At 29.9% G+C, this 137,484-nt stretch overlaps 6 protein-coding genes, 1 long non-coding RNA gene and 2 pseudogenes across 10 annotated transcripts; 5 read left to right on the top strand and 4 right to left on the bottom strand.

Moving 5' to 3' along the window:
• Positions 1-7,933: 7,933 nt before the first annotated feature.
• On the bottom strand, positions 7,934-11,116 carry LOC132950609 (uncharacterized). Its single transcript, XM_061022130.1, has 3 exons — positions 10,939-11,116; positions 10,505-10,672; positions 7,934-10,369 (listed from the first exon to the last, which is right to left on the bottom strand). Exons 1-3 carry the CDS (start codon positions 10,991-10,993, stop codon positions 10,014-10,016), a joined length of 579 nt encoding a protein of 192 aa, XP_060878113.1. The 5' UTR covers positions 10,994-11,116; the 3' UTR covers positions 7,934-10,013.
• Positions 11,117-15,557: 4,441 nt separating this feature from the next.
• Positions 15,558-18,268, bottom strand: LOC132950839 (uncharacterized). Its single transcript, XM_061022429.1, has 3 exons — positions 18,117-18,268; positions 16,247-16,411; positions 15,558-16,157 (listed from the first exon to the last, which is right to left on the bottom strand). Exons 1-3 carry the CDS (start codon positions 18,160-18,162, stop codon positions 15,805-15,807), a joined length of 564 nt encoding a protein of 187 aa, XP_060878412.1. The 5' UTR covers positions 18,163-18,268; the 3' UTR covers positions 15,558-15,804.
• A 989-nt stretch (positions 18,269-19,257) lies between these two features.
• Positions 19,258-20,982, top strand: LOC132950871 (uncharacterized; annotated as a pseudogene).
• Positions 20,983-26,625: 5,643 nt separating this feature from the next.
• Positions 26,626-48,668, bottom strand: LOC132950685 (uncharacterized; annotated as a pseudogene).
• A 4,820-nt stretch (positions 48,669-53,488) lies between these two features.
• Positions 53,489-117,314, top strand: LOC132950344 (ras guanine nucleotide exchange factor B-like). Its single transcript, XM_061021757.1, has 6 exons — positions 53,489-53,900; positions 72,518-72,584; positions 97,938-98,005; positions 101,221-101,344; positions 113,243-113,399; positions 114,775-117,314. The coding sequence occupies exons 2-6, from the start codon at positions 72,560-72,562 to the stop codon at positions 116,084-116,086; spliced, it is 1,686 nt and encodes a 561-aa protein (XP_060877740.1). The 5' UTR covers positions 53,489-53,900; positions 72,518-72,559; the 3' UTR covers positions 116,087-117,314.
• Positions 67,877-71,767, bottom strand: LOC132950438 (uncharacterized). The gene is made up of 3 exons (XR_009665206.1): positions 70,450-71,767; positions 69,846-70,358; positions 67,877-69,781 (listed from the first exon to the last, which is right to left on the bottom strand). It is a non-coding gene; the product is annotated as an uncharacterized LOC132950438 (long non-coding RNA).
• A 3,883-nt stretch (positions 117,315-121,197) lies between the features above and the next one.
• On the top strand, positions 121,198-122,325 carry LOC132951482 (uncharacterized). The gene is made up of 2 exons (XM_061023308.1): positions 121,198-121,410; positions 121,696-122,325. Exons 1-2 carry the CDS (start codon positions 121,403-121,405, stop codon positions 122,240-122,242), a joined length of 555 nt encoding a protein of 184 aa, XP_060879291.1. The 5' UTR covers positions 121,198-121,402; the 3' UTR covers positions 122,243-122,325.
• Positions 122,326-126,248: 3,923 nt separating this feature from the next.
• On the top strand, positions 126,249-127,642 carry LOC132951276 (uncharacterized). Its single transcript, XM_061023073.1, has 2 exons — positions 126,249-126,360; positions 126,912-127,642. Exons 1-2 carry the CDS (start codon positions 126,353-126,355, stop codon positions 127,471-127,473), a joined length of 570 nt encoding a protein of 189 aa, XP_060879056.1. The 5' UTR covers positions 126,249-126,352; the 3' UTR covers positions 127,474-127,642.
• A 1,881-nt stretch (positions 127,643-129,523) lies between these two features.
• On the top strand, positions 129,524-136,619 carry LOC132950809 (RNA polymerase I-specific transcription initiation factor RRN3-like). 4 transcript variants are annotated; one of them, XM_061022384.1, is made up of 11 exons: positions 129,524-129,946; positions 130,612-130,860; positions 132,561-132,650; positions 132,708-132,837; positions 132,903-133,011; positions 133,079-133,231; positions 133,296-133,523; positions 133,627-133,878; positions 133,961-134,145; positions 134,251-134,479; positions 136,361-136,619. In XM_061022384.1, exons 2-11 carry the CDS (start codon positions 130,618-130,620, stop codon positions 136,554-136,556), a joined length of 1,815 nt encoding a protein of 604 aa, XP_060878367.1. In that variant the 5' UTR covers positions 129,524-129,946; positions 130,612-130,617; the 3' UTR covers positions 136,557-136,619. The 4 variants fall into 4 exon arrangements, with proteins under 4 accessions (XP_060878367.1, XP_060878370.1, XP_060878368.1 ...); XM_061022385.1 differs by lacking the exon at positions 129,524-129,946 and adding an exon at positions 132,011-132,180 and having other exon boundaries at positions 130,720-130,860; XM_061022386.1 differs by lacking the exon at positions 129,524-129,946 and adding an exon at positions 132,026-132,180 and having other exon boundaries at positions 130,723-130,860.
• Positions 136,620-137,484: the final 865 nt, after the last annotated feature.

Below are 137,484 nucleotides of genomic sequence, written 5' to 3'. Positions count from 1 at the left end.
TGAGTATTTTTATTAGAATTATTAAACATCCTGATTCTAGGCAGGAATAGCCTAAAAATGCGTCAATACGACAGTTTATAACTCTATAATACCCTAATGCTATAAATGTTCACATTTCTATGTATTTCTTCAACTAGATAATTCTAAAAATCTTCCAACTAGAAAAAATTCGTAAATACGGTCCAGGCCGTATTTGATAAGTGGTTTTGGGGTTCAACCCCCTCCCCCCCCAACACTAAAAATTTAGTTAATTTATTTAATTTATGAAACTAAATTAGTTATAATAATTTACCATGTTTCCCTAATGAAAAGATTTAAAAAATATTCACAAAATTGATCCTCAAATTGATCTCTCTTATGTAGATCACCACGATGACATGATCATAGGAAGGTAATTCATGTGTATCGAGTCCCATGCGTGCAATTTGTTTTAAATTATATTGCATAATCACTATAATCATATTCATAATAGTGTAACTTGAAATCCAATGTAAAAATTGAAATGCACATTTATTTTGTAAACTACATATTTTAAAGTCGTATAGAATGTTTTGTTCGAAGTATCTATATGACACCTTTTTTCTTCGTTTTTGAACCCACGACGCAGCGTGAAAAATATTAATAATTGTAATTACTTCCGCAAAAGTACATATATATTATGATACCTACCACATTATAATAAGAATAAGTATTTGAAATCACGCTTCAAAAAAATCAATTTAAATATTAATATTATACCTATACGTAAATACTACGTAAATATAGTGCCAAATAAAATATACTTGAAATTATTAACATAAAAATATATTTGTAAATAATTAAAAAATTTGAATTACGTAAATACATACATAATTTTCAGATAATATTCTATCAATGTGTTGGATTTGTCATACTCTTAGAAACATTGCTACTGTATAAAATACAATTCCGATAGGTTTTAAAAGTGGATAATAATCGTCATATTATGAAGTCGTTAATTGTAAGCTACAATCAACCAGTCCTTCTTTTTCGATGCCTAACGCTTTTGTTGCTTCCCTTGATAATTCCAAAATTGAGTTATTTTTATTTTTCGAACGCTGACTGCTTATCATGACCATTACTGTCGTTATGCTCCACTTTGAGCATTGAGTTGATTGGCAATAAAGGATGCGATGCAAATAATCCGAAAGAGTTACGCATATTTTCATTAACTTGTTCGTCTTTCGGTTTATAGTATGGAACACATACCTTTTTGAACTTTTAGTCACAAAACAAAAAATAAATATATATTAACACAGTTATATTGCCAGTTCAAATAATTGTTTTTATGTAATAATATTTTAAATAATAAGTACTTTTTATCGGATTCATTCTATTATAATCCTTTAATGAAGAATTAGGATGCATGCAAAATCTATTTTCTACAAAGCCTGACATTAGGCATTTTTTAGAACAGCAGTCGCTGCTCTCTAGACATTTTTGATAGTTTTCAGTGCATTTAGAATTCAAATCTAGCGAATCACAATATATACCTGAAAAATAAAAATCAAACACAATATTTATAATAACATGACATATGAGTATAAATTTATAGACATATTAATATATTATATATATAGCCTTTTTGAGCTGTATACGGACATTGTTAGCACTTCCATCCTTCAACTATATAGTATGTACTCTATGTCTCTATAGGATATTGATATACAAATACAAATTATTATTTTCATAAATTAGATTCATCGTTTATATTCTACATTCTATGTCTATTGTCTGTACAAAGTAAACGAAGTACCTAGCTGATAAACATCACGTACATAGTTACGGTAAAATGTTATATTGCGTCGGGTGATATTCTCATATAGGAATCACATTTTCTAAGGAAAAACAACGATAAGAGAATCGTCTGTGTTTATGTATTCTATCAGAAATAATCCAATGTACCAAAAAGTCAACATTTTTAAATGATTTTTTTTCCAATAATTTGGTTTTAATCTTAAAAATGTAGAAAAATCATATTTAGGTACCATTAGTAGGTATACTTACTTGATGATGATTTAATTTGGCATAGTTTTAGAGAGTCCAAGCCCTTTCACCAGCACCCCCCCCCCCCATTTTCGCCAATTTGTCGGTATCAAATCAATTATGAAGTTGTCAAAATTAATATTTTCTTTCTTTTTGTTTAAAAGAAATTTTATCCCAACATGACGGTAAAGATAGAATACAATTTGTATTTACCTGATATAGTAAAGATTACGAACAACGCAATTGAACCAATTGAAGATTTCTTCATTTTCTCAAGTCAGATTTATGTAATGTCAATAAGAAAATAAGAATATTTTTAAAAGCACATGAATCAAACCTAGAGAATAGAGATCGACCATCGACGTCCAATAAAACAATGAATGCAGAAGCGTTATAATGGTTTGTTAAACGTATACCGTTGCCTAAGTCAGATATAATAAATCGATTTTATTATACGATTATTAGTCATATATTTAATGACTTTTTCTTCCAAACTCTTATTGCTATACACATACGTAATATAATATGTATTTACACAATGTACATATAATATTATCTATTTATCTATAATACATAATGTGTAATCTATATAATAATTGAAACTATATAAATATATATTTAACCCAAATAACACTTTGTAATTTCTACGAATAAAATCAGCCCACAATATTATAGACTCTCGACTTTCTCCCCCCCCCCTCATCTTTCAAATTTTCAGATTTGGAAAGAATATAAATGTATTTATCATATAATATGTAATTATTATGATACTTCACCCCCTATTGAAATCCTGTCTACTGCACTGCTCGACAAAAAAATACTTCTATACTCTAAGGTTTAAACTAAAAAAGGTGGATAAGTGGATGTCGCTCTGCTGTACAGTAGGTTACAAGTGGGTCACTGTAATGGATGGTGTTAAATTTGAATTCAATGATATAATATCATTGTATAAGAAAAACGATTCTGAGCGAAAACGGTCAGTCACCCTATGATATTACCAAGTATATTTGATGATATTATTGTGAATAAAGTAATTTATATATAACCTATTAACGTGGAGCCTTGTTTTAAATTTTCAATCCTTAGCCATAAAAGTTAAACATTTTAAAAATTTTTAACCACAAAATAATTAATAAATTATAAATTTGATAAATGTTGTCAAAATTTGAACTTTAAATGCTTATAAAAAAAAATTGTGCATATGTATTTTTAATATTTTTCAACTGCTATTAAAACGATATATCAGGAGTCTAATATTAAATTTTCACGCTTTTTTACCCAACAAATAAAAATTTATTGATATTTATAGAAAAAAAAAACTAAAAAAATTGAAAACTGACAATGTCCGTAAACAGCTCAAAAAGAGTCAAAATATTTTCAACATTTTATGGTGTATATAAAATGCTAATATAAACATTCAGTGAAATTTTCAAGTATCTACAGTCATTCGTTTTTTAATTACAATAAAATAAGAAAATTGTTACATGAGAAATCGAGTAAATATCAAATGTTGTAAAAATATAAATTTCAGACGCTCATAAAAATTTAATTTAAGTTTCTTCTAGACATTTTTTTTTTGATAAAGGTAGACAAACTTATGAGTAATCTTATATTACATTTTCAAATCTTAGATTTAAAAAGAAAAATTTTTATGAATTCTCATCAAAATAATTTGCTATTTTTCGTGATTTTTCCGTATTTTGTCAAAATTTGAACTTTAAATGCTTATAATTAAAAACTGTGACTAAGGATTTTTAATTTTTTTCATCTGCCTTTGAAACAATAAACTAGGAGCCTTCTATTAAATTTTCAAGCTTTTTTACTCAACAGATAAAATTTTATTGATATTTATAGAAAAAAAATTTAAAAAAACTGAAAACTGACAATGTCCGTAAACAGTTCAAAAAAAGTCAAATTATTTTCAAAATTGTATTGTGTATAGTAAATGCAAATATAAACAACCAGTGAAAATTTCATGCATCTACGGTCATTTGTTTTAGAGTTACACCAATAACCAAAATCGATTTTGTTAAAAATCGATTTTGCGTAAAAATTCCCGTTTTTCCTTAATTTTTCTTTTGTTTTTCACATCGCTTTTGAAAACTACTGGGAAATTAAAATTTTGACCTCCCCAATGCACCAACGATATTCACTTTCCCATCGAACAAGATACTGAAGTCGAAAATCGAAGCATTATTTCGACTACTTATCGTGTACACAGACACAAAAATAAAAAAATAAAAAAATAAATAAAAAAAAAAAAAATAAAAAAAAAAACACACATCATTGTAAAATCAATACATTCATCGTTTCACTCAGAATCTAAAAGGAACTATTTCAGCTGTACAGTAGGTGTGCTTGATGTGTTAATTTTGAATTCAACGATAGATCATTGCATACGATAAACGACTCTGACTGGAGACGGTCTGTCTGCACCTGTCAGACTATACTTATATTTTCTATGTATATATTATCATATATTAATATTGCTCACTTTATATCCTAACCAATATATTAATTGATCTGCTCAGAATCTAAAATCTAAGTATTTCCATATTAAACCTTAAGAAAATAAGATTAAATTATCTACTTCCCCTGCTTCATCAAAAACATGTCATTTCATGACTACCAAATTCCAAATTTCCATCGTTAAAAAATAGCATTAAAATATTATTGAACGCATTGTAAATAAAATTAACCTGCCTAATCAAAAGGAGCACAATATTATCGTCTATATTGAATATCCCCAATATCTCCAACATCATCGAATTTAACGAGGACAATATTGTTCTATTAGATACTTACTCATCATATACCATAGTTAGGTGCCTTAACTGTAACTATAGGTAAATCTGTAGGTAATTGTATAGTTATATTTTATAATTTGTATTGGTCTTATTATTATGCCACACTTAGCATTAGAATAATAATAATTATAAATTATCATTATTATCATTATTATTACGAGCAATAACTAATAGCTGTGCATATGTTATACTACTAACTATTGTCTATCTCTATAATTAATTTAAAAAATATATTAATAACTTATCTTTGAGTTCAGAAAACAAAATTTGTTAAAAAAAAGTAAATCTAATTAATTCTCTAAGGTTTACCTACACATGTATCATGTAGGTAAAATTGCCAACACCAGGCGCGGACTGGCTGGGATGCTGGGATGCTACAGCATCCCTTGCCCTAAAATATATTTGACTAATATTATCTTATAGGTATATATAAAAATCTCGTTTATTATGTATTTAAAGACTCTAGATACCTAATGAACAGCAGATTGTTACCAACTTACGATTACTAGTAATCTATAATATTGTACAACTTTGATTTAGTTGGTACTTAATTACGTTTTTAACGTATATTCAATATTTTTTTAAAACAAAATAAAATATATTAATATTTTATAAAATTTTCCCAGACAATTGTTGTTATTTGCCCTTTAAATTGTGAAGCATCCCGTGCCCTATTTTACCAGTCCGCGCCTAGTCAACACCTTTAATTCCTAATAAAAATTGTAAATCCTAGATTTTTAATGAATTTTCCCATATTTTTCCTAGACTAGTGGAAAGTCTACACCCTTCACAATAATCTGTCTGCATGAAAAATGATTTATTGCTATAAACATATTAATATATGATACAAATTAACTATGGTCGATAACACTTGTGAAAACTCTTGTTTTCAAAGCATTATTTAAATATCAAATTCATATAGAGTTGAATAATGCTGTAATAATGATTGGGTACACTATATATTCTTTGATTTGAATGTTTTGAATTATAATTAATTAAGTACAACTATACTCGTAAATCGTAATAATTAATAATCTATTATAATATGTAGCGTTTCCATTAGTTATTATGTATTGTTAATTTATTCTATATACTATTAGTACCATTATTTTAATCACTATTCTACATTCTATATTATGTGCCTGACACAAATAAAAAAAAAGTTATCTACTCAACAAAATGTAATATCCCTTAATTGTTTAAAAATTATAGGTAGTGTCATATTTGCTTATCATTAATTCAGTTTTTTGTTATTCATATTTCTACAAATACATTTAATATGTAAGTCCATCCTAATGTCTACTGAAGCTGCCCAAGGTTATCTTTAATTTAAATAATATGTGGTACCTTGTACCTATTATTTTATTATTATATAATTTTATACCGAGAGACAACTTTTAATTATAAAATATTATTAGAGTAATGTAAAGTAATTGAATTAAATAAAATAATATATAATTGTTTTCAAATCGCTTAATAGGTGGATCAATCATTTGTAGTCAAAATGTCAACTAACAGATGAATACATTTTATTATAGAAAAAAACGACCGACAAGCCTCTGCCAGTTAGGTAATTATACTTATACTTATATAATATAGGTACCTACTTTTCTTATATTTCCAAAATAAATGTAACTATATTAAATATTAAAAAATAATATCATGGAATTTAAATAAATTTAATTGAAAACGATTGAATCATATGGTGCACAACATTTAATTATAAATTAATTGATTTCATCATACTTGTAATTTAACTTTTTATTATCATTATCATCGTGATTGATTCTGTTTAAGACGTGTACATCGTTATTTGGAGTTATTACTTTACACTTCACAGTTGACTGCAAAAATTCAAATCTATACTTGCTATAGCGATCACAAATCACTAATAAAATTAAAAATACTGTTCAGTGGGTTTAATTATAATTGTCAATGTGTTGTGTATACCTACTTTTAGCTTTTGCCTTTTGGTTGTATTGCTACTGGTTTATTTTAATTATACTACTATAATGTATAGATATTGTATGTAGTTAAAAAATGTAGGTTAGCAAATGGTATATACTATCTATGTAAAATCTCTATATTAAGAAGATGGGCAAGTGGGTACCGATCAGCTGTACATTAGGTGTCGTATGGGGGGTTTCCGTTTTCCGCCAAAATGACCCTCGTCCGTTATCACCATGACCGTTTTTCGCCAAAGGTTAGGTAGGTATATTCCGAATTCAAAAAAAAAATTAATACATTATTTGAGATACTTTTTGAGAACCCCTGAACTTAAATCCATCAAATAGTAATGATTACGATGTACGCACTACGCGCTTCACCTTGTATCACAGGCGATAGATATTGATCATATTAAAATATTAAATCCATATAAAATTAAACAAATAGTATGTATAAACAGTATAAATGTAAATATTAATAATTAGAAACATCACACGTTTCTTGTTCAAATAATAAATTTAATTATAAAAATTAAAATTACGTAAAAAGTACAACATTCAAACATATTTTAAAATGTTCAATATTTACTATATGAAAAAGAGATATGTTTGACAAACTTGAATCTAGTTAAATACCCAAATTAATTTCCAAATCTTTGTGATTTTGACGAATTTTAAAGGGTCAATAGAAAATGGTAATGCTAACATTCGCTGAAAATTTAAAGTATTTACGGTCATTAGTTTTAAGTTAGGTACACCGAAAAAAAATTAAATCAAAAATTGGTTTGGCGTAAAATACCCGTTTTCTTTAATTTTTTGTATGTTTTTCACAATTTTTACCTCACAAAAGTACCAACTAGATTCATTTTTCTATCTGAAAACATGATGAATATCGAAGCATTATTTATACTAGAAAAGTTACAATGTTTACAGACAGAAAATAAACAAACCCATATCATTGTAAAATCAATACATTCATCGCTTCGCTAAGAATCTAAAATTATTTAAGGAATGAAATACCAAGTCGTTATATTTGTAAAATAGAAATATACATTATTTCAAAATTTTAAATCATAATATTTAAAATAGATAGTATGATTACATTTTAATATTGAAATTATTAAATGTTTTTTTTATTTTGTAACATGCATATAGTAGAAACAGAACTCTCCAGAATGCCATACTTTTCGTTCATAATTTTATTTTGCCAAACCAATCAGTTTTATTTTAAATGTTTTAAATTTAAATTAAGCTTGATCATTAAAGTTACTTACAACATTACGTAAATTATCTATGTACGAGGTGCCTACTAGCCTCAACATGGCTACGCACTTACAAGGCTGGGCATTAACGAGTTAAAAGTTAAAATTAAGTTAAAACGTTAAGTTAATTAACTCGTTACTTTTTTTTTCAAATTAACTTCTAACTTAATAAGTTACTTTTTTTCGGGATTAACGTGTTAACTTCAAGTTAATTTTATTTCAAAAGTATCTAAATTAGGTTAATTTTCGTCCGAAGAATAATGCAAATTTTGTAATGGGTTTTTACTTTGATGTATCATTTTAAATTTCCCTAGTAATTTTCTTAAGTGTACAGAAAAACTATCTAATAAACCATATTATGTGTTTGGAATTTTTTTATTATTGAAAATTACCAAATTTTAACTTTACCCTAAGTTAAGTTACTTTTTTTCAAAGTTAACTCTTAACTTAACGAGTTAACGAAAAAAAATACGAGTGACTTTTAACTTTTAACTTAACTTAACTTTGTTATTTTAATATAACTTAACTTAAAGAGTTAAAAAAAAATCGTTAACTTGCCCAGCCTTGCATATTTATGTAGTTCTTGTCTTAGTCTTATACTCTTATCAATAATTTTACAGATTATAAATTTGAATTCGAAACTCGGAACTCGGAAGTCTAATAAGTCATTTTTATGGCAGAAATATTTTCTTATATCATATTATAATATATTAATATGTGAGATTTCTATCTGGCTAAATTATATATAAGCTAAGATATTATAATATATACATAAGGTGTACCGTGTCCCTTGTCCACATTTCATTGTTTCGGTGATTTGAAGTTGAACATTTTTCCGCGTATGGAGAAGAATGACGAAGCAAATAAATGCAGCTCCACAAATTATATTAATAACTGTAAATTATTTTAATAACCGGACAGCTCAGACATATAGGTAATTAAAATAAATTATTATGTTACAGATAATAAATATAATTTGAAATACATTTTCAGTTTCAATTATTAATTATAACATTAGGACAATGAAATTCTCTAAACAGTAACTACATGTACATAATGTTATTTCACATAAAACCCGCTATTAAGTCAGGTCGTCAGGATTTTAGTTCTTATTTATTCATTAAAATATACATCATATGATTAACCCGACGTTCTACCTAGTATTTTACGTCTTATGTCGTTGCTTATCAGTTATAAATTTGAATTTTGAAGTATAAACTAGGGCGTGAAATAAATAAGTATTGAATTGATTGTTTATTATACATTTTAAACAAGGGGGTAGGAAATGTCACTAATGGGTGGCTTCTTCCCTCAAAAGAATCACATGTAATTACTCATTCACATTTGCTTATTGTGTTCTATTAAAGAATATATTGTAAATTGCATGTAAAAAAATAAAAAGGGCTGACACCCGGTCCTTGATTTTAACAATTAAACAAATACTAGTTTAATAATTTTGTTTTTATAAAATCCTTAAAATATATAAGTCCATTATGTGGAACTGTTGAACTAAAACGGTTAGAACTACAGAATTGCAAACTTACAGTATTTCATTATGAATTATTTTAGGTTGATACCAATATGTTAGTAACTAATTATTTATTGTCTTGTTGAACATATTATAGAATGATATTTGTATGAAAATGAAAAAAGGTCTATTATTATTTATTAGTTTTCAATAAATTTGCAAAAATAAATAAAAATAATATATTGCCTACCGTCTATTTATACTTAAGTTTAGTTTATTTTTATTCATACAGACAATTGTGTAGATATTTATTCGTATAAATGAATGATAAGGAGTCAAATAAATAGTAAATACCTACTTAATTAAAAATGAGATTGATTTTTTGGGTTGATCACAATTCACAATAAATATGTTGACTGTTACAAAGTTTGCGCCTAAAATTTCAAACTTGCATAAATTAATATTACTTTGTTTCAGTAAAAAGTAAATTTCAAATTTTGTAACTAGTGTATAGTTTTGGTTATATTTATAATATCATCTTGAATAATAACGTAAATAAACTCAAATAAGGTAAAACATATTCAAGATATTTGTAATACGAAGTATTTTCTAATCGGGGTACAATAATCGTGCAAGGTATTTTTCTTCCGTTTTCAATATTTAATACCTTGGCTGTTTCTCTGGAAAACTCTAGAATTACCCCTTTTTCTGTTGAAGGATAATCATTTATTGTAACTATTAATTTTTTATCGTTCAGTCGCACTTCGACTTTGGTGCCTGGTTCTAATAAAGCGTGGGCTGCATTTAAACCATGTATATTGTACATTCGATCACTAATTGTCCTATTTTCCGGCGCGTTATATGAACACATTCCTGTTTGATCTTATTGATGAACAAAAAAAAAAAACACATTATTATCTTTATTGTTTTACATCATAAAACTATATTATACATTACACTTATTACTTAGATGTATATTATATATACATATATAAAAAAATATATTATTATAAATACCGTTAGAACTAAAGAAGGATGTTATTGGATTGAGTATGTTAGTATTGTCATTACAATAACTTCTAAAAGAGAGCCATGAGAAACTACATTTTGAATAACAACATTGGCAATCAGTTGAACATTTCTTATATAAACTTTTACACGAATCATACTGATCACAGATTATGCCTATATAAAAAAAAAAAAACACAAACAATTTTACCAAATAATGTTTAATTCCACGCAAGTGATTATTAATAATTTATTTTCAAGCAGAAATGTATAATGGATAATTCAAACGTATATGTATTTTTTAGATCATAAGACATATATACCTATGATTCACTCGTTGTAGTCGTAAAAGTAAAAATGGATGAAATCTATGTTGTTTTATTGTTATTTTTTTTTTTTAATAACTTTTTCTCAGAGGTTTAAAAGAAAAGAAAAGCATTTACCTGAAATTGTGCACATTAAATACAACGAAATGAAAACACCTGCAAGTTTCTTCATTTTTATTTTACTGTTTAAATATAATATTATATGAACTTCTTTAAAACGTGTTTGCTGTTTTTCGAACAAGCTGTGACTAAAGTAATGAATACGCTGACGTCTGATTTATTTGATAGTCCAATGTCATTTAAGTTGAAATTAACCAAATAATTATAACTCTATGACACGACCAATTATTTTGGATATGTAATATTATTGATTGTGTATTATCTTGTTTAATAAGTTTAGTTACTGCGACATATTAATAAACGTCATATCAATAAACATCGTATAACTATATAAGTATATTCAATATTGTATTACTATGTAAAAATAATACTTATAAATTATAATATAATATAATATAAAATAAGTACCTTTTCCAATATAGTAACACTATAGATCAGTCATCAGTCGTTCTCAGCCGGGGGATAATCTGTTCCACCAGTGGTAAACTTCGATAAGATACAGCGAAGGGAGTATATTAGTAAGGAAATTATAAGAATAACATTAAATGAGATTCAAATTATAATAATGAAATAAAGAAAGAAATCTAAAAAGGTGGGGAAGTGGGTGTCGCTCTGCTGTACGGTAGGTTAGGTTACTAGTGGGTCACTGTAATGGATTATGTTCAATTTGAACTCAATGATATAATATAATTGTATAAGAAAAACGATTCTGAGCGAAAAAGGTCAGTCAGCCTATGATATTAGTATATTACTAAGTATATTTGATGATATTATTGTGAATAAAGTAATTTATATATTTACTTATTTACGTGGAACCTTGTTTTAAATTTGCAATCCTTAGCTACAAAAATTGTACATTTTATAAATTTTTAACTACAAAATAATTATTACATTTTAAATTTCATAAATTTTGTCAAAATTTGAACTTCAAATGCTTATAAAAAAAAATTGTGACTAAGGATTTTTAATATTTTTCATCTGCCTTTGAAACAATAACCTAGGAGCCTTCTATTAAATTTTCAACTATTTTTAACCAACAAATAAAATGTTATTGATATTTATAGAAAAAAAACTAAAAAAAATGGAAACTGAAAATGCCCGTAAACAGCTCAATATAAGTCAAAATATTTGGAAAATGTTATGGTGTATAGAAAATGCTAATATAAATATTCAGTCAAAATTTCACGTACCTACAGTCATTTTTTTAGAGTTACACCAAAAACCAAAATCGATTTTCTCAAAAACAGATTTTGCGTAAAAATTCCCGTTTTTCTTTAATTTTTCTTTTGTTTTTCATGTCGCTTTTGAAAACTACTGAGAAATTTATACTTTTGACCCCCTCAAAGTACCAACTAGATTCACTTTCCTATCAGAAAAGTTACTGTTGAAGAATATCTAAGCACTTTTACTCTCCTAAAAGATGATGACAGACACAAAAAAAATTTTAAAAAAACACATCATTGTAAAATCAATACATTCATCGCTTTGCTCAGAATCTAAAATTAAAATTTGAAATTGTCCGTTAATAGCTCAAAAAGAGTTAAAATATTTTCAAAATGTTATGGTGTATAGAAAATTAAAATAGAACTGTGTGGTTGTGTGAGTAGATAAGTGGTATAATTATCTTAAAATTAAGTAGTCTAAATATTTTGAAAATTAAATATATTATATCTATATAGACTATAATATAGGTACCGACGTAGTAGTAAAAAGTTTCAAGTTAGTAATACTGCTGATATCCATATGACCATACCTGTTGTTACAGTAAGACAACAGATGAGTCAAGTAGAATTTAATGGTAAAAAGTTTTTTATTTTCAAGATCACAATAGCTTTAGTTGAAAGCGATGAATTGCTAAAATATCTAAGACTTAAAAAGAACTTATAATACAAATAACCTATGTCCTATGCGGCTATGCCCTATGTAAAAATGCAATTTACACTTCGTTCCGATCGGTATAATTAATAATTTGTAAGTACTGTCTTTGATTATATTAAGTTCTCAATCATTAGTTTTGTTGAAAACAATTTGTATCCATGCGGCCTCTATGATTTATGAATAATACCTAAATTTTAATTTTAATGTTACATATCAATCATAATATATTATACGTAGGTAATAGCAGGCCTACAAAAAATGTTTTTAAACTAATTATTTTAACACAATTACCATAAATAACATTTCAACAACAAAATTTACTTTAATTTGAGATAAACTTTTTATATTATATTTTTAAAAAGTCTAAAAATAATGCGTTTATCTGTTAATTAGATATTCAAACGAAAAATAACGATTTTAGTTATTATGCTATAATTCAAAAAATAATAATCCTATAAGAATTGACTTATCACTTATCTGAATTTTTAAAAAAATAATGCGTATGATAAAATATAACAATAATTTATAAACAATAATACAATGTATGTAATGTTTTTGGCAGGAATTAATTCAACATACTTACCATACAAACAGATAGTAGAAAAATCAATTACCTACTAATAGTACCTACCCACTTAATATAAATTAGTTATAAAATATTCTTAGAAAAATAAGCCAACATGCAGTCTCCTTTCCGAATCGTTTTTCGTACCTGATTTATCCATTACAGTGACCTACTCAATGACGATAATAGAACACACAAAACTTACTTTACAGCAGCTAGAGTGACTTTCACAGTTTTTAATTTATTATTCATAATATGCAATATGTAATCTAACCTAACCTAACCTAACGAGTAGGTAGATAAATATTTATAAGTAATTAAAGTTTATATGAGTGAAGTTGTGGACCATACTATGAGTGGGGTATATGTGTGCTACTCATCTAACCTTCAAATAATTGTAAGTTTGTAAAGTTGTAACGATTTACAACTAATTAACTACTATAATCCGAATTTCGATCTTATTGATCTTAATATTCATAAATATATTCTGCTCCGGAATATTATATTACAAATCTATATGCTTCTATTCTATATAGGAAAAGTTAAAAACGATAACGATAAAAAAATTGTATAGATATTATTTTTTTTTTCAAAAAATGTTGGTTTGTAATGACTAAAATTTCTTTAAAAAAACATTTCCATAAACGTTAAAAAATTTCCGAAAACTGAGTTAGTACCTTGAAAAAAATCACCCTGCAGTATTTCAAGAAAAGATTAGTTTATAATTTTGCTTTCCCTATATATTCCCTAAACTCTATACCAATATGATAGTATCTACAATGAATTCTAGATAATCACTTTAATCATGATATTTAATAATTATAATTAAAAAAATAAAAACTTGGAATATTCGGAAATTGTATGATATTGTTTTATTATTTATATATTTGGTATGGTGGCATGTATAATAATATTAGATTTAATATTATATTTTTAATATGTAGAATACATTTGCGGAAAATCCGAAAATGAACGGGCCTGTGCGAAATTAAAATCTGGAATATGAGAGACAACAAGTTAATTTACAGAATATTTCTTAAGTTCAAACGATTATAATGGGCTGGTCACCTTTGGGAGGGGTGTAGATAGATCAATGTCTTAAACGAAATGTATTGACCCAGACCCCCCCCCCCCCCAAAAAAAAAAAATAGTGACCAAGGCCCAAAGACCTTGCCAGCTGTGATTAAATGGAGCGAGGAAGCCCCCTCCCCACCATTGCCCATATTATTATTACTTTAAAAAAAAATATATTTACTAAGTTTCAACTGTCAATTATAGGAAGCAAGACGTAAATTTCATATACGTCTTACCAGAATGAATTCATTTTTGAAAAAACATTGTATTTGCATACCAATTTTCCTAAAATTATCTGTAATTTTTCGGTAAAAGTATTAACTACTTGTATGAAAGATCTTGTATTAAATTTTCTAGCCACCTATACACATTTAATATTTTATAAGTTTTGAACTACAAATTAACTGTGGTTTTGACGAAATTTGAACTTTAAATGCTTATAAAAAATAACCATTATGCCTATGTATCGTTAATATTTTAACTATGATAAAAACTTACGTGTTACATTTTTAAACTTTTTGACCAGATAAATAATTTTTTATTGACATTTATAGAAAAAAAAAAATTTTAATTAATCAAATACAATTCAAGTGAGGACGGTATAACCAAGCTGGTTACCAAACAATTTTAATACATTTTCATTTTTTTTTCGAATTATTTTAAAAAGCACTGAACATTTTCAATTTTGACCTCCTAAAAGTACCAACTAGATCCAATTTGCTTCCAAATATATACATCGGGCATCGAAGCTTATGATCAGAGCATTTTTTCTACCAGAAAAGTTGAAAAGTTACAAACATTTTAAAATACCTCAAATAAACGCAATTATTAGACTGGACAAAATAAAAATTAAATTGTAACCAATTTTTAAACCCTCCCCCCCACCATTGGAAAATCCTGCGTACGCCACTGCGAGGAAGGATATCTCAGATATCAACGAGTAAATAGAAATAAATAATGCAATGGACGAAATAGATGGAAAAGTTTTGGTAGAATGTATAAAAGGACTCAATGGTCTGTATAATCACACCAAAAACACTTCGTTATAACTCCGTGTAAAAAAAAGCTAAGTTAAAAAAAAAAATAAATTTAGTAACGATAAAATCTTTAAAAGACGTGATATATTATGGAAACTAAGTAAAATGCCATTTTATAATATTACAAATACCCATGATGACAAATAAGATCAATTGTAATGTTAAATACTTATAGTCAACATATTGTTTATAAAAGGACTCAATGGCCTGTATATTACTAAAAAAAATAGAGTAGGTATAAATTCAAAAAATGAATATATGAAAATAATCGATAACTAACTTTAACAAATTTTCGTTCTGAGAGAAACCTTAAATTAAATTAACCAGAATTATGATGAAACTCAAAACTGGTAATGCATATAAAATCATTTTTAGTACAGTACTACGATGTATCACTTTTTCGATTTTACATGGCACAGATTGATAATTTTTAATTTGTAACATCAGAGCAGCTTCATTGGATAAGTCTAAAAGTGATCCATTTGTTCTTGGAATGCGATCGTTTACAGTGATGACTATCGTCCTTCTGTCGTGTGACACTTTTATTAATGTATATGGAGGCAAAGTATTGTGGGCTGCATTTACCGTGTCAAATTCATTATTCAGATAATCAATTTCACTTTCATCAGTCTGCATGTAGAATTCGCAGATTCCTTTTTGATCTAGTTATAAATAAAGAAATTCAACTTTTTATACAGTTATTGTATAGTCAATTAAATAGATCAAATGCATTAAAAATTTATATAGGTACCTTTTGGGTTTGAATCAGAATAAAATTTCGATGATTGAGGCTTACAAGCACCGCTAAACCATTTGAATGATTTAAAACAATTTTGGGAACAACAATCTTCGTCATTATAGCATATGTCATTTACATTTTTACACAGTGAAGTTTCTAAGGCATCGCAAGTTATGCCTAAAATTGATAACAACAACATTAATAATATTTTATACTATAATAAATTATAAAATAATACATTTTGACGAAATATTTAAATGATTCTCCTCTTTGCACACTACACTTCACCGAAACCGTCTGCTACCTATCACACTTACTCATTGACTATCCCTCATTGTAATGATATCCCCCCAAAACCTCTTCTCTATTCTCAATATAAAATCTGAAGTAACTATCAAAAAAATAATTTTTTCATATTGGAAGTTGATTTCGTTGTATAAAATATTTTGTATTAATTTTCTTATTCTCATAATTGTTGTACTATTTAAAATAACCGTCGCGCTATCATTGTCACTGACTAACAACTTTTCCAATCAAAAAATATATAATATTTAAGTGTATAGTGAAAAGTAATAATGTTTGTTGTCGGACCATTAGGATGGGCGATTTCCCCAAATACGTATTTTCCAAAGAAACATTATTATACCAAGGTCATAAGTCATGACTCAAAGGTGATGACTGATGAGTTTGTAGCGATTTTACCGATTTACTTTTACTTTTTAGTGTGGTAAACTATATTTTCTTACTCCGATAAATTAATAAAAGTTTAACTAGTGGAAGATCAAACTTTATAACACAAAATATTACAAATAACTTTTGTTTACAATACACGATGTCAATATCGCTATAGAGCAGCGGTTCTTAACCTGTGGTCCTCGGCCCCCCGGGGGTCCGCGATACTCATGTCGGGGGTCCGCGGCAGCCTTAACACATGTCAATAAGTGACACGAATGCATTATTACAATATTGTTGGATTATTTTTATTTTTTTTTTTTCATATATATAATATCTAGATTCTACACCAAATAATTGTATTATTAATATTTATTAAGTAAAATCAGTTTTTCTTGTTCATACGAAATGTATATGCGTACAGCACTGAAGTCTCGGAAGTCTTATATTTACTGCCACTAAGTGCAGCTGATCGATCGTATAGTCAACTATAGTTGTATACATATTACATTTTATAAAAAATTATATGCATTAAAAAAATTATATAAGTGTATGTTTTGTTATGTCTACTTATGTAATTTGTTTTATAAAATAATGATTATAATTTTGGTTATGATAACATGAGATGTTTTGTAAAAAAAAAGTTATTTGAAAAAAAATTTGGTAGGGGGGTCCGCGATCTACAAAAGGTTAAGAACCGCTGCCTTAGAGTATATAATAATATAATGTACAAATATAAATTAGTGGCGTAAACGACAATTTCCAATGGAGGGGGAGGCTCAATTATCTGTGTACACCACTGGTATCATTATGGTTTGTTAATATTTTTAAATTTACATAGCACCGATGAAATCAATTTTAAATTATATTTCCATACCTAAATCTCAATTCCTAGAGATATTTAAGTGACTTCAATAAAACTTATATAATAGTGCTAAGGTGTCACAACTGTGGAATTTCCTATTCACTATTCACTTATCTCAACAATGTTAGAAAAAAACTTATTAATTGTACCATATTATTATTATGTAAAGATTCTAGTTATTCAATAAAAACATTTTTATTTCAGAAACTCATTCCTTTAACAATCACAACAACATATTTATGAGAAATTTATATTTCATAAAATATAAAACTCAAATTACGACCAACAGTCCTCGTCCCACGTCTCTCATTATACTACAAATTTTGTGGATAAAAATGTATTTACCTGAAATATTGATGATTAAAATTAACGCAAGCAAAGGTTTCTTCATTTTTTTTTACTTACGAATTTCATCTATGCGTTTTTCATTAATATTTTGTCAAATTGTCAACCTGTTTGGATGTGAATCGAACAATGAATATGCGTACGTAATAATATTATTTTCTGTTTGAAGTTTTATCTGAAGTGAGATAAAATAATAAATTACTATTTCATTATAATAAGGATATATTTATAAATATAATTTAATGTTGTATATAGTATGTGCAATTTGTATGATAGAAGCAACGAGTGATAATAAGACGATAAATATGTTAATATTCATTGAAGTCATCAGTCCGGCTGACGCACAGTTTATATAGGGTGAAGGTAAAATGTAATTCAAACTTTGATTGTTATACATGCATTTTGTCTTATAAATATCTATTTAAAATGTCAATTGTTGTGTTTTTTTCTTTTCAAAAACAATATATTATTGATTATTGGTTCTTTGAATTAATGTTTTGTTATTTAGGATATGCATATAATAAATCATATAATATATTCTGAGTTATACCATATCCCAGTCAATTTTCTTGATTTAGCTATTGATCTTAACCATCACAGTGATTTTTTGTAAGACTCCATTACACCACACTCTGCATAACCATACATGCATATATAACATTAGTTGTTACATTATACTATTATAGCATGTGTCCTTAACTATATCATCAATTGCCAATTAGCGTTATATTGATTATATTGTTTTCTGTTTTGTTTTATATTAGTCATAAAATAATAAAATATATAGTCATATAACATATTAAATCGTCCTGTCGTTCAGTATCTAAAAAGGCATATAATATAAAAAGGCAAAATATATTTATTTGTTTATTATAATATATATTTTGTAGACCTGCATTACAAAATAATATTTAAAATCAAAATAATTTCAGAATTTAGGTACCTATCAAAGTTTTATTTTTTTTTAAAAACTAAAAATTTATAAGTATAGATATAGGTAATTCAGAAACTGTGAGTATATTAAAAATCACTACGTGTCATAAGAATTTTTTACTATTGGTTACATCAAGTCATTAAATATTATGTTATTATTCGGTCGGCGATAAGAGTGGGCTTTATCAGAGTTCAAATTTATTAATAATTGTAGTAATGTATAATTAAAACGAAGCCATTTAAAATTCTTTTCGTCCCGTTTCGTTTCGTATTCATTTCACTGCATTATTGTGTTGTTAATGACATATTATACATTTTAAATTGATAAAACTATTTGAAAGCTGAAGATTTGAAGCAAAAATGAAGGAAACTACTGTTATTGTTTGGGCCAAGCTATTTCTAATCCTCATAATTTTAGGTGAGTTTGCAGGCACTTTTTTCAAAAAAAATTAGTAGATTTTTCTTAAAAAATTATGTCGTAGAAGCGTTTAAACTATATAGAGAAACTATCTGTTTAGGTATGTCCATATCAGAATTTCTAATCTTTATACGTATAGATAATAAAAACTAGTCGTACCTCGTGATTTATTGATTCCATATGCGGAACTTTCGAATGATAACACGGAATTAGGTTCACATTACAATAGTTTCAAGCCGGTCAAACAGAATTCGTAATTTCAGTATTCAATACTTTACCTATTTGCATTAAGTTAAGTATAATATTTGCATAAGCAAAAATTGAGTTTTTAATTTGGGGTGGGGGGGGAGCAGTAATTTTTACTAAGTAAACCCGCAGTAAGCCCCTTACACCCATATTGTTTAAACTGTATTCTAAAAAAACTAATCATATTTTAATTTATTAACAATTACTAATAATGTACAATAAATAAAATTACTTTATTCCACTATATTGTTGATTAAGCTGCGGAGCTACTATACTATTATAATATTATGTTCTTTTGTTTCTGCAGCTAAACCTCTCGGTCTTAAAGCCGTCAACGAATGCAAGCGCCTCGGAAATAATATATGTGTCTAAGCCACATTGAATGTTGTTCCGGTTATTGTTATATGGAACCTGATTGGGCATTTGGGGCGTGTAAAAAAATGAAGAGTCCAAAAAAATCAGACCAACTGAATAACGGAAAAAACAGCGAAAAAAACAACGAAAAAAACAACGAAGTACATGACAGATCAGATGACGTTTGTAATTATCCCTAAATACTATTTAAAATTATTGTAATAATATATGCTATTTGGCTTTTATGTAATTTATAAATTAATATAATATATTACACGCGGTAAATACTAAATGTGATATTATTTATCGTCGTTTTTCCTGCAATTTATATAGTCGAAACAGGCGTTTGTGCGTATTACAAAGGAGATTCTATTGCTGCAACTGGTGAAGTATTCAATGAAGACGAAATGACCGCCGCTCACCGGACGTTGCCGTTCAACACGATGGTCAAAGTGGAGACCATGGGTACCAGTGTGGTGGTCAAGATCGACGACCGCAAAACTTCGTCGGACGGAAAAGTAATGTTTTTATCTCATGCGGCGGCCGAGGGTCTTAACATCTACGAGGACACAGGCCCGGCACAGTGTCGATTAAAAATTCTGACCGATTTGGGCTGCACTACAAATTATGGAAACACGTGTGTGCAGCATCACGAATGTTGTTCCCAAAACTGTTTCAGGGAAATGTTTTCAACGGAAGGGTTTTGCATACCGAAATAATTAGACGCGGAAGTCCAGTTGCAGTCCGGCGTAGCGACGTAGATTATAATTTATAGCCAGTTGAAATGAAACAGAATTATAATTCGCGACTTACCGGTTCAATTTCAACCGTTGAATAATAAACCACAATATTATAGTAAAATCATATTTAACCGTTAGTTATTATTTTAGAAATAAATATTTGTTCGGAAATCATCGAGAACCTATTTTAATTTAATGTAAATATTAAAATATATTTTCCAGGTTTGAAGATTTTCCTTGATTATACGAGTGTGTAACACTGCATAATACTACAATACTAGCTATGTGTAATTTTTTAATCTATCGACAATTACACATAATAGTAGGTATTTATAAAAAATTTAAAAATGTATAATGTTTGATATTGGTAAAAAAAATAACATCTCTGCAGTATGTCAATTTATTATGGCACTGTATCAAATCACCGAGGCTAATCTATTGGAGAAAGCTTGGTACTCATGTATTTATAGACATTTTAATGGATCTGGCGCTGGATCTTTTTATAAGAAAATCAGATGGAAATAGAGCTGATAATAGTAATATATTCTTGACAGCGATTTCGTTTAAAGGAACATGAATATATCACTATATCAGCATACCATTAATTAACGATACATCAAGTAGGCTGCAATAGTTTTCTTAAGTAAAATAAAAGTTATAATTTCAAACCAAAAAGCGAATAAGTGGATGTCACTCTGCTGTGCAGTAGGTTACAAGTGGGTCACTGTAATGGATGGTGTTAAATTTGAATTCAATGGTATATTAATATCATTGCAATTTGCAGAATACCAAAAACGATTCTGAGCGGATACGGTTGTCGGTTTGTCAGCCAAGGATATTTTATATTATAATTATTAATAAGTAGTCGGTAAGTTGAATTGATATTATTATTTATTTGTATACAATAATATTATATTATATTTCAAGGAAAACTATATCAATTAATAATAAATGTTCTATTTTAAGATTTTTTTAGTTTATTTTCAAGTTCATTTGTCGTTTATTTTATCAACACCGATGAGCTGATTTGCAGTACGTAAACGTAATGTATAATAATGCGTTGAGTAATCACAGAACAATATATTAGTCGTAGCTATAGCGCCTATAGCGTTACAATGTTACATAGCAGTTTCGATGTACGTACATATTACTGCTATAATAGTAACAATTTCATTACAGCCAAGCAGTAATGAAAAAAGTGCGTAATATTGGCTGGTTTTAGAAATATAAAAAATGGTGAATTTTCTATCTTTGAAATAATATATTAGGAGCCTTCTATTAAATTTCTGAGCTTTTTTACGCAACAAATAACATTTTATTGATTATATTTATAGAATAAAAAACCAAAAAAAATGGAAACTGAAAATGTCAACGTAAACAGCTCAAAAGAAGTTAAAATATTTTTAAAATATCATAGTGTATAGAAAATGCTTATATAAACATTCAGTCAAAATTTCATGTATCTACGGTCATTTGTTTTAGAGTTACACAAAAAAAAAAAATCAATTTGGCGTAAAAATTCGCGTTTTTCCTTAATTTTTCTTTTGTTTTTAACGGCGCTTTTGAAAACTACTGGGAATTGTTTACTTTTGACCCCCCAAAGTACCAACTTGATTCACTTTCCTATCAGAAAAGGTACTGTGGAAGAAAACCTAAGAACTTTTACTGCCCTAAAAGGTGATGACAGACACAAAAAAAAAAAATTTTAAATTAAAAAAAACACACACCTTATGTAAAATCAATACATTTATCGCTCCGCTCAGAATCTAAAATAAATTTTTACAGCTTAATGGTTAAGTGCATACTTACCTACCTAGTATTGATAAAAGATTATTAAATGTTGTAAATAAATTATAGGTATACTAACAATATCGCAATTCGCAATAATAACAACAACAATTTAATATTCAAGTATTAAAAACAGTATTTATGTACCTATATTGCCTATACAGTACGCCGTTCAACGCATAACACTAGCTTGTCTTCTCTGAATGAACTTCAAATAGTGAAGCACTCTAAATTTTAGAGCAATCATGAAATATAAACGATTGCATTTGAAAACAATTCTATGGAACATGGATATTACTTATTAAACTTATTACGACGTTTTGAGAATTATAAGACTAATATATAATACGGTATTAATAAAAGTGTTTTTTTATATTTAGTTCACATTTTAATTTCATTTTCTGTATATTATTATTATAAATACGGTAGCTGGCAAGTTGAATTAACGTTATTTGTATATAATAATATACTTAGGAAGTTTCTAGCACCCACAAATAATATTTTACAGTTGGTTACAGTATGAAATACTTATTATTATATTGTTTACAATAATGAAAACAATAGTATTTCTTAATATTATAATAACACAATCGTATATCATTGCATGATGAAATTATTTTGCTTTACATTTTATTACATATTTTGATAGGTATAATATCTATAATAAAAATGGTTCAAATATTAGATTCTAATCTTTAATCACCATGTGTCCAATTATGTATTTATGTGTAATGTATTTTTCCCAAACACTCGACATTCGAGAACCCATTTTTAGGTAGTTTATATATTTCTCATTCTATAATGGAGTGTATCTTTTTAAAACTTGCCACTTGTTTAAGCTACGTTCTTATCACGGTTTAAGATAGAATGGTTGCGCATCGACGTATGTTAAGCTTACTGACCAAGTGACTATGCAATGTACTAACATAAACTCACTGACAGTAAGTGCCATCTAGTGTCGACGTTTATAAGTTTCACTAAATCGTGGTAAAAACAGTAATTTTATTTCGCGATGATTTTAATTACGACTATTGTTAGCTTATTTTTAATCTCACTAGGTATCTCAAACCTCAATTTATTCGCTGAGTCTCTGTTCCACTTTAGGTCTTTGCACATTGTCAACCATTTACTATTCTACGAACTACAGTATTATCATTGTATAATTTTATTACTAACTGGGTACATATTATTTACAACACATTTTTATAGGAAATCTTTTTAAAATAAATCAAGCAAATAAATTCCTTATATATTATATTATTTCAATTAGATACTTAAATAGTAAATTACAACTAACACAAAAAGAAAAAACATGACATATGCAATTTAAATTAGTTGGATAAGTAAGTGATAAAGAATTTATAATAATAATAATACTTGTGAAATACTGAAATCTCAAAAATATATCTAATTAATTAAAGAAAGTATTTAATTTCAAGTAAATATTTTAATATGTTGATTATTTGATTAGGTAAATGATGTAAGCAAATACGATGAAATTTTTTTAATGTCACCCCTAAACTTTTTTCCCAATTATTACGCTCGCTTTCAATTTTTAGAACACCAAATAACGTTTTGCATTGCTCGTGATGTTTACGAATACAACAATAGTTATGATTAGACATTAAAAAAAAAATTCTTATATATTATATACACTGTGTTAAATATTAAATCTATAGACTTTAGTCAATCTACAACTCAATCATTTAATACAGTTTAAATGAATTAATTAAGTAGGTAACTGGTAGCTAGTCATTAGGACTGTTTAAGCTAAATAATAATCAACTAATCAAGGTTTATTTGATAATTAAAAATTAATAAGTGATTTTGTGAAATAAAAAAAATCGTAGCGCTTATTCATTCATTATTCAGTCCAGAAAGGAATTATTATTATCAAAACAAAAATATACTATAACTTGTGGACATGACCGCTAGATCGCGTTATGTGCTAGTAAGTTTTTGTAAGCACTTTCTCATGCCATTTTTTTTTCGTTGGACGCGCAACCAGTCTATCTTAAACCGTGGTACTTATACACGGATATTGGACGACCGGCGTACAAGCAATATTCAGAATTCGTATATAATAACCAGGGCTAGGATTTATATGCAAAAGCATGTTTTTTTTTGCGACTTCTGATTATTGATTTTGTCAGTAATGTCCACGAATCACCTCATGATGAGATAAATGGTGGTATTTTTATTTTGCATGTTTTTGCATATTTTGGATGAAATGCATATTATTGCATATATTGAATAAAATGAATAAAATGAATATTATTGTACATTTTGATTATAAGAATGCGAAAAATAAATGTTTTATAGTAAATTTCATAATACTTGGTTTTTTGTCAAACATAAATTTTATTTTCATAAATACAATCCTATGGTACAATAGGTATGCGATAAAAGATTAAATAATTTGACATTCATTTTCGAAAATTTGAAAAAATATGTGATCGTAGCATGTAACACTTGTAGTGAATGTGAATTATAAAATTTATTTCTAAATTATTTTTTTTTCTCAATTATATTATATTAAGACGCCCGATGCCGATGCCATTTTGTCCTCAAAAATATATTCTGCGGGAATAATGATACCACCTTATAGAATCAACCAAGTTTCATAATTTTTTATTTAATTGCTAGAGAGAAATATTCTACAGCCCGCATCGATCTCTGTTTTTCAATATTTCATTCTCAAACTTTATAATATGTCTAAAAAAATACAAAATAAAAAGCATTTTTTTTACAAATTTTTTAATACAATTATTTGAAATAAAATACAAAATCAGAGATTGGTGTGGGCTGTAGGAAGTCTTCTTCTTTCAGATAAAAAAAAAGTCATCAGAATCCGACAATTCTACAAAGCTTGAGCGTTATTCCCGTAAAGTCGTTTTTTTTCGATATAATACACCCTATCAACCCCCCCCCCCCCCCTAAATAGGTATGAGGTAGTAGGTTAGTGTAAAAGTCTTATAATTGAAGTGGCAACTAAAATATAAAATTTAATTTTCAAATTTTAGAGAATTGTGAAAAATTTGAAAAACTGGTAACGTGACCCTAAAGACGAACAGCTAATCACTGATGTATTTCAACAAAAAAATATTTTTTTTGTAACTATATTTTTGTGTTTATCTTATAAAAATTTAAATGCATATTTTTGCATATTTTGGTAAATAAAATGCATATTTTACCGTTTTTTATTGCATACAAATCCTAGCCCTGATAATAACTTATAAGCGATGCGCGCAAACGTGTGCGCGCGGGTACAGTTATTGTTGCTGCGATGTTATAATATACGGGGTTTGGACGACCGGCAGCGTCGTCAATACAGTAAAATATTTCTATATTGGGTAATTTCTTTTTAAATTAACAGCGTTGTTCGTCGGTTGCTAATCGCTATGATTATTATTATTTTAATTTCCATTTTCTACTGCGACCTGCGACTATGTAAAAAGTAAGATGCATGACAAAATATAGATGTATTTTGTCACGGTAAGATGTATATTTTCGTATACATATTTAAATAATTTGTTATACCTACGGCTACCGCTATTATATTTAAAGTCGCACTCCAACCACCAGTGCCCACGAGCCGCCACTGGCTTTAACATAACGTTATCTAACTTAGAACCCACCATTAGGTCAGGATCTTGGTGCTTATTTATTCGATATAATATACCTATGTATTAAGCAGTAAGCACTAAGTATTAAAATGTATTCTTTATTATATATTTTGAAGCTGGTCCTTATTGATTTGAACAATTGAACAAATACCAATTTGATAATTTTGTTTTTATATTCATACAAACAATTACCCATGTTAATATATTTAATTTGTATAAAATATAAATTAATGATAAGGGGTTACATAAATACTTGATTCAAAATAAGGTTAAGTTTTTAGATGGAATACAGTAATATGATAACTTTTACAATGTTTGCGCTTAAAATTTAAAGTCTGCATCAATTTAATATTGATTTGTTCCGATAAAAAGTAAATTTAAATTTTTTAAATAAAATGTTTTGGTTACAATAGTAACCTGAATAAGAACGTAAATAAAGTAATGCAAGGTAAAGCATCTTTAAGATATTTGTAATACGGATTATTCTCCAATTGTGGTACAATAACTAATGTGCAAGGTACTTTTCCACCGTTTGCAATATCTAATGTCTTAGCTGTTTCTTTGGAAAACTCTAGAATTACGTCGTTATTTTTTTAAGGTTGATTATTTATTGTGACGACCACGGTTATCTACCGTAGATAACCGTGGTGACGACTAACTTTTTATCGTTCAACTTCACTTCGACTTTTGTAGTTTTGTGCCTGGTAGTAGTACGGCGTGGCCTGCATTTAAACCGTATACTAAGTACAGTCCTTCATTAACTGCCTTATTTTCCGGAATGTTACTATAGGAACACATTCCTGTTTGTTCTTCTACATACAGAAAATACATTAATTATCGTTATTGTTTTACGTCATAAAAGTATATTACACAATAACATTATACTTATACAAACATATAAATAATAAATATGTATTATATTATATACCTTTAGTTCTGAAGTAGGATGTTATTTAATCGTAGATGTTTGTATTATCATTACAATAACGACGAAATTTAAACAATGATAAACTACATTTCTGATAACAACAGTCATAGTCATTTGAAAATTTCTCATTTATACTTTTACATGAATCACAGGTTATTCCTAAAATAAAAAAACAAAAATAATTTTACTAAATGTTTAATTCCATACAAGTGATTATTAATAATTTATTCTCAAGTAGAAATGTTGAATAAATAATAAATGTGAACATATTTTTTTGTGATGGTTGCCTTGTTGTAGTCGTAAAAGTAAAAGAGGTGGACAAGTGGGTGTCGCTCTGCTGCACAGTGGGTTACTAGTGGGCAGTGTTGGGAGTCATCTAGATAATTTGATCTAGATAAAAATAATTAAATCATCTAATTATCTCATCTAGATAAATGTAATGGTTATCTGTGGTAAATTATCTAGATAAATAATTTAATAATAAGAATATTTTTAAATACTGAAATAGCCAATAATTTACGAGAACCGAGTAGTGATTCCAAATTCCAATATTATTATAGTTAAAAAAAGAAATATTTACTGAAATATTGTCAGTTTTATTTTGTTTTTTTGTAAAAATAAAGATAATAATAAAGTAAAAATGTCCTAGTAGTTTTCAAAAGTGACGTGAAAAACAAAAGAAAAATTAAGGAAAAACGGGAATTTTTACGCAAAATCTGTTTTTGAGAAAATCGATTTTGGTTTTTGGTGTAACTCTAAAACAAATGACCGTAGGGACATGACATTTAGACTGAATGTTTATAATTGCATTTCCTATACACCATAACATTTTCCAAATATTTTGACTTATTTTGAGCTGTTTACGGACATTGTCAATTTCCATTTTTTTTAGTTTTTTTTCTAAAAATATCAATAAAACTTTACCTGTTGAGTAAAAAAGCTTGAAAATTTAATAGAAGGCTCCTAGGTTATTGTTTCAAAGGCAGATGAAAAAAATTAAAAATTCTTAGTCACAGTTTTTATTTATAAGCATTTAAAGTTCAAATTTTGACAAAATACGGAAAAATCACGAAAATTAGCAAATTATTTTGAGTTGAGAATTCATAAAAATTTTTCCATTTTAAATCTAAGATTTGAAAATGTAATATAAGATTACTCATAGGTTTGTCTACCTTTATCAAAAAAAAAAATGTCTACAAGAAACTTAAATTAAATTTTTATGAGCGTCTGATATTTATATTTTTACAACATTTGATATTCACTTGATTTCTCATGTAACAATTTTCTTATTTTATTGTAATTAAAAAACGAATGGCTGTAGATACTTGAAAATTTCACTGAATGTTTTATGTATTACTGAAATTATTTTGACTCTTTTTGAGCTGTTTACGGACATTGTCAGTTTTCAATTTTTTAGTTTTTTTTTTTTTAAATATCAATAAAATTTTATTTGTTGGGTAAAAAAGCGTGAAAATTTAATATACAGCTCCTGATATATTGTTCTAATAGCAGTTGAAAAATATTAAAAATAGATAGGCACAATTTTTTTTTATAAGCATTTAAAGTTCAAATTTTGACCACATTTATCAAATTTATAATTTATTAATTATTTTGTGGTTAAAAATTTATAAATTTATAAATTTTTAACTTTTATGGCTAAGGATTGAAAATTTAAAACAAGGCTCCACGTAAATAGGTTATATATAAATTACTTTATTCACAATAATATCATCAAATATACTTGGTAATATCATAGGCTGACTGACCGTTTTCGTTCAGAATCGTTTTTCTTATACAATTATATTATATTATTGAATTCAAATTTAACACCATCCATTACAGTGACCCACTTGTAACCTACTGTACAGCAGAGCGACATCCACTTATCCACCTTTTTTTATATTACTATTATAATACCTGCCTAATATACTGACTAATATTTCTATATGTTTAGAATTATTTTTCTACATAATAAAACATTGTATATTCTGTGTTTGAAAAAATAATATTTTTTCTCATTTCGTTGAATAACATGTTACGTAAATTTTATGAGATATATATGTTTGATTATTATGTATTTATGAAATATGTGTATACCTACCTACAACTAGAATTTAAATGGAAAAAAACAGTATAAATAAATCTACTATCGTAATAATCTATCGAGTTCCTACTCATATAAATTATCAATGTATGGTTGATCAAATCAATTGTGAAACAATAAACTTATTAAGGTTTAATAAGTGGCATATTTCAATTTTATTATAAATTACAGGTTGGATATATATAGTCTTGTAGTGATGGTATCGTAAAATATTGATTAAAAAACTTTAGAAACGAATTGTTTATTTGTATGCTAATAAAATAATCATATACAGTGTTAACAGATAGAGAAGTAATTTATTTTTCTTATAAGGTCATCCGACCAAATTTTCGTGACTCAAGAATAAATGCATGCAGGTATGTGGCATCATATTTGTGTAAGATTTACTGTGCTAAGAATATCATCAAAATCGTACCAGGAAGAAAACTAACGATTGTCGATTTGGAATTTTAACTAGGTCATAAAAATTGTATTGTTTCTTATAAATAAAAAAACAATTTAAAAATGAATGAACAAATTATTTCAATACATATAACCCCACTGGGCATTGAAAATTTAATAAATCATTTAAATCTAGACTCGATCGATGTTTTAAACGTTATTACTTATATAAACTACCGAGTACCGAGATAATTAAGTACCTATATGAAAAATAACTTAATAATAAGCACTAGTTAAAGGTAATAATATAAACTTGATTTAAAAATGAAATGTTTTACGCTTGTTACATTAAGTTATTGATGAAAACGGTTAAAATGTAAATGCATGGTCATACTTTACATATTATACTTACTCCTTGAAGGCTTGAAAGCTTGTTTTATAAGCGTACCGTTTAATATTATTATGATTTAATGTGTAACGTATGAGTGTCGATTAACATATCTCGTCTGTCATGACTTCCGTTTCCGTAGTTAACTATAGGTGTCGTTATTTTTTGGCCTATATAGTACAAAATACTAGAAAAAGTAATTTAAATGTCGATGTCATGTATGACCTATAGTGCAATTATATTATTTTATATCAATAATAGTTTAAATATTTTACTACCTAATACCTATATTGTGTTATCATGTTGAATGTCGATGTTGTGCATCTATGAACTTTTACATTATATTTAATAGTCAGTACTTATCACAACCCGTTAAAATAGTATGTGATGTATTTTATTACGAAATATTATATTTTCTTCAACCTTAATAATAACGACATTCATCTTAACTATGGAGCATATACTTTTATCATGTTATTATTCTCAATAACATTATTTAAATGTTCAACTCATATTGAAACTTTACTACAAATCAGACTGTTAGAGTCAGGGATTTTAGGAATTATCTTGTTGTTAATCAAGTACCAAATTAAAACATGGACCAGGACCTTAATGAGACATGATCGTTTTATTAATCTCTCAATTCTACATATCGAGACTTGAGAAAGTGATATATTGTTCACAATTTTGAATCGGTTGCAATAATAATGGAACAATATGCGAAGCATATTAACGGATTGCCGTTTGAAATTAACTTTATAAGTTCCTTTAATCCTATACCAAGACTCAATAAAAATAGTATTTATTAATTACTTGAAATATTATTTGCATACCTATTTATTTCATATAGGTCAGGTTAGATACTAGGTACTAGGTATTTTACGAACTTACGGGTACCCATCTGTATTTTCTTAAATTTAAAAAAAATGTTTTCTTTAGAAGTGTTTATTTATTTTTGACTTAGTAACTATTGAAATAGGTGATTATGTGTAGGTGCCAAGCCCCCCACGTATTTACATTCTGTAGAACAATATGTGAAGCTCGAGCACCCTCTGTACCAAAGGTTGAAAGGTGTAGTTGCGCCAACCGTGAGTCTATAATAAGTACCTATGTAACTTGATACGCCTGACGTGTCATCGACCTAACCGAATATACTATAATATACTACTTGTGTTTATAGTACATTTATGTTATATAATATATTATATTATGCTCATCGTCCTGTAATATTTATGGAACTTTGTTCGTCTTAAGTTCGTATAAGGAGTTCCTAAATTGCATAAAATGAAGATTAATTTTATTATGGCCATTTAGAACGTGTAATATAATGTATTATAATGTAGCCATGTAGGTACCTACCATATACACGCGGTCGTGTATATTAAATAATATTAATGTTGGAACAGATATCGATCACAAATTTGAAATCAACTACATATACTTGTACTAATATATCCCCCCCCCCCCCACGAGGACATTCGATGATGTTAAACACTACGAATTTAATTGGTGTCGGTAGATTTTTCTACAGACTTTTTAGTATTGTTACAACGCATTGGTCATTAGTGCATTTTAATTTTTTTTCACGGCTCAACGGCGTAAAAACGTACATTATAATATTATGGTCCATTAGCCTATGCGCAAGGGCCACGGACGCAATGTTAGGAATGCGGTATGTAATATATCAGTTAAATATATAATATAATATTATATTATATAGTCACATGAACGTATATAATATACATAATAATATGTGTAAATATATTATTGTATATTCTATATTGGTGAACGCGTGCTCCCGGACCTTGGACTCTCGTGGCGCTACGGTGCGCAGTTACACAATCTTTGTCGTTTTTTTTTTTTTTTTTATGTGTGCTTATGTGGGTGGTGATATTATATTATATTATATTATGATATACTCCCCGAGAGAAGGCTACGTTCACGCCGCAAACATCGATAACGATCTCGACTAATCGACCTGTTACTCGTGTTACCAATATAATATTATTACGTACTATACCTATACAATAATAATATTGTTATAATAAAACATTATATTTGCGTTCGAATATTGTATGTGTTTGTGTGCAAACCTGTTGCAACGACGTTCGGACAATCATATTACATTGGAAGACAATAACATGCCAGTGTACGCCTACGATCTGGCAGAGGAAATACCTCACAGTATTATATTATTTTCTGTTGATCGGAAGACATTACTGTTATTATTGAGAGGCGTGCAGGTGTTGACGTGATGCGCAGTGTCGTGCGCATCGGTATTACGACTATATATCCCACAACAGCCGTACTGCAGCAGTATTATACATATATTATTATTATGTGTGTGCAGTTTAGTGACTACTAGCCATACGCGTTTTATAGCCGATACATATATTTTACATAATTATACGATTTGTAACGCGTGTGGTGTACCTATACACTGTACATAAATTATGCGCGTAACTCGGTCGACCTTCGTGGGCGTATATCGCCTCCACCGAAATTGCTTTTTCGCCTGTAAGAAGCTTACCGACCGTTAATAATGTTAGCCGCCCCCCGAAATCGTAACGGATTTCTGCCCGTGTCTGTGTGGGTTGGGGTTTTTACCCGAGACCCATCATAGACTCGCGAAGGGGGCTTGATTAACCTCGATATGCAGGGTCCCGGATTTCAAAAACGGCACGCACGGTTTGGATTTTGACGTATTCGTATTTTATCGAGTACACGAGTACTAAGTGAGCTACACCCAATAGCCTATTAGCGATATCCGGGAGACACCACGTGAAGGTCGACTAGAAGTCACTCAAAAATTTGGTTTTTGCTACTTAAAGGTCGGTCTGATATAAAAATTAATATTAAATTAGCTTAAAATGTTTTGTTGTTATCGTTGATATTTTAATTATTATAATAAAGTTTAAATTAAGGAAGAAGACGACACTAAACTTAACCGGGTCAGTATTCCACTGTTAAGACAAAGCTTCTTTTCTCTTAAAATGTTCCTTTTTCTGCTGTTTTTTGCTCAGCTGTTGCGCTCTGAAATGATATGTTAATTTCACTCTGAATTACAAGTAAAATTTCTATTAAAACTAAATTTTTTATTGAACGGATACTTCTAGCCTTGACACGTGCTGGCTACTCCACCACCGGTATATAACGCAGCAAGTTACAATAATATGTTATTTGGAGACAACTCTCCGGTTACGTCGTTATCAACAACATTAAGATAAAATATTACCACGAACTCGACTCGTGTTTAATTCAAGCGATCGAATACCTCGGAACACAACATAAGTTTTCCTGGGGTCTTCATCCCCACACACCCCCTCCGCTACGCCTAGCCAACGTTAAAATAATAAGCACTAACATTAAAATTAAAAAAAAAATTCTAAATACTTATTTTTATATTTCTCTTAACCCGAATATTTTTCATAGCCTGAAAACAGCAAAAAAAATGTTAAAGTAATAATTATAAGATCACCAACATTCAATAAATCTAAAATAAGTAATAAAATAATTGATAAAGGTAAGTTATACAGCTCAATATATTATAGTCTTTTAAAATTCAAACACAAATAATTTGATACTTTTATTTACATTATTTTTTGCTAAACAACTTTTATATAATTGGTTATAACAAATTATAGAATTAGTCTCAAATTTAGTCTGTGAATAGAGTATTTAACCAAGTCGTCTACAGCCTCTCTGGACCGTAACAAATGTGGTAATAGTTGTCAATTATGATTTATGGCAGACGTTTAGTACGGTAATATTATTTTATCAGCAAAAAAAAAACTAAAACTAAGATTCTCTATTTTGTTGCAATTTTAAAAATTATTTTATATCTATATAAAAATGACTAAAAATCTATCTACTTTGTGTATTGATTAGAATGGCAAATACGACTTTTTCTGAAAAAGGAAGAAATTTCAGGGTGATTAGAAATCTAGAACCTACTACTACGTAGGTACGCCAATAAAACAAACTAAACCATGTAATGGATAACAAAATAACGTTGTCGAAAGCACTCTAACTGAAATTTATACTTAATTCATGACAAAATAACGTTGATGAAACTTTATTTGTAACATATAGGTATATATTAGAGAACTGAACACAAATCAAATTAGCATATGTGCATAAATACATAAAAGAAAAATTATGAAATTAAAAAAAAATTACAACATACCTAGATATTTGACGATTATTTAAATAAAATAATGATATATTCACTTATACTAACCTGGCATCAAATCACTATTTAAAAAAAATGACAATTTAATTACATTTTGTAAATATAATAAATCCTATAAGTTTTTGGGTTATATTATTTTGTTTATATTATATTAAATTATAATGTTTACCATAATAATTTATAACACATTTTATATATTGTATTTATTATTTATTATTTTATTGTTTTTTTTCTGTCATACAGAGTTACTATGTATATACAATCGGTAACCAGCTGCCGAATTGATGCTAAAACTTCCATTTTTCGGACGTGTGATATACGGGAGTGTATAAAATAATAGTGTGTAAGACAATCGACAAATAAAGAGCTAACATATCAACGTATGTGTTTTGCGATGCGTATACAATACGATACATATAATGTAAACGTTCGACTGTAATAAACTAATTTTGGGGTTTCGTCAATTGCGCCGAATTTGGGACATTACCTGAATAGTATACATCTATTGCGCCGGTATTAAAAAGGTATATCAAAAAGGAATACATCTATTCCACTGGTATCAAGAAAGTTATATTAAAAAGTAAATTTAAATAAAAATAATTTACATGCATATATGACATACAAATTTATCTTTCTGATGAAGTGTCTTGAATCTTAATCTCAATCTAAAAAAATTAAATTAAAATTAGAAAATATAGATATAAAAATAGATTTATATTTAATTACCTTATAATCGTATAGATATATTAGATTAAAACACGTAAAAACCGATTTGTAGTTATAATAGAAATAGTATTATAGACGTATAATATATATATTTAAGAATCGATCGGCGTAATTGACGTACGCCATTTATTACATTCAAACATCGATAGGCGCAAATTGACGTACACAATTTATAACATTGGAATATCGATCGGCGCAGTTGATGTATACCATTTTCCTATCACATAATTTTTCTTTCTTTACCTGTGATTTTCGGCGCAATTGATATATAAGTTGATATACCTGATTTTGTATCTGCCCGTCGTATAAAATTATGATCGTATAGTCTATAGGTAGGTTCACGCGTGTCGTTATATGTTAATTTGTATATATTTTTAACAGCCGACACTTGTACTTTAGCGTGCACAACTTCTATGCACTCGTCTTTCACACGCATATACGTATTATTAGAATATCATTATATGAATTCAATGTAGATTATAATGCATAACGTCGTATAATATTTATATAAAAAAAAAAAATAATAAAATAATTATCCTTGCGATTTGATAAAAAAAAAAAAAATAAAAAATAGTGAGTGGTATTTAGAGGACGTCATGCTGAGGTTTATTACATTTTTCTCTCTCACGTGTGCTTTGTGTATAAACGAGTTTGCGAAGATCAATCATAATAATAATAATGGTTGCGGGAAGTGATTTTACAGCTCATAATACGCATTATACTAATTGTAGTTTACACAAATTAAAAAAAAAAAAAATGTAAAAACACAATATTTTTCAAACAAACTACGAGATTTTATCTCAAAGATATTGTTTTCTTTAATTATTATTTATTGTTAAGTACAATTTTATTAAATCTAGAATAATTTGTGACTGATCTGCACATGGAGTATTGTTTTTGTTAAGTACACTCTTATTCACGTGCGATAGAAGATATAAATATAACAAACCTTGGATTAGCATCATAATTTCAACTGAAAATATTAATCATGATTCATTACTGATTTAATAAAATATTTTTAATTAACAATGCATATAGGTAGGTCTAGTAGTGCCTATATACAACTACCTACCATTACAATTGTTTTATTTCAAACGTTCAGAGTAACACATTCGTACGACTTGATTATAATGATAATATTCATTCCATAACCTTATTATGTACGAGATGTTCAGAGATATATTTTGTTTAATATTTCAAAGTCTCCTATACATCGGGTTTCACATAATACAATTAATAACCGGCAATGATGAATTTTATGAATTTAAAATTGAAACACTGTCCAAGAAAATCATTCTAAATATTAGTCCGGGGGGGAGAGTGAATGCTTGTTCATTATTTTTGATAAACTACCTGTTTGGTACAGCGTTATTGTTAGTTACCTACTTGTGTAGTTAAAAATGATAGATACACGCGTGCCGTGTAATAAAAGTGTAGTAGGTTGTTAATATGTTACAAATGATTTTAGCATAGAACGGGTGTAAGTGGACAATAGTATAATATATAGGCTATAATATGGTGCACGCGGACACGGGGGAGGTGAGAGGTCAGTAACAATCACGAACTGTGAACAAGACAGACGGCATTTTTCAAATTATAATAATAATAATAAAAAAAAAAATAAATAGGTTGAATAATAATCGTTTAGTGCATAGTAGGTACATTTCGCTTGTTTAATGTGTATTAATTTGTTCTTTTCGTATTTCATTTCCAATGAAATTGTAACACGTTTCCCAACAACCAGTTCGGTGAAAGTTAACGGCTGAGCGATGCTTGCACTTGTCCTTGTGCTTATGTCTGTCACTGTCCGTCCGGGGTCAATTCGTACATGATTATTATTATTATTATATTATGTATATCGCACATGATAATAATATTATAATCGGGCGGAGAAGGAACATAATATTATATTGTAGCCGAATTCAAGGTCGGAACGTTGTATTATTGTTGACCGGACCCTTAAGACGCATATTGCGGCCGTTCGTTATCATACAATGTGATATAATAATGGACGGATAAAATTTCACAAACGCACGACGAGTGTCGAGTGTTGGTGTTACCGAATATATTATATTATTGTTATTTGCAACCGTCGAATCCGAGGACCGCGGACCGCACGTTTTCGATGCCCATCGTACGATTTTTAATATTTTGGATGCGATTATAATTAATTATTGTGCCTGCCGCACAAATTCACCACCACACGTCCACCGCACAGCCTGACCAGTAGGTAGTGCCATAAGTTATAGCACTACACGGTCTACCAATAACCGGAAAGCTAAAATATTAACAAATTGTAAAAATTGTTTTTTTCATAACGAATTGAACGAATCGGACATGTTATTTTATCAGCGATGGCATAATAATTTAATAATAAAAACGACAATATTTTCGTTGTGGTTTTTTGTTTTCGATTTCATCACATCGTATAGAAATATCATTGAGGTAGGTTTACTCGCGAAGGTTAATTATTTTTTAGGAATTCAATTTGAAAAATGACTGTATTTGGTAACAATGTATCCATCTGAGTGCGTAACATTGAAGAACACGTCGCGGTGCGGTAATCGGCGCGTCGAAGAGATCTAAAAATTAGTTTTATGGGTGAGAAACGATTTTCGTATATTATGCACGAAAGGCCACAATAACACGTGTATTCTGCGATTACAAATTACGTTTACGATCTACGCGATTGGCGTAATTATCTACTACTCCTTGGAATATTAAACACGCCAGTAGACCATACAGAATAATATAATATATTATACACATTATAATATCTTTTAAATTATATTTTTTGCCTATATAATATTATACTGCAGTAATAATAGACATAACACTACAAAATATAGGTGTACCTACGTCATATAATTTTACACTGAAATCACTTTCTTGTTATTCAATTCAACATTTAATTAATAGGTACCTTACCTATCACATAATATAATAAACTCGTATGTGATCAATAAAAATTATAAATATTTAACGCATATTAAAAACGTGTGACTAATATTATACTTTGGACAAAAATGAACAATCTTTACTCGCATAATGCAGTCTAATAACACAGTTACGCAATTGGTTTCAATTAATAAGTATTTAAAAAGCTATAATTGTTTCAAATTTACATACTTTTATGCACGAGACGTATAATGTGGAGTGAAATTTATTTTAATTGTATTTGCAACATGCCTTGTGGGTGGTAGGTATACGGACCACAGGTATAGCCGAATAGCCGTAACAATATATACATTGTACATAATAATTAATAATATATTATAATGTTTATAATACTCGGATTACTGCAGTGTGTACGGTCCGGTTAACAATCAATATTATACTGATTGATGGAAAAAAAATAATGTTAATCTCAATCATATTATATATTATCACGTGTAATCGTTCAGAATCGAAGGAATAGTAAAAAAATATGAGAAATATAGTAAATAAAGCGATTCCAATTTGAGCGAGGCGGCCGACTGGAACTCGGCATGCGACACATAATCAACTTAACTGAGACCGTCGCGACAAAGTGTTAAGTGTTTATAGATCCGATCCGGTCTACGGCGCGCACATATAATATTATACGCATTCGAAAACAGTTCGCGTGGCTAAACGACAATTATTATGATGTCCGGATCGTAATCCGTAGTAGTCGTCGTCGTGGGACGTCAGCCGAGACAATACGACGATTTTCCGGCGGAAAAGTATCGCTGGAAAAACGACCTACGATAATATGCACTGTCGTCCCGGGTTACGATGTCCGAAGGGTCATAAATCTGTGCGTTTTCGGTCAGCCCCCAACAGCCCCTTATAGCTAGGCAGGGACAGATGACTGGCTTATTGGCATTGCCGATTACCTGGTTGGCTGGACGACTGTCGGGCTGTATAATACGCGTTTATGTTCGTATGAAATATGCGGTATTAATTTTAGACTGCATTTTAACTTTAAATTGTTTGTACGATATACCAACTAGTAAATGAATGAGTCAGTAAAATAATACGCCCGCCCAACTAGAGACGAATAGGATATATTCATGAGAGTTTTAAAGCTTCCACAGAAAATTCAGTGCCGGATTTAGGGGGAGTGGGAGGGGGTGCTCGGGAGCTGAAGCACCCACCGTTCCGCATATTGAACTTTTTTATTATATAAATTACTCAGATATTATAGCTATCACGCAGGACTAAACGTATTAATTGCAAACTACAACCAAAAAATAGGTTAAATTTGTTTTTACTCCGAAGTTGTTCATGACAAGTGTCTAAGGAGCTTTATTATTAACATACTTATTATTATTAGCACCCCCATAAAAAAATCCTAGATCCGCCGCTAACAGCAATTATCAACAAATTATATTGATAGCAAGTTACCTATATCGTTATAAAAAATGTTTAAATAATTTGGGTATAAAGATGGGCCTTAACTCACACTGTTCCCTCTCAAATTGCTTTTATGATAACTTGACGATTTTGGTAAAAAAATGTGGCTTGAGACGAACAAAATTTCCCCCAGCATGGCTATAGTACGTGCGGTATCTTGCTGTTAAGTCTAAATGACACGACCTGAACGGGACTATAATCTCGAAAAACGATTTTTAACTCCTAGTATAATAGTTTACAAAAATGATGAAATAATAACGGATTACGCTCGTTCAAAAAACCGATAGGTATTAAGTATAAGTATATTTTGTAAATACTAAATTGTAATATAATATTATTTTTATTTAATTGTTTGTAGGTTTACATGATAGGCTATATGCAATTTGTTTGAGTAAAAGCTATGAAATCTGGAAATCGTCAAAAATTTACAGATCATTTACAATTTTCATAGTTTGGGTAAACCATAATATTATATTCATAAATATGTATAATATGCATAAGAATACTTTATAGTACTATAACAGTAGGTACAACACTACAACAGTGCATATTATTATCACCGATGTATTTTAATGAAATTTTTGAAAAACCACAAATGAAGTTGACAAAATATAAGTATTAAAATACATAAATCAACAAAGGTAAACGATCTACAACCACGATTTCTGAATTAATTGTAATATGTAATTATACAAAAATTAAAAATCATCAAGACATCTCGTGTTTAATTTTATACGACCGTTTAATTTAAATTGTATTTTAATCTCAAGACCTATAAAGTACTCCAACACCCAATCAAGGAAAACGGGTTATGAACAGTTGTGGGTGTTTGTAAAATTTTCCGTATAAGACTGTCGAATAAAAAATACTTACACAATTCCTTAGATCGTATAATTATTTGCTGCATGCCATGGTATATAAGTTGTTATGTAGCTGCTGTTGAAAAGTGATTAAATTTCATTCCTAGTTCCGAGCACAAGAATCGAATCAATAACTATAATTGAAATCTAAAAAAAGATATTACGTGTATGATTAACTTTTGTTGTCGTTTCAAACATATTGTGATATAATTTTTTTTTATTATTAAAGATTTATTCTTATCGAAAACGGTAACGGGCCATCGATCACCCGCCGAGTTTTGTACCTATTATACATCATGTATGACCAAAGCAAATGTGGTTTTTGACTACACAAACACGATCAGTTGTATACTATATTTTCAAATATGTGTATATATGCAGTATGCACGTATGTGATGAATGTGTAATGTTTTTAATGTGACAAGACGTGTATACATTATATGTTTTTTTTTTTCGTATTTTACCACACCTACGCCAGAGGCTAACCGCTTTGCGGGCAGAACAGCTTTGTTTCCTAACTGGATTTTGCACTCAATAATAATATACAATAGTGTTACAAAATGTTCACTGTTGAATTAATAAAAAATATATCGATATGAACTTGGCTTTAGAACTATATCTATCAGCTACCGCAAGTTTTAGACGAGTAACGCACTATATACGCACAGCGCCTAAGACCAAAGTTTGTTCTTCCATGACGACTTGTACCGGTAGGTGTGGTTGAACCTTTGAACTATGACACTATATCGTACGCGGCCATGGACTCGACATCGATTTTATTACATTTTATATGTAAAGTATTCGTATTACACTGCACACTATTAGTTTGCCGACCTTAATCTGCCTGCGTAAATCATGACAATGGTATAATTTTTAATGAACATTCCAGCAAGTCCTGTTTTATAATATATATCTACCTACTATGGATTATATGAATATTATGGTAATGTGAATAATTTAACTACTACGACGTATAAAACGTTTTTTCGAGCTATCGAGCTAAAGATAAAATTGAAAACTATATAATTTGTTTAAACTCACTGCAACTATTTACGTTATGATATAATACAATAACGGATATTGAAACAATTTTAGTGGGTGCAATGTGTATATTGTATATGTATGAATTTATCGGAGGGCCCTCTCAATCCAAGAGAGCGCTGATGATGTCGGCGGTGAACAGCAGGCTGCTGTACACCCCATCGACATGGGCAGAAAGAGCAACAGAGTACGCTATATTTGTCGGAACCTTATGATTCTGCTGTGTGGTCCCACCGATGTCCCGATGAACGATCGAATACAGGCGCACCACAAAGGCCTTCTACGAAATGGTCGAAGACATACTTAGCTGCAAGGACCAATGTAGAGACAGAGACTGAAGCAAGAGCCGCTCCAAACGACTGAGCACTCTCCGGGCAATCAGCAGAACGAGACCATCCAGGCCGGCGGGTGCGTGCGACACCGGGCCGAGAATAGGAGCGACAGACGAGACTGATATCTATTCGTGTATTACTGGGTGACGAAGCACAGCCGACAATTTTCTGATGTTACTTATTCGTGTTATGTATATTCGTACGTTATATTTGACTGTGTGATCAAAATGTTATTCATCAATATAAACGATGGCAGCGGAGGAGTAGTATCGTGCAAACAGACCATCCTCCGGTGATGCCGGTCCGAACTGGAAAAAAAAATGTAAGAATTTATGCGATACTATGAATATATTATTGTATAATGACGATGAACGACCTTGTTTACAGCAGATTCCTCTTTTCACTTAGAATCTAAGGTGACTGACATTTTTGCATTATTCCTATATTATCAGGACATCGGGTAGACACTATTTAAAGTGTATGCAGTACACTCTATAGATATATATATATATTAAAATTACCTTCATTGGTGGATTTTGAGATGAGTTATTTTTAGCATTTTAAGTAACCATTCCTAGGTACGTATATTGATTCGTAATATCGATTAGAACAAATACTGCTTAAATTTAAACTTAAAGTAACTTTTTCATAATCAACGTTTAAAATAATTTGATATGATGTTAGGTACAATATAATAACATTATTAGCTTGCTCATGACATTAATGGGATTAAAAGCAGTTATTTCTGTCGTTGTATAACATTATATTATTATATATTATTACATACATTATATTTAATACATGCGTAACGTAGGAATTTAGACGTGTTCTATTTCAAACGTAAGAATTTAATCAGATTTATCTAATAAAACGTTAATACCACTAAGAACAGATTTGAATTTTTCGTGAAGTCTAGGTACTTGAGATCAACTTACCTTTAATTTAGATTTTTTCTTAAATTTGTAATTTCTACTTTTTAGTCCTGCAACTTTTTAAGATTTAGGGGGATTAAATAGAAATGTGGGAAATTCGATCTCAAGTAAACTTGACGGCAAATTAAAATTGTTTTGGAATGCTTATCGCTTCACTAGATCAATCGGTACATGGGAAATTGGAATTTACAACGCATTTAAATTCCTATCAGTTATCACGGTTATCGATGAGCATTATTCGTTGTCTAGTAAGATAACACTGTGATTTCTAAGAGGCGTTTATGATTGACAAAGTCAGAAGACCATCGCTTTTAATCTCCTCAAGAACTATTAATTAATTAATATGTTGATGCATATAATATTATTATGTACATTAAATTATTGTGATTATAGACTGTTATTTGAGGTAGGTAACTAGATATATTATTTTATCAATATTTTAACAATCCTTGAAACGCGTTTTTATTGTGCTCCAGGTGGTATTGTTTTCTTATGATTAAAATATTTAATTGTTCAAGATTTATTATCATTACACATACCAATATCTTCCTTTACACAAGTGCAGAGTGGAGCGAGACGAGGACCAAACCATCCTACAATCTTGGTAAATCTTCTCCGACCATTTGCATTTCATTATATTCAAACTTATATTATATACATATTATTTTTTTCTTGTGAACTGATACAATTAGGTATATTTTCTTTCCGAGTGTTTGTTTACTTAACAAACTTGACAAGTACATGTGACACGAGTACTACATGTCATTGTATAATTATAGTGCCAAATACGGCTTCGCATCTTACACTCCTACACAGGTTCCTATTGAATTAGTACCTATTGGCATTGAAAACGTATTATGATATAATATATTTAATACACAAGACTTTGTTGCACTCAATACATTTTTTATTTTTTATTCTTCAAGTTATATAATAGAATCCAATTAGTAAGTCACGTTTTTGAGTTAAAAGATAAAAAAAAAAGTTATAATAATAACTATTATAACATGAATGATTCAATGATTGAATGATGATAATTATAACTTGTATTCTAGTAGTTCAGTTTATTAAAACTAGAATCAAGCAGTGACTTTTGAGTTTTAATTACAGTCTAGCCACTCTAGCGTATATTCAATTTATCATTTTTTAAAGTTTTATTTGATTTCCTCGAGTTTGATAATATTTCGATTTGATTGATTAAGTATCCATGGTGGGTTTCGAATTTAAACAGACGACGGTACGGTGTTGTACCTTCTGGTTGAATAAATATTCTTAGGTATATAATTCGTAAAACGTTATAATGCTTAAAAAACGAACAGAATAAATATTTTAGTGATAATTTCTTTTCGTTCAGAGTAAAATAGTACAAGTTATATCCATCCATATTTTAATCGTATTCATTCACTATTCAGTATAATAGATAATATTATAAATGATTTTAATGAATACCTAATAATCTTAATTCGTACTATGATGAGCACGCACAAGAGTCGTAAACGGTTTCGAAAAAATGTTTTTTCGCTAAAACTGAGTTTAACCTTACACAACCAATTACGATAAACACTGGCTTCAATAAAAAAACTAACTAAGTTAGTTAATCGTAATTAAAAAAAAGTGAAAAAACGCCGAAAATAGGTTATTATCATTAAATTCACGTAATTGCGAAACTGTTTTGATCGTGTTATGACATTTACAACAGATGGTTACATACAAGACACTTTGTATATATACGATGTATATAACATAGGCATTCAAACGGAGGCAGCCTAGGGTGTGCAGCCCAGTTAAATTTGAAAGGGCTGGTCAGGGAATTCGGCCGGCTGCCTGTCCAGATTATGGACTTAACAATTTACTTACGTATTATATATTTTTATAGTACGAACGCGATAGAACAAGAATAATATGGCGTCATATATTTTTATTGTGATAAATCTTTCATTCTTTTATGCCAGTTTACTGGTTGGAGGCACTTATAGCTGCATTAGTTCAAATGTCAAAATACGTTTATATAATGTTTATATAAACCATAATTTGTAAGTATTGATAATAACTATTAATGCAATTCGGCATTTGCTATTTGTCACGTTATACTAACTATACCATATTATAGTACTATTAAATAGAAGTGCCGAGTTGCATAAAAAATTGATTCAATTAAATTGTAAAGACCAATCATTGGCCATTAAATTATTTATAAGGGACCATTAGCTCACTATTGATTTATTAAATGTTAAGTGATTGTTTGTGACCCGTTATAACACTCACTATAGGTAATATAAAATAAATAAATATATATATATATTCAGTTAGTACCTAACTAAATACAAGTGTAAATAAATGTATATTGTAAATAGAATATTATTACTCATTAATTTGCATCATTCATTTTATTCGCCAAAATCATAATTTATGAGTACGTTTTTAAATATTTAAATGTGCTAAAATGCGTATATTATGATACCTGCAGATAAGCTTATAAAAATAATATCACTCCGAATGCATTTTTTTAAATCAACAAAAATTATATATATGAATAAAGTGAAACATACAAATTATGAATTATTTTGCTGGATAAGACTAGGAAATATCTTTTTATATTTGTCAAATTTATGTGTCTATTTAAACGAGTTGTCCAAAGTTCAAGTGAATTCTGACACGATCTGCTAATCTAAAAATATCTTTTCGTATCTGACGAGTGATACTTCCCCACCCACTCCCATAACCATGCATATCTCCACATCTTGTGTACGAGTGCCAATTTCGGGATCTACAAAGTGGTACTAACAATTTACGATATAAAAAGTCAGATTCATCAATGTAGGCGTATAAACTATAAAGGTACCTTCTATAAATTGGACATCATTCTTTTGATTTATTTAGATAAATTATTTAATTGTAATTCTACACATAGTTCTAAATATCTAAAAAAATTTAGGTTAGGCCTATTGAACAATTTCATTTTAGTATGATGTTTTCTTCCTGACTACCTGTACCTACGTACAACAGCGATGTTTAATGTAACAAAATAGAAAAATATCGATATAATCTCTAAGACTAATGTTTATCATTATTATGCAATATTATACTAAATATATGTTACTGTTAACTTAATTTTTTATAACATATAATGCGTATGCATAAATTCATGAATTCGTCTATTTACGTGGAATATTTTAGTAAAGTTTATGAACCACTATTTAATTATATACATGGGAGGCAACCAGTGTGAACATTTTTAGGAAGTAACTCGTATAATGTATACACCTATAACTACGAACCACCTGATCATTGAAGGCAACTAGTGTATGTTAACATTTTTTATTTACGATAAGGATTAAAGGATGGGAGGCAATTCGTATATTTTGAGAGCCGAGAGGCAACTATATAGTAGGTATGTATACCGAATACCGTATACCTTTTTGAAAATGGTTTCATCGTGGGCCGTGACCAAAATATTATCATTAAGTTTAGACGGTTGTACACGACGTATTGCACCTAATCAAAACAAAAAATAAATAAAAATGATTATAAATCAGCTAACAGGTAAATGGGCTGGGTAAAAAGTATTCGCTGCACCTGACCTGAAACTCTGCGCACGGGTATATATAAGTAATATGTGTGTGAGAGTGTGCTCTGCGTTTATTGTAAATAGTATATCGCATGGTATCGCATATTATATTATTGTATCATAGGAAAGTGATAGGCATAAATGTCGATTGCGGTGGAATATCTGGCCGGTGCGCGATGTATAATATATACAGGTATTTAGGTGTATATAGTACGCGTGGTACTCGTCGAGCGCCCTTGGCTCCCGTTGTAAGGTACATGGATGATATATAGTAGCGGGGTCGAAGTAGCAGGAGCGGGTTGAGCGGTCGTCGCCGTTGGATTCCTGCGACGGCGTCATCACGTTCCGGATCATCGGCCTCGAGGACGAACGAGGTCGTCTCGGGTTAAGAAGAAAAGTTTGCGCGGTAGTTGCAGCGGAGCAGTGCTCATCGCCGCGGTCGTGCGACTTGCGAGCAAAACACGGTGCACACGGACGTTATATACGATATGAGACATAAGTACAAATACAATATGTCCTACACGTGCACATAATATATTACGATGTGCGGAGCGATTATTTCAGCTGGCTAAAGAAGCTGTGAAGAAAACGTTTAACTTGTGGGCTTAGTAGTGGACATTCACGAACAGATTTAGGAACAAAAATGGAGACTATGGACAAAATTTGAAAAACTTTCACTTAAAGTCGTATGAATATAAACTAAATAGTATCACGTTGTTTCAAAAAGTAATAAACTATAAACTAGTATAAACATATAAAATATCGTCGGTGTTTTATAGACATCAGACACAAATAGTATTATTCCCGTTTTTTTTATAAATTAACGAATCGACGAGAAATTTCTCAAGTCGTATTCCTTTAAGCTGTAACAGCTATTAAGGGAATTCAGTATCCATAGTCCCTTCTATATATTATCCCCACCACTATATGTGTTATGTACCTACCTAATCTGTATATTGCCATTTTCCCATTTAACTTCTCTTGTCTAGCGTTTAAATGCCGAAAGTAAAAATTATTCGTTAAATATTCGATTTGATATTCTTTATTTATATCATATTTTGTATTATCTTATTTATATTGTCATATTTATATGGCGTATCGCGTAGAAATATAATATTTTATTCAAAAATAAACACCGGGTATATGCCTATATAATAACCTTAAATTGTCCATACGACCATACATTTTTGAAATTACGAGTATATATCTCTTAAAAAACCTGCAACCTAACCTGTATAGTAGATAATAGATAAACTATGTACATAATATCGTAAATGATTTGTACCTTCCGGATAGTGTATATTTATTCTATGTATATAGAACACTTAAACGCTTTGGGATATTACTTAACGAGTATGAATTTAATTGTCCGAAAATTTCGTCATTATCATCCTCACAATTATATCATACACACACACACACACACACACACACACACACACATATATATAATTTTAGTGTTTGCACAGTGCGTGTGCTATATGCAGGCACCTATACGGCTATACATATATTGTAGTGTACCTAATATCTTATATGTATATATTTATAGGCTTTATTCGGATGAAAAGAAAGCGATCAATCACGTGGCTCATTACCCGGTCCGTTTTTGATATTTTTATTTGCGATGCTTAAATAGAAATACGTACATACGTATTATGTATTATTATATTATTATAATATGGACCAGCTATGTAATATATTATTCGCCCGTGCCCGTGCCGGTGCAGCCGCCGCCGCCGCCGCTGCACGCGTAATGACATTTCTTTCTGTATTGCTTTTTTTATTTTTATTTTTTTCGTTTTACTTTTCAATTAACCGACCATAAAGAGAATAGAAACCGATCGCGGGTGAAAATCGCAAGTCACGCGTTATCAAGAGCTCTCCGGGTCTCTTTGTTCGATCATATGTGTCTATATGCGCAGCTCATTACATTCTCTCGGCTCGTTACACTATATTTTTTCATCGTCGCTGCAGCAGTTATCACTCCCGCGAGGAACCCGCCGCAATCAATCATTTACCAAAATTATGTATTATGCGTATAGTACAGAACCTATATACATATACGTATTGAAAATTCTAATACGAAAATTGTGGCCCAACACGTAATTAGGAACATTGGATTCGGTCAGTATATGGTTAAATCATCTTTTGTTGTATATAATAATAACATACGAATATATCACGCAAAGAGAGTGGAGTCGATGAGGCGACCGTTCAAAATTATACTGGTATAATGTATATAATATATGTTTACGTTACCCGGTTCGTTTTTGTACTGCAATATAAGAACCAGCAAGGAAAAATTCGAGTTCTGCGATATGAATTAACTATTTCGTCACTGACGAAAAAAATGTTTAACGTAGGTAATAAACTTTAATGTTATCACTACAAAAGGTATACTGTCGTTGTGTTTATTTGATGGAAAAAAACTCGTGAAGAAAGATTAAAAACAAACTTTCAAGGTTTTAAATGAAATATTAAAATCACATACCAGCTACATGTTAAATAATATAGATCATTTTTACAAATTACAAATTACTCGCGTTATTTGAGGATGATTTAAATGGTACAGTAGAAACTCGATTAACCGTCACACTCTGCACTCTGTTATCCGTCATCCTCCAAAAAAACAGCAAATGCAACTCGGGTATTACTTCTCCGTGAAATACGGAACATTATTGCCGCTCAAAAATCTCAATCCTCGAAGAATGATAAGGATAATATAATATGGAACCATATAGTCTATTTTTCTAAACTTGTTAAGAAGTGTATAACTTGTTAAACCCTTTTGTCACTTAATTAAAAAAATTAAGTGACTAAAGTCAAGAAATTCGTCTACAAGTAATTTTGGTTGACGAAACTCAAGCATTTATTCTTTTGATTATTATACCTACTCAGGTAGTTTTCTTTAGACTACTATTTCCTAAGGTATATTCAACCGGATATTTGTACCATAGATATGGTTCCTCGAGTTTTTTTTTCCTAGATTCAATTTAAATAATTGCCTACTTCATATTAAACGCTTCTCATTCAAAAATTGTTGATCAGCCATTCAACCATAACCGTTAATTTTCTGCTACACCAAACGTCTAAATAACAGATAGTTTATAGGTATACTAAATCATACCCTCCCTACACTACATAATTTAGATATTTGCATATTGATTTAGTTTGAAAACGGCTTTTTTAATATTATTTCATTTAATGTGCATTGTAGACATTTGTCAACATACCTAGTTGTATATTGATATTAATATTACCACAACAACCTGCAGGGTAACAATAATATTTATCATAAAATATTTTATTTTATTATCCAGTATCCAGCTATCTTATCAATAGACCAGTACAGATGTATTAATCATGTTTTATCAAATTATACAAAAGAAACTTGGATTCAAAAACAATATTTTTGAAATCTTTATTATTTGTATTATCAATTAAAACCATAATTATTAAAAATATTATTATTCCTTTTGTGCAGTTTACGTTTTTCGGTTTTTAATTTTTTGGATACAGTGTTCGCTTTTAAGTGAATATGTGAACATGAAGAATGACGAATAAGAATATATAAGTAGGTACTTATAAGTTATAATAGTATTTTATTTTGAATACATTTTGTAGATGAGTTATAAAAAGTGGGCCGAGGGCCGTTCTCTGACAAATGATAACCACCAATTTTTACTCCGACAATCAGAGTGACCAACTGTAAAAACAAAATGTCGAAACAGTCGAAATAGTCTATTATAGAGTATAGATTATTACAGACAATAGTGCTTTACTAAAACCGTGTGTACAACACATCAACACATAACACTACAACCTACAAATAACAAAGCTGAAAGTACTAACAAGATGTTTTTGCTTTTTAAATCATTTGAAACTTCTGAAGTTTTTTTTTAAGGTAATATATTGAAAACATTTTTTTGAATTATGTTTTTTGACAATAAAACACAAATAGACATTATAAACCAATAAATTCATGGCTACCCGATGAATCTAAAATACATCATATAGCTTTTTTAAATAATTCAACGTATCGCGAATGGGATTTAACACTTGGTATATTTGCTTAATGTGTTTTAAACTACTCACTCTCTAAATATTTCTGCATCTTCTAAAAACAATATCTGAGATTTCCGTCCAATTGAGTAGTTTTTGAGTATATAAGCTACACATATACCTACATTTGGTTTTAAGATATAGTTTCTTTATTCGAGGCCATCAACGCGACAATTGTATGCATGCTTGTACCAATGTACTTGATCTGCCCGAAGGCAAACATTTATGTACAGAAAAAAAACATAATAATGACTTCTATACGATTATTATAATATGCAACCAATGGCAACCATTTATAAATAGAAAAAATTTCAATTTCCACTGTGAAATTCAAGATCCCTGAAGCTGTTTGACCACCTCTTTAAAATGCGAGTATCGAAAATTCCTTTCTTATTGTACATCTAGATCATTTGAGAAACCACTATTCCAAATTTCAAGTTCATAGGTTTTGTAGTTTTTGAGATGTACCGATGAATGAGTGAGTGGTATTATTGGTTATACATATTATGTTGATATGTTTTTAGTTATTAGTTATACTTAAATATTACAATATAATACAAATCAATTTTCATGAAAACTGCATTAAGGTGTTTAAATTTTTTAACAAATTTTCAAGGCACTGGACATCTCACCGCGTGGTGACTTTAACGATCGCATTGTTTCATTATATTATTGTTGGTTTAATGTAGGTTTTCTACTAGAATTGCTGAATCGATTTTTTATATAATAATAAAGGAAAAAAATCCTAAAATTAAAACTTTTGAAAAAGCTTAAAAAATATTACGGCCGCTTCTCTCAGGTGTCGTTGGAGTGGTGTCCCATTAGTAGATACTAAATGGAAATGAAGTGTGGATATCTGTTTATTTTATTAGTTAACTATGGTTATTAGTGATTATTTTTATTAGTTATTTTATTAGTTAACTAATAAAAATAATTACTAATAACCATAGTTAACTAATAAAATAAACAGATATCCACACTTCATTTCCATTTAGTATCTACTAATGGGACACCACTCCAACGACACCTGAGAGAAGCGGCCGTAATATTTTTTAAGCTTTTTCAAAAGTTTTAATTTTAGGATTTTTTTCCTTTATTATTATATAAAAAATCGATTCAGCAATTCTAGTAGAAAACCTACATTAAACCAACTATGGTTATTAGTGATTATTTTTATTAGTTATTTTATTAGTTAACTAATAAAAATAATTACTAATAACCATAGTTAACTAATAAAATAACTAATAAAAATAATCACTAATAACTTATTAGTGATATCTAGTGTTGTTCAATATAACGGCATATAATATAATACTTTAAATTTTTTTAGATTCTGAGCGGAGTGGTTTTACAATGGTGTTTATTTTTTTTTTTATTCTGTATACACAATTTTTACCAGAAGGAGTGCTTCGATCTCAACATAATATAGTATCTTATATTTTAGCAAATTGGATCAAGATGGTACTTTAAAGAGGTTATTTTCCGATTTTCTCATAAATTATTTAATGCCACGGGAAAAACCACCGAAGAATTACGAAAAACGGGATTTTAATTTCTAACGCTTTGTTTATCACCATAGAAACGAATAAAAAATAATAATATTATACTATTATTAATTTAACTCACAGACTATATAATAAATAATAACATCATAAAATATCCAGATTGACAAACCGTCTCAGCTCAGAATCGTTTTTCTTATACAATAATATTATATCATTGAATTCAATTTTAATACAATCCATTATACATTGACCCACTTTTAACCTACTGTACAGCAGAGCATTATCCTTTATTAACAGCTTTTTTTTTTAAATTTAATCGTATTATTAATTATAGGTATGGTTATTGGAACTTTTCGTGGATCTGGCCAAGATTATTTTTTGGGCAGTTCCTCTGACACCGCAATTGTCATACAACATAATAATGATAAATTAGTGAGTTAGTGTAATGTAATAATGACATTACAAATTAATAGACATAATTATATTGAACAATTTTAAATAGGTGCCTACTATCAAAATATGTCATATCAGAAAAGAACAATATTTTTATTTTATAGTTATAACTTATTCTCACAGGCGCCCGTAATAACTTAATCTACAAAATTATTAAAAGTATCGCTATATAGTGAAATGTATTTTTAACGTCATTATAATCAAGTGCACCATATTTCGCTAATTACATTTTTTTCGAGGTTAATATTATCCACGCTTTCAAGGGTCATAATTACTAATTAGTAGGTCATTTATTCATTACTGAATTTTTTGAACATGAAAAATATTAATGTGTGGACGTTTGATACGATATTTATCAGTCTAGACAAGGTTTTATTTCAAGAAAAAAAGACTATCGTAACCACTAACCATACTAACAGATTAAGCGCATTTTTGTACATATCACTATAATAAATATTCAAAATATTAGGAAGGATAAAGTTTGGTTGGTCACTCAGGGAATTTCTTTACAACTCTTGGACGAGTGCATATGCAAATAATTTACTGCAATAGGGTGTCTCACTTGTCCTTGTATTCCTACGTATTCCTCTACATCCGCTTCCTATAAAAACTTACGTAACGATTTGAATGCTTAATAGAGAGAAGTGATTCTGCAACAATTAAAATATTTATGTAAATTATAGCTAGGTATGTTTAGGCTGTAACCTATATATTGTTTAAAAACAATTATTACCTCAAATTTTGACGAAAATAAACTAAAAACATACTACTATAAAATTGTGTAGTTCTTTTTTCAGTCAATCGATTATTTTTAAATGAATCAAAAAAATGTCGATCAGACAAAAGAATGTATTTACGGGGATGCGGTCATAATAATTGTCGCGTCGGTGTATATACATTTTTAAATTCGGTACAGATTTATCTCATTCCGCGTTTGACTATAATCCTGATTTTTTTGTATTCATTCTACCCACCTGTTTAGGTAATCTTTCGACTCGAACGAATTGGTTCAATAGTGGACTTACCTATTAGTTATTACATATTATAGCGAGTGCTTATTTATTTATCAAACCGTGTTAAATACTCGACCGCGCGCGTGTTTGGAATTTTTCTTGTTTAACAACACCTTAAGCGCATATTGTTATCGTGTGTACCTATTACGATTTTATAAAAACGCTCTAAATTTAATAGATCAATATAGAGTCGCGTCATGCGTATACATACTTACACAATATATTATAATAATATGTATCCCCATCAGTGTGTCGAACGGCCAAAAAATCCCGCTAACGTATAAGAAACGTTATAATAATAATAATAAAAAAAAAAAAGGAACACTTTCTTGTCCTCTCACTTTCTGGCCCTACTACTGTGATCCTCCCACTGGCTCTACGTGTCTCGTCTAATCGGTATGTCTGTTGTGTCGGTTGCGGTGAACACGGCAGAGAACAAGTTGAGGGCGTCGCGCCAGTGATCACGCCGAGTCGCACGCGCTCAGATCGTCGGTCCCGAGTGGATGTCTCTAAGCAACATAGTTTACGTGATTTTCGAAAACAAAAATAGTTGAATAGATAACACGTATGCGTATATAATGCGATATATGATATAACGAGTATCAATATTCAGTAGTGTTTTTGTTGTTGTTGTCGTAATTTTTTTTTTTTAAATTTCTCAATTTATTTGTTTAATTGTTATTTTCGATTACAAAAATTGTGGAGGAAATGTTCTTTAAATTTAACGTCAGTGATTCGGTCTGTACTTAACGGATATCCCGACACCGGGATTTTCATTTTGGATCAAAGTGGTCAAATGACGTTATCTTCATGAAAGGTTGGTAACGTTTGCATAATATATTATTCATGTTATCTATTCTTTTTGAAGTACTTATTGTCCTTCTGTAATCTTTATAATATTACCTTTGATCGTTTTACGGATAAATTAATATTATACTACCTATCAATTCAACTATTTTTACGATTTTTTTAAAATTTTTCTTAACCGGTAGTTATTCTAGGTATTTCGGTTTTGTGTATTTTCCAGAAGTACTCATTAAAAATAAATAAATACCTCCTTGTTACGATTTATTAGTGAACATAAATACCGAAATTATCGTAATGTTTCGAATATATTATTATAGGCTTTTAAATTAAATTCTAAGGTATTGAAAATGTTATTGAAGAAATAATTATCTTATCATCTATGATCTAATACGTAAAAGTGTAAGTGGCATAATTACTTTAGTGAATATGATTCATAATTATTGGAGGTTTAATAAAGCAAATCAAGTTATTTATCAAGTTATTTAATAGAATCATAATACAATTATCACAAATCAAACATATTGTCGTGCAAAATAAGAAGTATAGTTGTGTTACAATCCAACATATAAACATGATTATATAAATTCATTTATAACAAATGTTGGTGGTACCTATTATGTTATTATGACCGATATTTTCATATTCTTAATTAATTATTCTTTTTGATTACAAATAACTAATTTGCACAACTTATATTTAAGTTGTTCGCGTGTTTTAGTTTTTACATTCTAATATTATGCTTAGCATAAAGATGCAGCTTTCTGTTGTGTTCCATCTATTGAAAAAAATAAAATGCATTTAGATTTTTAATCTTATCATTTTCAGAGCGTTACGTCCTACGCATACTATTATGTATCCACACATGAATATGATTGAACTAATTAAATATATTAACCAACTAGTTAGGTGTCAAGTGTCAACCGTAATGCTAATATATATAAATATTAAGTAACATATTACCTTAAACAATTTATCATTATACTCGTGCAATAAACCCACGAAGCACGAACATTACAATTTGTTCAAAATAAAAGAAGTACATATTTTCAATGAATTATGGATGTATATGTTGTTTGGAATGGAATGTTAAATGAAATCATATTTATCTAGGTACTTATTATTTATATATACCAATCGCTAGATAAATTGATTTTATTCAGTAGGTATACTCGTACAGTAAAATTGTATAATATAAAACGTTGAAAAATGATTTCTAATTTTAAATAATATTCTTCTTGTATTTTGTACTTTGAATTATAATTTATTGTATATTTTATAACAACAATAGTATTAAACCATACTCGTTGAAGTATTACACTATACCTATACGGTTAGACTATAAGAAATGATCTATATTTCTTTACATTTTTTTTTTTTTTTTATCGGGGGATAGCAGTTATTGGAACAATAACCGGAAGTATATAAACGTTTACACCCCGATGTTACATAAAATAGAGAGAAATCATAATAATTTAAATATTTTATATTTGTGTATTTTCTAAAACGTCCAGTAATATTGTAATAATTAAAAGCTGTATAAAGTTATATATTAATAATGATGATCTATAATCTAAAGATTACCGCGCGTCTGAAATATAATTGCCATGGGAACACGTAGGTATATTACGTTGTATTTTAATTGGCGGGCTTTTACTTTTGTGAAAATTATTTTAAAAAACGCATTCAGTGTATACTATCATATTGTGTACCTGTCTTCTATATCTTTCATCCAAGATTTATCTTAATTGCATATTTGCATGTATAAGTTTAAGTAAACCCGAGTATCGAGGTAAATGTAAATCTGATTATACCAATAAAATAGATAAGATCTTTGGCTGCTCGTCTCATTTGTAATTCCTCGACCATATAATATACATTTCAACTAGAGATTAGTCGTCTGTACTCGGTACTAATAATATTTACTTCAATATATTATTATAGATACAAATCTACACATGTGTACAGTAGTAACGAATAACAGTAATATTGACATACAATTATATTTCGATTTTTCACCGTATACATAATACGTAAATTATTAGAATCCCAATAGGCACATACAAGTTCGAGGAGACAAAATACAATTGATTTACTAAGAATTTCAATTTATCGGAGGAAAAATAATCAAAATAATATAATTCGTGGTGTAAGTGGCAAGTGCAACACTACAGAATTGAAGGAGATTGAATTTCTTTCAAACCATCGAGATTATAATATACTGTTACTAGTTAGGCAGCTACTAAATATAATTTGATTTTTTGTAGGTACATTAAATATTTGTTTTTCACTATTAATACGTTTTGATAACATCGTAGGATTTATTTTTAGAGATGTTAGTAAGCTACTTTTTATAATTTACACATAATTATATAATATCGTATGCCAGTTTAAATAATAACAATATTAAATAGTTTAAGAATCATGTATTAAATTTAAAAGATTATATTATAACACACTGCACACTATATAACTTTAAAGTGGTTATTAAAATAATTAAAGTATCCGCCGTATGTTTATAAATAATATTCAGTTGAATATTTTATATGGGCACTTCATTGCGGACAAGTTATGATCACTTATTCACTTATAATAATTCATTCCACAATAGGGACAAAGGTTATACTCGAATATATTATAATTTTATATTTGTTTAGTCAGCTTAAAGATTCGCGTATAGGTATAATAAAAACGGAAATAAATCGGTTAAAAGTCGTTAATACTTAATTCATATCGTAGGTACGCATTACCTACAGCATTACCCCCCCCCCCCCCCCCCCCCCCCCCCAGAAGTACAGCGAATTATGTGTCTTGCACATAATAATTATTATACATCATGGAAACGTCGTCCTACAGTATTCACACGCGTTCATGATTAAAGTTCGTCTGATTATACGAGTGCATGTATGTGAGGTATAAATCCTTATAAATATAAATAAATAAACAGTACATCTACGACATATCGCACATAATATAATATATTATGTCGACGTGAATACGGTGCACATTCCTGATCAATGAAGTTCATCGAAAGAAAGCGAATCTATTACATGGTTGTTGCATCATATTATAATATAAATATTAACATTAATCACGCGTTTAAGACTTAAACACACATAAAGTTAAGCGTCTTACACATACAGTTACATATTATTGTAATTATTATTGCGTTGCACAGTATCAAAACACAAATAGGTATACACACGACAATACTGTGTATAATAATATAATGTTCTTTTTGTCTTACTGTATATCAGGGCGATTTTAAGGTTGATGGGGGGGGGGGGGGGGTGAAGTTTGGGGTTCAACGACCAGCGTTGGTCCAAGTGGTAATTTTTAAGGGCGGCCAATCTTAACCTGGCCGGAAAATGTCATGGTTTTCCTAATGATAAAATGAGATGAAACTAAATAGTGTTTTTTTTTTTTTTTTTAAAGAATTTTAACATAAAATAATGTTAATCTATATTTTTGCTAAACAGACTATATTGCTTGACAAAAGCTACATAGGTGACGCATACATTCTTTTCCGTGGGGCAATAGTTGCAGAATTAACCATCACCAAAGGGTGGCGAACGTCTAAGACAAGAGTGCGTGTTCGAGCCGTACCGTTGTGTGTGCACTGCATAATAATAAACAAAATCGAGAATATGAAAATTCTGCGACCGTCGTGGATTCCTATAAGATGCATATTATACCTACGCGTGCGCATAAGATACATCGTAATATAGTATTATATTATACCGAAGTATTATAACTTCACGTCTACAACACGCGTATTATAGGCGTTTTATGGCTATAATATGGTCTCGGCGGCGGCGGCGTGTCGGTTACTTATGCCTATAATAATACAACTCTTCGCCGGCCGCAGAAGAGTGACAGACAGGAGGAAGGCGAACGGACAGCGCCTTCCGGATTCCCCGCAGGAGCCGTTGACCTTTCGGCCGACTACTTTGTTATGCGTTATTGAATTACAATCAATCATTATATATATATATTATATGTGTGTGTGTGTGTGTGTGTGTGTGTGTGTGTGTGTGTGTGTGTGTGTGTACGCGTTCATCGGCGTCGAGACCTGCAGACGGACGCCACGATGACCGGAGATCCATAGTAAAAATTTAATATAATATACTAATCATCATTATTATTATTATTATTGAAATCAACGGTATCGCGTCGCGCGCCATGGCATAATATATTATGATTTATCATCGTTTATATCAATGACCCGATTCGCAACTCTTATCCACACCCAATAAATAATATATAATATTATTATATTATTATAAACAATATTTGGATGGATATGGAACTGACCGAAAATCCGAATAATAATAATAAAAATGATTACTTATTACATATTATACCTAATAAATAATATTATTTTAAATCGCTGTATTCCAGTATTGCCCCAAGTATATATAGGTATACCTGCATGCCGATGATGTTTGAAGGCTGGAAAAATTCGGAATTGAAAAGCTTTAAGTCTAAAATTACTAAACACTAAACCCAAACATATTATTAAATAGGATCCAAGACAGTAATATTGGTCCACACGAAACATGTACGTCGTTTTAAAGAATAATTATATTTTGTATTGACTGCTTAGTAGTTAGTAGTATAAATGGGAGTAAAATAATAATTCATAATATTATTAACATTATTATTATCATTATCATTCGTCAAACCCGTTATAGGTAGGTACATCGTGATGATTTCGTTTTCATTTATTTTGCTCTCGTTTGGATTTATCATCGATCCATCAAGTGGTCGTATGGACATGGTTGTATCCGCGTTGTTATTCGTTTTCTATATTATTATGCGTAGGACGTTCTCAAACTTGGAGCTTATAACAATATTTGAATATAATGACGATGATGTATATTTTAATTATCATGATTATTTTAATATTATGTGACGCGTGGGATGACGTGAGGTCGACGATCTGGTAATTGATAAATAATATGTTCTATTGTAATATGAATGCATATTGCATATACCTACATAGTTTATAATAATAAAAAAAAAAACAGTAATACTTTAATGAATAAATTGTTTATAAATTATAATACTTATTTCAGTCAATTTTACGGTATATAAATAAATTAATATAAATTAAAAACAGTTATGAAACTATATGGAATTTAATTTGTCTATCGTTTTAAAAATCAGCATCTGTACATATAACAAATGCCGTGGAAAATGGAAATTATTTAATAGATGTATAATGGTTTAATTAGTAATTACTAATATGCATACAATTAAATTATTTCAAAGATAAATCAATACAAACACAATACAACAATAGTCAATAGTTAAGATGTTTACATACCTATACAACATTATACAATACACATACATAGGTATACCAAATACAGTTATGATGCAGTAAGTAAATGTACATAATTTTCTATGTGTGACCTTATTAATATTTAATTATATTTTATCTTATGATAAAATATATAACTGTATGCAATGTTTATATTATATTATTATTTCTTATAAAGTTCTTTCAAACGCACGTTCCGACTGCTGCCAGCTTTCGACATCTTTGATATTATTATTTACTAAACGTTCATATTACAGTCTATTCCGCATCATATCGTTTAATCATATCAATATGAGTTTGAGTTTTTAATCGTTTGTTTAATTTAAATTTGGATTTCATCTTTCACGGATACATTTATTTAATTTAAAAAGTGTAAAAATTAAAATTTTTATTTTCAATATATTCACAATATTATTTGAATTTTTATATTTTTATATAGGCTGTTAAAAATTGTCTTTAGTGAACACTGAACACCGCATCAATATTCTTGACATAATATTTCTGACATTGTGTGCAGGACAGTAACCAATTTAGTATTTATCAATCGTGCTATGGAGAACATATTTTATTTAATAGCCCATAATAAAAAAAAATTAAGTATTTTAATAAAACTTGGCATAACTGGATAAAATATCTGCTGTATAGCAAACATAAATTTACGCGCAGATCCATCATAAATTATTTGAAAGTGATTTTGAGCTATTTAAAACACCTTGTGTAAAAAATAAAAATTATAAAAACAATGTTTTCAAGGATATCTCGTAGCCTTTCTTTTATAAATATTTATTAATATAAAAAGTAATCGCAATTTAAATCAATTGAAAAGTCGAGTTCCATTCGCTATCGGTTCTGTACTTCTGTCCAACAAAACAATCGTAAAGGCGTATATTATATGAAAAAAAAAATGTTTTAATACGTTCTAATAAATAATAGTCTTCGTATATTGTAATTTATACCTAGTACTAATATGCTATACAGTATACCACTAGTTCACTGTAAACGCTATGTTTATAAACATTTTATCCGTTAAAGAATAATTAAAAGGTTAAAAGTTTTATATTATATTATCAATGCGACGATCGTAGTCTGTAAACATGGAAATGAAAATATTGATTTCAATTTTTAAGGTTTCGACTGCAGTTGCGGATTTTCTCATACATCAGAGTGTAATGCAACAAAAATGTTTTTATATTGAACATTGTGTTATTCACTTTGATAGAAATAGCGCTACAAGATGCCCTCCAAAATTTGTTTTCTTAAATTTTTGTAATAGGAGTTTAAGAGTTTTATCTCAATAATCGTTTCCCAATAATTTATACGACTGATCTGCGTAAACTAGTTTTCGGCGTGTTTTACGTGTATGAAAAACAAACCTTGATGTGGCACTCTCTAACCATATATGATTATTATTTCTGTGGACATAAAGCTAATAGTAATAATAATAATAATAATAATAATAATAATAAAAATAATAGGTGTTGGGTATCATCATTTTTATTACATTATAAAACATTGTAAAACAGTATGTATAATTGCATGACCTATATATGGAAATATAAAACGAGATTTAAAACAATAAACGCTTATGGTAGTAACAATTTTGGTATATTGTAAATTATACATTTTTAAAAATACTACCTCAAACAGGTAACTATTATATTGTGTACAATTATAATGGAAAAGTTTTTGCTATGCATTCAAATATATCTTAGCGTATTAAGCATTTACGATCTAATATATCTATATATACTTTGAAACAAACTTGACAATTTATTTATGAAATATCATTTTTTTTTCATGTTGGTATGATGTAGGAACCTTAATAAATATAACTTAAAGTATCAATCAGTATGTTTATACGGAGGGGTTAAAATTGTTTGAAATCAATTTTGAAATATGTTGACTCTTTTTGAACTAGTTAAAGGTTTGAGAAATTTGTACATTTTTTTAAAATTATTCTCGATAAAAATATTTTTACTTAGTGAAAAAGCTTGAAATTTAATATAAGGTTCCTTATAAGTTTCATTAATGTAAGTTCAAAAATATTAAAGATACATTGGCACGATTATTTTTTCATGCATTTAAAATTCAAGTTTTGACGAAATTCATCAAAATTTTCAAACTATTTTTCAGTAAATTTATAAATTCATAAAAGTTTTCCTTTCATAGCTATAGAAGACTCCCCACAAATGTTCCTACCTTCAACAAAAAAGAGTTTACTGGAAAGTAACATTAATTTTTTTATGAGCGTTTGAATTTAAAATTTTCAAGATTTTTTTTACGATTTTTAATATTTTGTTGTATTTCTAAAACAAATAACTAGATATATAGACTACCTTGAAATGTTCACCTAATATTTATTTTTTTTTCCTTGTCAAAAATCGTGAAAAAGTAATACAATTGTATATTACAATAAGTGGTTCATACAGCAATAACTAAGTAATATCGATGATACATGGCCACAAGTTTTTTTTATAAGCATTTGAAGTTGATACAAATTTTGAGAAAATTGGACATTGAACGAACAGTTTCAAATAACAAAATCAAAAAATATTAATCGTTGGACTTGAAACTTTTTGCTATTACAAAACATGATGAAATTTTCAAATTCTAAGCCTACTATACAGCAGAGTGACTTTCGTGGTTGTTTTCTATTTATGTATTTTATTGTATAGCGTGTGGCTTAAAATAAAAATCTATAAGTAAATAACTTGTTTTATTTTATCAGATTTCTCAAATAAGTTCTACTATTGTTTTCAACAGCATATTTGTGAATTGATAACTAATCATGTTTTAATATTATGTAATTGAAGAGGAGTAAAATTAAATTTAACTAAATATGTAAAAAGTATAAAGCTATACATCGTAAGAGTGAGATATTTTAATATATTAAACAAATCAAAATAATTTATCATTGTTGCGTAATTATTCTGATTTGATGTAATTATTTTATGAAAATATATATTATTGATGTACATGATATAATAATTAATGAAATATGACCGAAGAGAAAACGTGATGATATTATGTTTATGTTATAAAATTAATGATAGGGCAAATAGAAATTATGACGGGTAGAATAAATCTAATGGTTTCATAACAGTATCAATATAGTTCAACAAATTGTATAACTATGGACAATTATTTCCATTCGCAGAATTTAGTAGAACGATTAAATAAAGAAACATGCTCACCTTATATCTACGTCGTTCAAACATTAACATTTTTTATACCTAAATACCTATATATATTATATATATATGGCACATTTTTAGAAACAAAAATTGATTATATAAATACATTGAGTGATAATAGACATGGGTACCCATTATAAGTGTCTTACGTAGTTACGTTATTAAATGGATAGGTACCACATATAACTCACGGCTCATAAATTTATAGTAAAATCAGTTGTAATATCAATGAATCAAAAACTGAAAAACATAATATATACGACACCGAAAAATCGATTTATAAACTTGTATAACTGTATAAGTTCATAGCTTCGTGCACCTAATACAAATATACAATTAAAGATTAAACGATCTTAACACAAATACAATGTTCATTCAAGTTATGATAAAGGGTATGTTAAGTTAATTAAAGTTAACTTATTAGATTAGAATCGTTTATATTTTGTATACACAAGTTAACAACACGATAATGTGCCTACTAAATTTTTCTAGTAACTCTACCTGTACGTTTTTCAAATATTTATTCGTTGTAAATTCGTTACAACATTGTACATTTGTAAATACAATTCGTATATACGGATATCTATTCAGTATTCAACTACCTAGGTATAATATTATACTTATATCGGTATTATACATATCAATAGTCAATGTTCTCGTCGAAAAACCGTTTATAATAGCCGTAAATTTAGGATTTTTGCTATAGACATATCAATATTCAATGCGTATTAAAATATCCTATTTTATTTCTATAATAATAGTAAAATGTTTAAGACACAGTTTAAGTATAGCATAGGTAACATAATCCCATAGATTTCGTACAGTGCGCTGCAATTGTCTGTCTCCGTAGTCTGTATGTCAAAATAGCATAGCCAGTATTTTGGAATGTTCACCATATCATATGTAGGTACCTATAGGCTATAATAATATAGCAACTTATAAGTTATAACTACACTGTGTTTACAAACAGTCCACATTCCCGCAGAGTGAGTGTGACCAAAAGATTTTTTAAGTATTTTATTCTCAAGTCTTAATGAATAACAGCTTTAGTCACTAATTATTAATTAATAATAGGTAAGTGATTATATGATTGTAATTAATATGTAATACAATTCGACACGAGCTAGTTTCGTTCGGCTTTTTAATATTTTGTCGTGCCGAGTGACTTTTTCTACAACTTTTGTCTTTTAAACATATTAAAATAATGACCATACGATGAGTTTGAGTTTTATTGTATAAAATTTCACAATTTAAGCCTAAGTAGGCTTAATCGATTTTTAATTTGTCTCGAAGAGTACAGCGCTCATTGCGTATATCATAGAGGTTGGTCTAGTAGGTATGTCGATTAAGAAAATGCACATCAGCACGTTGAGAAAAATACAATGATGACTTAACACTGACAAATTGAAACGTCTTGTTCTGTCTATGGTGTGTCTCGTTAACTTTACAAAGTTTGTGTGAAATATTTCGTTGAAAATATTTCGATTTCGACAATGTGCTATTTCGGATTCACACCAGACAGGACGGCGATGAGTCCCCTGCTGCGATATCATTTGCGTTTACGATATAATAACAATACGTATTATTACGCTCATTGTGCTGTTTATTTTCTAAACGAATCTAATAATTAGATACAATTATTGTATTCGCGTATACGCAGCCGTCGGCCCGTCTGGATAATACACGCGCAGCGGTTTAGGTAACTGTGGTATAATAATATTATACCGAGCCGTCGTCGTCGTCGTCGTCGTTCTTTTTCTCGCACAAAGTGATCGTATCGTATAAAATATATAATATTAACAACGGTCTTGGCCACCTGCGTGTTCGGCACGTTACGCGCGTACATGCCCACCTTTTACCGCGCCGCAGACGATGAATAATAACTATTATGACATTACAATGTATATGTTATAATAAGGGCTTAGAGTCTTCTGCCGGCGCGGACTCGGCGGTGATCGGTGCACGTTGTGCCCGCGTCGGAGTCATGACAGGTCGATACATATAATTAGGATTCTCCGCGAAAACCTGTCCGTAAATCATCAACGTGACGATTCGTAGCGAAAACTTTCTTCTGCCGGGTTCGGTACACCGAATGGGTCACGACCGATCCGGCCGTCTGCGGCGTGTGTAATACCATATACATAAATATATATATATATATAGTGTATAATAATATATAATGTATACACGTATATATAACGCTGTGTCGGGTCGTCGACGAAATATTTTAAGATCCGTGGCGGATTCAGCTCGGGCCCCGGGGGGGGGTGGTAATAAAGCGAGGCCGTGCTATATGTGGGTCAAGTTCGAAATCGAGCTATACCCGCGAATAATTTTACCACGGATTGATGGGAGGGGGGGGGGGGCGATTAAGGGTGATAATGCTATAATATGATACACATTGCAGTACGCCAACGATGATGTACGCTCCGGCGAGAGCGGCCAAGAGTGACACGATCATCTACACTATTATATTCGTCACCGCGGGTAGATCGCGGCCGAAACCGAAATAAAACATCATTTTCTGCTTCGGCACGATTGTATAGTATTTTACATTTAAACGTAAATAATTATCATTGCGTATCGATGTATTTAATTTCACCTAACCGAGGGTCACAGGCTGCAGTGGCGGGCGGTGGCGGCGTCCGATGATCGTCAAGGACGCGACGTCGCGTAAATTTGCAGTATACCGTACGGTGAAAATCTGCGGACGCATTTCTGTACCGCATGTAACACAATACGGTATATAGCAATATTAAGTCGTGTATATTATAAATAATTATAATACGTACGTATATTATAATCATGTAACTTTGTATTCGGTAACCTAACGATTTGAGACACTTCGCGTTCCAGACGGCGGCCAGTATCATAGTAGTCGATATTATAACAGAACTATAACGCAGTGTATATCATAGCAGTAGTATACTTTACAATAAGAAAAACACATTAAACGCTTGTAAAGAAAAGTTTGTGTTTTAACATTGGTTTTCTTAAAGATTTAAGAGATAGGTAACTAATAATAGATGACAATATGGAATGGATGGAGTTTAGCTCCTAAGCGATTTTTGTGAATTTTTTTTTTCATAATGTGTTTTGCATAATGGTTAATATGATGGAACTTTTAAATTTCTGTTAGAAGTTATGGTAAAGGAACTTCAATATCTTGTTCTAAGACGGGTGGAAATACGCAAACTAGCGGACTTAAAATGGTTATAACTTTGAAACGATATCGGATCGACAAATTCTGATTGCACCATAGTTAACTCATTGAAATATATACATTTCTGGCATTTTTTTTTTAAAATCGTTTAGTAGCTCAACTGCATTTATGCCACAAAATAGTAGTATATAGTTTTTTTTGGAGGGGAAGGGGCAAAATATTTTGCTTGGGGTACAGAATGTTCAAATACAGCCCTGAGCAGTATACTCGTATATTATATAACTACAGATAGTCATAGTTGCGACGATGCCTGTTAATTAGATCCGTATTAAATGTGTCTACATTTTAACACAATTGAAGACTTAAACATTTGGCCTAGGCCGCGGGCACGACGATTTAGATTTCCCAACTCGAGCGTCGGGTTCAACAACAACGACAATTGTAAAAATAATAATATATAATATAATTCGTCCATACAATAATATTATTGTATATTATATATATATATAATAGGCACGATGATACGGACTACGCGTAATAACGTTATATATGAAAATTGTATATAATATACTACTTACAATCTTCTATATCTGCAGCAGTTAATCGAATCTCATAGATTTAATAACCGTACGTGCGTACTTATATATAATTGCCTACTGCTTATAAACAGTCGTTCCGGTAATGTCGAGATATTATAATGGACCGATTATTATGTAATTTTCGTTTAGCGCGTAACGTGGAGACTTAAACGATCGGGTATATTTTCACAGAGTGTCACGATGAGAGCCGCGTATAAGACATCGTAATGTTGTATATAATAAAAATGTTATCGCCTATCGTGATATTATGAGAAACGAACCGATATTCATAAATCACAAAAATTCTATATAGGGTGTTCTTCTCTTTACTTTTCCTGGGCCGTATTAGGTTCTAATGTTCCATCTCTCATCACTCTCACTAGGTACCCATACAATATAATATTATCTTGACGTTTCATGCTCGCTCTCCAATTATTGTTAAATTTAATACCCTGAATGTTTTTATTATTTTTTTTTTTTTTTTATAGAAATGTACAGGAGAATTCTTTTATTAATACTTACATTAATTATCTCAATATTATTTAACGTTTTGGAAATACTTTTTAGATTATTTGAACTTTGAAGTGATATAGATTATAACAAAACAGCTGTATTTTTGAAATATTTTGCTATTTTGTATTACTATAATTTTTGAATTTTTTTTTTTTCAATGATACTATATATTTTTAATTTCATCGTTCTGAAGCAGAATTTAAGTATAAATCAAAATAGTATACAGGGTGATTCTTTTATCAAACAACACTCATTATTTGAAAAAGTATTGACTTTTTTCAAAATTTTTTTTTTTCAAAATTGTAGATTTACGCTGTTCTAGAATTGAATATTTTTTTTATATTTTTCACCCTTATATTTATTAGGTAAACCACCATCAACTTTTGATTTTCAAATGGTAACCTATACTTAAAATTTCATAATTGAATAAAACTATTTTTTTCATTAATTATTACGTTCAAATTTTCATTTTTCGTTAATCCGTTGATGAGATATTGTTCCTCAAAGTTGGGTGGTTTTGGGAGGTAGTTATTGTGTGTAAATGTGTTATACCTCGTCAGTAGATATTATCTCTACTAGGATTTTTATGTCCCAGAGTTAAAAGATATTACACTTTTCAAATCAGTTCATAAAGTACTTAGAGCCCCAAATGTATTTTATTATGCCGATTTTTCAGGGAGTCACACAGTTTTACCCCACGAAGGTGATTGCGGCACTGGTCATTGGTCGTAATAATTATTATCAATTATAAAGACCAGAAGTTATAAGTAATAAATTCGATATCGTTCGACCCAAGATATAGCGGTGATTATCTTTGTACCTGATAGCTGATAATACCTACATATAATAACAGACGATCATATTATTGGGTATACGTATACCTAGCTAATTGGACTGCTTCTGTTTGTAGATTTGATCACGATTTAATCTCTATTCTATTCCGACTACAACACACCATAAAGTAACATACGGAAATACAGAATTATTTTAGTCCATGAGTTGTCCATGGTTTATCACTCTTATAATCTAAGACCGTGATCATTACAACTGTCTATCATAAAGAAAATACAGTGTTACCAGTACAGTAACTTACTGTTAATTTATGTCACAAATAAAATCCTGTTTTTGTTACTCAATTAGACAGTCTGTACTACAGTTGCAACAACTAGATTACTGATAATAAAACTTCTAAAATTATTAAAAATCTGTATTTCAATGATAAATGTATACAATAACAATTAATAATAATTGTACAAATTATGATATAATGGACCATAATATTAACAATAAATTAACTTAATTTTTTTTTTATACATATTTTAATAATATACATATAACTGTGTATAGCTTTGGTAGATTTAACTAATACAAAATAATGTGTTAATTATTATTATACATTTAATATTTATATTTTCTACTGTTTACCATATGGATACTATAAACATGTAAATACCAGAATACCTATGAGAATTTAATATTTTTAATAATAATTTTTTTTTTTTGAACAAATCAAATATTGTACCTCTTCTTATATAAAATATCATTTAGGCACATGCACATCGAATAAAGAAGTTTGACAAGTACATAACACTAGGGTCTGTGAGAATTTAACATTTTAACTTTTTTTATAGTCCCGAAGAATCAAGATAAAAATTAATTTTACACATAATATAACACTAATTGTACAGTGGTATTAAAATTACAATTTATTACAAATCTGGAAATACAATACCAACATAAATTTAAATAATATTTTCAACAAGTTAACATTATATAATACCTAATAAATATAACTCTGAACTAATTTAATATTAGGTATAAACAACTTTTTTTTATGTTTACAATTTCAATTTAATGCATTTACAATTCCAAATCAAATATTAGTATAATATAAATGATTCGCCATAGGTCACTTCAATAGTTGTAATATACTTGGTAGGACTAGGTCTTTTTGACCAATCACATGAATTTAATCAATAGGTAGGTATTTAAATAATAATGATATACATGCAAATACATAAGGCACTAATAAACTTAAATAATTATAAAAAAAATCATATTCTCAATGTCATGAACAAGGTTTGAGACCATTGTCACAGAAGGGTCTTTAGCACGCCAAGCTCTAATTTAGCACCCCTTGTTTTTTTAGATTTAACTATCATTATTATAGTGAAATGCCATCAATTTAATGTTTTTAAAATATGAAATATTATAGCACCCCACATTTTAGAGTGTTCTTTTTAACACATTTTAAATTTTTTAATGTATATTTTCTACTTTAATATGATGCAAGTGATAACCACTAACAAAAACTAGGGAGAGAATAACCATTTTTTAGATTGCTTAATTTTGATTATTTAAATGTTTGATTTGATGATTTTAGGTTCTGTTTATCCCTGAACCCTGTTCACGACCGAATTTCTCACATTTTATACTGATATTATCGTGAACCATTAAACAATTTTACTTTAATAAGCCCAGGACTATGAAAAATCTATTTCAAAATGATGATACAGTTTAATCAAAATGTTCGTTTTGCAGTTATGCAAAATATGAGTAAAGATAAAACATGTATTCAAAAAATTAAAACAAACTTTTCAATCACCCCAGACTTAGTAAAATTTAAAAATGGTGTTAATAATATTCTTATTTGAATTTAGTACTAATTATTATTTAATGACAACACCAATCATTGACAAAAGTAATTAAGTATTTATCATTATACAATGTAATACTAATATAATTAAAAAAAATATATGTATATTAATAATAATACATTTATATTTTTTTAAATACTTTACATTGAGCATTTATACTATTGTTAAAGTAATAACTGAAAAATAATTATAAATCACATACCTATTTTATTTTTTTTTAAATTCTTTATTTGATTTACACAATCTACATATTATATTGTGTGTATTAAACACAACATACATTATTTTATCTTTTGATTTGTAATGATTGATGTTGTCACCTCATTTAAATTAATTAAAATATCATACAAAGTACAAAACATTAACATTCACAACATTTTTAGTTTCAATACACATCATTTGTAATATGTATGCACTTAGTCCAGCTACATTTTTCTCACTTCTTTGCAATTGTCTTGAATATCTAAAAAATTGAATTTTCAATATAATAATTTAATAATATTACAATTAAAAATATTTATACATACTTTATTTTGTTCTGTAGTCTGTTGAAATATTTAAATCCAATATGTGAAAAATTATTTTTATTTTTCACAGTTACCATTTTAAAATGTAATTAAACATAGCAGTATGAATATAATTTTAACATACAGGATCTTCTGAATTGTGTGTCATAGGTAGCTGATTCCATTATGGCATATTTAAATTAGGTAAAATGACCTATGTGAAACTGATTTTGAATCATCACATATTATGTAGATAAATAATTTTCTATTCACTTTTAGTTTAGGAACTAAAAAGTGGAGATTTTGATATAACATTTGTAGAGTAGGTATAGACTTTCATGAAAAACCCTGTGTCCAGCTGAGTATTGTAATGACTAATTTTAAATAATATGGAAATATTATCGCAATATTTCTGTGTTGTCATATTATGCCACTTCATTGTATAACAACTCATGTATTATCCAGTAAGTACCAGTGTTCCTTGGTTAGGTATACATTTGAACAAAAATAGTGTATTATGTATAAATGATTAAACTGAAATCAAAATGTCTAAAGTTAATGACATACTCATTGTATTATTTATTTTAATTTTGGCCACTACCAACTAGTAAAACTTAGTACTTACCAATAAATTGTACAAATGTAATCACCAAGCATCTAATTCAAGTGTAATAAGTAAATTTAGGTAGTTATATGATTGATAAAGTATTAAATTATTAAATAAAATACGCAAAATACAATATGTGGTGAATAAGACAATAATTATATTATATTATACAAGAACTAATAGGTATTTCAAAAACAAAATACCTACGACCACGAGTCACGATTAAATTAGTTCCGAGTTATTATCTTAAGCATTTGTCTACTAACGGATTGTTATGTGATTAACGCTAACCCAGTATAAGGTATACTTCCATATCATGTAACCACGGAACCACGATATCAGCGCAGAGCACGATAAACATAGTAGATGATAGTAGGTACTATCTAGTATCTGTTATTACCTAATCGCAAATCCACCATAGATATTATAAGATATATGCGCATATCAGTCTAATCACTAATCAGACAACAATCACGTATCGTTGTGTCCGTTGTCACAAATTGTCGGTACTCCATACTTAATAGGTATTTAATGGGGTCGAGGGAATTACACGCGAGTATGCGCAAGTGACACTAATGGTCCAATTACTTAAAATATGACATTATGACAATAAGTTATCAATTATCATTACCTTGGGTTCGAACGATATAGGATTTAAAACTTTTAACTTCTGGTTTTTATAATCGATAAGAATTATTATGACCAGTGACGAAATCACCTTTAGTGGGGCGAACGGCGGACACCCAGCCAAATGGATATTATACAATACATTTAGGGGCACAACTCAACCTTACTGCACCTACTTGAATTGATTTTAAAATGTAATATCTTTAGCCCCAGGGCATACAAATCCTAATAACTGCGGTATCTACTGACGAGGTATAACACATTTACTGTACACACACCCAACTACCTCCCAAAACCACCCAACTTTGAGGAGCAATATCTCATCAACGGATTAACGAAAAATGAAAATTTGAACGTAATAATTAATGAAAAAAATAGTTTTATTCAATTATGAAATTTTAAGTATAGGTTACCATTTGAAAATCAAAAGTTGATAGTGGTTTACCTAATAAATATAAGGGTGAAAAATATAAAAAAAATATTCAATTCTAGAACAGCATAAATCTACAATTTTGAAAAAAAAAAATTTTGAAAAAAGTCAATACTTTTTCAAATAATGAGTGTTGTTTGATAAAAGAATCACCCTGTTGAACGACGAGTAGGTATAGGTTATTTAAAGTTTTGATGAACCAATAGTAATGGTGTGGCACAGAGGTGGGTAGTGGGTAGGTACTTAGAATAATATTCTAGTTACTTTTGAATATAAAATTAAAAATGTATGGTATCATTCAAAAAAGTAAAAATTTAAGAAATATAAAAGATAAAAATAGAAAAATGAAATGCTTTTTTGTAAAGATTTAAATAAAATAATTCCAAAAAAGTAATATTTTTCGAGAAAACTTAAGTTTGCTTTTATATTAATTATACTTTTACACCTTATAATATATAAAATATAGGTAGTTGGTAAAATTAAATTTGTACTATACTGCAGCTGGTTATAATATAATATGGTATTGTTGTGTTTGTTCGGGAATGTCTGAGCCGGTAATGATTTTTCTTAATAAAATTACCTGCACGGAAATCGTGCTAAAATTATATGTGTACAATTTAATAAATTTCCCCGAAGTTGTCAACGACGTTATTTTCACTGTTATTTTCCGATTCTCTTCGGTTCATAAGTAAACGAATAACGAAGAGGAGAACAAAGTGAGTATCATAGAAAACAGATAAAAGAGCCGTGCACGCGCTCGCGAGAGAGAAAAAAAATTTCTGCAAACAATTTCAAACAGATCAATCAAAAGCGAAGTATTAAATAAAGATCATTTATAGCTTTTTATTGTTGTGCGTTACGGACGTAACCGACACGCATTGACAACTCAATCCCGTCACACGCGTACATATATAGATATACATTCCGTTATATATTGTATATCAATTCACAATGACGCAACGAAATAATATTATATTATATTGTGCGTACGACCATTTATAATAATCGGATAATAATTTAATGTTCCAGGGACATCCGGACGACGACGACACCAAGCCCAATGAGATCACAATGTTGCTGACATTTCTACTGGCAGGTGAGTGCGACGGGGTGGTGCCATCGGGATTTCTGTAGATAATTCACACGACACACACACACACACACACACACACACACACACAACTTCGGTACCTATGTCTATGTATTATACGTATATAGATGTAGAAATGCATATTATACACTGCAGCACACATCATGCACACGCGGCCGTCGATACGACATATTAATAAATCAGTGTACAAAAATATGAAACAATTCACTATTAGAAAACTCGCAACCGAGTCACGTACTGATGGGGGAAAATGAGAATGGAAAGAAAAAAAAAAATGGACAAAAAAAAATCCATTTATATTTTATACGTTTTCAACAACTCTCTCGGTTGTTTTGTGTTATGTATAGTAAAAATATTCTTCGTTGTCATTGTATTATATTATCAAATTGTCTTATATTATATTATATTATATACGCGAGTCTGTTGCTTGCAACATTAATGTGTCGGCGAAGGATATGACAAAATTCCTCAAATTTCTAGTGTGATTTTAAAATTGTAATTTGCAAAGCCCATGTACGAGTATATTGTGTAGTAATAATTGCAGCTACTTTAAAAACATAAAACCGCTAAAATGTATTTAATCAATTAATGAATATAGGTAATATTATATTATAATATCTTATTATGATTTTTAACGTTGACTAATTAAGTGAATAATACTGAAAGAATAATTAAAACACTTTTAGACAACAAATGGCATCGACATTCAGATTGGTCTATGTATGAATTATTATATCGTCATTCATTCTAAAAATAGTATATTTTATACATGTATATTGTATGTACAATACTTATGTAGTGAGACTTGTTCTGACTATAGCCTGTTCAGCCGAGATCACAATCCAAATTTACATAGAGTTATGTAACTGAATAGTCCATAATATAGATTACATTATCGCAGTCCAATAATGTCCTTGGAAGGTCGTCAAGAATCGTTTTAATCGTTAAAAATATGTACTGTTAAAATACATAATGAATATAATTTATTTTAATCTTTATTAAAGGTCAATCGAGATTTTAACAATATACTGCCATACTGCCACACTGGTACAGATCAGTATTTAGTGTTTACTAATACTAAATTATTATACCATGGTTAGAAGGTATTAGTTACAGATTTTTATACGTTACAAGTTTTTTAGTGAAATTTTAATCAATAATTATGCAATACCTACATATACATTATGTATAGGTATTTATAATATAGGTAGGTATTATTAATTAATTACTAGTATATAGTTGAAACCAGCTCGATAAATTTAAATTAGTTCAAGTATAATATAATATTCAATATTGTAATGACTACTTAATAAATAGGTCCGTCAGCCTAGTACCCTAAAATTAAAATTTCGAAGTCAAAACATACTAAAAATTAGTATCTAATTCGTCATAATTTGTAACCGAAAATTCGGAATTTGTAATCTATAGTATTGACTCTCAATTTTTCTTTTTCTTTATCGGTTGCTGGGCGGCGGACCTGAATAAAATGCATTTTGATATAAATAAATAAACATGTGACCAATTTATTAACAGTGGCTTTTACAGTGATAAAAACGTGTTTTATGTATAATTACTATAACCAGCTACTGAAGCATATTATGTAGCGTCTTATTTATATATTTTGTAAATCGTGATATGACACAAAAAAAAATGATAATCAAAAATTGAGAAAATATTTTGTATTTTATAATTGGTTACTTTAAACTGGTTAAAAAATACGGTAAAGTAGATATAACAGTTCATCTATATGTCCGAGTGTCTGATATTTGTTATTATTTCACACTGTGTGTTTGTATTTTGTTGTATTTTTTTTTTTAATGCGCTCGCCCGAAGGCTGGAACTTTAACAGAAATGAATAATCTATTATTGTTATTATTTAAACATACAGTATAATATTATGTACATTATTTTATAATTTTTCACATTTTTATTTTTATAGGTTCCTATATAATATAGCAGAGTTAGGTATCAGTTATTATATAATTATATGAGTATTAAATTATTTTCGGTAAAATAAATTTCTCACTCTATTCAAAAGTGAATTGTATAATGTCTTTCTAAAACATGTTTTTATCGTGATAATATCTTGGTGTCCCAAAAAATCATTCGATTGTATTCGAAATTCGATAAGGATATAATAATCGAATGAATTACGATATACCTAAACGTAAATAAACGAATGTACCACGGTGAGCGAAAAATAATTAAAAATTCATCGTTTTTGCATATTTTATATCGATTTAAATTTATCGTTGCTACTAAAATAGGTATATGCCACCAACAATGTAATTGATAAAAAAAAAAAAAAAAACTGCTAAATATACCAATAATCGGGATGAAATAATATTACTCTATTAGCATACCTGGTATCCGGTATATACAAATACTTCACCCGCTGCAGAAACATGCGGAATCTCTTCGTGTATGGTACACACACGCGGTTTCATCGTTTCATCACAGCAATATAATATGCAGCATAGTATAACTATGCGTTTTCTAACGATCTTTCCACGAGTTTCGTAATCAAAGTAGCAATTTAATACCCCAAGGTTTGAAAGGGTTAGAATATTGTGCACATGCGATATCGGTTTTGCTTTACCGCGCGATTTGACTTCTGTATTCTTGCCGTTGTATATAATGTTTCTTAAGCTCGCGTGCACCGCGTTTGATCGTTTATGGGCAGGCGGGTATCGCCCAGATCCGCTTACATAAAAATATGTTATCGAAAGAAAGAGAAAAATCGAATAAAAGAATATAATATATAGTCAGCGCAAAACCGGTTGTTCGGCGGCGGGCGAATTTCGTGGAGGTACGCGAAACGCAAAAAAAAAAATTCCATGAAAAACCTTGTGCGCGAATATGTATAGGTATATCTGGTATAATAATTATATACGCGTATATATAGTATCCAAAGATTCTTCAGCACGTGAACGAGAATCCAAAAACAAAAAACAAAAAATCGAACGTGTTGATCTTGAGATCTCCCGGACACCTGTCCATTGTTCTGTCGCGAGATAAAAATAATATAATGTCGATTTAGGTTGCATCCCGATGTTAATAGTATTGTCGTGTTATATTATGATAGAGTCGTGAAATTATCAATATTGCGATATCAAAGGTAGACTGTGAAACTAAAATGTCTATGAATGCGGAATGTTATGATTTCTGACAGCCAATGATCCGTATTTTACTTAACTTTGGGCATATACTTACCTATTTATATATTATAATATATTAGTTTAATGATTCGGGCATTAGGCATATTGTATGGGCACTCGGTAGTTTTTTTCAGAAACATAATATCCATATATGACGATAATGAACACAAAGTAATCGGAAAACAAAATCTCGGTTGTTCAATGTCCAGCATTTTGAATGTCTTGCGTTTAACCTGTTTGAAAAATTGCCCGGGTACCTAGCTACTACAAGACTACCTATAATGAGTTTAATACTTTAATGAATAAATTAAACTTATTTCCGGGATGTTATGTTTTCTAAATTCTAAGAATGAAACATAAATTATACGTTCATTCTCTGCTTTTTTACCAGAATTTTGAAGAGTAGTTTTTAATTTGCGACATCTATACCTTTTTTGTACAATAACGAACCATTTTTTTAATGAGATTTTTTATTCCAAAAATATGTATATTTTTAGATTTTCAATGTTTCTTAAAAACACTTTATAAATACGTATCAAGTATTTCACAAATTGGTCATTGTTATGTGTTTTTACTTTTTATTGAAACGAACTTTTCAGGGTAATGAATAAGTGCTCAACAAGTTTCACCAAGTTGTTTTCTAGATTTGTGTCTGAACACAATTTTCCTATACCTCGTCGTCAACAAAATATTACATATTTACTACGAAAAATGTTAACTGTTAGGCAAACGCCCGTGGCCGAGTAAACATCAATAATTTTTGTTTCGTCACTTTTAGAATTCGCAATGGTTTATCAAAGTTTCAAGTGTACATATATTATATAATTCACAGCTGATACACCCCGAGCCGATACACCCCCAGTTCTTGTAGCCCACTCGAAATTGGTATCACATTCGTTATATTTTAATTTTCGTTCATATAACTGGTAATATGTCGAGTACGTGCACAATGATAAATGGTCACTCTCACACTATTAATGTATTTTGAAATATAAAAAATAAATACTTGTACGTCGAATTGTACACACTCAATACACATATAGATTATTACGGTATGGTGTTAGTATAATAATTATTACTGATACAGTGATATGATGTAATTCGCGGTGTCTATGTTTATAAAGGTAACATATTATATGTAAAGACTATATAAAGAGATTTGATGATTTTTTTTTTTACCATAAATCATACAGCTTTCACAAACCAATCAACATACTAAATTCGACGAAATTATATTTTTATTTAATGTTTTTAGGTTAGGTTAGACATGCAAGCATTTAATTTATTAGAGACATCGATGAGCATATGGAGATGATGAGCCATATTTCTTAAATCATTTATACGTTTTCGTTTTCTGCAACAAACTACATCATATATAATATAATATATAGTATACTTGCCTTATTTTTGTCTCTGTAAATAATTTAATGAACCGCGTCGGCTAGACGTCGAGTTGCGTCACAACGCAATAGATTGCAGGGACTTTCGGGTTAACAAATCACGGTAAATCTAAAAACTGATATCCGCATACGTTCTAAAGATATTCCTACTTACCTGTATGTAACGAACAATGATGATACGTAAACGTCCGCCGTTTTGTGAGAACGATTAAAAAAATATACTAACGACACGTGGCGATTTCTAATGTTATATTTTTTAAATGTCCGTCCGCTATGATATGCCTACATAAAATAACACATTTCATATACATGTGCACACACGCGTATTGCAACTATATCGAAACGAACTCGAGACGTCAAAAGACATTACGCCCACCGTAGGTTACTCGCGTCGCAGCAGTTTTCGACGTTTAGACTTTCATCCGAGCCCCGCGGGCTCATCCGTTCATCATACGCGCCAATTCAATTATAGATCCACTCGTATCTCTCGTACCGGTCTCGTCCATTCACAATTGTGTTACAAATGTTATAATCATAATGTTTTAATGCGAACACGCCTAAACGTAAGTCGTAACCGAGTTCTCGAGCCCCCCCCCCCCCACACACACACACACAAACACCCGGGGTACCTATACGATGAATGCGTATGCAAACAAACATTAACATACCTACTCGTGCATACATGTATATTATAATAATCTTCTAACAAATGATAATTATTATTATTGTCATGATTATAATGATATGCACGCCGAACAGGTAGCTGCAATAATGTGTGCAGGTATAATATATACATACGGTCTTACGCTGCAGCCTCCGGATGTTTGATAGAATAATACGCCGACGATTAGAAACATAATGACGTAGGCATACTATAATATGCGTATATGCATCATCAAAAAATGTCGAAGGACCCTGTCAAGTATTTCAGATCTTCTTATTTATATCTAAACGCCGTTCACTGCTCGATATAATATAATATGATGTGATATGATAATCGAAAGGCTCTATAAGATTATCTAACTATGTCACTGTAAAGTTAGATGTTTATTTTTCAACTATATAATGCTATTAAAATTAACCATATCGGCGTATTAAACCAAATTTGTATATATTGATGTAACAATCGAGTGTTTATGATTGAAACTCATCAATTGCGGTTAGTATTAAATTATTTAATATATACATTGAAAATATACATTGGGTCAAAAATGTAGTAAAATGTATTTTATATAATATATTATAATACCGGTATATTAATTAAACGAAAAATACCCATTATTTCTTTCTACATATCATTTTGCTACATAATCGCTAAAAAACAACATTTTATTAATGACAACGTAATTTTTTAATTCCTTATATACCAAAGCAAACTATATTTTGGAATACTTCAAAGCATAAAAATGTCGTATAGTTCGTATAATTTTCTTATATACTAAAATGTTCTATTTTAATTTGTTAAATCTTTCGCTTGTCTCTTTTAGTGTTTACACATATGAATTGGGGCAACTCGTATATATATATTATTTTAAGTTTTAATGAATGGAGTGGTTAGTGGTGGGGTACTCCGCAAAATGTTGGTCCAATACTCCGCTCATCAAAATTTTAACTTGAACTTATAACTAAAAACCACTTCTTCTAAATTAGATTTTTAACTCCGAATAATATTCTGTTTTTGAATATGAAATTAAAAATACATGTTGTCATTAAAAGAGTACAAACCTCGAAAAATTAAAACGACTAAAATAATAAAAACGATTAATTTTTCCAAAAATTTTGTTTAAAAAGAAATAACGACTTAAAATTAGGTAAAAGAATTATTTCAAGAAACGTTAGTGTTTTATGAAATAAAGAGTGTCTTGCGTTAAATGGATAACCCTGTATAAGAGATTATCGTGGTTAAATATAATATAATACGGACTGATGTCTGATCTAATATTGTAATTTTATATTTACGATTTTCGTAGCATTGAGATATCACCAGCCGCAGTTGATTAATTATTTCACCCTACTTACAATGGCCTACGAGAAGTAATTTTTAACTTGTTTTTTCTCGTTGATAAATTTATACTCCATAAAATTCGTATTAAAAACAAATCATCTCTAACGACTTGTAAGGTCAAAATAAAATTCTGGACATTGTCCGTATTTTGGCCATGGTCATTAGCTTTCATCAATTTACACGCCCAATTAATACGAACACGCCACGGAGTATACCTGTAACCTACACGTAGGTATATTATGTAGACGTTTTGAAAAAATAAACAAACAACGGACAAATTTCAATTAAACATTTTTTCATTGTACACGCATGGGCAACGGCGACAGCGAACAACAACAACAATAATAATAATATAATTTCGTCCAGGGTCTACATCGCAAGTTGTGAAATCGTATTATATTATATATTATTAATTATAACATATTATGCACTGTTTTACTTTACACGCATTATATTAACTACCGTTTTATAATATTATATTAGTATAAAATGTGTAATGATGGTGCGATAATAATAATATAATATTGGACGTTCAACAATTAATAGTGTCCTCGCTAGAATTTTGGAAACAGCCACATATATTGTTTTTTTTAAAACTACGCGTGGGCCACATCAATTTAATTAAAGATACATATTATAATATTGATATAATGGTAGTAATCAATTTGAAAATAAAAATATTCCATTTTACAAACAATTTACATAAATCATAAGAAAAATAAATTATTAGGTACCTATTGAATAATTGTATTTATTTATTTGGTCGGCATTGATTGCGTAACCTCTTGATATCTTGCAGCAAAATATATTACAAATAGGTAGGTACCTAATAGAACCACTAGAGTATGTTTTTCAATTTTTCGTATTTTATAGAATGTACATTTTAGTTTTAGTGTGGGCCAGACAAAATGTGTAAATAGGTCGCGTAGTGGGTACCACTGTTCTAGTGTACCTACAAATAATGTTACATAGGCACAGGGTCGTCAAGGTAATTCACCTGCAGTAGGAATGCTCATCCACATGTTTTCTTTTATATAATTCGTATTCTGATTTTTGCATTTTTATGTATACTTAAATACACCTACTTATATTTTAAAATACTTACATTTTTATATCATTTAGGGAGTATTTTGTATTCTTGTGGTAAATGGCGATACAAATTGTTTTTTTCAAACGAGAACCACTCTATATTTGACTGCAAATTCACAACCAAGTGATTTTTTTTTTGAAAAATGTCGTTCCCAAACGAGTAGTTTCTGAGTTGTCAAACTTTATAAAGGTACCAAGGATAATATTGATTGGTATATAAAATATAAAATAGATGTAATATTTATCCTAGTACTTCTATATACTTACTAATTACTTTACACGGATAATTTTGACTTATTATAAAATTTTATAAATTCATAATAGGTATAATTATTTCTATAACTTTAAAACCATCATAGTGACTAAACCTATTATAGTAGAATACTATCATAAAGGTACTATAATTTTGAAATTTCGAAAATTATACACACCCACTATATCAACATTTTCAAAAATCTGTCTTCTTAACGGTTCACAATAAAAAGGAGTATCTCATTTGAAAAAAAAATTGTATTGTCACAGCAGCTCACAGGGAATCCCCCAAGTTGCGTTTAAAGTCTAAGTATATAGGTATTTAAAAATTCCATAAATCGTAATAATTTCTCATAAATTCGCATAATAAAATGAAAAATTTCGGTGAGCACCACGCTGCACATTGTGATGACGAATGCGCATCATGCAGTATTTTGTTCGCGTACGATATAAATACAACAACAACAACAAAAACAACAACAATAATATTATGTTATGTTTTACGAGCCTATTATATGACGGCGCAGCAGGTGGACGAACATTTAAAGAGAAGCTGGCGATTATATTACTTCCCATATTATTATTTTATGTACATTGCGCGCGTGCAGTTCTGCACTAGGTAGGTACGTAAAATAATATTATACATTTCGTTACTCCAAACGCGCCGAATTTCAACGATTGTGGTCCGCGGGAGACTGCAGAGATATACGACGCTGCCGCCAAAGCGAATAATAAGCACCTAATAAAAATATAATAATATCAAACGGACCGATTGTTACGAATAATATCAGTAATATAATAATAATAATAATAACAACAATAATAATAATAATAATAATGATAATACGCGCGTACGACGACGTCGTTTTTACGACCGTATTGCGGCGTGAAATGTGTGAGGTCGCCCAAAGCATCAAAACGGACAGAGATCAACTTTCACCGTGGGAACTGCATTAGTTGTGATGTCGAGATGTGTTATTGCTGCAGCAGTGCGTATTATGTTCGCGGGTGTGCACAAAAAGATTTTCTTGCGGACGCGATTTTTGATCGGTTCGCTCGGGCGACGGCGTAGAACGGAATACATTATACGACGTATAGAGTGTACGCATTAAATCGTAAATGCCTACAAGCACACTATACTTTGTAAGTATAAATTGTATTATGTATTATAATAGTGTACATTAAATGCGCGCGCGATGATGCGCCTCGCGGGTCGACTCCGAAATTCCGCCGAGCACACGACTTGTTCGACGCGATTTCGTCGAGCAGAACGACGGCGGACGGACTGGTTCGCGTGCAAGACAATATCATTTGGCCGTTCGGTCAAATTGATGTGTCATTATTATTACGGTGTATGTGTATGGTGCTTAGATTTTCCAAGATTTCGTACCGCGAGTCACTATAAAATATTATGAATTATCGCAATATCAAGAAGCACTTGGGGGGGGGGGACTTCACAACTTTTTCAAAACAATCGGTATATTGATACCAACATTTAAAATAATAAAACATGAGACAACCAAGTATTATCAAAAATAAATGTATAAACACTGATATTTATAGCTAAGCAAATAACCATATCAAATTAATTAAAATGTACATTAAACTATGTAGACTGATGAGTAATGAACTAGCTTTTTAGGCCCTAAGAGTTAAGACGCAATAAAAAAAAAATAAAAATACAAAACGTGATATCATCGACGTATGTCTTCACAGTTATTAGTACTTCCCATATTCTGCAGTTAAGTTCAGACATGCATGTAGTCTCCACGTTATACTTCGACGGGCCGAAGTACGGCTTTATGATTCGGCAACGCTCTTAGACTAAGTGTAATCAATGCATTATTGTGCACGCGCACATATATATTCCGGTTTATTCGCAAAAATATTTAGCCCCATCGGGGTGCACTCCTTTAGTGATTAGGACCTTGACAATACCCACAAATTGCAGGTTAAGGTGTTAATAGCGATGTGAATAAAACAGTTACGATTTTAGTCGTTCTATAAATGTCGATTAAAAACAAACTGCCTCCTGGTCCCCGCGAGTTTATACGTAATTATTATGCCGTACTTACCTATAGGTCGTCTTTCTGCCTCCAGCTGCAGCAGAGTTGTACTGTGCACGGTTCGATCGACTCAAAAGGATAGTAATAATATTTTGCACTGAAGTACTGCTGCTATAACTTAAAATTATGAAATACCTGCGGGTTTTTTTATTGCTTTTTTCATACCATTCATTACAAGAAAAATAATAAGTGTACATCATGTTATTATGTTGCTATTATGTAACAATTTAGTCATATTATCACTGCTTGAACACAAACATTAAATATTAAAATGTATAATATTATATACAGTTATTAGTACTTCCCATATTCTGCAGTTAAGTTCAGACATGCATGTAGTCTCCACGTTATACTTCGACGGGCCGAAGTACGGCTTTATGATTCGACAACGCTCTTAGACTAAGTGTAATCAATGCATTATTATGCACGCACACATATATATTCCGGTTTATTCGCAAAAATATTTAGCCCCATCGGGGTGCACTCCTTTAGTGATTAGGACCTTGACAATACCCACAAATTGCAGGTTAAGGTGTTAATAGCGATGTGAATAAAACAGTTACGATTTTAGTCGTTCTATAAATGTCGATTAAAAACAAACTGCCTCCTGGGCCCCGCGAGTTTATACGTAATTATTATGCCGTACTTACCTATAGGTCGTCTTTCTGCCTCCAGCTGCAGCAGAGTTGTACTGTGCACGGTTCGATCGACTCAAAAGGATAGTAATAATATTTTGCACTGAAGTACTGCTGCTATAACTTAAAATTATGAAATACCTGCGGGTTTTTTTATTGCTTTTTTCATACCATTCATTACAAGAAAAATAATAAGTGTACATCATGTTATTATGTTGCTATTATGTAACAATTTAGTCATATTATCACTGCTTGAACACAAACATTAAATATTAAAATGTATAATATTATATAGACATCACTCATTCATTCACGTCATAGACAATTACGGATTTTCGAGTTTTGACTCAATATTACATATTTTATATGTATATACGACAGAAGAATAAATATCATATTTATGTAAACGTTTTATTATATGTGTCAGCTGTCATTGGACATCAAGAAGTCTATACATATTATCTAATATTTATATGTATACAATTATAATATCGACACGGAACGGCCAATATGCAAATGTATCTATATATATTATATATTTATAATATATAAAAGTTTCTTACGAAAATATAATTTTTTCCTCAACACACATATTATTATTTTGCATTGTTAAAAAAATATTATTGATCGATAAAGTATATGTATATAAGTTGCAGCATTAATTCAATATATTCAAGATATCTGACTCAAATTTGCTTAAAAAAATACGTAGGTAGGTAAATATAGTTAATTTATTAATATTATATTCTGGTTTACGCCGATGTTTGAACAAGCGTTACACACTGGGGATTATAATTGTTTTGACTTCCCGGAGAAAGTGATGCGGTCATTTTGTCTGTCTGCGTACGTGTACGTCTGTATATTATACATTGAAATCGCAGAATATAACCTACCTACAACTCTGGTTTCATAATAATGTAACGATGGACTCCAATTATATGGTCAATATATAATAGTCTATAGGTTGTGTATATACCTAATACCTATGAAAAATATAAATTGTATTAAGATTGTTTTTTTAAATTAAAATTTACAGTTGAGAAATAGTATTTTTCCTTCATCTGCGTCGGCATCACAGATTGTTCAATATAGTTATATATATATTAATTAGGTACGTATAGGTACCTTTATTTTTACTTCATTAAATAAACAACTTGATGATCTAATGTGTATGATTTTTTTTTTACGCAAGTTAATAATAATAATTAATACTCAATTAAAATTGCAACAGTTTTGAACGATTACATTTTCTTGCCGGTTATATATTATTATACCAAACAAACACGATGATTTAACAAATATTATATAGGTATTGATATCTGCTATACCTATATATTGCAGACAACTGCTATCGCGGTATGATCCATTTAAAGCACTATAATCATTTTTTTATCATATTATATGATATATTGATATTGTATGTAGGTATACAATTTAAAAATTATGACTTTTATTTTTTATTGATCAAACAATACATTATCTATAAATTAAATGGATCGTATTTTAACAACCAAAACGATTTTATGATGTAGCGCCTACTCAATAAGATTATCGCAGTTTAGAAAGAAAAATTAATAACCGTTTAATCTTATTTGAAATAATTATTTGTCATCGCCATAGATATTTATAGTGACATATTATATAATATTAATAAGTGAGTAAATATTCTAACCGGACGTGATGTGTATATATAACACAGTGAATATAATGGGGTTTTAGATAGATTTGCGTCCTACGTAATTGATAAATTATACATAATAATATTATACTTTATCGCTGCAGCGCTTCGATTTGAGTATATTATTATATATTATTTATCGTTGAACATATATATATAAAAAAAAAACTCGAAAATTTGCTGCAATTTGACGTACCTAATTTACGTATACACAGCTGCAGCGCCAGCACACTTATTATCGCGATTCAAAATGTCAGTGGGTGGGTATATAGTATAATATATTATATATAATGTACCACAATATATTACCTGCAATGTCGAGAAGCGGTGATAAAAATTCTTCGACGCATTACACGCATATCAATGTAACAATAATAATATTATATATTTTATGAATTAAAGAACGCGCGTGTGCGTTTTGTGCGACGATCAATTAGCTGTGCCGAACCGCGAAATCGCATCAACTTTTGAGAGCCGCACACGGACGAGCGCCCACATTTATATATAATATATATATATATATATACAGGTACACTAAATTAATGTATACAACTTACCTACATACCTATCGTTGGTACCACTACCGCTTTGGAAAAAGTATCTATACCTCATATACCTGGTTTATTGTATACATATACACGCACGTCGTACCAATATGTATATACCTACACGTCATAAATGGATAAGTTACCGCGTTTCAACGGCGGCGGCGGCGGTCTGGGCGTGATTCCAGTCGCGTGTAAGTGCGATTATCGTCAACGCCGCCCCGCGCATAGAACAAACAATAGAAAGCAGATTATATTTTGACACAGTGAAAAAAAATAAAATCGCGTTTTAATAACACACATAATATTATATGCACACTCTGTCACATTATACTATAATACGTGTTCGGATTATTCGTATTACTACAGACTACAGCTGCACTACAAATATAATATTATACGCGGCGACGGCCGGTTCGGCCCGTATCGCGTGTTATGTAGTCGCAGGTATGTTATTATAATGTAGCTCAAAAGTTAAATAATATGTTATATGTATAAAAGGTACAACAGGTAGGTGTTTCTTGCGCGAAATACGAGTAGAATAAAAATATTTAAAAAAAAAAAAAAAACGGATGGTAATACGCGAACGAGAACGGCGTGAAAAACGACATTACTATACATAGGTATGGACCCAATAATAGATATTACACTGTACAATATTTACATTGTCAGTACGTGTAATACACTGCAGTAATGTACATAATACATATTATAGGTATCTTGTATTACGCGTTTGGCGGGTGCATAAGAATATTAGTTTTTCCTCAACGCGTTATACTATTATTAGTTGTGTAAACACGAGCCTCGATTTACGTAACGTGGGTGTCTCCAAAAATATCGATTATCGTTTTCAATAATAATAATACTAATAATAATATGTTCATAACATGACAAAAAAATACCGATGTGTATATCTATACTACCTGTATAGGTACGCGTGTTACAATATTATGCCCGGGCGCAGGTGCGGTGTGCGTATACTGTGCGGATTAAAATTGGTTTTATTCGATCCATTGTATACGCACGGGAAATACCCGAGGTATTGGGAATTAAACCAACCGAATATTGATAATAATGCGAAACAGTGATACAAAAAGTATAAACATCGTCAATAGAAAATAAAACGCATAACGTAGTATTTATATTATGCGCACCCACAGTATGAATAATAGGTATTTACTGTAAATAATAACCGTATTATTTACGACCTTCGTCGCATTATAATAATGATTAAAACGTATAGTATAGTCTATACTTGCGCACCTGCAGTGTGTATGTGCTATAAGGTTTGGTGTAAAATTAAAAAAATCGTACACGACTACTGACTCCGATTTGCATTATGCTATGATATGCGAGTTCTCGAAAAAACGCCCACAAAAAAAAAAAATAATAGATTAAACGATAAGTTTAATAACAATTTACAATTTTTGTCTTGTTGTTTTGTTTCCAAACAATCGTAATGTGGTTCCGATTTTAATTGTTGTTTACCATAATAAAACAGTACATAAATTGTATATTATAATGTATGGGTAACAATTATTACTGGGGTAGACAGAATGTGTGTATTTTCGTACATGTGTACTTTTTTTCCTTTTAAGGCCGCCCTTGGATAAAGTCACGCTTTGAAACACGCGCATTGTATTGTTCGTTTTTGAGTCACCTTGGAGTCACTAGATCAAATTAGTCTGAAACAGCTTAGGTCGGGTTAAGATTTTCCAACGGTAAAACAATTGATACCAAACTGGATTATGTATTGCGTAAAAAACATAAATGATCGAAACCTCTATATTATAATATATTATTAATCATTTTTAAATAATAATTATTGGGTATGTGCCTATATAATAGCTGATACAGCTCTAGCTGAACGTACTAATTTACCGTGATCACTTTAATTCGATTTAACTCATTTATATACATTATAATATACAAGGGTAAGCTACGGCGTATAAATTATATATATAGCATACAGGTACAACAGATCTATATATAGTACCTAAAACTCTGTATATATATATCGCGTCAGTCATGGTGTTTGAACTTTAGTATTTAAAATACATTCACATACATCATAGCGTTATACATAATGGCCTCGGTGTACCTATCTATGTATTTAAGTTCGCGTAGAATGATATAATTTTATGGTTATTTGATCACGAGAATTACAATGATGTATAAATGTACCCATGAGGAAATAAAATCGTAACCTAATAAATAACAATACAAATATATAATTCGGAAAAATGATTGTTTTGTGCTTTATGATTTACCTAATCCATTTTTTGCTATCGAGAAATATGTTTCTGTTAACAGACACGTATAGTCAGGATTTTTTTTTGGGGGTGTTCTGTTTTCTTGTGAGGCACTTTACGCACTCCGTTGTAAAAATCAATCTATCCTATTAACATAGGTTAATCTAATGAAACAATATATTATTTTTTAGAAATCTAAAGCATATAACCAATATATATTTTTACAGGAATACGTTGAGGAGGGTGTTTAACACCCTCCACGCCCAATTCCAAGGTTGGAAAAACACGTTTTTTTGTATTTTTTGTTTTTCTTCTTTTAATGAAGCCCTATAAATTATAATAGACCATCATGGCATTGTGTTATTATTATTTTTTATAAATACATAGATTAGGTCTTCATGACGGGACACCTTTTTTAAAACTTATTTATTATTCATAGTTTTGTAGTATTTGACGCTGAGAACGTTGGCACAATCAAAACATGGGGTCGTGGTCATTTTAAATTATGGAGTTTCGTCTAAAACAATTGGCCCAATTTTTTTGGATGCCATAGTTTTTAATTTTTAAGTAGTTTAAATTTTTGATTTTCAACAAAAGTAATTGTAAAAAAAAGTATCCCGTAGAGTAGAGGAAATCCATAAATTATTTTAATTTAAAATCTACCAAAAATATTGTTTTAAAAACACGTTTTTTATTGATGTTTAAAACAATGTTTTTAACAAACGTTTTAGACATAACAACACTGCCCACTTCCCACTGGCTACGCCACTAGGTCTCAATATTATTATTATTAAATATAAGTGCTACACCCGTATATGTGTTTTCTCCGTCTTACAAACGTACTATATAGACAATTTGCGACTTTGCGTCCAGAAGAATTGATTTCTTGTTATTAATTTCAATATTATATACATATACCTAGTGAATTACCCTGTATTATTTAATTTAAATATAATAATATTATCTAGGACATATCGTAGGACGTTATTGATATTTTAATTATAAAATGAGTTATGGCTTTATATTATGAGCATGTACCTATTATATACATTTTATAATATAATATTTTAAATATTACAATATTTTGAAATGCTTGTTAATCCATTAAAATTAAAATTAAAATATTAATAAATGTCTATATACGATATGCCCTTGATTACACTCTTACCTTTAAAATTGATTATAGTTCAGTTTATACCTTTATATTGAAATAAAATGACCCAATAAATGGATTCTACTGAACAAAAATTGTCTGTGTTGTATACGATTGCAATACGATGACAATATATCCTCCGAGTGTATAGCATCCTCGTATAGTCGTATAATATCATATTTACTTACCAGTACTTATGACATCGCTTCATCATATTTGACTTGTATATTCGTAACCAATTCGGTACAGGTTATAGCTAAAACTTTTAGGAAATCAAATTTTTTCGCGCTCTTCGGAAATGATGAGTATTGTCTGCAAGTACCATACTGCAGGGAGCTGTTCGTATATAATATGATACATTTTTGTATTATACTATTTACGAATTACAAATACATAATAGATAATTATTTTCTGCGTCACATAGTTAGGAAACGTTTAAACATTAATGGGTTTACACTTGCCGCATATTATGTATTATATAGTCACCTACAAATTATTACAATCCACATGGTATAATATATTATGTTCGGGCCACGGGGTACGAGCAAACCGACTATCGTGCCGCTCAGGTCTTCCATCAGTTTCGATATTGATAAGCAACACAATTTCCGAAACTATACACATACGTGGTTGACGTAGGTCACGGTCGCTTACGGCACCCAAACACACACACACACGCAGGCTCGCACGAAATATTTATCATAATAATAATAATAATATATTATACAGTCGATCGACACGCGATCTCATATCTATTAATATATAGATTTAAGCGTGTTATTTCATTTTTTTTTTTTTTTATTTCAAGCGCCCTGTTACAATATTATTATAATATGTGTGATCGTAAAAAAATCGCACAACGCGTGGGCCGCAAACACACTTATTTTTTTGTTATTATTATTACCGTCGTATATTATTATAATACGTGTGCCGCGCGACACGCTCGTTAATCGCGCAACGAGCCTACCCAGGCGGCGATAATCTAATACAATCCGTTGATTAAGACGCAACAACGAAACCGGTCGGGTCGGGAAAAAATCTCACCGGGCGAAAGGTATATTACAATATAGTAATATTGTACGAAATACAAAAAAATATCATAACTCACAGGTATCCCGTGTACGATGACGTGTGCTATGGGCAGGCGCCCCGCGAACCATCATGCTACAACATAATATACGTTATACATATTGTGCAGTACACTGTACCTAGCTGTGTACTTTGTACAATATTACAACAACCGCATCCGGGCAATCTACACTTCTATAGATTTGTACAGGCATCGCCCCTGCAAGATCAAAAAGACGAAACCGCGAAAGTGAGATAATGTGCAGTTATATCATAGCTTTGACGGTTGTAAGTTGGAGATACTAATTTCTATCTAAATATAAAAAAAAAAAAACGTTAATTCACATCATTCCTTGTACTATAATAAATATATATGTAAATGAATAGAAGGTAAATCGTGGGTAAATAAATAAAAAATTGCAATAGTTACTTATTCTTTTATTGATTTGACACGTTTTAACTATAAAGAAGGAATATAACAAAAAAAAAAATGTCTTCCTGATTATGAGTGGGTTGCTTAATAGTTATTACAACGTAATTTATATCGGTAGATTTTTACATAAACAATTCTAAAGTATAATTAGGTATATGACTGCGTATAATGTATATTATGATTGGCGTCTTTTACCATTCTAAAAACTCAACTCAACATTCATGATTACACATTTGATATTGGTTTGCTCTTTCAAACGAATAAAATCTACCAAAATATAATCATTTTTTTCACTACCTAGAATCTATATATGCGGTTTGATATTATATTTCAATAAATGCTGTACTATTATACACCACATATTAAATAAATACAATGATTTTCTTAGATTTAGTTATTATTTACAATATTTCCATCATAGGGTCATTAATTGTTTCACGAGCTACTTTGTCAGCTTTCTCATTGCCATCTATTCCACAGTGGCCTGGTGTCCATATAAACCGTATGTTCTTGTTGACTTTTTCAATGATGTCACCTTAATCTTTATTTTGAATATACCTAATCGGGCTAATCGTGAAACAGAAAATGTATATACTCAAAAATGAAATATATAAAACAACACATTTAATCGACAAACCAATCGATAAAAAAAGCCATTTCTCTTATAAATTAACCTATTGAGTCTTACAGATATTTTTGGTCGTATTGGTCCATACTCAGCTGTTTCCTTATTAGAACAATAAATGTGTATAGTCGCCGCTCCAGCAGTTATATTATGTCCATTATTATTGGTATGTAAAGTCGTACATCTGAATCTACATAGTTGCAGTGTTTTGCTAACTATCACTATAATATAGGGCAATCATATCTGAAGCCTTATTAAACATGGCACATTTTGATATAATTTCTAGGAAAACTAAGTTCTTACATACATTGTTAAATGATAAACCCATCCACCAAACCAACTAGGTTGGTACTCACGAATACCTATTATCGTGGCAATACGAATCCCAACTATTCATGTCATAATTGTATATCATCCAAAAACCATGGTTAATGAATATTAGATAATATTATGTACTCGTATTATAAAAATATTAAATAGGTAATCATAAAAAAAGAAGATTTATAACTTAATATATGTTATAAAACGTATACACAAATCTGTATACCTATAAGTTGTAAAATGTAGCAACTAGACTCGTCTAATTTTTATACTCCTAACAACTTCATCTTAAATATATAATATCGATAGAACTGGTTATTAATCATTCAGTAATTATGAGCTATGGACATACAATTTTAATACAGAAAAATACCATTTCTTGCTTGAAATAAAATATGACTTGTACAGTTAATATTTTTAAAGCAATTTCAACATAAGGCGATTTTGGGTGCATTATTGAAATATTTTCACATTATTTTTTTCGTTTGACAAATATTTTTTGATTAATGATTTCCTCACAACCTCACCAAATTCTTTTTCCAAATCATCTGTATAAAATAAATAAATTAACAAAAAAGAATTTTTAATTTTATTGGTAATTGATTTTGCTCCATGTTTAGTAGCGCATGCTTTGATTGGAATCAGTAGATAATAATTTCTATAACTCCCAAAACCCCAACAAAATATCCAATTTTAATTAATTTTCATACTTACTTACCACGAGTTGGGCATGCGTTGTTTTTACAACAATTTTATACATTTATTCAACACTTTTGTCATGAAATTATATAAATATATATTTTCTTAAATTAATTAATAACAAAAATATAAATGTATCTTTTAATTTGGCGACCTAGTGCACTTGCCCTCTTTGCTCCCCTCTCTTCTTATCAAGACCTTGTGAATAGGCGTGCCGCGTGCGTATAGTATTGTGATATTATATTATAGTGTACCACGTCATTTATAATTCGATAATCGTATTACATATTATAGAGGTTTATAGCCGAACATGGGAAATTACCTAAGCCCCCTCTACCCCCGTGTATATAATTATTCGGAAAATATTTCTGACGTAGGAACTCTCAAATTGGTTATTGGTAATAAATAATGTTGTTAATATTTGTTTTTTTTTTATTCATCTTTTACGACTTCCGCTGCTGCAGAGACCATCGGTTACAATATTATATTAACAACTTGTTTACATAAGGAGAGGTTAGGTAATGCAAACAATGTACTATGGAAATAAAACGATGGAAAATTATCATTTAGTTTAAACATATATTTGAATTTGAAATTTTATTGAATAAATTATTTTATTTTAAATAGTAATATATACTGAAATTGTTGTGTTCGGGACTCGTTATGGAAGGGAGGAATCGAGATCGAGTTTGTCCCGGAGGACAAGTGGTGGTATTCGGTAAGGATGCATTTTATACTGAGAGCCTAACACCGCGTCGTCTAATTATATAATTAAGCGTGGGCGTTACGTAACACAATATTATTATATACCTACATTGGTATCACCAGCTGACTACATTACAATGTTAAAGTATGTTACCGCGTGTTACAATTATTATAGTAGTATGATATTGTAGTCCAGCTCGAACGGTGGGTCCGACCGAACAACAGAATAATATAATATATGTAAATATATATTATCACAATAAATAATGATAACTATTGCTACAATCGCGAGCGGGCGCGCGCGCGCTGGTCACGCGAGGATAGCGACACACGACGAACGAGACGACGACGATAACGATAATAATTATGACAGAATCGTGTCGGCCCGCGTATATATCGTGTGTGTGTGTGTGTGTGTGTGTGTGTGTGTGTGTGTGTGTGTGTGTGTGTGTGCGCGTGTGTGTGTGTGTGTGTGTGTGTGTGTGTGTGTATGTGTGTGATGTGACGGGCAGCACGAGGAGAATTTGTTTGCCATATGGCCGAGCTAAGCTATCCAGGACGACGCAATAGCTTGCTTTTTTATTTTTTTTTTATTTTAAATACTGTGACTTTTTTATTGTATTTTTTACGTACGCTTTTTTGGTTGGAGGTCAGTAAAATGTTCATTTTACGACCCCATCTGATGTTTCTACAAATCGGCTACCGAATCTAGTCTACGCGCGTGGGGTTACCTATATATATATTATGGTATTTCACGATTAGCAAACGATCGTTTTCGATTTTCTCGACATAGCTCTACTGGCCGAGAGTGAAATATGTATAGAAATACTTCAACACGTTTTCAATAATATGATAATATGATATTATAATAAAATACGTAATGCGATGGTACACATGACGTGTTATACATTATTTTAACTTTGAAGTACACCTTATACACGTTTAATGTTTATACATTTGAAATATATTGTCAAAACCGTTTAATTTCAAAATATATTAATATTTTATTCATGAGATAGTTCTCTCAACACGACATGTACGCCTACCCATTGGCATATGACCAGATAGTATAGACTTAAACCCAATTAGGGTTCGGGCATGTATGATTGATCTGAAAAACAAGGAAAAACAAACATTTAAAATTATGCCCAATAATAGCCGACTACGTATATTTATATATATACGTAATACGTAGTTAAATCTAAGCAGTAACATTTTTAGTAATAATAAATTATGCATAATACTAATATACTTATGAATTTCAAAATCAGAATAATTCGAGTAGATTCATATTATTATATTTTAGCAAACAATGGGGGTGAGCATCACCAAGCATCAAATCCAATCAAACCCTGTAAATTATGTGTTCGACATCGTCAAAGCGGTCCACGATTACATTTCAGATTAGTGGATCGTGGCTATAAGTTACCTTGAAAATGTCAACATTGTCTTCGTTTACACTTAATACGCCGACTTGCGGTACTTCACCCACACCCACACATCATATTTTACATATTGTACGGCAATAAGCACACAGTGGTCGTCTCGTCTATGTTTGCGGTGTCTGCGAATTCCGTCGCTTAAGTAACATATTATGCGTTTACGATGTTTGCGACACAACACCCATACACCACGAATAGCGTTATAGTAACGAAACCAATCTTAAATTAAATTCGTAAATAAAAAAAAATATAAAGAAGAAGAAAATAATAGGGAAAAAACAATTTCAAATTGAAAGAATGGCGGATGTATTATTATTATATGTACGGAGTGCTAGACGTAACTCGGAGACGGCGACAAAAAGAAATTCAATTTAAATTTCTCACCAATCCGTCAGGAAACTGCACGACAACTGCGAACGCGGTAGAAATAATATATGTAGGTACTGAAACGTTCAAATTATTATTATTGTATTATTAAATTGGCAAATTCGATTGGAAAGAGGGATTGCAACAAACACGCGCCGTGAGATTGATAATGGATAAATAAAATAATACGACAAAATGACTCCAATTTAGATGAGAATATATATATATCCTTCTACAATACTATATTACTATATTAAGCATCACAAAATAATACGAACAATATCGCATCGATATCAGTTATCTTAACTATGAAACACACTTTTCCATTCTTGCGGTTTCTTAAGGTTTGACTGTTTGACTCGTTTGAGTAGAGTATAGGTATACATAAAGGTGTATAAAGTATAGGTATATTATTGACATTATATACTTTATAGTTTATACTATAATAATTGGTATTATATTATTGGTACCTACCTACCTAATACCTATAATCTATATGTAATATTATAACACATACTAGGATGCAACGGTTACATTAAAAACAATATTAGCAATTAAGTACGTACACAACTGAAATTCGTATTGTGCCTAAAGTAAACGGTGGTATAAAGATGAGAATAAATTACTTGGCAAATACTTTAAAAACTAACTATCGAAAAACTTCTTTAAATTCAAATCAAGACAACAATATTATATAATTGTGAAATCGTTGTGTACGCTTCAGATGTGACTGAGTTTAACGAGGAATTGTAAAGCTCTAAATTCAAGCAAGTATAATAAACTTATAAATGTGACATACCTATAGGTATATAAGATGTGATTTACACGAAACACAAGTTAAGAAAATTGACAATTTAGGTCATATGAAATTTTGATATGTCTCGACAAACCATTTTATGATATCTAATATTATATGGTAGTGTGCAGTTCATCAAGGATATACAAATCAAACATACCTAGCTGTGGTTTTAGGAGAACATTTCATAATATATATTATTGTGCGGTTAGGTCTAGGAATCGTAATCAAGTGAACTAACAAGCAGACAATTTTGCATAATACAATATTTAAGTAGATTTATTTGTTTTACTAATATATTATATTATATGAACAGAAAAATATTTTTATAATACCTATAATGTGACTAACCGTTTAAATAATATTCAACTATGGTATTGTTTACGACATCGTGTGACTGAAGTGCATGATGAAAAAACATGATAATGGCCAATATATAATATAATAGAAAACAATAAAAATGGTATTTTAATTCTGATTAATGTAAAAACTTGCAATATAATTATTCTAATTTATACTTAAAAACGAACACAATGACATCTAACTGTCCAAAGAATCTTAAATCATTCGATCGATTGTGATTTTTAAATATCCGGTGAATATTTATTTTGACTTTTAACAGTTATATAATATTAAAATAGCTAACCACACGATTTAAATTTTTTGAATAAATCGCTGTAGGCACGTATATGATTATTGTAATTTCAAAGTCATGCCATATTTTTACCGATTATTTACTAGATTTTTTAAAAGCTTTAACCATAAATTATATAATGTACAAATGTAACGTTTTGAACGTTTGGTTTTTTTTCTTTCTGATGGTTTTTGTTTTATGAATTGTAATAGGTGGTATAGTAGTATGTATATAGTACTATATAACATGTAGGTAGTATTTATGATGTCAACATAGTTTTTGACAATCACACAATCGCCGCCGTTATGTAACGCGCATATATTTGGGCTTACGGGGGGAAGGGGGGAGGGGGAGGATTCGTGGTTGGTGAATTTTAAAATTTCGATCGGAATTATTGTGATTTCGAATGACCACGATATGAGAGTCATCAGTCATGCACACTCAAATGAATATCATAAGTCAGTGTTGTGCCCTCATTTTTCATGAATATTTTTCACTAATATACGGCAATATTATTATCATAATATATATACTTTTATCGGTGCAATGTGCAATAGCCTGGAGCGATTTACTGGCGTGTCCGAAACCACGTTTCGCGAATGACGGAGAAAAAATGTTGATAAAATACAAAATTTCGTTATCTGGGACGCGACTCCGACCAAAAAAAAAAAAAAAAACCATCGGTTCTCTTACCCGTCGACCGTCGTCCGGCTCGCGATTGTTTACTCTTTCTATCCTATATACTCGCTCGCACAGACGCGTATTGTACGACTTATTACGGGTACACCACGCTGAGCCTCGGCGGATCATAGGTCTCGACACCGCGGGCCGGTCGAGAAGAGGGGTCATGCTCGGTTGCCGAGGTCGCACTGCAAAATATCCACGGATGAAAGATCGGTTTAATAAGGTGTTTTTTCGTTTTTCGTTTTATTTTTTTTTTTTCACAACTTTATTGGCCAATCGCATTATGCATACGCGCATAATATACTTCAGCACACTGCAGGCACAGTGTATGCACATCACTGCCGCCTCGACGACCCTTTTTCTTATTCCGTATAATATAATCTTTCCTCCGATATTTCTGTACAAAATGCCCGCGGGCTCGGGTATGATTTCTCGGCCGTTTCTATAATATAACATATAATACATATTATATACGATGATCCGATATAAAAGGTCGCGTGGTCCACGGTGCACTGCAGCATAAAAGATGATATGATAGATTGACGCGCCGGTGTAATATAAGTAGGTAGGTATATATGCGTGCGTATCCGTGTAGGTGTACCCATAATATATCTATAGGTACGGTAATAATATTATACCTACTGCAGTACATGATTAAAACAGTTATATAATATGACCCGACATCTCGGCATCAGCAGCAGTTGGCACGTCGTTAAAAAATATACTCGAATTGTAATTTTAATTTTTTGAAACGATTTAGCCGCAGCTGCAGATTCACGCGTTATCTATATATTATAATTATCCTGTCGAGAACTGTATACTAATATTAATAATAGGCTAGTATATAATAACTAGAAATGACTAGTCCCACCGAATTCCTTTATATCTATATATTATACGGCCTATATTATACCGCGAGTGTGAATCGTTCGAATAGCTATAGGTACTATATGCGTACAATGTATACATAATAATAACAGTCGGACGTCGTTATATTTATACATAAATTTTTTTAATGAGGAAAAAACCGTTAATTATGTTGTAACTCGCCGTACACATAGCCGCACAGGTACTTATTATATTATTTTTTATTTCATAAACTACATCGGTCAAACGAATTCGATAGATTCGTTCCCCGCAAGAAACGTAATATATATATATATATACGCACATTATATATTCGTACCTATATGTATATATATTAGTATATTGTACTCGCGTGGCGGATTGTATACGACTGCCCAATGCCCCAATATATAATATTATTGTGTTTGAACATCACGTTTTTCATTAATTTAATAACGTCTTATTATATTGTGAATTTTTTTTCAGCCGCGCTGTGGAACTGCAATTGCTGGTGGAATGCCGCCAATATTTACACTTTCGCCGTGCAACCCGGAGTAAGTATACAACGAATTATTAATATTATATTAAATCCTACAAAATGTATATGCGTTTTGTTATGTACGACGGAGCGTTCAAATTGTTTTTCGAATCAATATGTATATTCGATAATAGATCGTGGGACGAAACAATCGCGTGTGGCCATATGAAAATACACCCCACCTGAGCGTGCAATAATATTCTACCTATATACCTGAAATCTGAATAATTACATATTATTGTTCATAGGTTATAGGTACCTGTATAGGTAGTGATTACATTTTGCACCCGACGCCCAAACAGCAGTCTGTAGGCATCTATTCCAGCATGTGTGATTGTTTTGACTAAATTACATAACTCGGGCACGCTCGAAGAACCGTGGTATAGTAATATAGTAGGTATATATAGTTAGATATACTAGGAGGTACCAGCTATTATACCCATAAGTCATAACACATATAATATTATTATACTATGTGTGCTCACATAACGAACGCGTAAAATATCGAGGTGATTGTTGCCGGTGTTTAAGACGACGGATAATCGTATACACTATATACACAATCGTTGGTAATTATATGCGTTCATAATTATAATATATTATACAGGGTGATTCTTTTAACTGTAAACACTCATTCCTTGAAAACTATTAACGTTCTTGGAAACATTTTTTGAACGTAATAATTTTTTAAGTTTTTATTTTTAAACGACAACGTACAGTTTCTCATTCCGATGAAAAATATTTTTCTGAGAATTTTGAACTATTAGCTAAGTAGTTAAAAGTATTTAAAGTTTCAATAAGTGAAGTATGTAATAGATCGACGTTTTTCGGGCTACATGGATTTGAAAATAATCCGGTACCTACCGAACAGGCAGTATAGAATAGTACAGTACATATTACATCTACAACAGGCAACACTGCTTCTCTTATCTAAACTAAAATAATTACGAATGGAGTGAAAAATATTTTCAAAAACTAATATTAATTTTTTTGAGATTCAAGTGTTTACTGCAGTATAAATATACTCACCTGTATATTATGATATTGTGTGTAATATGCGTACCCGTGTGTTAAAGATGCGAAAAATAAAACTATCTAGAAAACGACTATATTATAGTCTATAGTTATAATAGGCATTATAGCCTACAGGTACACGCTACACAGGGAAATAATAATAATATGCATAATATACTGCAGATATTGACGTAACAAATTAGATCGAAAATGAATCAATTGTAAGATCTAATTTCTGTACGCACTCTAACCGAAACGGTCTGCTGGTTTTTCCACGTTTTTTAAATAACATCATAAACGATTTAAATAGATAAATGAGTATGTATTATATGATGACATATACGATTAACTAGACCTCGCGGAGAAAGTATCTGAAAATTAGTATTGCTGTGTGTGTGTTTTAAAAAAAATTACAATATGCGATATCCTTGGCAATTGCGACTGACTTTTAAATTATTATGCTGATGTATTCATTACAAATTCAGTTCGCTTGGTATATTGATTTGCAGTATAAGACACACGTATATATTGTAATGTATAAGTTAACGTTAAAAATAACTATAATATTATAGATACGTATAGGACTCGGTTTCATAACTGGTTATAAAATGACATGTGTAGTTGTTATACTTGTATACACTTCGTTATATTTTCGTCTATTTCTTTTAAAAATATTTTTTTCAAATCCACGCGTCGCCATGACGGAATATGCCTGCTTAATTAAAAACAATTTCGGGTTCAATTAATAATGAATAATAAATACGGTCACTCGTAAAATAAGCGATCTAGAAGAAAATAACTATTGAAACATTAATTGTGTAATAATATTTAATAATACCTTCATAATATTATACTTATATTTTTACTAAATACAATGTGACATTGCATATGAAGTACAGTAATTGTATTATATAATTTAAAAATACATTAATGTATCATCATAATTTGTATTCTTGCAAATGTATTTAATGAGCTTGATTTCACTATCATACACAATACGCATTTTAAATTAAAAAATAACTAAAATCTACGCATTAAATCAAATTTTTGACGAAACTGTATGTAAAAAAACAGACGATAAAAATACCAATTATTTTTGTAAACTTTGACGCTACGTTTTTTTAATATAAAATATAGATATACTTGATATTTATTTTTTTAACTTAGTAATATACTAATATGTACGATGTACCTATATTTAATCATACGCTTATTTATTCTAACTATGTACCTATGTTTGTATTTTGTATAAACACTATTATAATATTTACCGATAAATATTTAAACATAAACATACAGCTAATTAATGGTTATTATATAAAAATAAATTCATTGCATCTTACGCATTATGTAATAGGTAGTATGTATTATACGAGTATAATATGTATTCGCCAAATATTTGTTGAATACATACAAGTATAATAATCAATGTATAACTATGGTTACTACCTACCAATTTTAATGAAATATTACTTGACCTAAATCGAAAATATAAATAAACATTTTTCGATTTAAACATAATTATTTATTTATAAATCTATATACTGTTTATAATTGTCGTGCGTGGCTAATACAATAAATAATTTTAATTATCGTCAATAAAATTATTATTTATCATAAATCACACAATATGCACGTAAAATAATTGTGAATTCAAAATCACCTATCTGGTTTAGTGTGTTCTAAAATTGTACTGTAATCCCTTTTCCAACATCCCGTTTCGACATAATTTTCAAATGCAACTCGTACAAATCCATTATTTTCTCATTCGTTTTTGATATGATACCTATTTGATTATAAAATATAGAAAACAAAATGTAGGTACGATTTTTTTTACTTTTAGTAGTGAGTGGTGATCGATAAAAATATCACATTTAAATCACGCGCTTATTATCCCTATAGGAATTCCTTATTAGGTATAAATTCTTATGACTAAACTTTTTTTGGTGTAACATTATTTTATTTTGCATTTACAAAAAGTTTAAATGTTAAATGGCTATTATAAAAATGTGAACATGTGTTTTTAATGCCAAACAAGATTTTTTTAATTTGTTGGTTCGTTGTGTGGTAGGGATTGGTTTAATATATAGACGTACCTATACTGCGGTACGATTAAAATTCATCGCATCTAGTCTATAAACTCAAAACTACAGCATAATATAGTTTCGTCAACAAACATCGTTCATTAATGTCATGTTGTTGTGTGTACGTTTTCAGTATTTGGACTTTGACAATTTACCGGACACGAATTTCTCATGCGACGGCAAAGTCATCGGAGGTTATTACGCAGACGTGGAGACCGGCTGTCAGATGTTCCATGTTTGCACCATTGGCCAAAAAGGTAAGAGGGAAATATAAACAAAAACAAAACCCAACCCAATTCGATTTTTCGCTTCGCAGAGACAACTTTCTTCCGACACGCGAGTCGGCCGGCTATTGCAGCCGCCACTAGGTTGTATAACCGGAGCAATCCAGTTATCGTGATTTACATAAAAAAAAAAAAAAACCTCCACATGGATTTAGTCAGCGTTATTATACCTGCAACTCTGGCTGCCGCAGAAGTTTATGTTATATTTTTGCTCGTATTATATGAATATATCTATTATTATATGCGTTTTACATGCACCTATATAATCCTCTATAGGTATATAATATGTATATTATGTTGCATATGGGTGTACCTACCTGAGATCGCATATAATATATATATATTTATCAGTATAGGGCGCGGGCACTGCAGGGTAATACGATATAATATTATATACGTATCATGTATGCATATATGTTATAATAATATTGTTTATAAACTGCGAGCACATATTATAATACCATAGGTACACGTGTATACGCAATCCCCCATCGGCTGCATCTCTATAAAATTATAGTAGGTAGGTATAATATTATGGCCTATAGGTGTAAAACGATAAAAACAGATATACATAATATTATACTATCAAACAGGGTGTATCGCTCGAATGTGTGAGATATTCAAACGTGATTTCAATGTGTAAAATCGTCAGATGTTCCCGATACACCCTGTAGGTATATAATAATAATATAACGTCCACGGCGACGTCAACTGCACAATCATATACGTCTCGATAAAAAGCTCCGCTACTGAATATCAGCGATGAGCTCTTACACCACACGTGTATCTACACAGTCTCTCCGTGTCTAATGGATAGTATCTTCTTTCATACGCGTACACATGAGGTAGATACCCATGTATATATAATATATTATATATAGGTATCGTAGGTATATACCGCGTGCGTTTCGTTTGCAATGTGTTTGCATGCAACACATTCCGCGGTTCGTACACAATGGCTGGTATAAAACAACTATAACACTCGCTATTTAATATTATTATTATTATTATTATTGTATTATACTCTCATAATGATATTACGCAATTCCGTGCATTTTATCCGCGAAAAGCACTAAATACGCGTGTATCAGCGCCGCCGTTTTTCCGCGCTCGTGTGTAAGTGTATGTGTGTATATTATTATATACCTAGATATAGTACCTATATGCCTACACCGACGGCGACGGTCGAAAAGGTCACGGGTATACTTAGGTACGTTAAAATGCTAAACACTATCGCTGTACATTTTATATATATATAGTGTTTGTCATCTAATAACACACGATCGAGTCGTATATACCTATGCTGTTTCTTAAATCGCGCTACGTACGATTTCTGACTCGGGAGTGATTTACGGCACATAATGTATTATATCGTTATGTGTGGCATGTGTGTACACATTACACTCAATAATAATACCATACAACACGCATTAGGTGTACCTAACTTGTAAAATGGTTTTATTTAAATGCTCGGAAAAGTATAGATTAAAAAAATGTGCCAGTTTAATTCAATTTGAATACCTATGGCAATATAATATAATATTATATATAAATATTATGACATTGCAATGTATATTATAATGTTTCTGAGGAATCTTAACGATACATTTTCGTCGTAATATTTTGCTATGAATCGCTTCGCTATATACGCAAAAGTAACTAGTCAAAATGTTGACGATTAATGTATAGGTAGTAAATACCTAGCTGTTTCGAAAGGTATTGAATATTAATTACTCTAGTATGACATCGTTAACTATCATTTTAGGTAAGCATTAAGGACGTAAATGGCTTCATTGCGTAACTGTATCAAAACAATGCGGAAATCTGTGAGTAAAGTGCTTTCGATATACATTTAACAAATAGTCCAAGTAAACACACCACTCAATTTCTTATAAATATATATGGCGTTCAATTCTCGTATTTAGACAATAACTGCCTATTGTACGACATTCGTTTTGCAAATATGAAAATTTCAATGAAATAATTTACATATTTATATGATATTTTCAAATCCACTCAATTATAAACTATTATAAACTATTTAAATTTCTCGTCATAAAATAAATGTTTAAGTCACTAAATAAAATACAAAATAGTTTATTTAGATGTTAAAATGTTTAAGTATATAATATATTTATTTATATTTTTAATATACCTATCGTTATTGTATATGTTAGGATATAAACTATAAATGTTTATCATCATTACTATTTTTATTTAAATGTTAACAATCAACATTTTGAATTAGGAAGATCATCATAATTAATGATAGTTCTTAGCACCTATATAACCTACCAAGTACCAATATAATTCATAATGCTTGTGTAAAATATCTTGTTCATAAAAAAAGGTACACCATTGACTATTAAGCGGTTTGCTTAAGCAGCTAGACAAGTAATAGGTATTATAAAAAATCCCGATACCAATACCGACATAAATCATTTGAAAAATGGAAGTTACAATATATTATATGGGTTAGGTACATACGTACTTAAGCTCTCAGAATAATATTGCAATATAATTTAAAGTATGTAGGTATAACTATTATACAGTAGACGATGAGGAAGTATTATTGCGTTTAGCGTTTTAAAATGAAAACCGTAAGTATTGGATAATTATTAATCACTAAAAAAAATGTCGAAATATAAATCGTAACAGCCGAGTTTTGAACCAGTTTTTAATTAAATAAAGAAAAAAACCACATTTTGTTTGGAGCTATAATATAGTTAATTGCACTATATAGTGACCGTTGAGGGGCTTTTCGTTTTTTCACTCTCGATACATACGTTATACGTATATAATATATATATTATTATATATAATCTTACGTAGTTACCTATACAATCTATATTATATGCCTAAAGTGTGCAGCGAGTCAACCGCCTTATACGGTGTTTTGTCAGTTGTAGCTCGTCGACCCGAAGCATTTTGATAATAATTAATCACAAAGTAGGCTAAACATGGATTGTGGGAGTGAAATGCGAAAAAATAAATAATAATAATAAACCGTATTATATCTACAAACATAATAATAATATAATATAATCACGCCGGCGCACGCCAGTCGATGGACCAGTTTTGCGACCCACCATCGGGACATATTATAAATTACAGACATTCTTAACAAGGTTATAACAACGACCATTGGACCGGGCGAGTTGCATAACCCCGCGAGACCTGCACGCCATTACGCCGCGGTATCGAGTCTTATAGGTATTATAGCACCAATATATATACGGCACAAGCGCTGCTTTATAATAATATATAACATTATGTACCTATATAATATTATAATGTTATAAGCTCACGACTCCCCCGGCAAAGTCCAAATAACCGCCGACGTAGGTATATAATATATTAATATTGTTATGCGTGTTATTTATAATTACTGCCCGAGTTAAAAATGTATAATATAATAATATATTATTCAAATAATAATTATTAGCGTATACCCCCGCGATACGGTTCATGTGGCGCAACAGGTAGCACGGATATCCCCGCGTAACAACGTGGCGGACCACTGCTACTGCTGAAATGTGTGTTAACCAGAATGTATATTTCCACGTATAACAGGTTACATCGGCCATAACTGGGGCTCGAACTTTAACGCTCCACGTACTTGTATGTTATGCATTTATGCACTAAAAAAAAAAGAAGGAAAATATACGCTTGTTATTGTTTTTTATTCACTGGTTTGCGGGTTTTTAAAGTGAAAACTGCAAGTTTGTTTTAAATATATATTGAGTTTTAATAATAGATGATTTCCAAAATTTTCACATTAACAATCAATTTACTGAAGTTACGTACATTACAAATACATTTTGGTTAAGTATAAAATTGTCGGTCATGATTAAGATCGATTAAAATCGATTAAAATCTCAAATCGATGCTCTATTGTTTTTAATCGACATATTATTTGCTACCCTATATATACATTTTTAAAGATGTGCTGACAGCTTTTGATATCTTATTCGTATGTCATGAAACTAATTTATAACTTCACTTACGATTCATAAAAAAAAAAAAAACATTATTATGGATACCAAATTTGATAAAGTTCCTAGGCTCCTAGCAATAACATGCGTTTATAATGTCATACACACTTTGTGTTGATTTCTTGAAGTAGTTTTTATCAGTAATATACGAATATACGATACGATTATCATATGGATAGGTGTGAACAATATATTTGTCATAAATTATCCACTGCCCACATATGCGTTAAAATGTAATTGCACTGAACCATATACAATATAATATACGACTAACTAGGTATTAATTTATATAACTTTACGTTCGGACTGGTCGGAATTCATAAGAATTCATGATCTCGTCACACACAACCGCTATTTAAGGGGTTTATTATAGGCAATTTTAATGCAATTTTTAGAAGAATGTTTAATATTTTATAAGTGCTCCCATGTCAGTACCAACACGCCTGACAAACTATTACGGATACCTACATTATTTCCGGTACATTTCAAAATGTTCACATTATTTTCACTATTTTGTGTATACACGGAAAAAAATGTTTACTGTGATGTTTTTTTTTTTCGATATTAATATGTAATTTGTAATAAAAAAATGAAAAAAAAATGAATTCATACGCATAAATAGTTTAAATTGTCTTTGAGTTATCAAAAAAAAAAAAAAACTACTCTTTTGTATGTGTATGGTAAAAATTTGGTAAAGTAATTGTGAATACGGTCCCCGTAAGTTTGTTCCACGCAAAACCTTTTTCATAGATAAATATCTTGGGTGGTGTGGCGTCATTTTTAAATAAAATGATGGTATTGCGTATATGGAAAGTACAATGTATATTGTATTGTATTCTATTATATGTGAAGGATATGGTTCGCGGACCACAAGAGGATAATATTATTATATTTTGTTAAGTACGAATAATTGCTCTGATCTGATATTAATTTAATCCATATTTTTAACTAATGATTAGTTAGTAACTATTAGCATTGAGTACCTATATTATATACTCAATGCTATTAGTTACACATATACCCATAGAGTCCATGGCATAAACCATAGTAAAAACTCTAAACGTGTATTTACATTTCAAACAACCAAATAGTATGTAATATGAATACATCATATTATATGATATTAAAGTATTATACATAATATTTTGGGAATAAAATATTATTATATTATAGTATTTCATTTATAATTAAATATAAAATTAACCCAGATGAAATAATTATTTAATTTATTAGTTTGAGTAATGCAATTTATTAAGTATTGTTATACTTCTATACATGAATAGGTTAATGCATTACTATAATTATTTTTCAGCAAATGAAATACAAATAATGATAATTTATTAATAAAATATATTTCAGAAAATGATTTATATTCAAAAAACGGCATTGTGCCATTGTCACAATGACTGACAATAATAATTTCTGTGATATACTGGTACACGATAAAAAAATTATTTAAATATTTCAATAATTAATGTGAGAGTGTGACAATAGCATAGGACATAAGAAATATGGACACATTCTGCCACACAATATAACAACGCCCTTGTAATAAGGGCGTTGCCGTTATTGATAAATTACAAGTATAAATAATACAGTAAAGCATAATAATATTATTATAATCGGGGAATGGATTTACTAGCTTACTATTTGCATATAATTTTCATAAAATGCTAAGACATATGTATAGTAGTCAGCAAAATCCTATCATATTTGTGCAATTTTCCATCGACTACTTATCTATTTTGTTTTTATCGTTTGCAGTTTGTAGCATTGAGTAATTACTTTATGTTTTATAGTCACAACAAATATTTTGTATCATCTGGTAGGTATCTTCTAAGAATTATCTATTTTTGTTTTTTTTGTTTTTTTGTAACTTAAAGCATATTTTACGATTATAAATCACATGTATACATACATTTTCAAGTGTTATGGAATGCTATCTTCGAAATAATAATTATATCGGACAAATATTTTAGTAAATTCTGAATTCTTCAATTTGAAGTATTATCATTGCTAGATAATTGATATAAATAAATAATAACTTTTTAGGATTGACTTTTCTATAAGTACTGTGTAGTGTGTACCCATAATTATTATTCTGAATACCCAGTATACAGGTAGGTACTATACACTATAGTCTATAGTTTATAATACTACCTAGATATAGTTGTGCCTACACACTTCAAAAAATTCATTTTATGGTATTTAGTGTATATTAAGTGCAAAATATTTTAGTCTTATATATAATAAAAATGAATTATGATAGGTATAAATTATAATATAAGTATTTATATTATAATCATTATTAATTGTTAATAAAGTTTTAAATACAATAATTTTAGATTCTGAGTGAAACGATGAATGTATTGATTTTACAATGATGTGTGTTTTTTTTTTTATTTTTTTTTTATTTTTTTTTTTATTTTTTTTTATTTTTTTTTTATTTTTTTTTTTATTTTTTTATTTTTGTGTCTGTGTACACGATAAGTAGTCGAAATAATGCTTCGATTTTCGACTTCAGTATCTTGTTCGATGGGAAAGTGAATATCGTTGGTGCATTGGGGAGGTCAAAATTTTAATTTCCCAGTAGTTTTCAAAAGCGATGTGAAAAACAAAAGAAAAATTAAGGAAAAACGGGAATTTTTACGCAAAATCGATTTTTAACAAAATCGATTTTGGTTATTGGTATAACTCTAAAACAAATGACCGTAGATGCATGAAATTTTCACTGGTTGTTTATATTTGCATTTTCTATACACAATACAATTTTGAAAATAATTTGACTTTTTTTGAACTGTTTACGGACATTGTCAGTTTTCAGTTTTTTTAAATTTTTTTTCTATAAATATCAATAAAATTTTATTTGTTGGGTAAAAAAGCTTGAAAATTTAATAGAAGGCTCCTAGGTTATTGTTTCAAAGGCAGATGAAAAAAATTAAAAATCCTTAGTCACAGTTCTTTTTTATACACGTTTAAAGTTCAAATCTTGAAAAAATACGGAAAAATCACGAAAATTTGCAAATTATTTTGAGTTAGAAATTCATAAAAAATTTTCTTTTTAAATCTAAGATTTTAAAATCTAATACAAGATTCCTCATAAGTTTGTCTAACTTTATCAAAAAAAAAATTTCTACAAGAAAGTCAAATTAAATTTTTATGAGCGTTTTAAATTCATATTTTTACAACATTAGATATTCACTCGATTTCTCATGTACCGATTTCCTTATTTTCTTGTAATTCAAAAACGAATAACTGTAGATACATGAAAATTTCACTGAATGTTTATATTAGCATTTCCTATACACCATACAATTTTGAAAATATTTTGACACTTTTTGAGCTGTTTACGGGCATTTTCAGTTTTCAATTTTTTTAGTTTTTTTTTCTATAAATATCAATAAAGTTTTATCTGTTGGGCCAAAAAGTGTAAAAATTTAATACAAGACTCCTGATATATTTTTACAATAGCAGTTGAAAAATATTGAAAATACATAGGCACAGTTTTTTTTTATAAGCATTTAAAGATCAAATTTGGACAGAATTTATCAAAATCTCGAAAATTATCAACCATTGTAATTAATAAATTATAAAATGTTCAGTTTTTATAGCTAAGGATTGAAAATTTAAAACAAGATTCCATGTAAATAGATAATTCGGTTACCAAAAAATCTAAAAAATACACAAGCACAGTTTATTTGTATAGTCATTTTAAGTTCAAATTTGGACGAAATTACATAAAAACCTAGAATAACTATTTTAGTTATTTTGTTGTGATTGTATAATATTATTCGTGGGCACTTGAAACTTCTAATTTGTAATATTTTCATCGATATATTATGATGATAGTATCACGGTTTGTTGTTGATGTATAACGCGTTATATGTACCTAATGGATATTGTGATATGATTAATTTGGAATTTATTATAGGTCAATTTTTTTTTTAATACCATAGATAAGTGTATAATATGTCTTATACCTAGACTGACATATCGTCTCCACTCAGAATCGTTTTTCTTATACAATGATATATCATTGAATTCAAATTTAATACCATCCATTATACAGTGACCCACTTGTAACCTACAGTACAGCAGAGCGACATCCACTTGCCCACCTTTTTTCAGTATGTTTTCACAATTCTATTAAACCTATATTATTTAATAATTTATTGTTCTTCAACTATAAATTACATCGCTGTAATATTTATTGTTCTAAATTATTTATTACAACCCAGCTGTTGTCAACATTACTTTCTCATTAAAAATGACCTATATAATATGTAATATGTGTAAAAGAAATAAAATGGTAAAAATCGCAAATCTTAAAATATGAAAATATAATGCTATTATGTTACTTTCCAATATTATAGATTCGTACACATTTTAACCTACAGAAAGTATTTTGTGATTTCTACATTTGAACTTCAACTGTAGTTATGATGATCGAGAGATTATTATACGTATCTATCTCTATAATCACGCCTTTGAGTTAGTTAAATAAGTTTCGTATAATCGTATTATATAACGCATCTCTCTAAGAACCTTATATATTTATATCGATTGTAAACCAGACACGATAGTTCAGTACTTTATAAACACATGTTTTACCAGACATTTCTTAGCTATATTCAGGAGCATTGTTAGCAATTTTTAAAAACTTTATATTAAATCACTTTTAGAAATCATCTCCGTTATTTTAAAGTGATTTAGAAAATAATAACCCTACAAAGATTTTAAATTTTCACTGTATCATACACAAAAATAATAATTCATAGACGAGATACAATTTTCATTTCGCAATTTATTATTTTATTATTTTATCGTTTAACTGTACTTACAGTACACTGCTCGTACAATACGTTTTGTAATCCAAGGTACCTATTAGATAACCATATTTTTCAAAACTATGATTTTTATGTTAACTCGACTGCTTACTCGTAAGTAAGTTTATACTCTTCTGTAATCCATGTACTGTATTGTCTTTAGGTATTCGGTTACCACTTAGCTAGTGTGTATAAAACCTACACAATACACTATTACACTAGGTACTATTATAATCATAAAAAAAAAAAAAAAATGGAAATGAAAATGAAAATGAAAATAACAACCAGGTGATATCGTATTGTCGAACGATCTTCGTAAATTAGTTTCTTATTACTACCAACCCGATCGGATATTATTATATATTATTATAAACCACGAATGCTGCAGCACAATATTATAATATACGATCGGCACGAGCAATAAAAATAACACGCTTTCAATACTAAATAAGTCGGCCGATTATAAAACGACGTAAGTAATGTGTATTATAATAATATTACCTATATAATATGTTATATGAATAATATAATATTATTATAATGGCTGGTTGTAGCCGAACGCATTAACCAGTATATAAGTATAGGTACTGTTTAAACTGGGTACGATACTATTACAACGGTGGTAATGTTATATAGTAAACAATAAGAGCAATAAAATATGGCTTGCACACATTAACTATGTATATTATACAAAATCACGTTTTTGGTCATAATATAACACCTGATACCTATGTAAATTACTATATACACTGGATAGTATTATGAATTCCTGAGTAAACATTAACACCAGGTGCTGTCGTTATAATTTATAATTGTGTCCGAATATCCTAGGATCTACATTATTATAGACTACAGTCGACAATTATGACAATTTCGCCGATTTTGAATTTTCAGAATTCTTGCAAATTCTAATTCATACGTAAATATACGACATTATAACTATTACCTACTTACTTACTAGAAATAACAGATTCAATAGTTTTTTTCGACTGTAAACCAAAATATGGGGGAATTATATAAAATAACAGTTTTGAAAATACACTAAAGACTCAATTATGTACAAAAAAGTGATAAAAACAAAATTATAGTTATACATGTTAAAAAAATGGTGAATTCTTAAAATACTACCCACTTACAATGTTAATGAAAACAATTTTTTTTTAGCTAAATTAGGTTACTTTGTATTAATGTATTAGTGCCATAATTTCCATAGAGCCTTTATTTTGATTAAAGTTGACCATTTGACCCATTAAAATTATTTTAAATTTGTATATAGGTTAATATCTGTATTGAATATGCATCACATTTTACAAGAAATATCGACAGTCAATTGAAACGTAATATAAAAATATTTTTGAAATAATCATATTATCTACTAACCAATGTATTGGATCTGTCTGTAATATGAGCCAGAGTTGGTGTATTCTTTCATTTTTGAGAAAAAAAAAAAAAAAAAAAACGGTATTTTTTGTTTTAAACTAAAATAAATTGTTTGAGTTTTAAACAGTTTATTTAAAATAACTAAATTTTAATTTAATAATATGTAATATACTTATACGCCAATATGTCGTGTACTATAGGATATGTTTCACTGTTTATTTATTACCTATTTTAAATTTTAAAAGTATTTTAAATATTTTCTGAATGGATGTTTTATGTGGACATTATATTATGATTATATTAACTATTAAATAAAAAAAATTTAACTTTGGTAATTTATTCAATAAAATTAATATAAAAGATGGTAATAGATATAATTATTTAATACTTAACCTTTTCTTCTGAATGATATCTAATATTATATATTATTAATAATAAACCAAAATAAAAACACAATATTCACTTGTATTTTACACTGTTTTAAAAATAACAACCCTGAGTATGGCTTATTAGATTATTTTAAGAAAATACAACTTAATTAGCCCTTTATAGTCTTAGAGTATAAAATATTTAACAAAATATCATAACATGTCCGAATAGCCGTACTAAAAATAGTATTAGTAGAAGTTATCTGTATCAGATTTTTTCCTTTTTACCCAGCAAAGTATAACTAACTGGATATATGACACTCAGCTGAGGGTGAAGATAAATTTATAATAGCAACAAATATTTTTACAATTTTGCCGTCTTACGCTATATCATTTAATATGGTTGAATATTGAGAATGTTGGAATTGAAAAGCTTTAATAGCTGCAAAAGAATCTGAAGTGACATTGGTAGTATATATTATAATTTTATGCAAAATACCATGAGTACCGGTACTTTAAGTATAATATTCACATACTACGATTCTCCCGTTTGTATAGGTATTAGCGGCGGTGGTATAATATAAATCAAAATAATTTAATAAGTTCATTTCATTTCAATTTCTCATATTTGTTTAGTAGACCATACTTTTTGTACTTCCAATACTACCCGATTTGGATTGTACTCCCCTTAAGTTATAATAAGACATGCAACGTGTAAAGTATAGATATAATTTGATAATGCATTAATTTGCATTCTGCAGTGACCATATATGGGGTACCTATATAGTTAGATGACAAAAGTCGATCGTCATAAAAAAGATATATTTTTCAAAATAAAAATAAGTACTGTTGCTAAATTAGAGAAACTTTATATTTCAATCACTAATAATAAAGTAACTTTTCTGCACATTTTGGTCTTGTACTAAGTCGGGAACTTAAACTTTTTAGATAAAATACAAAAAATATAAAACAACACAAAATGGTTGGTTTCATTCTTATCTCTAATAATATTTAGAAATGATTCGAAACAAGCCGAATAAAACACATTTATCACTTCAATACTATTGAGTTTAATTGGATTTTATGCTGTAAATAAGTCTTACACATTATTCAATGTTACTAAATGAACGGAATTTAAATACCTTTATCATTAAAAATGTTAAATATTATATAATCTCATGCGAAAAAAAAATGCAATTACGTGTATTATACAATATCCAATCGTAATAATATTATATTATATGTTTTAATACTTTTTACACACTCAGATTTGATTTTAATACATTTTTTTGTTTATTCTAGCTGAAATCACCGATATCAAATTCTTATGTCTAAACGGGACGGTATTCGATCAGGAGACCAGGGTATGCGAACGTTTGGACGAAGTAGATTGCAGCAGGAGTGAAAGTTTCTTCGATCTTAACTTGGAACTGTACGGAAACAACGGAGCGGGCTATGGGTAAATAATTGCAGTTTATTACTGCAATAAACGAATCTAACATAAATATATATAACATACTATATAACATAAATGAGGTGCGCACAGAAACAAAGTCGTATATAAGTGCGAGTGAATATTTTTTAATGAAAGATTGTTTAATAGAGCTTAAATATTCGAAGGTATATAATTATTATCGTACGAAAAATATTTTGGGTCCGTTCGAAAATCTGTACAACAGGTTTGAGGTTGCGTTTTTTATTATAATAATACCGCGATAAAATTATCATACAAGTTGTCTGCGAGAATAAGTTGTTTGCCCTGGTCGTTTTTACTATTTTGTTTGCTACTTTATCAATAAAATAAATGAAATATTATCCAACAATGTAATATCATATGCCCACTGGGTATTAAAATATGTGTATAATACATATAGGCGATAGGTGGTACGTTGAAATGAGCCATATAAATGTGCTATATTACATATTATTATATAATTATAAAATAAAATATATACATAGTATACACATGTTAGATGTATTTACTTGATGAGATGATTTTCATAAATATTAATACAAATAATAATTATAGTATAGAATAGTGTTATTTAAATTTTACAATTTTTTATTTTAAACCTGTAATTATTGTATTCAATAAGCAATAATATTGAAAACTTTCAAAATATGACTTGTACTAAGTACCTAGTATAATTTGGTATGTCACATGTATTAATCAATGTTCGTCATTTTGACACAACATGTATTTCAACATCATATAATAAGTAATTACTTAGTGTACCAAACACTTTTTAAGAAATAATAATAATAATTTAAAATAAAAATAATATTTATTTACACAATATTATACATATAGTCGTGAAACACTACTATATTATTTATCCAGTTAATTTAATTGATTATTTTTGTAAATCTAAATAGATAATATATTATCTATAAGTGTGGCATTATGAATAGTAAATAATTAATGAACTATTAATTAAGTCTCATAAAGAAAAATAATTACTAATAACGAAACATACATACATTACACACACATACAAAAATAGTATGTAACTTAATTCTAAATATTTTGATCCCCAACTAATAAGCTGTTTAAAATGTATTATATTTCTGATACCTTAATGCTTTATAAAAACTAATCTTTAAATAATTAATTGTAGTTTATTAGTAATTTACAAAAAAAATATCGATTTAGTTCTTTGATATCGTATATTCTTGAAAAGAAATGAAAAAATTAAGTAAATCAAAACGAAAATTGACTGGAATGAAGCTGAAAAGGTCAAAATCTCAAAAGCCCACATTCCACTCGATTATTATATTAAATTATATTATATTATATTACCTCCTTTACATATTTATGTGACGAATTCTTGCAGGATTGCACCGGAAGAACCGCCGGAACAGGAACCAGTGCAGTGTAACGTGGACGAAGAAGAGTGTTCCGGGACGCCCGACTACTTCGACGAGGAAATGACCACGGTCGCGGGGCCAGTAGGCGCGCTGGCAGCCACCGTGGCGGTCACTGCCGCGACGACGACCACCACGACGACCACGAGCACCACCACGACGACGCCGCGGACAACCACGACAAGCGCGGCCACGAGCACCAAGCGTCCGTCGCAGCCGATAGCCATGACGAGCACGCCGAAACCGACGCAGCAGCCGGCCGTCTCGTATCCTACAAATTCGCCGGAAACGATAGCGGCCCTGATAGCACTGCACAACGCGTTCCAGGAGAGCCTCAAGGAACGGGAACACGGACCCGGGCCCAAAGGGCAGCAGTCCCATCACAGGTACCATCCACCATCGCCGCCGCCACCTCAACAACAGCAGCCCAAACCATTTACGGTATCCAACTTTCAACCACCCCGGCACTTCCCGTCCAAGGTGCCGCAGCAGCATCTGCAACAGCAGCAGCAGCAACTGCAACAGCAACTGCAACAGCAACAGCATCAGCAACATCATCTACAACATCAACAGCAGCAGCAGCAGCCACCACCACCACCGTACCGACATCAGCAGCAGCATCTGCAACAGTCCCAACAACAGCAGCAGCAGCAGCAGCATCCGGTTCTGTTGTCGTCTGAGCGGTTCGGAAACCAAAACTTCCGGCACGGCTTCCAGTTGCAAAACGGACCGCCGCCGCCGCCACCCGTGGACGAATCGCCGCCTCCGTCATCGTACCAACAGCAGCAGTACAATGGAGACGGTGCACAGTACGACGGTAACTACGACGAAACGGTCGCGGCCGTCGGACTGGGCGACGAAGAGGACGTGGACGACGAAGAGTCTCGGAGGAACTTTGCTCGCGAAGCTCCCGAATCTTCGGTCTCGGTTTCAGTGCAGGTCAGCTCGTCGTCGACTAAAAACAGTGCCATCAACCAGCAGCAACAGCAACAGCAGCGGCCAACGCAGGTGGCTCCCGTCGCCGCTGCAGAGTCTGCGACGCCGTCCGCGACCACGACGACAACCACGGCGGCCACGGCCACGGCGGCCGATCGGCCGTTCACGGACAAGCCGTCACTGCCGCAGCCTCCTCCTGCGGACGACGCCGACCCGAACGGTGGAGATCTATACGAGGACGAGTACGAAGAGTTGGAAGGCGACGAAGAGTTCTTCAAGGACGTGCCAAAACTGGGTCAAGACAGGAGACGGAGATACGCAGTGGGCGGCGCCGGACGAGCGTAGTGATATGATTATGATAATAATAATATTATCGTTATCGTTTCCAACCGTACGACGCGGGAACGGCCGCCAAAGCCACCGCGAGACGATCGAACGCAGTTCAAAATGTTTTTGCTCAATAGTTTTGCGTCTGTTGTTATGATCACGACTATACTATACGCGAATACGGCCATTTTTTTCTCTTCTCGTCGTCGTTCGTATAATATTCTTTTACGCCGACGTTCCTGAATCCTACTGCTCCTCCTCCTCCTCATCGTCTCTCTCTGAAACCCTCACTTCCTACTCCACCTCGTCCTATCCACGAATAAGGAAAATGTAAAAGTGATTTTTTTTTGTTTATTTTTTTACTTACATATTTTATGTATATTATTTTTTTTACAATTACGCTAATGACAATTATAATATTATTATTATCAATTATTATTTTTGCAATAATTCTGTAATGTAAAAGAATATGTCCCTTGCTATTCCTTTAACTGTCGTGTATAATCAGGGCTCGGGACTATTAGCACTCGCGTGTGTGGTATTTTTTTTGTCACGGTTACGTTTTGAATGCAATATTTTTCTAGACACATATGTTTCATCGAACCAGTAGTATTAATTATTTATCATCATTTTAAATACCTAAATGTTTATAGATTTTACAGAAAAATTAAGTTTGAGGTGAAGCGTACTACGTATTTAAGTGATATATTTTTAAAAAAGCGCTCAAGTCCCGACCCATGATTATAATATTACGATATCATACTGCTAACGTCTATCGTGAGCGATATTGTTTTTTCTCTTTTTTTTATGCGGGAGGGGAGGAACGATTTAATTTTGTATACCATTGTATAAATTAATAATATAAATCATATTGTACGAATGAAAATATACATGTTTCTTTTACACCCAACGCATACGGATATTAAAATAAAAGAATATATATTTATATAAAATATGTAATATTATTCCGAGTTAACCAAGTATAATATTTAGGAATGTTACACACGTCGTACGCATATAACAATATAGTATTATATTGTAATTTTTTTACGCTTGAAAACATAACAATATCATATAATATATATGTTATCGATGATTATTAATTTTGTGTTTTTCCTCACATATGATGGGTAATCTAGACTGATATATGTTATTATTATTGTATACTCGGATTATTGTGTTTAGTCTTATGAAAAGCGTATAATATACAATATTAAAATTGCTTAATCATTTTTAGTATATAACATTATACTTTTATATTTATTTCCACCTATGTCTATATATCTTTGTTATTGTCCATAATATTTTGTACGCACATGATCGGATCGAAAAAATGCCAACGATTTCCATTTAGTGGAGTACCAACCATGAGATCAGCGTAATCATATATTTAATGGGAAATTATTAGTGTAATATTGTTATACAAACATAAACCACATAAATTATAATATAATATTATTTATGTTGAATTACATTGAAACCATCAGTGAAGTAAAAGCGTCATTATTGGGCTGTGCATTTTTCGCTAAGCGATTTTAAGTATTGAGCCAATTAACATAATATTATAATAGTTTTTGTTTAATTTTTGAATTCTTGAAATACACTCGCCATCGGATAAACTAAATTATTTACCTAATAATAGATTATTAAAAAAAATATTAAATGGTATAATAATTTTACAATATTGTATTATACATAATACTTACAATTGTATTAACTAGTTTAGGTATTAAATACAATGGTTTAAAAATAAATTGTATACATTTTTGTTCCAATTAATTTAATTTCTCACGAAATGCATTAATTATGCATCGCCGATTGTTAGAAGCTATACTTGTATATTATTGGCGCTTGGTGTTATAGTAGTGCAAATTTATGAATTTCAAAATCTTTTGAAAACTCCAACACATTTTTACTATTCAAACAACTATAGTATATTTATACACAACAACCGTAAACCCTACTGACATAGGTATCATAAATTTTATTTGGACAAACTAACTCTAGGATTAACGTTAGTAAGAATTACATTAGTTATACAATTTAAACAAATAAACTTCAATAATTTATTGATGTATAAAATAAAAATAAAATTTTACTAGGAAAAGAAGTATTTAAAAAAATTAAATAATTAATCATAGGTACCCTACTCGATACTCCATAACTAAAATGATAATCAAAAATGTATTTTATTTTTATTAGTTAAAATGTATATATTTTAAATTATTACCTATTATTTATAATATAATATTGACCCATAATAATAGATAGGTATAGGTTACAAATTATTATTAATTATATATATTTATTTACAAATTCAGTGAATGGATATTTAATCAAATGTATGAAATTTAAAATATTTCTGAATTGTGTTATTTATAAAATAAAATATATTTATATATATTATTAATTAAAATAAGAAAAGTTACTGGTTTATTTTATTGTAACTATGTATTTTAAATCAAAGCGGGAGTACTCCAGGGAAGTGACCTATCACCTATACTCTATAATATCTACACATCAGATATGCCCAAAACAAACCATACAACTCTAGCGACATATGAAGACGATACCGCTATACTAGCATCAAATAAAGACCCAAATATAGCCACCCACGATATACAATACCACTTAAATCTAATCTCCGATTGGACTCAAAAATGAAAATTAAAATAAACGAAAACAAATCGGTTCAAATACATTTTTCTCTGAAAAAAAACGAACGTCCACAACTTTTGTTCAATAATTCACCAATTACTGTCCAAAATGTAACCAAATACCTCGGAGTTCATCTAGATAAAAGACTTACCTGGGCCCAACACACAAAACAGAAAAGAAAACAATCAAACACACGTCTACATCTCCTCCGTCCATTATTGTCTTACAATGAATGTTGTTCATTGTTCTTCAATGAATTTAAAAAACAAAATATTAATATACAAGACGATAATTACCCCCCTCTGGTCATATGGTATCCAAATCTGGGGCCAAGCCAATATAAGACCCATACAAGCTTTCCAGTCTATATGTCTTAGACAAATAACTGGAGCCCCATGGTATATGACCAACGACGCATTACATAAAGATCTCCAAATCCCAACAGTCAACGAAATAGCAACTCGTCAAAACAAAAAGTTACTCCAAACTGCACTCGAACCAAAACCCTCTAATTTCCCGCATGTCCTCTATAACCATCCATAACAATCCTCCGAGGAGGTTAAAAAGAAAATGGCCAAGAGACGCTCTTGCCTAACGGTTTCCATATTATATGAACCCATCAAATTAAATAGGAGGTACTGTCGATGGACGGTTTCCCCCCCCCCCCCTCAAGACATTCAAGTCATTTTAATTACCTATGTTATCAAATTTACTTATTGTACAAATTGTATAGATTGTAAATATGCTTAAATAAATTAAATAAAAAAAAAAAAAAACTATGTATTATGATTAATATTTGGTACACTAAATAAAGTAGTGAAATTATGGTTTGCCATTAGGTTTGGTTAGATAAAATAACATGACGTATTAAATAATTTAATAACTCAATACATTTTATTTTATTTTATTTGTAACTATTTTATCTGTCAATGGTTGTTATAGATTGTCAAATCATTTTAGAATCAAAAAATTGATATAATATGGAATTTTAGTGAAAATTATACATTTCGAGTACAGCTTGAATAATTTTCTTCAGTTGGCATTTATTGAGTCGATTGTACTAACCACGACCCTCTCATAAATATTAATATACGCCAATCCAGTGAATATTATATAATATGTCACATCTACTTATAACCGGTAATAAGTCAACCAATTACAAAATAATACACAATATGGGAATGAGTTAAACAAAATATACACGAACGACTCAATTCAATACAAATAAGGACAACATTATATTTTTACATGATAGAAAAATGGTAGATAAGGTTAGGTATCTATAACTTATAGTAAAAATATTTTGAAATATTTATAACAAAACCGGAATAGGTACCTGTAATATAATCCCATATAGGTATGTCATGGACATAAGTTTTTAAAATAAAGGATCATAATTATTAAATTTTAGGATCGTTAGAACTGATTGATAATGTTATAATATTGTGAAATGAAAAATTGTAAAAATGATAAAAAAAGTTTGTACATTACTTTAATATTACCTACATATAGTAGTATTACAAGTTAATAGTATTTTAACAAGTATTTTAAAAAACCCCTAACTTTAATATAATGTATTATGCATTAGTATAATGCAAGTATATTATATTTTATTATAGTTCTATACAGAATACAGTCCTCATCGGTTATATTTATACAGTCATACATACAAACATTATATATTATATTATTATATTATTTTTTTTCTTATTTTGTATGTATTATATTAAAAGGTTATTGAAATATTGATATACGTTTAAGACAAAAATGTAAGTATCTATACATTTCACCACCTGCAGTACAAACGCCGCCGATATATTAACTGACATTTAAAAATATATATATATATATATATCATTATCATGTAAGTACTAAAAATCCGTTCTCTGATAATAACTCGTTCTACTTTGCCTTTTAAGATATTTAAGCCGTCATAGAAAATGCCATGCACCCAGAAAATATTATGTACCTAGGTATGCATGTTCCTACTTCACCGTTAAAATTGGATATGCATATTATATTATATTTTGTACACAACGACAGAATATTTTCACAAACTGTCGGACGTGATTGCTTGTATGCATGAATACATTTGTGAGATGATATAGGGATATAGTATATCCGGAATACGTATATAATAATTATTATGACATGTCCAATTTAAAACAAAAATCAAATCATAATATATAGGAAAAAAATCCATATCTGCATATAATATTGTGATTAATAACATAACGTCCGATGTGGTCCAGTAATGCCGTTTTTCCTAGTAAAATTATAGAAAAGACGTTGCGTTTCGTATATTATTATAATACTATTATGTTGTTAGGTGTCGTAAAGGCGCAGTTGGACGCGCGATTACCGTAATAGTGTGCGAATTCCTAATTACCTAATGCACTAAAGACAATGTTTTCCGAAAATTTCGCTTTTGCAGGCGCTGGTGATTACGGTGGGCTCCTATAATGTCCCCTACTGCCAAGCCGACCATTTGCTAACGACGATACCCGTGGACGTCTGCTATATAAGCCCAGGACCCCAGTCGAAAAGGCACATCACTCCTTCAGTCGTCTCTTCGAACACACGCACCTGAACAAGTCTCCGCAGTCAAACATACTCGACACCACTCGACGAACACTCGAAAAACCTTCCACACATCCAAAAAACTTCAACAACAACATGTACAAGTAAGGCTAAATTGTTATTATTATTATTGTCGATCTACCGAGTATACACATTTGGCGGTTAATATTGGCCGTCGAATTCAACTCCAACGTTTTTCAAAAGTATATTTTACTACTTGTCAAGTTTCGAGCACACACCACGGATATTATTATCTGATGGACGAAATATATTTGAAATGAACAATCGATGTGTGCGGTCAAAAATCGAATAATTTATTGTTATTATTGACTATTGTAATAATCTTCATATAAAAGTATAATAACGAAACAATTTGTCACCGTTTACAGGTACACAGTCATGATCGCAGCGGTGGTTGTTGTGTTGGCATCTCTGGCCAGCTCCGTTCCGGCCACTTCCGCCCAGACAGCGGCCAACAAATTCGACATGATGTCGTCCGCGGCCACATCCAATCACAACCAACACGTCAAGCCAGAGCACCATTCAATGTTCGCGTCCGAGGCCCACAGAGGACAGTCGCACAATGACGGCAGCCTACTGGAGTCCGGTCTGTCCGGGCTGTTCGAGGCGATCAGCATCCCGAAGAAGATCATCGGTGCCTTGGTCGGCAAAGTGTTCGGTCTCCTCAAGTCGATCGACCTGAAAGGACTCATCAAGATCGCTTTGGTGGGCGGCGCGGTGGTCTTGTTGGGAGCTGTGGCCGCGGCCGGCGCTGCCGGTATCGCCGCTGTCGTGGCGTTGGTGAGCGCCGCACTCCCGTACTTCCGTTTCTTCTTCGGCGGCCACAAGGGCGAGGCATCCGACTCCGAGATGGACAACATCAGCGAATTCGTTTTGGGCGCATTCAACAAGTACGACAGCCAGCACAAGGCGTGATGACACGACTCGTCGCTACAATACTATAATATTATATAATTAACCGTTCGGTTTTATTTATTGTACATTTCACGCAGCGTTGATAATGGCTTACCTATATTTATATTATTTATATATTATTATTTTTCGAGTATGATAATAAACAAAAATATTCTACTCTTATATGTGGTACGTTTATCGGTTTATCTTATGACTTATTACCTACATAATATGTTCTTATGTTAATATGTAAATAATATTATATGTACCATCGTATTTATTGTATATGTGCTCACTGCTCAGTACGACGACAAATAGTAACGAGTGCAGTACGAATTAAAAAAGTTTGTGATTCTGCTGCTATGCATTGAATGCATAATGTTTTTGCAATTGCGTTCGAACATCGGATTTGTTTGAGTATGTTCTCTTTAGGTATTTTGTTATAAAAAAATACATATTTAATTTACTTCAAACTTTAACTTTAACAATAAAAAGTGGGTACCACTATCAGATAGGTACTACATTAAGTGTCGTGTTGGTCACTGTAATGACTAATGGATAGTGTTAAATTTAAGTTCAATGATATCATATCATTGTATACGAACAACGTATCTGAGTGTAGACCTCAGCCAATTTGTTAGCCTATATTATAATATTTTTAAATTGCAAAAAAACTAAAATCGTTATTCTTCGTTTAAATATGTAGTTTTGTTCAAATTCGAACTTAAAAGTCTGTAAAAAAAACTGTGTTTATAAATGTTTTAAATTATTTGGTAACAGTATTGGTAACTATTTATGAGAATCTTTGTTTTACATTTTCAATCATTAGCTATAAAAATTGAAAATTTTATAATTTTTAAACTACAAAATAATTTGCAAATTTTCGTGATTTTATCAATTTTGTCAACATTTGAATTTTAAATTCTTACACAAAATATTGTGACTATGGATCTTTAATACTTGTCAATTGCTATTATAACAACTTATGAGAAACCCTGTATTAAATTTTCAAGCATTCCGACCGAACAAAAAAATTGTATTGACATATTTTATAAAAAACTAAAACAATTTAGATCAATGGTAATTTACTAGTGTATTAAGTAGGTATCTATAACAATATTATTTGTTCTGAATGTACTGTGCATATGAGTAAAATAATATTAAATACCTACTACCTAAATAGCAAGTAAACATTTTTAAAATCCACTAAATTAATATAACATAACAAAACCAATTATAAAATATCACTAAAAATGTATATGTACATATTATGTTACCTTATATATTTTACAATTACAAAAATAATTTTAAACATGTAAGAAAAGCTCTGGGAGCGTGTTAAAATCCCGGTTTCTAGTCGTATTTTAGTACAGCGTAGTAATAACTAGGTATAGTGTATACCTAGTTCAAAATACAATTTAAAACTTTAAACAGAATTTGGTAAACTTAATATATCGTCATATCGATTATAGCCAGTTATAGGTATATTTTGGCTAGTATGAATCTATATTAAATAATAAATATTTATACAATAAGTACCTCTCAGTGGGACATCTCAGATCAACAATTGTAATTAAATATCTTAATACAAACTATCGTAACTATAATGGACGGATTGGCGGAAACAACAGGGATATAAGGTATGTTTTAAACTCATATTTAAAAACTTAAAACAGTATTAAAGTATTTATGAAATCGAAATCCAGTAAATGGTCTTCAATCTTCATTCATAATTATTATTGGTAATATATATTAATATATTATGTATATTAGTAATACTTGTAGTAATAATATAATTATGATAATTATGCGGTATGCCAAACTATTTTTTCTCTCAAAATATTATATTATATTATTAATTATTATAATATTATTATATGATAATATATTATCCGTTAATAACGTATACATGAATGCCACGTAATTACCGTAAAACGGAGTTGATATAGGTTCTTGGTATGAGTAGCTTAAAATAAATTTAAGAATGTTTTTGATTTTAATTATGAACATTTTGAAAATTCAAAATAATATATGTTTCATCTAGCTGTATAGCTATAGCTTTAAAACAAAGTCTCAGCTACAAATTCTGACTTCACCATCGTTTTCGCATGCTTAACTATATAGGTACGTCAAAACAAAATATACCTAGTCATAGTACTTATTACGATGTGTAAATAAATAATATTTTGATTAAGTCATAAATTTGTATATTTTTTTTATAATATCCTAATTTAATGAGAAATAAGATGACTCTCTGATTGTGTAAATTGTGATTTCACCATCATTCTTAACTAGTTAAAATACGTAAAAAAAAATCATAATTCGTTGTACTGCGCTCGACAGTAAATGAGTATTGTGTGAATGCGTATAAACGTAAAATCGCAAACTTTATAAGGATATAAATATAATTTCCAAAATAATGATTTCGGCTAATTTTTTTATACCACTGTTCTAAACTCGTTGAAATACATGTTTCAAAAAAAAAAAATTCAAAACTAATGCTGAGTAGCTAAAGTGAATTTGTTCCATATATTTAATTTATTTTGTTTGTATATATTTATATATATTATAATGTACATATTATACAGTTTTTTTTTTGTACTGAATATAAAATAAACTCTTATTTTCTTGTATATATATATATGTTATATAAAGGCTCTGGGGGATCAATCCCTCTCGTTCTCTCCCCTTAATTACGCCCTGAATGGCGTATGAAACACGACTTTTCATTCCTAACCTAGGTAGTAAATATTGACATTTTGGAAATGTTTTGTTTGCATCTATTTATAAAATTACATTTACCATTATTACATGTGAAATTGTGAAAGTTTTTAATCAAAGTTTCAATTAATTATTATTATTGATTATTTTTCCATTGTCTATGATATTATAATTTGTTTTATAATAATTTATTAATGTGTTTATACATTTAGGTAACTAAATAAGGTATAACTAATATAGTAATATCTAACAATGTATTAATATATCACTATATAATAATTAATTACGGCAATCAACAGAATGCGAATTGGGCACACATCGTTAACACATCAACATCTGATGAAGAAGGAAGACCCCCCTATGGCCCTATTTGTACAAGCTGCGGCACACAGATCACAATCAAGCATATCATAACAGAATGCCGCCAATTTGAGAGAGAAAAACGGGAAGCAGGAGTACCATCCATTCTCGGCGAAGCCCTTCGCCAGCCAACATTCAAAACACGATTTCATTTATAATCAATTCTAATTTAATCAACCTTCTGTAAAATAATATGTATTAATATTAAGCAATTACCTTCCAATGTAACCCCATAAATTTGTAGTAGCCAATGGCCCTAGATGCCGAGGCTTAAATAATATACAAAAAAAAAAAAATTAATTAGTTATAGGTAAATATTTGTTAATTTAAACTATATTCCTATTAGGAAATAATTTGACTACCTGCGTTTTATAATGTAATATAAATGCTTATTATAAATATTATACAGTTCGTTAGTAATCGTTGCATTTGACATTTAATAATATATTTTTTATCGTGAATTTTCGTGAAACTACCCATTTCACTATGTGCAGGAAGTGACATAAAAATGTATACGAATATAGAACATAATCATGTACGATTCGATTCAATATGATGATCACGCGTCATTTAGAAAATACAAATACCTATTTTAAATATTTTTTCTATAATAGTAATATTAGTAATCCGATGAAATATATGTTGGTTTCAACTTTTGCCTGTTGTAATAGGCATCGAATTCAATAATAGTGAAATCGTATATGACAACATTTCGTTACCTATTACTACCATTACTAACTATAACAAACATTGCACCAGAATGCGTTTATGTTAATCGTGTGCGAAATCCTCGTTAATGCGATATAAACGATCGAGTTGTGGACAATTTCTTTTACCAGTTACCAAATGTCATGGGGATCTTGAAAACCAATGGTACGGGCATTATGATTTTAAATTGACACCTTTAAGGCCTACGCGCTACCTATATAATGTTCAGAGCTCAGGTCGAAAACACACACTTCACTTGTCACTCATTCGAACATCTTCTATACTCGACCGCCGCCACGATAGCCAGAGACTCCTACCGAAACGATCGACGAGACCATCATTATGTTCAAGTGAGTGTTATTTGTTTTAAATAATTAGACGATACGACACTTTGCTAATTTGCTATCACTCCTTCAACTCAAATGTAAATCGGATATTTTTGAGATTTTTTACAAATAAAAAAAACGAAAACTTATATATTGGCTTCTAAATTAGAGATCATACTAAAACTTTAGTAATATATTTCCATAGTAGTTTACTACTTAAATCGTTTACCACTAAAATGCCACTTAGAACACATTCCATTTCGTTACCTAATCATTATATACTATATTAATATATATAATATGTACCTCCCTATATACTTATATTATTTAATTATTATTATTGTTTAATGTTTTTAACTGTTACTTTTATTACTAAATATTAGCATGTTGTATATATTTTATTTGAAATTGAGGCTTCGAAAACTGAGGTTGTTCGCCTGTTTCTGTGATGAGGTACTGTTGGTTTTAACACGTATGTGTATAACGTGTGGGAAGAATTTGTCATTAAAAATCCCGAGTGGTCACCCATATGACAAATAAATATTAATAATAAAACAAAATCAATGCCCTCGCAGGTACACGGTGACGTTGTTGATCGCAGCGATGGCCGTGTCGGCATCGCTGGCCGTCAGCATACCAGCCGAACACCGGCCGCAGGAACCGGCCGCGGACTCCAGCAACGTGGTGGTGCACAAGAAGCACGTCAAGCCTGACAAGATCGTGTTCATGTCGGAGGTGTCGTCGTCCCATGACGAGGGCGAGAGCGAGGGTGGCAGTGGCGGTGCCCTACTGGAATTAGGGCTATCCGGGTTGCTCGAGGCGGTCAGCGCGCCGAAGAAGATCATAGGCGCCATCGCCAGTTTCGTGATCGGCAAATTCAAGTCGGTGAACCTCAAGAAACTCGTCAAGATCGCACTGCTGGGTGCCCTGGTGACCGTGCTCGGCGCCGTGGCCTCCGTGGCCGTGGCCGGTCTCGTGTCCATCGTCTCGGCGATATGCGCGGTGCTGCCATACTTGAGACTCGTGTTCGGCGGCCACCACCACAAGGGCGAGTCCACGTCCGAGTCACAGGACGACCTGGTGAGCGAGTTTGTGATGGGCGCGCTCGAAAAGTACAACGTCAAGCGCAAGGCGTGAGTCCAGGGCAGCCGCTGCGCCGCCGAAAACGCTCAATCGTTGTTCAGGCAATACATTTAACATTTTATTTATTGTACACCTAACACGCCGATATCGTTTAATATAGTATATTATAATATTATTATATATACGAGTTGTATACCTACTGTGTTATGTAACATTGCGAACAATAAACTAAACATACATAATTTAACTTTTATGGGTTAAATTAATTAAAACATTTTCATATTATAGAACTTAGGCGTATATAAATATATATAATAGGTAATTTAAAACATTTGAACGTCTAATTTGTGAGTTCCCGAGACCATCAACCAATATTGCATAATATCATCATAGAAGTGTAAAAATACAATATTGCGTTAAGATTACACGAACATGCAGAATTACGGATATAGGCGCTCGCTTGGTGTAAAGATAGCCAGAGTGTTCAAATAATCTGTGGTGCCAGGCTGGCAGGATCTCATGTTCACTAAATTTAAAAATACATTTTAATTTTAATTGCATTTTTACAACAGAAAAATGTTAACGGCGATTATAGAACTTTACACTAGACCAAAGTTTTTGATGCACTATTTTTATTGATTGATATTTATAATACATTTTTAAAGCGAGTACAAAAGTTTGAAAACAGTCTATTAAATTTAAAATCCAAATCAAAACATTATAAACAATTAGTGATATAAATTAGGTACCTACCATAGACATTATACTAAGGTCTATGGTACCTACTCTGGAAAACTGTTAGACGGTTAGGTTATTTATTTAAAAAAACATTTGAGTCTCCTCAAGTACGTACTTATATGAACAGCTTTTAATTTTGAATGTAACGAGATCCTTTTACCCCTAGAAAATGTAATAGTTGTTTCTGGTAAAACCGATCTAATTGGTACTTTGGGGCATTGAAGAGTCAAAAGGGCCGAGTAAGTACTTTATAAAATAATCGGAAAAGAAAAAAATTAAGGATATACGGGAATTACTCAAAACTAGTTTTTACAAATGCAATTACATTTTTTGTTATAGTTCAAAAATGATTTAAATGATTTAACTAAATATTAGCAATTCCTAGAAATGCGTACCTATACCTATATAATTTTAAAAATATTTTGGCTTTATTGTGCAGTTTAAAAGGTATTAATGCTCTTGGTCAAAAAGTTAAAAAATTTGAAACAATATTCATAATTTGTTGTACTTATAATTTATTGACAAGTGACTTATAAATATCAAAAATACATACTATGCACAGTTTTATTCATTAGCTAGATATTTCACGCGGCTTCGCTCGCATATCTGTAGTTTTGTTATTATGAGTGATAATGGAGTAATTACTATAATGATTGAAGAGTCTCTAACTATGGCTACTAAATATACTATCAATGGTAATAGGTAAGCAATAGGTACGATGTAGAGAAGATCTTCTCGACATCGTGGCAATAGGTCTGTAAATTAAATTATTCAGTTATGACATGTTATACATTTAATTGTGGTAACAAATTTTGTGTTTTTAACGCCTATTAAAATGTTACTTACTTCAACTTGTATGTGGTCCGTCCACCAGTGTACAAAAATTCTTGTTAGGTATACTGACAAAATGAAATAATAATCTTTAAGTAAAATTATATATTTATATGACTACTGGTACGTAGTGTGTTATGATGTTAATTTGTTAGCAGTGACCTGCTGCCACTATAGTAGAAGTAACATTTTTAAAATCTGCATCATATATTACTTTGTAATAATATGATGTATCTAAATTAGACATAGAAGTTAAAACAAGAAGGTACAAATCCAGATTCAGGTGCATTACTAGATTGAGAAAAAATAGTCGATAAACTATTAAACTGTTTTCGTTTTAACTCTTATTATTATTATTATTCGAAAACGCGTCGCGGTCGTAGGTACAATAAGAAATATGATTCGCGCGGGCTTTACGACCAAATCCTTTCGATCAGATGCACCAACCACACGCGCAACCGTGAACATTTCATCCGCCGCTCGTGGCCAGACTGCGAGCACTGCTACAGTGCGAGTCGTGTGCGACGCACATTCAACATTTCAACCGGCTGCGGTCGTTTCCGTAGGTTCCGAGAGAGAACGCCGTGCTTTTTTATATTGGTTATGCGTGCGTCCGTACGATATCAGTGCCGGAATCGAGAATTATTGCACGACGCCACGAGACGTATCACCTCGACCACTTCTCGCTGCGTCTCTGCCAGACGGTCTATAACTGGTGTCGTCGTCTCTCCCGTCCGCCGCTCGCCCCTCCAGCTGCAGCCGTGTCTACTGTACTCCGTTTTGTGGTTATTGCCAGCAGTGCGAGAATTCGGAAAATCGCATTATCAAACGATTATTGTTATATGTTCCGGATCGCGGACGTCGCCACGTCGGTCTGAAGTCTGATCTCGATCACCGGATGTCACAGAGTGGATGATAGTTTCCGACGAAACCGAGTTGGCTTGACGTGAACTAAAGGGTATGATGAACACGTTAATGTTATTATTTCTGTACAGCGATAATTTAGTGGCGCTCGCCATGTGGTTTGTCGACTGCGAATGCCCGGTGACCGGTGTACCTGTACATATTGGTATTTGTCGTTGGGCCTTATGCCGACAACTTTAGGTATGGGATATAGATGTCGGTACCTATTTCACCGAAATCGTCACTTATTTTTGATACTTGAATTTCGGAAATCTGGTTAAATGTGATCAAACGCGTTTCCAAATTAACCGATGGTGATTTAATTGCGCAACAATATAGTATGAGTAAGAATTTTCAAAAAAAAAGATATTAAACAACACTTGAAAAAGACAATGCCCAACTATTTGACCAAAAACTATTATATTATGGTGTTTGGATAAATTTACACAAGTATAAGAAATAGAAACGTATCACAGCTATCGTTTTGACGTCTTTTTCAAATTTTACCTAATACCTTCATTTTCTTATGTATGATTAATTTATAAGTATCGGAAAACCACGAATAAATGTTATTTGCATTTAATATAATATGTTGTACAACGTCGTTTAGTATATTTATTTACTCTGGGAAAATTAAGGTCATAGATACTTTATGTACCTACTCTAATATTATTTAATAATTTAAATTTTTTTAATTTCTTTCACAACTTAATTTTGCAGGTAACTATGTCATCGTATCGTACTACTAAAACTAGTTCACATAACTCACGGCCACCCAGCACAAGTACCCCTACAATATTGAAAAAACGTAACGCACAGTTGAATAATGTACCAAAACAAAAAGTACAATTCAATCTTGTTGACAACTTGAAAGCGTTGCTTATTAGTTTTGATCAAAATAATGATAAAGAAAAACTTAAATACAATAACCTTATATGTGATATAAGAGATGCTGGTATTGAAATTAAGGTTAGTATTTCTTTTTCATTATTTAAAATAAATTAAGGTTCGGTAATTCTCTTAATTCTAATAATTACAATAAATATTCTATATTCTATAATAAAACTTGAAAATATCAACAATCTTTAACATTTTTAAACTAGTTAGATAAGTTAGTTCTTTTAAAGAAAATGTAGCTTCAAAAATATACATACATCTACATTATAAGAACATGTAAAAATGAGGTAACATGATACCTCTACCCTTTGCATTCCATTAACTAGGTTGTGAGTTACTTGGATTATTGCGGAGCTTTTCATTTTATCTTTGTTTTTAAATAATCTGGAGGAACTACCTAGGTATATAAATTAGATTTTTAATAGTTCAAATCAGAATTTATTTCATACTTAATGACTACGTTTCTCCATTAGGAGTCCTCTACACACTATTATTTTCATGTCATTATTTTATAAATTAAGCTTATTGTTCAGCTCTGCATTAGATAGTTGCAGAAAAATAAAATATGCATTAAATAACTTTTAAACTTTTAATTCAGAAATTGCTATAGTTACATATCTGTTCTATGTGAGATTTAACTATTATATTTTTGTTTAAAAAACTTATTTTGAATTTTAAGTACCTAAGTTAATTTTTTTAAACATTTTTGTAAGCCTATAAAACTGCAAAAATCGATTTAATCAACTAATAAATTAACAAAATATTTCCATGTTTTATTTTATTCTCATGTACTAATAACTGCATAACTTAAATAACTAGCTTCCAGTTACAGACTTTTGATAATAATGGATAAATTAATTTTTTAATTACAGTTAAAATCGTTTGTATTACCTAGGTATAACTTTTAAATTAAAATAATTATCACATTTTTAAAGTGGTTAAACTGGTTGAATTCCATCTGATATCAATCAATAATATTATTTTATTTAAATGTATCTGCAGTCATAGTACATATTGTATTGTAATTTAAATGTAATAAAAACAAGCAACATTTAAGACAACTAAACAATCATAATTTATAAAAAGTAATAATAATAATAATATGAATCAACTAAATTCTTTTAAATAAATGAAATCTCATACATGATCATTTTCGGAAGTTTTTGTAATCAAAAACTGATTTACAACCTAACTTGTAATATTTTTATCTGATTCATCAAAGATGAATCTATTACAGATTACACCCATGCCCAAGATTTTGTCCCAAATGAATAGTAGCCGCCTGATGCATATGAACTTGGTCAAGTATAATGGGGGTAAAGAAAACAACACAGGTCAAGATTATACAACATAAACAATTACCTAAGAGAGAGCCTTTTGGTGCATTATCAGGTGAGAATTAAAAGGTAAAACTGGTATGCACAATCATTGAGAGAATTCTAAGCTCTACAAGAATTGAAGGGAAAAATAAACATTTGGGTTGTATAATCCAAACAAAAATAATGACCTTAATTAAAAGAGCTTAACCTCTCATAGTGCAAGTGAAAAAACTTATTGTCAATTTTTATCTGTTCATAAATCAAAACTAAATATTAGTTATAATTACTCATTACAGTTGTACAGGATAGAAAAAAAGAAGTATTATTAAAAAAAAACCATAGTATGATGCTAACCCAAATCTTTTTTAAAACTAATCTAAAAAAAATTTTTAAAACTGTGGTTGGAAATTTATAATTTTCATTCAATAGAGTATGCATTTAAATATTTTACAGGATTCTGAACTTGTTGCACTATTGAAGGATGCAAGAAATTGTGTTAATATTTTAAATGAAAATCTTACGCTTTTTGTTAAAGTTATATTGGTAAGAACATTTAACTATTATATTTTAAGATAACCATTAAAGTTGCGCTTTTATTAGATTTTAAAATGGATGAACAGAAATGATGAAGTAGTCAATGAGTACCGTGGATTTCTACTTGATGTTTGCACTGCGCACAACTATCATACAAAATTTGCAATAGAACAACTTGTAACATGTTTTTCTCATGGTAAATATAAACTGTGAGGTTAAATAATTATCATATATTATTGTTTTCTTCTACTGTTTTCACAGTGGACAGTAATGTTTTTGATCGTGTCAATGGTATGCCTAGTGAAGAAGAAGAAAGAGGATTTCAAAATGTCCACAAGACTCTTGAAGCTCTTTTAAAAGTCATTCCATTGTAAGAAATATTAAATAAATAATTATATTATATGCATTCATTTTTAATCTGAAATATTTTTTTTTAGAGCAAAGGATTTATTAATGACAGCTCTTAGAAAAAAGTTTCCTTACAAAAAAAGTAGTGTCGAATCCCATCTGCATTATATACACAATTTATTATTTGTAACTGAGTATGAAAAATCTTTGAGAAAACAAATTCTTAGTCTTATTGTTAGCAAGTAAGTTGTAACATAAATTTAAGACTTCTATGTATAAAAATTCACAAAAATGTATCCTGTTTAGGCTAGTGGAAATTGATGTTCATATACCAAAAGACGAATTAGATAGGCTAGAATCTAATGTAAATGTTGGAATCGAAGATATATTCCCTATGGATGTTGATGGGGAATGTATGCAAGTAGATCCTGATAAATTAGAAGCAGAAAGTTTTTCGCATACACTAGATGTTTGTCTAAGGAGGCTATTTGTGTATATGAATACTACTTGTCATGATCCCGATGGTGGGTTATTGTAAGTATAATCATAATCATTTACATTCCTCGATTATTATATTGATATTTAAATCTTTTTTTCATTAATCAACTCAATATGTATATATATTTTTTTTATTCAGGTGGAATGATACCAAATTATTATACCACGACTTGTTATCAGTATTTGAAAGTGAAATTCTTCCAACGTATAACAGTAGTCATATTCAATATGTAATATACTATTTTCTTAGTTTTAAAACAACACTAGCAGAAAATTTTAGCAATTGGCTGTGGAAAAAATGTTGTGACGTGTCATCATCATCAACTATACGACAGGCCGCAGCTGGTTATTTAGCTAGTTTTCTTTGCAGGGCACCATTCATATTGAATAGGTAATATAAATTGATTAGTTTAACATTTTACGAGAAACAGTTATAATTTATTAAGTTATAATTGATATTAAATTTGTTTTAGTGTTCTTAAGAATACACTTTTTGAAATGTCTACATGGTGTAATAACTATATAAATAGAGTAGATAAATCGGTTAAAGTAGTAAATGAAGATTTGTTAAGATGGCATGCAGTGTTTTATTCAATGTGCCAATCATTGTTCTACATTATTTCTTTTAGACATCATGATCTGATGGATAGCAAACGAAGTAAGTAGTTACACAATTTTATGGAAATTGCTTAAGTATATAATATATGACAGCTATTGGATGTATTATTATATATATATTTATATTATATTTTTCTTGTTACAGATCTAAAATTTATGGAAAATTTAAATCTATCTAAAATAGTCACAAGTAGATTAAGCCCATTACGTTTATGTTGTTCAACAGTAGTCAATCGTTTTGCACATATTACTAAAACTTATCAGTTAACTTATTGTTATGCAGTAATGGATGGTCACATCAGAATCACTGACCAATCAATCAAGGATGAATGGCTGTATTCTTTCTTTCCATTTGATTTTTTTGTCCTCCCAAGGTGAGTGTTATACTACTTATTAGATTATAGCATTTTCTTATTGAGACTTATCTATCTGCATATCATTTTATTAGATTGGGTATTGTTTATTAATTAATAATAACGGAAAAACTAAATGACATGGTAGGATGTGACTAAATAGAATTTCGCTATCCAAAAATTAAATATTTAACATAATTAAAACTTGAAAGCGCTTGGTTTTTGTCGATCAATTATTTTAACTTTCAAGTGGAAAAACTAAAATATTTTCAAATGTACATGATATAAATTAAAAATAATGATGGCTTTATACTCTATTCAGTTTAAGAATTAATTGCCTGTCTGACAGATGAAAATGTTTCAAGACTAGATAGAAGCATATCTATTCCCACTACCTACAATGTGTCGGTGTCAGCTGCCTATTCTCACCAACCCATCATTTATCCGAAACAACTAGTGTACAATCATTATCAACTTCGGTATTAGGGGGGTCGAGTTTATTTGGTACGCAGGAAACTAGCCGTTCTTAAACTGAATAGTGTATATAAATATATTTTGATATAATTATTATATAAATATTGTGTTTGATATTTGAACAATCATTTTAACATTTAATTTTTTTTTTAAATATATATTAAAGGGGCATGATTCATTTTTGGTCGAAAACATTGTTCACGACTTCAATCACTACGCCCAATATAATGTTCCAATATTAATTTTGAAAGCCGATTTGAATTTGTCACTAAATTATATATGCTTTGACAATTTCATTTTTCTGATTTTTTTTTTTTTACTTAAAAATTAACTAACAAAAAGAGTAAAAATATATCATATTTATAATTCAAATTTAAATACATTGAGATAGAATATAAAAAATGTACGACAGTTAAAGCATAGTAGTAAATTTAGAGGAGAATTCAAATCTGCTTTCAAAATTTAAATCGGAACATCATACTAAGCGTAGTGATTGAAGCACTGGGAGTATTTTTAGATAAAAAATTGTTTGTAACTGAATAAAGTAATATGTGGTGACTTGTGCATGCACGTTAGGTAAAATTACAGACATACATATCCGTTCACTATGATGCCCCTATACAACGTGTTCGATACTATGAATTATATACACTAATGTTCATTAACTTTCAACACATTCACAAGACCCATATAAACGGATATATAAAATGCCTAGTTTTTATTCCTTAGAATGCCCGACCCCTTAAGAGGATGTCAGCACGCTATTTGTTCTCTGGCCCACGCGCAACATAGATAAAACGCATTTACGCAAAATCATTTTTTCTATGTTTTTAAGTTATCTTAGATTAAAATCGCCCATTACAAAAAAGATAGAGAATAATATTTTTGAGGAAATTACATATTGATATGTCTAAATATTGTCTCAAAAAAATTAATTTACAACATTTTTTTGTTTATTTTGAGAGTCGAATACAAAGTCAAATAGCAATAAAATATAAAATCGATGTCATTCCCTCGAAAATATTATTCTCTATATTTTTTCTAATGGGTGATTTTACTCTAAGATTACTTAAAAACATAGAATAAAATGATTCTGCGTAAATGCGTTTTGTCTATGTTGCGCGTGGGCCAGAGAGAGAAAACAAATAAAGTGCTGACATCCTCTTAATATATACTCATATAAATTAATTTTTTTGATATGTATTTTCACTTATCAATAAAAAAATTGGGTTCAAAGTGTTGTGGAAATGATATTTTATGTACATAAAAACTTAAAAAAATAATAGAAAAATAATTTTAATTTATTCCTGCTTTTTTTTCCCAAAATTATTAATAAATAAGTTAAAATATGTCATAATAATTTGCAACTGTGTTTATACCTTTAATGTCTCTAAAATGTAATATTTATATGGTTGTTATTATTTTTAGGTCAAAAGATTTTATAATGCCTGATTTGTATAGACATTTTGAAGATGATATAAATAAGCATGTTAATATTGATGATGAGGAAGACAAAGAATCATCATTGCCTATTGATACTATGGATATCAGCCCAAGTATGTTATCTACAAGTTCACCAGCAAAAACTGATTGGCTCGGACAGCTAGTGAATCAACATCAATAATCTGCATTGATTGTGTTGTGATTGTTATTTTTCGTGTCTACTAATAAATTATTTATGCTTAAATTGTTTTTTAATTTCAATTCCATTTTCATTAAGAGGACGTTATACCGCATGTGTTGTCTCCGTCTTACAAGTGCGTAACATAGCAAATTGTACGCTCAGCAGAACACGTGTAGCTTCATTAGTATAAAAATTAGAGCGAATTGACCTCTTATAAAATCTAAAGGTAAGATTATTATCTAGGCAACCTCATGGGCTTTTTATTATATTTTAATTTGAACGCGAGTTATGAGTATTTTAAAATCGTTAATTTTTTATACATCTTAAAATACTCATAACTCGCTTTAAAATTAAAATATACTAAAAAGCCCATAATGAGGTTGCCTAGATAATATTCTTACCTTTAAATTTTATAAGAGGTCAATTCACTCTAATTTTTAAATTAACTGAGCTACTCGTGTTTAGCTGAGCGTAAAATTTCTCTATGATACGCACTTGTAAGACGGAGACAACACATGCGGGTATAACGTCCTCTTAACTACTTTTTAGAAATTATTATTATTATAATAACAATAATATATATTAAATAAACGTTGAAGTCGTAAAGTACAGTAAAATACTAATACCACAAAAATCATGAATTATATTTATAGATACAAATCATATCAAGATGGATAATAAATACATAATATTATTTTTTAAAACTTACAACAATTTTCTTATTAATTATGCGTACAAAGATATTATGATGATACAAAACTAAAATAGGTTAACAAACTTAATAAGTTAAAAGGCTATCACAAATGTTGGCATAAAACTAATAAAACAAATCAACAGTATGATTGTTATTACATGAAGCTAACTTATCAATATATATAAAGAGTTCTATGCTTTGAAATGTTGAACAATTCTCTGAAAGAGTTGAAGG

The sequence above is a fragment of the Metopolophium dirhodum genome, chromosome 8 (assembly GCF_019925205.1).
Source record: "Metopolophium dirhodum isolate CAU chromosome 8, ASM1992520v1, whole genome shotgun sequence".
Taxonomy (NCBI): Eukaryota; Metazoa; Arthropoda; class Insecta; order Hemiptera; family Aphididae; genus Metopolophium; species Metopolophium dirhodum.
This window is presented reverse-complemented; position numbering and strand designations above follow the sequence as displayed.

Bases quoted from the DNA above. Each gene is read 5' to 3' on its own strand.
- LOC132950839 (XM_061022429.1), bottom strand. From the start codon at position 18,162: ATGAAGAAACCTTTGCTTGCGTTAATTTTAATCATCAATATTTCAG. The intron at 16,412-18,116 runs GTAAATACATTT...TATCAATTTTAG, and splicing joins TTTAATCATCAATATTTCAG to GCATAACTTGCGATGCCTTA. The intron at 16,158-16,246 runs GTACCTATATAA...ATTTATAACTAG, and splicing joins TTCTGATTCAAACCCAAAAG to ATCAAAAAGGAATCTGCGAA.
- LOC132950344 (XM_061021757.1), top strand. From the start codon at position 72,560: ATGTTGCTGACATTTCTACTGGCAG. The intron at 72,585-97,937 runs GTGAGTGCGACG...ATTTTTTTTCAG, and splicing joins GCTGACATTTCTACTGGCAG to CCGCGCTGTGGAACTGCAAT. The intron at 113,400-114,774 runs GTAAATAATTGC...GAATTCTTGCAG, and splicing joins AACAACGGAGCGGGCTATGG to GATTGCACCGGAAGAACCGC.
- LOC132950809 (XM_061022384.1), top strand. From the start codon at position 130,618: ATGTCATCGTATCGTACTACTAAAACTAGTTCACATAACTCACGGCCA. The intron at 130,861-132,560 runs GTTAGTATTTCT...AATATTTTACAG, and splicing joins ATGCTGGTATTGAAATTAAG to GATTCTGAACTTGTTGCACT. The intron at 132,651-132,707 runs GTAAGAACATTT...CGCTTTTATTAG, and splicing joins TTTTTGTTAAAGTTATATTG to ATTTTAAAATGGATGAACAG.
- LOC132950609 (XM_061022130.1), bottom strand. From the start codon at position 10,993: ATGAAGAAACTTGCAGGTGTTTTCATTTCGTTGTATTTAATGTGCACA. The intron at 10,673-10,938 runs GTAAATGCTTTT...TTTTTTATATAG, and splicing joins TTTAATGTGCACAATTTCAG to GCATAATCTGTGATCAGTAT. The intron at 10,370-10,504 runs GTATTTATAATA...TTCATCAATAAG, and splicing joins ATCCTTCTTTAGTTCTAACG to ATCAAACAGGAATGTGTTCA.